Source organism: Numenius arquata, chromosome 3 (genome assembly GCF_964106895.1).
Source record: "Numenius arquata chromosome 3, bNumArq3.hap1.1, whole genome shotgun sequence".
NCBI lineage: Eukaryota > Metazoa > Chordata > Aves > Charadriiformes > Scolopacidae > Numenius > Numenius arquata.
In genome coordinates this window covers 49,538,336-49,660,231 of record NC_133578.1, presented here as the reverse complement: position 1 = coordinate 49,660,231, position 121,896 = coordinate 49,538,336, and the positions used below count along the sequence as shown (strand labels likewise).

Here is a 121,896-nt window from a genome sequence, read left to right as displayed (position 1 = left end):
TGCACTTAGGACAACAAAAGAATGACAGGTTTTAGACATACTTACTGAATTCAGATCCGTCTGAATTTCTGTAAGAACTTAAAAGAGGAATGGGAATATTTAATGCTTAGGAATATTTTGATCTGCGCAAAGCTTAATAGAACTTCCGTTTTATGTGGGTTTCCTGGATCCAGTAACTGAAACTGAACGTGGAGGCAGAAGGCAGCACAGGTCACGTCACCTTCCGCACACCCTTGTAGCTGGGGTTACAGCGATATAATACTCTACAAAGTTGTTAAAAGTACATCACGGACAAAAAAAAAAAACCCACCAAAAAAAAAAAAGAAACCTGGAAGACACCAGACCAAGGAGAGAATGTGTAATATTTTTCTCTTTTATTATTTTTTTTTCTTTGAAGATTACCTAACAGCCTCGTGGTAATAACCCAAGGTAATATGTAAACAAATTTCAATGCTGCTCAAATGAATTAAAATATTCTGTTCAGCTCCTCCAGTAAGTCAGAACAGCGGCACTGATTCCTTTCAACATTAAATCACATTCATCTTCTTGTACATGACTCTTGTGCAAGTAGTAAAGGCTTTTATTCATGACCTTGGCTACATCAGTAGAGAGGGATATATCAGCTATTTACGTATTTTAAAAAAATTAAACTGACAGAACAACATATTCTGTCGTCTCAAATACCAGCAGCATCTTTCTACATATTTAGGATACGTTTGGCCTAAGCCTTTAACACCTTTTAGAACAGCCATGCAATAAAACAAACTCGGAGATGTTTCTTAAGAGAGAACACAGAGCAGTTTAAACATTTTTCTGAATAATAAAGCCAAGATAAAGCAAATCCAGGCCCTTTTAAATGGCTGCAACTTTTCATACACTTAGAGCTCTATAAAACTAGAGCCTATTAGTATATATATTTATATTTTTAATATATATTTTTAAATAAGTCTCTTGTCTGCTTTCAAAATTTATGAGGGTTTTTTCTGGTCTTTTGGAAGGGCAATAAATAAAAGTAGAAAAGGCTGAACTGTTTTGCATATCTTTGTGGAAGAACGGAGAACAATTATACTTTTAGAGTTCCAGAAAGATCACTGTACAGAACAAAAAGCTTATATACAATTAAGTGTGCAATTTTAGTTGGCTGGGCCTTTTAATTATGCAAGATCTCCTTTTGGACTAGAAGCCACTTCTACTCTTGACCAAATCCCTCTGTTTCTTCGATGGCAAAGAGCAGCTTCTCTTTTAGTTGTTCATAGCTTTTATACGGTGGTAAATCCAAACGATTAAAACTGAGCAGGAAAAAAAAAACAAACAAAAACAAACCAAAATTGGGTTAAGTTTCTCTAAATCCCACAAGAACGCTACAGAACTCGACTGCTAGAGTAGGAGTTAAAACTGTTTCGGTTTAACAATTAGAAATGAAGAAATAGCAATCGGTGCAATCTCACTGCCTTGACATTCCTACGAGCAGTAAAACCAGGCAAAGTTTGAGGGGAACGCTCGGAGAAACAAAAGCCTTATCACATCAGCTACAAACCAGAACCTTTGAAGACTAAAGACAGCCCAAGATACAGAGAACTGTAACACTCAGGAAAGGAAATGTTCACCCTAAAGTTTAATATCATCCTGGTTTGACCCATCTCCGAATTCCAGCAAAAGCATGGAAAAGCTGAATCTTCCTCCTTGCTCATGCCTGGATATAGGTTTCTTTTTCCTTCTAAACTTTGCCCTAAAAGGCTTTTGTCAAAATTCTGTTTCGTTCCACGTCTCCCCCAAAATTATCTTACACAAAGGGGGATGTTTAACTCTTGCGATCATCGCTTGAAAAAACAGCACCAGAGGAGAAGACGGTAAAATGGAGGATTCCTTGAAGTAGTTTAAAAGCATGATGACTAGGATTGTCACCACGTTGCCACAGGAAGGTGTGTCCGTTTGGCACACAGTATATACGGGAAACTGATCCCTGTACCTGTTGCACCACAGGAATGCTGAGCCAGTAACAGTCTGAAGCCTGGCTGGCAAAGGTCTGTATTCTTGGCTAAACATCCTTGGTTTGACCGTTCGCTTTGATTTCTGTCACGCTACCTTTCATCGCGACTACACGTTTCTCTTTTATAATGTGACTGTGTATTAAGCGTTATCTAATAACTCTAGACAGCTAATGACCAACATGACTTTTGTTCGGTTACTTAATATTCTCTGAAATAAAGAATTTGGGAAACACCTCTGGGTTCTACACAAGAAGGATGATACCGTACTTTTGATAGATCTGATACTGATGAACTGTAGAGTGCGGTAGCAAAATTGAAGAATAGGGCAAGCAGAAAAGTTTTCAATACTGGTGTGGCAGAGCAATCAAAGAAGCTGGAGATGGAGATAAAGAACTAATTTGATTTGGTAAATGCAAGACCAGAAAAAAGAACCACTAAAGGTACAGAAAGTTGACACGTAACAACTCACCAAGTGTGACTTCTTGGTAACCAGGTTTCCTTACCAACTTTTTCAATGCAAAACTTCTGAGGACCATTACTTCCTAGAAAAGAAGATTAAAAAAAGTGTAATCTGTTCCTTTCAAGTAGTACATGTGATACATACATGACGTAAGACACCACTCAGATACAGCAGACAGAGCTCATCAGCTGCTACTCAATGCTACATGAATATGAACATTCCTCTCATAGAAATGAGATCAATTACTAATAATTTATAAATATATTGATGGGATTTCTCTAATAAAAAGCCCTTCTAGATCCAAGCTGATGTAGATGAAGTTCCTGCTATCTGTACGCTCACAGCGTGGTTCATTTGCAAATGGAACGTAGAATCATAGAATGGTTAGAGTTGGAAGGGACCTTAAAGATCATCCAGTTCCAGCCCCACTGCCATGGGCAGGGACACCTCCACTAGAGCAGGTTGCTCAAAGCCCCATCCAGCCTGGCCTTGAACACCTCCAGGGATGGGGCATCCACAGCTTCCCTGGGCAACCTGTTCCAGTGCCTCACCACCCTCACAGTGAAGAATTTCTTTCTGGTATCTAATCTAAATCTCCCCTCTTCCAATTTAAAACCATTACCCTTTGTCCTGTCACTACACTCCTTGATAAAGAGTCCCTCTCCATCTCTCCCGTAGGTCCCCCTCAGGTACTGGAAGGGGCTATAAGGTCTCCCCGGAGCCTCCTCTTCTCCAGGCTGAACAACCCCGACAGTTACAGTATACAACGTTTGGACACCTTTTACTTACCCATAAGTTCAGCAAATCCACCCAATGGCAACCTGCAAGTGCCAGTGACAAACTGCAGAAGTCGCATGCGAACCTCGTTGTCTGTTTCTTTTACAAACTAGGCACAGAAATTCAAATTACTTAATAAAAACCTTTAACATCGCTGGAGAAAAACAAAAAACCCCACAAGACTGTTGAAAAAGTGTAATTCCATTTAAAATGACACCCCCCTGAGAACAGTTCACCTTTCTTGATTTCAGCAAAACTGGGTGGAAGGAGAAGACAGTGATTTCAGATTATATGCCCTGTCAACCGTGACAAAGTGAAGGCTGATGTCCCGGTTTGAAGTAAAACCAAACCAATTTTCTGTTCTGTAACTTTACACCCTAGCTCGGCCTCCTCTAACTCTCTGAAATGAACGGCATATTGTGGAGAAAACTGCTCCTTCTCAGAATGATCAGCCCAATGTCTGTGCTCCATGCCAAGGGATGGTGTGCAGGGAGGCCCTTGCTTATACTTATTGCTGTAACAACCAAGGGCAGCCAATTTCCTTATTTGCCCCATTAGAGGGTCGGAAACGGAAAAAACGTAGAGGGGTCACATCGGTGGGGAGGAGGGGACAGGAGAGGTGACCCAAACCTGACCAACTGGGGTATTCCATCCCATCTGCCCCACGCTCAGTATAAAAGCTGAGGGATCAAAGGGTCAGCCCCTTCCTGCGATGGCCGACGTCCAGAGAGGACTCTGTCTGTCCATCTGCCTTTGATCCCGATCCGTGTGTTCCTGACTCCAGAGCTGGAATCCAGTTCCCATCCGTCACTGAGTCCAGTCTGGGACTTCCCCAGTGCCTGCCGGTGACGTGACTGTCATCCTGGGAGCTTGATAGGGTTTTGTATATATTGTACCTATTTCATTATTTTCTTCTTTATTTTTATTTTAATATTAATTCTTCATTAAAGTAGTTTAGTTCATTCTAAACTTCTGATCTCCTTATCTCTTTCTCCTCCTCTCCCCTCTTTTTTTTTTGGGGGGGGAAGAAGGGGGGGAAGGGCCATCTGTCGGTCCAATTTTGTTAAATTCGGCCGAAACCACGACAGCTGAGAACAGCCAATAGAGGAAGAATCTTTATCTAGTTTATTCTACACTAAAATATAAAGCGTTCCAATGGTTTATATGAAAACTATTGCCATTTTGATTAAACACAGCAATAGCCGAGTCACAGGCTCGGGGCATTTCAAGACTGAAGCGTTCCCCGCACGTGGCAGTCTGAGTGAGAGAAAACACCATCCCCAACAGCTGCATCACTTGGGAGGGAAATTCACTGGGAAAGGGAAGAGGAACTCAAGAGAAAAGAGATGGAGAACACTTTGCTGAGAGAGGGGGGGACTGACAGAGCTAGAATTTTGACTCGGAAAAACCTGGGTAACAAAACGAGTATCTTTATTCTAGAAATGCTGAAACCGTCTCCAAGTTACTTGAACTTCTGGTTAAGATTCCTTCAGTACTAAGCTTCTTAAAAAGAAATCAAATCACCACATCTTACATTGTTCTGACAATATAAATAAGCTAGGAAATAGTTGATTGGCATCATTTTCTTAGAGAAATTTGGTCAAAAGCATCTCTAAATTTATCAAAAGACAGGAACTGCCCGGCTGTGACTTCTCTTTAGGGAAATTCATAGAAAGTGGGGGCCCGTAGGAGGAGGTTTTTTTCCTGAAAATAATTCTTAGCCACCTTCAGTAAAATGTGAGCTCCCAGCAGTCAGCACTAGAACCAGCACAGTTAATAGGACAATAATCATAAATAATATGTGGCATTTCAGATGTACAGGAGTATTACATTTAAGAACGTTTAGAAGGTGCATCGCTGCTGAGAATACAAAACCCTCTGTTGTTGTATAATCAGTAAGAAAGATAAGATATCGAAAAAGCATTCACGGTGCAGCCATCCAAATGTAACGCGGGCACCTATCTGCCATTTCCCATCCTAAAGTACGCTCCCTAAGAACCAGTAATCCTCCTTTTCTCCTCTGAAAAGAAAAAAGAAAGGAAGCAGCAAGAACCTTCTTAGGGATGGCAGCCCTCCACTGCACGTCATTTGTGTTACAAAACACGCCAAAATCTAAAGAAGCCAGAAATTTTACTGATTGACGTACCTGCCAGAACCATATGATTTGCTTGCTATTCCTCGTATAATGCCGATAAACGGTGTTCCTCTGCCAGTCTGCTAAATCAACTTCTTGCATACCACAGAGCATAACCTAGAAAAGAGAATGATTACTTGACAACATACATGTCTACACGCGTAAATTAGGAGTTCATTTTATGTCTCGTTTAAGACACACTAATAAAAACGGAAGCGCTCGCTCCCAAAAAAGGTCTGGCAGTTTTTTCATTTTACTCCACAGTTAAGATTCATAGATTGATCCATAGACTGGTCCAGGCCAGAAGGGACCTCCAAAGGTCATCTAGTCCGACCTCCCCGCAGTCAGCAGGGACACCCCCAACTAGACCAGGTTGCCCAGGGCCTCGTCGAGCTTCACCTTGAATATCTCAAGGGAAGGGGCCTCAACCACCTCCCTGGGCAACCTGTTCCAGTGTTCCACCACCCTCAGAGTAAAGAACTTGTTCCTAATATCCAATCTAAATCTCCCCTTCTCCAACTTAAAACCATTGCCCCTCGTCCTGTCACTGCAGGTCTTTGTAAACAGACCCTCCCCAGCCTTCCTGTAGGCCCCCCTCAGGTACTGGAAGGCTGCTGTGAGGTCTCCCCGGAGCCTCCTCTTCTCCAGGCTGAACAACCCCAGCTCCCTCAGCCTGTCCTCATAGCAGAGGTGCTCCAATCCCCTGATCATTTTGGTGGCCCTCCTCTGGACCCGCTCCATCAGGTCCATGTCCTTTCTATATTGAGGGCTCCAGACCTGCACACAGTACTCCAGGTGAGGTCTCACCAGAGCAAAGTGTCAGAATCACCTCTCTAAGATCCTCCTTTATCCTAAGTTTACAGAACTCCTTCAAAACTCTTTATGTATTTAAGTGGTCTGAAAGCCCGCACACCAGAAACTTAGTTTCTTCCAACTAGTAATTCAATAATAAAAGATACTACCTTTCCTATAAAAGGAAATGTTATATTAAAGAGGATATTACCTTTCCCATTAAAACCTTGCCTCATGCTCCAAGATGATGGTGGTTACTTTGCCACTACTAGTAAAGATAAACTATGCTGCAAAGTGTATGTCTGCAAAGCGTTCACGACAAGAGGCGATGAAAGCTCAAAGTGCTAGAGGCAGAGCCCCCTAGAAAACTGAACGCTAAATAAGACAGCTCAAAGCCCTTTCTCAGGAAAAAAATCCCATTTGGCTTAAGAAGGTTTCAGAATGCTGCTCATTATATACAGGGAACCCTGGCGGGTCTCGCAGAAATAAATAAGCACAGCACTACAGAGCCTTTTGTCCCTGCCCCAAATCACAACCCCAGCAGGTAACACGGCTCAGGCTGACTGTTAAGTGAACGCGGTGCACGCAAGCGATTCCTGTTAACAGCCCTTGGGTTACACGTTGAGGACCTGCAAATTTCAGTTTCAAACCTTGTTGGTTCCTCCAACTATCTGGCCTTAAGGGTAACAATCTTAGGACCTGTCCTGGACTACGAAACTAAGCAATCACTGTACACCAGAATCGACTTCTGGGCCATCTGCTACGAGGTAATTCTACTCGTCTACCACAGAGGGACAAGTTTTCTGTGACGAACAGATCCACCTGTGACCTCATATTCTGATCCTTGCAGACAAACTTGCAAAACACGTTTTAACACTGAGGATGGAATCAAGAACTCCCAACACCGCAAAACCATTCAATAGATGCTGGCTTTTCACCATGATTTACCCCCGCTGCTCCTGTTAAACGCTCCATGTACCAGAAGCAATCCAATGCAGCACGCCACAGGTGAGAGATTCAAGCTGACCTATCCATTCCATCATTCCCTACGTATTACCTTTGCAAAAGGTAAAAATGTTGAGCAGAAAATCAGAATCACAGAATCGTACAATCACCTAGGTTGGAAAGGATCTTCAAGATCATCTAGTCCAACCATCAACCTAACTCTGACAAAAAAACCATCACTAAACCATGTCCCCCAGCACCATGTCAACCTGTCTGTTGAACACCTCCAGGGATGGTGCCTCAACCGCTTCCCTGGGCAGCCCATTCCAATGCTTGATAACCCTTTCAGGGGAAAAAATCTTCCTAATGTTCAACCTGAACCTCCCCTGGCGCATCTTGAGGCCATTTCCTCTTGTCCTGTCACCTGTGACTTGGGAGAAGAGACCGACCCCCCCTGGCTACACCCTCCTTTCAGGGAGTTGTAGAGAGCGAGAAGGTCTACCCTCAGCCTCCTTTTCTCCAGGCTGAACACCCCCAGCTCCCTCAGCCTCTCCTCACAAGACTTGTGCTCCAGACCCCTCACCAGCTCCATTGCCCTTCTCTGGACACGCTCCAGCACCTCAATGTCTTTTTTGTGGTGAGGGGCCCAAAACTGGACACAGCCCTCGAGGTGGGGCCTCACCAGTGCCAAGTACAGGGGGATGATCACCTCCCGAGTCCTACTCCCCATGCTGTTCCTGATACAGGCCAGGATGCTGGTGGCCTCCTTGGCCACCTGGGCACACTGCTGGCTCATGTTCAGCCCACAGTCAACCAACACCCCCAGGTCCTTTTCTGCCGGGCAGCTCCAGCCACTCTGCCCCAAGCCTGTAGCGCTGCAGAGGGTTGGTGTGACCCAAATGCAGGACCCGGCACTTGGCCTTGTTGAACCTCATCCCATTGGTCTCAGCCCATCCATCCAGCCTGTCCAGATCCCTCTGCAAAGCCTTTCTACCCTCCAGCAGGTCGACACTCCCACCCAACTTGGTGTCATCTGCGAACTGACTGAGGGTGCACTCGATCCCCTCGTCCAGATCATTGATGAAGACGTTAAAGAGAACCGGCCCCAGTACCGAGCCCTGGGGGACACCACTCGTGATCGGAAAACCTCACCTCCAACTCCTTTTCATCAAAATAGTGTAGCCACTGTAGAGGAACAACTTCATTAAAACCATCAAGAAAAGCTTTGGTTTGTTCTCTAACTCCCCGAGAAAATCGCCACTCAGCCATTAGCCTGGGATGGAAAAAAGCAAACATAAATTAACCATCAATTAGCACCCAACGTGAAGAAGTTCAATCGTGTATGACTGCGTCTGTGTTCCCATACATGGGCATGACTATGTTCCCAATAACGCTCCCTCCAATTTTGCTTTCTTACGCCGTATGATTCCATAGACCATCAGGGACTTACCATATTAATATTATCGCAAATCCACAAACTCAGACAACAGTAAAAGTCGCAGGATGAGCTTAGATTACCATTTCAGTTAAAAAAAAAATTGTTATTATTAAGCTTTCGCTAATCAAAATTCAGTAGCCTTTTCATGAAAATAATGCTACTTGAGCATTATGATTTTGTTATGGCAAAATTTGCTTTAGCTTCAAAAGGGCGTAACGGTAGAAAAATTTCCACTGATTTCAAAATACTCTGTTCTTGAGCAAAAAACCAGCATGTAGGCAGAGAACAGTAAGAACTACTGTTGCTTATAATACCTATAACTATGGTTGCCCAATACTTCCAGCGTGAGGCTATTTCCAGCTTCACCAAATAGCACTCATTTTCTGTTCTCAGCTCCCGATTTACGCTAAGATTTGGAGGAAGAGGTAACGGTTTTTAAGTTTCAACTGAAATGATCAAGCCGCTTCTGAATTAATAAAATAAATTAAAAAAAAGGCTATATATATATATACCTACTATAGAAACTATTTCACTGAGAAACTAAAGACTGCTAATTTAAGGAGAAACTTAATGTGCAGCACTGGACATCCAGTGTTCCCCAGTAAAGGATCTGCTTTTGAGATCACTCTGAATGGAAGGATCAGAAATAGAGATTCAGGAAAAGAAAGGCAGCGATAAGATCAGGAGAGAAGCAGGAAAGAGCAGCGTTAAGAGAACAAAGACAAAAAAGAGTTTAAGTCGCACCACATTATACTTTTTTTCAACATCTACACCTTCCTACCCAATATATTCTTCTTTGTTCTCCTCGGTTACCAAGATATTTGAACCTCCTGATTTCAGCTCATGTGAGGTTACTTTTCCTAAGAGCTCCATATCCACACAAAAGTACATTTCCAAGTTACACTCTTCGATGTTATTATCCCTGAATGAAAAGAAAAAAGAAACAAAACAAGCGCAATGAATTCTATATAAACAAAAAAAAAATCCATAAACCACCGTACACACACAAAAAAAAAAAATAACCTACAAACCTTATCCAGATTAGGGAGTTGTAAAATTCAGTATCAATAGATTCCAGGTCCTTAATAGTAAGTTTTTTGCTCAGCATTCGTTTGTAGAAAGGCAGAGAAAAACCAGTGTCGATAAATTTCCCATGAAACAACGCCTGTTGAACAGAAAAAAGTCTGTTTAGCTTTTATGGAACTACTGAATTCTTGAAGTATTTCTGGACTTGAATTCTTTTTTTCCTTTCTCCTTCAAATAATAAAAAGCACCAAGTAGCAGTAGCACCTTGGTATTTAAAAAGAATAAAACATTACATTAAATCAGAAAAAAAAAGATTAATTGACAAAATTTATCCAAGTATATGTTTTATCATTACAATTTAGAAATTATCTGATTTTTAAAAAAAAAAAAAAACCTCTTATAAAATGATGGAAAGAGGAATTTGGGAAGTTTCCTCTTTATTATGCGGATATGTATATATGCTAAGTGTTACTTGATCCTACTTGAGCATAATATTTGATCCTACTTGAGTCCTACTGCCGTGTTTTACTACACAGGTACATCCTGCCAAACGCTCCTTGCCACAATGCTACTGCAGCTTGAAAAAAACAACAAAAAAAACCAGTTTCAAAATGCAATCACAGACTGCTTTGGAAAAAAAACTTTGGGAATCACTTTTTTTTTTTAATAGGTGAGTACCAGAGCTGAGAAATGAGATTTTCCTGCAAAAACGAAACTGAAAAAAAAAAAATAAATCAAAGCAAGCCAAACCTTGGTCCCGCTTGTCTCACCCCGCGTGCCCAGAGGGTGTAAAGCTCATTTCTAGAGCTGAAGCAGAGCATTGACACGCACCCCCCCAGCGTTAACCTCTATGCTGACTCGGTGCAGCTGAGAGCTAACAGGGTACAGCGATAACTATGAAAACTTCCCCCCCCGCCCCCGGCCTTATTAAGCACGCTTTCTTCACTAAAATACCTCTTTATAAAAAGCATCCTAAACATAGGCTGCGTATGGCATTGCTTACTTGCCTTTCCTTACAGCCGAAATTCTATGAGCAGAAGAGAGCCCATCTCCTCTAAAATATGGCAATCCCCACCTTTTTCCCTCACCTTCTCATTTCCCCCTACGGCTTACTCTAGCATGCATTTTCTTCTGCTTTAGGAGAGCCTAAAAAGGTTTTCTCAGAGGGATTTATTTATTGATTTATTTGTGTATTTGTTTTTAGACTAGTCCGTGCTTCTCACGGGAGAGCAAGCTGATAGAAACAGAAAAATTAAATGTCAAGTGCAGCATCCAGCCATGCAACGTCCTGCTTTTTGCAGAAGTAAGTTCTTAAATCATCTCATTTAATGTCAATGGTAATCTTACAGCAAAATAGAAAAGCTGTCTCAGCCAACCTTATTTAACAGCTTTTTGTTACAGAGTAAGATGCGCGGTCTTTATGTTTAACTCTGTTTCAGTCAAAAATGTCTGTGGCTGATGGGAAAATCACAACTATTTTAGAACTGTGAGAAGGACAGAAACTACGACTGCACTTAAAAAGCCTATCTAGACTTCTTAAAATGATTCCCACTTACACTATTATCTGAGCTATCCTAAGCCGCTAGAGGGTATCCCAGGATGTACGGAGGAAAGCGCCATCCGTTATAAACCACGAATGTACTCAAACCTTGCAACTGACCACCTCCGGCACCACTACACCCGTCTCTCTCTCCTCCCCTTGGAGAATTTAAAATAAAAGCACAAAAATACTTCAGGAAATAAAAGGCTGTCTTTCAATTACATTAAATACTTTCATTAAAGTTCTCTTCTGCCATCTGTACTTTTTATGAAACAGTTTTCCTAAAGGGAACATTTCGATCGTGGATTTATCTTATGTGCAAGATCAAAATTCACCAACTAAAAGGAACAGAATTTGGCTCTAGGACCTAACTGGTTTTATCCCGGCTTCCTGCTAAATGGCGTTACAGCTTGGTTAGGGTTCTAAAAGGAAAAAAAAAAAGTTGGCAGCCTGTTGAAAGCGTTAACTCTATTAAATAAATTTTCAGGACAGCACAGAAATGGGGAACTTGGTCCTAAAACCCTCGAAATCAAAGATGTTATCATCAGAACTGAACGGATTTTTTTTTGTCAAGAAGCATCTATAAGACAAGAAAACCCAAGAAATGCTCCACACCTAACAGACTTCAAATAAGTCTGAAAGTATTTTCCCATTTATGTTACACTTTGCTTGTATTCATTCTAATTTCATCCAAACAGCCTGAGCAACAGGAGAAGACAACAGTCTCTTCAATCTGAAAATGCGCTTTTATCTACTCTTTTTTGGTTTCACTATTCAGCACGTGGCGGGATTTTGCCGAGGGCTACCTGCAGACATCGTGATGATTATGCAGAAAGATGACTGTATCGCTACATGGAAGAAAAGAAACGTGACAGAGCAGGAGTCCACCGTAGAAAATTGACTCAGTGATACCAGACAAAGGAATGATACAACACGCCTCCTCACCTTTTAGTTTAACAGAAACCTGATGGCAGAGGATCAGCTCCCTGCCAGCTTCTGCTCTCCTTAGTGTCTGACCTTTGTAGCCAAGAAGGTACATTTAAATTAAGGCTCAGTGTACTCCACAAAACATTTCTAATTCTTTTTTTTTTTTTTCTTTTTTTTTTTTTTTTTTGGATACAGTAAGATATACCAAGTCTAACTGAGGAGCCTTTTTTGGAAAATACTATTCACATTTTTCAGAGCATCAGTATTCAGACACTCAATCAAACAGCAGTTTGCGTGAAGTACACACATCCAATTGGTAAAAACAAAATATTATATTGAATGTCACATTAACTTTCATCGCTATCCCAGGAAACTTGAGTGCGTAAGAGACTGAACTCTCAGGGAATATTTTGGCTCAGTAACCTTATATATATGCCTTCATCTTCCATTTCTAAGAGATTAATATAACCTTTAACAACTGTAAAAACAAATACTGTTCAGGAATAAATGTATAGCTACAGCAAATAATAAAACCTTAAAAATCTAACCTACCATGGCAATAAAGCGCCCAATGAAACAGAAATATGAAAGATGGTCAGGATTGATTGTTGATGCTGGATTTATCTGCAGGCAATAGTTGCTCTTGCCAGCATATTCAAATAGGCAGTACATAGGGTTCAGTACTTCATGGGAAAGCAAGAAAAACCATTCTCTAAGGAAAAAAACACATGTATACACATAAAAACCATCAAATACAGATGTTTATCACCATTCCCCTTAGGTAACTAGCAAAATGGTCAAAACATACGCAAACTTAGAAAAATAATATAAACAGCGTTGTATTAGAATCACAGGATAACATATGGCATTATACACTTCTTAAATATAAAAGATTTCGTTATTAAAAATGACAACGTTAGAACGTTTCCAAAGTTTAGAAATTATTGTTAAGATCGACACCTTGAGCACACCCTCATAGCCGAAACATTTTTGCATACAGAGTCCTTGCCTCAACCAGGACACGGTATTTATCCTCCTCACGCCTGCTTTTACTGCACACAACTCAAACCTTTATTCAAAAGAATTACAGATTATTCCACAGGCAGCGCTTATTATCAAACAACCCAGGTGGAGCAAAACAAAGAAACCCAAACCACAATACACCTTGGTTGCTTTCCCCATCTGACAGCAGAGCACACGCTGGTTTGCTGTGGTTTAGCAAATTCCCATGCATCAGTGAATTCCCACGAATTCCCATGCATCAGTGAATTCCCATGAATTCCCATGCATCAGTGAAGCCCACAGGACGCAACGACGTAAAAACGTCGTATTTCTGTTGAGGTTTAACTCATACACGTTATTCGCCCCTTCCACGGTTTCCAACTGGGCTGAGCTGAAATAGTAACAGAATCTGGTATTTCAGTGTTAGAATAGCTGATTTTTAGAATATTTGTTGCTTTATAGTATTTGCATATGATCAGAGACCTCTGATCAGTACCATATGTACTCGGGAGTTTTTGTATCAGGCCTTCAATGCTTGGAACTGAAAAACTAGGCCTAGGGAAAAGCTACAAAAAAACGTAAAAGTCTATCCTGTAATAACTTCAGGGACTGAATTCCATCTTGACCACCTTCCAGCTGTCACATTTTGAGAGGCATCTTTTCTACCCCTATATTTACCTGAGATCGGGGAACGGAAGCGAGGAGTTTGGCCGGCACGTTTCTCCTACCAGTCCTATGAAACTCAACTCACAGATCACGATTCGCTACAAGATGCTTCCAACCCAAAGACCAAGTAGAAAGAGTTAAACAGAGAAAGGCAGCCAGGATTCAATAATCCTAACGGGGTTCTCTGTATCTTTTAATAAGCAGGAGAATGTTGTACAGCATTTGCCCAGGGAAGGGGTTGAGTCACCATCCTTGGATGAGTTTAAGAGTCGCTTAGATGTGGTGTTGGGGGATATGGTGTAGGGAAGAACTTTGTAGAGTAGGGTAGATGGTTGGACTCGATGATCCCAAGGGTCTTTTCCAACCTGAATGATTCTATGATTCATTCTATGCAAGTTTTACACTGAGACAATTATATTAACTCTGCATAGAAGCATCAAATTTAATAGGCATTTAGATTAGACCAAAGCCAGGTAACAAGGGAGGAATCAAAGAAATCGGTCATCAATGAGAAATTTGCAGAAGCCATGAATTTTTCACATCAACAGCTAGAATTAGCCGCAGGACATAGCGTCGCATTGGTCCTGCAAAACACAAGGTAAAAACCTGGAGGGAACATCAAGTTTAGGCTGCAGAGAGACGGGTGATAAATCAGGTGCATGAGCTTTCTGTATCTGTATTCACACAGTATTACATTAGCAAGTCAGTACGTGAACACCTACTCGGCGTCACTCCAGAATTCTCAGCTCAAGTTACAATGAGATCTTCGCTGCTTCTCTTTTTCACCTAAAAAAATCTTGTGCAAGGCTTTTTCCCAAAACTATGATATACGCAGGAAGGTCAGACTAGATGACCTTTGGAGGTCCCTTCCAGCCTGGACCAGTCTACGAATCTATAAAGTTCTTTACTCTGAGGGTGGTGGAACGCTGGAAGAGGTTGCCCAGGGAGCTGGTTGAGGCCCCTTCCCTTGAGATATTCAAGGTGAAGCTCGACGAGGCCCTGGGCAACCTGGTCTAGTTGGGGGTGTCCCTGCTGACTGCGGGGAGGTCGGACTAGATGACCTTTGGAGGTCCCTTCCGGCCTGGACCAGTGTACGAATCTATACCACTCACCCATTCATTTATTTATTCTACTACTTTCTGTGACTAATAACTCCTCAGCTAAATTATTCTAATATCACTTCTTTGGAAGACTTTGTTTCTCTGGAACAGATTACTTGGACTCTCCTGGTTCCCATCCTATGCCTAGGGCCATCATGATAGGAACACCAACCAAACGAAACCCATGCAAAGCAAATAGTGGAGTCCCCCCTGCAGTCACTCCCTCCAAAAGCCTATCGGATATTGTAATTCAGAAGCATAACCAAAGAAGCTCAACCTTCAGAGGCAAGCTTCCTTACTTACAAATACTACGCATTTTCACTGAACTTCATATTAACAGGGGAAGCTACATAAAACCAAAACGGAACACCTTTTACATTAAAAAAAAAAAAAAACCAAAACAAAACAACAAACAAACCAGAAAAAAATGTTATATGACCTATGATTACTTTTAATTTCCTCGATCTGCAGTAGTACTGAAATTTTCATCCTAACAGTAACAGTTCAGTCAAGCAACTGGCAGCAGCAGTCAGGGGTTGTCTATGGTCTATGGGTTGACCCATGGCCTATGGTTTTCCTGTTATCAGATTTTTTCCTCTCATTTCCACTTTAGATTCTGGTAAATCTTGTAGTTTAGCTGTTTCTCATTCCTGCGCAGCCTACATAGTTTGTTTGCCTGCTGTTATTTCATGCCTGCGCTAGTCTCCTCTTGTTTATACCCTTTCTGTTCACATCAGCCCCAATCTGGTCTTCGCTTGGTTTTTTCCTAATAAGCAAGACACCTTACTTTTTTTCCACACTCCCCATTTTCAAGAGAGCGGAACTTTCTGACAGAACGTTTCTGAAATTAACTCAGTCTAGTGCAATTAACTGGCATTTAAAAATTCCAATTTAAACATCAATTTTGGTCGAAGAAATGCACAACTGAAGCCATAGTTTTACTAATGCAAGCTTATAGCCCATAACAATAGCCAGTGCCGCCAGTTCCACCTCCTTAATACATCAAGGGGAGCTAAAAAGGTAACCAGGGTCAGACCGCAAAAGCAAGCAGTTTCTTTGCCAACAGAACGACATTAGGAATCAAGGTTAGAGTGCTATTAAAAAAATAAAAACTATTTTAAACAGATTTTCTTTTACCTTGCCAAACCACCATAATCCAATCCTTCTTCTCCTCTGAATATAACATATAATCTTCTCCTCAAATCATAGGGTTTTAATGCCATAATCTATTTTAAAAAAGAAACAAAAATTGTAGTAAGTTATAAATCATGCATTGTCAATACAATCACCCCTTCTCATTCAGATTTTATTTAATTGATACAGAAATGCCATATACGTCAAGTGTTTACACAGATTTGACGAGCGATTAGACCATCCCATAGAATACGCCATCAATGAACCACACATGAAAATCCTAACTTGGACTGCAAATCTTTGAGCCGCAGACTGCTAGCACATGGGAGAGCGTATCTGGAAAGTACCACTGTATGGTTGCCCTGTTCTTATACTCTTCCTACGGCATTCATCATCATTAAAAGAAAATAGGCAAAAAGGCATTTCAGCTGATATATTACAGATTTTTGGTTTTAGGCAAACCGCTTAAGTAATTGAATCCAAAATAAGTGTAATATACTTTCATTAATAATATACTTTTTACTTATAGAGAGGTTTTGAGGCGGTGACAGCGGCAAGAACTTTCACTGTTGCAGAGAAAGAAGGAAGGAACACACATTGGCTGCAGACCCATCAGAGCCCAAAAACTGTAAGCTTCAATTACACAGATAGAACGTCTGAAGGACAAGGCAGGACACTAGTTTTAATTGGAGAAAACAACATTTGGTAATGTATATAACCACACAGGAGAATCAGAAAAGCAAATCCACTGTGGTTAAGTTAATATGCTATGCAAAGTGGTTAAGATGTGGAACTCTTTACCACAGGATGCTGTAGATGCAAAAAGTTCACAGGAGGAGCACAGACAAGCTCACAGAAGAGAAGCCCCTTGAGGACTATTAAAATACCCAGAAACCACATCAAGCTCAAGAAGCATTTCAATTGTAAACGGCTGGGAGCTGAAAGATCATTTGATAAAAGTATTACATACATTACTTCTGTTCTTACAGCCTTCCCTAAGAATTCCCCTTTGGCTAATACTGGAGGAAGATTACTGTGCCTGAAGGACCATTAGTCTGACTGGCTTTGGCCATTTTTGTTCTTACGCTTTGTCTTGACAAACAAACACAACGTCTTTGCAGGCTTACTTGCTGGAAGGAATCCTCAAACAAAGTCTGCCTGGATACATTGATTTTCACATGACTTGGCAGCGCGTTGGACTGCAATCATAAGGCAGTAATGTTAAAAGGCAGCACGTACAAATGCAAATTCAAATAGTTCCAAAAAGTAAATAATTACTTAATCAGTACCTGACACAAGTAACGGAAATGAGCGAGTTTCCACCTAAAGCTACGCTCATAAGCAATCTGCGGCCCTTTATTTCTGTAAGGAAATATATTTGAGGTACATTAACCATACAGATATCAAACAGTACTTTCAAAGCTAAACAACAGCACGTAGATTTCATAAACACACAAAAATTGTTATAGTAAGGTATGATCAGAAACAAAATGCAGTTGATTGTTTGCTCAGCCATTCTTTCTGCTCCCCCCCCCCTTTTTTTTTTTCATTTAAGATGCTAGTCAATTTACCAGATTTGATAAGTAGAGCCAGCTAAAGGAGAGACGTCTAATTTATTGTCTTCACTGAGAGAAAGCCTGTTAAATCAGGCTTCATAAATTCAGCTGCTTGTGGAACTATGAAGAAATTTCTAGTACAACACTCTATAGGCTCTTTGAAAGAAAGGTCATCGACACGTCATCAGAAGTAAACCCCACCCTACATAAAAGACATTATGACAGTGTCCTGGTTCGAGATGGAACAAAACCAATTTTCCTTTTCAGTAACTATAGGTTGGGTCAATACTTCTGACTAAACTGTTTTTAAAAAGATCTGCATGTAAAAATTTTTTGAAGTATTTAGAACTACTTTGTTTTGACATTCATGTTGCTAGACGATGTGTAATTATAAGCAATAGTCACTACAATAATTTCACATTTCTTTAAAAATGTAACTATTAGTTACATTAGTTCAAGTCTACCCCGCTTCCCCTCTCTATTTACAAAACAGTTACAATCTTGATATTTGAAAAGCGTATAAAAACTATTGAGCCTTAGAGCAGCACAGCAAAGTGTGTCACAGACAAAGTGACAATTAAAGCTTAAAAACAGATTAAATTTACAGGACAACAATTTTTTCATAATTTAGTGCTCAATTCCAGCTAAAAGTATAGACTGTCTTCTAGAGTGAGAAGACTTCATTACTAAACTATAACAAGTTAAAATGTTACAAAATATATGTAATTTCTCACTTACACAGAAGATTTCCCAGTACGAGGATCATTGAAGGTGGTGGTTCTTGTATTATGGTCAACAAAGTATCTGACACCTTCTCTGGTATATCTGATTTCCCAGCCCTCTGGAAGAGGGTCCTCATTTTGTAAACTGCAGAAGAAATTGCAGACAGTACTTTTTCCCCCATATCACGACATATATGAATTAAGCAAGATCTTTTTATCTGCACAGTCAATATACACACCTACCCTTGAGTTCGAGGGTCTTCCCACTGGGTTGTCTTTGTGTTATGATTTACAAAATACACCCTGTCATTTGAATCCACTCTCCTTTCTAGGGGGAAAAAAGAAAAAAAAACACTATACAACAATTGCATTCCAAATTTCTGTAACTGTCACTTCCTGAAATTAACAGCTAATTAACTTACCCCAACCTGGTGGTAAAGGCCCAAGCGGATCATTTTCTGCTGACAACATAGAAGCCTATTTAAAAACAAGAGGACGTTCAGTTAGGCCAAATATTATTCATATGTTTTTCTTTCGTGTGTTTTAAAGAAATAAAGAAATTTGAAATAAATACCACTAGTTCTGAAGACTATCCATTCTGAAAGAATATGCCATTTTCAGCCTGTTTTTGTTAAGAAACACGGATTCTGTGATAATAAGGTATGATTTGTGGACTTGCCTCCGCTGTTTCCAACCCAGTGTACCCTCCCCTTCCCTTCCTACTTGAGAAAGAGTCAGTGGTCTTACAGATGTACAGTTCACGGAAGTTTTGCGGAAGCACGCATAAGCAGATAAGCACAATGTTCTTGCTTAAAGAACACGCTTTAGCATAACAAACATTTCCAACCACAGTGGTTACTGCCAACATAGGGGTTTTTTGCTTCCTCAATACACGATGTCTTCCCTGGATGTTTGGCTCTTTTTCAGGCTTTGTCATTCTCTGCAAATGCAGCTGCATTCATTAAAAGACGCAGGTGGTTAAAATTATACCAACATACAGTAAGGTTAAAAGGAAAAAAAAAAGTAAAACACAAAAGATTAAATTATATGTAAAATCATGCTAAGCTCGCAATACTGTAACCTCCAGAAATCCCAAATAGCTCCCAAGAAAACAAAGCACAGGAAAAATAAAATGTAAAAGGCAGAAATTCACAGAATCACATACTCTTAATGGTTGGAAAGGACCTCTGAGATCACTGAGTCCAACCATACACACACAAAAGACCCCCACAATCTCAGGCACTAGAGCATGCCCTGAAGAGCCACATCTACATGTTCCTTAAATACCTCCAGGGATGGTGACTCCACCACCTCCCTGGGCAGGCTGTTCCAGTGCCTGACCACTCTCTCAGGAAAGTAATTCTTCCTAATATCTAATCTAAACCTCCCCTGCCCCAACTTCAGACCATTTCCTCTGGTCCTGCCATTATTCCCTTGGGAGAAGAGGCCAACACCCACCTCTCTACAACCTCCTTTCAGGGAGTTGTAGAGGGCAATGAGGTCTCCTCTCAGCTTCCTCTTCTCCAAACAACATGCCCAGTTCCCTCAGCCTCTCCTCATACGACTTGTTCTGTAGACCCCTCACCAGCTTGGTGGCTCTCCTCTGGACATGCTCCAGCACCGCAGAATCCATGCTCTGATTTATAACTAAAAGCATCCACCCTCTAAAATTTTTTGGATGCTAAGATTCTTCTTCTGTTGTTTTTTTTTGTGCAGAATGGAATTTTGATACATGGGAACCAATCTACATTTTCCAAAGAGTATCTGAAGGATCACTTTGCTACTAATACTGCTTTGTATAGCACTTGCAGTCCAAAAATCTCAAATCCCCTTCAGAGTTTACAACAGGAAATTCACGCCAAAAAAAAGCTAGGATATTTTTCCTGCGAAACAGAAACAGAGCAAGGATCAAAAGGAAATGCAAGAGTTACACTCCAAATCAAGCTCCCTCTTTGTTCCAGCCACCAGCTACTAGATGTGAACAGAGAATTAGCATTATCTCAGCAGCAAAGGCAGTTAAGCCTTCTCTGCTTCTGGAAACTATACGGTCACAAAGACCCTGTCTCCGAAGACTTCTCTGCGGTGAGTATAGAAAGAATAGCGCACAACAGAAAACACTGTCTGCCAGAGAACTGACTGGGTGCCCGATTCAGAGGTTCCCCATCATCTTGGAGGGTCCAAGGATTTGCATATGGCTGCTGGGTAACGGGTATTTAACAGAACATTCTGAAGCACTAGGCAGTGGCACGGGACGAGCCAGATTCAACACCAAAAGGAGCGCAATATATTAACCCAGGTAAAAATAAAAGTAACTGAAATCACTACATCCTCCTTCACGTAGTTTAGCTGTGACCATTCAAGGCAATTGAAACATCCTCTCACTCATGAAATGTATTAACTTTTTCCCCAAAAATATATTACAATCTCACTTATAAACTGCTATAAAGCCAGTCCTGATATGTCACCAGAGGAAGAAAAGTTAGCTGTAGTTTGACCTTAACAATTCTAGAAGAAAAGTATACAGAAGCACTACAGTGAAAAAAAAAAAAAAAGCATTCACACTTTTTTTAACATAGTCATGGAATCAGGGAATTGTCAGAGTTGGAAGGGACCTCTAGAGATCATCTAGTCCAACTCCCCTGCTGAAGCAGGGTTGCCCAGAGCACATCACTCAGGACTGCATCCAGGAGGGTCTTGAAGATCTCCAGAGAAGGGGACTCCACACCCTCCCTGGGCAGCCTGTTCCAGGGCTCTGGCACCCTCACCGGAAAGAAGTTTCTCCTCCTATTTGAATAGAACTTCCCATGTTCCAGCTTGTGCCCGTTGCCCCTCGTCCTATCACTGGGAATCACTGAAAAGAGTCCAGCTCCATCCTCCTTCAGCCCGCCCTTTAGGTACTTATAAGCATTAATAAGGTCTCCCCTCAGCCTTCTCTTCTCCAGGCTAAAGAGCCCCAGCTCTCTCAGCCTTTCCTCATCAGGGAGATGCTCCAATCCCTTAATCACCTTAGTTGCCCTACGCTGGACTCTTTTCAGTAGTTCCCTGTCTCTCTTGAACTGGGGAGCCCAGAACTGGACGCAGTATTCCAGTTGTGGCCTCACCAGTGCAGAGTAGAGGGGGAGAGAGAGGGGGAGGCCCTCGACCTACTGGCCACACTCTTCCCTACGCAGCCCAGGATCCCATTGGCCCTAATTTCAATTCTTTTCCCCTAACAAAACGTGAGTTCTAGGTATGCAACTGATACTCAGAAAACAGAATTCAAAAAAGATGCAAACAGCTGAGTTCTCTTTTCTCTTTCTTCAAGTAATTTTGTCTCACAAATAAACCCTAATTTAATGATTCTAAGATGAAATGGGACATTTTAAGAAATAAGTCTGTGATTTTCAGTAAGAGTTATCATTAAATGAAGAAAGGAACATAATTTACTTTAAAAAGTATATTGTTCCCTGAGAGAATACTCTAGCTCAAAACAAAATAAATCTTAGGATAAGGAAAAGTGAGAGTTTCCTTAGACGTTAAAGCAACTGGTCAAAGTAATAAACAAGCACAACAAGCTCAGCAAGAGTTCTTGGCTTGATATGTTTCAGCTGTGATTCTTGTATTTGCATTAAATGGCACCAATGTATATAAATACCTGAAGGGGGGGGTTCAAAGAGGACAAAGCCAGGCTCTTTCCAGTGGTGCCCAGTGATAGGACCAGAGGCAATGGGCACTAACTGAAGCACAGGAGGTTCCCTCTGAACATCAGGAAGCACTTTTTCACTGTGAGGGTGACTGAGCACTGGCAAAGGCTGCCCAGGGAGGTGGTGGAGTCTGCATTCTTGGAGATACGTAAAACATCTGGACATGGTCCTGGGTAACAAGCTCCAGATGGCTCTGCTTGAGCAGGGGGCTTGGACCAGAGACCTCCAGAGGTCCCTTCCAACCTCAACCATTCTATCTTTCTCTAATTGCGTAATATAAATTGACTTTGATGCGCAGCTCTAGGAGTTAAGAAAATTAGTGGTGATGCACATTTCTGCTATTGCTAGTGCTGAGATATAAAGTGTAATTAGATAAAGAGACTGATAACGGTTAAATGTAAGAATACTGCAGTACCCTAAGAATACTGCAGTACCCTTTACTTGAGAGGGGCAGCTGAATAAAGTCCCATCAAAGTACCTAAAGGGTGCGTTGAAGGATGATGGAGCTGGACTCTTTTCAGTGGTTTCCAGTGACAGGACAAGGGGCAACGGGGACAAGCTGGAACATAGGAAGTTCCATTCAAATATGAGGAAGAACTTCTGTCCGGTGAAGGTGCCAGAGCCCTGGAACAGGCTGCCCAGGGAGGGTGTGGAGTCCCCTTCTCTGGAGATCTTCAAGACCTGCCTGGATGCAGTCCTGAGTGATGTGCTCTGGGCAATCCTGCTTTAGCAGGGGAGTTGGACTAGATGATCTCTAGAGGTCCCTTCCAACTCTGACAATTCCATGATTCCGTAAATTCAAAGCAAAGTTAGGTCTGCAGACGCATAGAGTCCTAGTCCAATGAAGCTGTTTCAGATTTGTATTACTTCAATGTTTTCTTCTTTAAAACACTCCAGCTTTGCTACATTAACACTGGGATTGGATCTTTTTTTAAGAGACCAAGCACAATTCTTAAAATGGAATGGCAGTGACATGCATCATTTTTAACTCTGAAAAAGCAACTATCCTATTTATCCAGTCACAGATGGAAAAACGGTATTTTCTTCGGGCAGAAGAAGTCAGCAACTCTCCGAGAGAAATTCCAGAGCTGAACCAGGTGCTTAAGCCTCAAAATGAGCTCAAAGTAGAAGAACTGCCGCCTGTACTAACGAATGACTCCTCATCACTACAACAGTTTTGAAGGCCATTTAATGTTGAAAATGCCCAGAATTCAACTTTTGCATTCCTTTTTCAGTTTAGGGACTGCTTCGGTTTTACCTCTTACTACTGTCATTAAAAGTCTTAAGTATCGTGCTGTTCACAAGACTCAAGTTAGGGAGCACACTCAGAGGGGAGTACTTTTTTGGCCTTTAAGGATGATTTTTGTTATCACTTCTTAACAGAATCAGAATTACTGATGCCATATGTCTCATAACGCATACGACTGAATAGCTTTAAACTCACTTTAGAAAAAGTTAAAGAACAAAAAGTATACCTATACCTCTCCACTTATTTGTAAATTTTACGTAAAAGTTACCGAATAGAGGTATCGTTGGTTAAACTGTTGCATAGCTCCCTGCAGCTGATTCCGTTGAGATTGCCATTGCTCAAAGTTCCTGACTGATTCCATTGTTGGTCGCTGCCACGTTGTTGTTCTGGTGTTGTGGTCCACATAGTAAACTCTGCCACGATCGTCAACTCTTCTTTCCCAGCTTTCAAGAAACACAAATGTTAACAGTTAAATTTTTCAGTAATATTACATTAACTCATTTTCTCTTTATGTTAATCTCCTAGACAGTACCTGAATGAAGTGCAGGAGTCACAGGCATGATTTTAGGTTTCTAAAGTACCCCAAAGTACTCCCCAACTTTATCAGTAGAAGGACAATCACAATGAGCAAACACGGACTTCAAGCACTAACATGCTGAGCTCTCCGTCACCTCATTTTTAACTTTGTAAATTCCTGTGACAATAAACAATGTTGGCAGGTTTCACAGAAAAAAGTCTGCCAGGAAACCTGAGGTTTGGAACCAGTGCACTACACCTGGCAGTGCCACCTAAATAAAGGTGCTCCAATAATGCTTAAAGGAAGAACAAAATGATTTAGTAGCTGTATTTGAACAAGTGATCAGAACAAGCAACATATACAGCATCAATATTCCTGTAAAAATAGCTGTAATTAATATAATTCTAAATTAACTCAAAGCTAGAATTTCTTAATATATGTTGTATTATAAAGTTTTGATGAGCTTTTTATAAAAACACGTATTTTTCCTACACCAAAAAACCCCCAAACAGTACCTTTACCATATTTACATCAAAAAAGTCTACATTACCCAGGAGGTAAGGGCTGTGGTCTTTCCCATGTTGTAGTTCGTGTGTTGTGATCAACATAGTAAGTTCTACCATGAGGATCCTTTCTTTGCTCCCACCTTCAAGACAAAAAGACTTAAATGTAAATCCAGGTGAAAATGCTTTTTTAGGACTTATTTTCCACTAAGCCAAAAAAATTACCTTGGTATTGAATTAAAATATTATGATCCAAAACATATTCTAAAACTCCGAAGAAAACTCACACTAGAACACACATCAGTTACTTTCTACTTGAACTGATATCACCATAACGGCTTCTTTAAGGGCCTTGGTACATAAAACGAGCATACATCAATACTCACAAGCATTTTCAAATTCTATTTAAGATATCTGAAAACAAAGCCAATTAATTATCTGCTCAAGGCTTGGATGCTAAAATAACCTCACTCAAAAAGCGCTTAGAGATGCATTCTTTGCATTTCCTCTCTCAAAAAAAGAGGGAGTTTACATTTTGAAGCACTGTTCCCCATATCCAACAAACAACAGGATCTTTCAGATCAGAGTGAACCTGAAATGTGTCCTATCAGGCAGTTTTCCTGTGTTTCTGTCTCCTATCCTGGTAAATTCTCCATTTGATATCTCTGGGGATTGTTTTTTCAGTTTTAGTTGCAAAGCAAACTTACATTGAAAATGGAGAGAAGACCAAACATCATAAACAACTGAAGTTTCATGCTGCTGAGAACTGCCATAATGCAATAGAAGTATTTATAAATGGGAGAGGAAACTAGGATAAATGTTAGATGAAAACCTGAAGCAATTGCTTGCATTAGATATATGTTCGGTTTTCTTATATACATAATTAATTAGCTCCTAAAAACATAGGCAGAATGCCTTGCCTGCTACTCGAAGGATTTGATGTGGATTTCCTCACTATTAGAGAGTATTCTATAAAACTCCTACAAAATGTTTTCTGCAGTTCAAGGGATTAAAAGCTAAAACTACCAGAAGGTAAGAGAGGAGCAGCAGTGTGCTACAGTTACTAGGGCTAAACATAATGGAGACTCAACTACATTTGGGAGATGCGGGGAGGTGGGGGGCAACACAAAAAGCCCCCCACAGAAACGCGATCAGGGAGGAATGATGAAGAAGTGCATTTGGCCATAGTGTGTTCTCTGCCTGGACCTCACGACCCCGTCCTCAGTGGGAAAGCGTGTAATTTAAAAAAAAAAAAAAAAAAGGAAGTGTGTTGTGTGGAGGGGGGGATCACCCCAGGAATTCCGACCTATAAGAGCTTCCGTTGTCAAAGCATCTGAAAATTAAAAACTTTGCAGCTTCCCCCAACAATATATATACAATACTTCTAGCTTTTTTAGATGCTTGTTTTCATGTTTATCCAACTGCAGAAACTCAAGTGTCATGTCACTAATAACTTACTGAACCCCCTTTCAGAGGGGGCTGGTAAAAGACAGGCTCTCTGAAAGATCAGCTACAGTGATCACTGGTATATACAAGGTATATATACCTTGGGTTAAGAAACAATTTCTGTGTTCAGAAAATGCTAAAATAGTTAATATTTAGACTATTATAGAAATGTCAGTATTTCCAATTAGTTACTGAAGACATCTTTTCACTCAAACAAGAAAGCACCTACAAAAACATTTTAAGATCAATATACATACATTACAGCATGTACTACATTTTCATTTAATGTCTAAGCACATCTTTAATTCTGCATTTAAGGTTTAGGACTACAGAAGTAGTTTCTAACAGCCTAGCAGAACTAAAAGTTTCTAGCTATTCTGAGCACATACATATACTTCAAATCTGTATTTTTACCTATAATACTATTGATCTCATTGTTACACAGCAAGCCCCTACAAGTATTTATAGACTATTTTATTAATTTTCATCTCTTTGTATGTTGGTCCCTACTACATTCTCATAGTTTGAGAACCAAAGGAGTAACAATTAAGATCCAAATAAGTTTGAATATATCAAATGGAAAGTCTTCATGTCCATAATGCCCAAGAATTTGGCTGGAGAGCAGCCCTGAGGAGAAGGACTTGGGTGTGTTGGTGGATGAGAAGCTCAACATGAGCAGGCAATGTGCACTGGCAGCCCAGAAAGCCCCCCCACATCCTGGGCTGCATCAAGAGAAGTGTGGCCAGCAGGTCATGGGAGGTGATTCTACCCTTCTGCGCTCGTGAGACCCCACCTGGAATACTGTGTCCAGCTCTGGAGTCCTCAACACAGGAAGGACATGGACCTGTTGGAACGGGTCCAGCGGAGGGCCACGAAGATGATCAGAGGGATGGAGCACCTCCCCTATGAAGACAGACTGAGAGAGCTGGGGTTGTTCAGCCTGGAGAAGAGAAGGCTCCAGGGAGACCTCATAGCAGCCTTCCAATATCTGAAGGGAGCCTACAGGAGAGCCGGAGAGGGACTCTTTGTCAGGAAGTGTAGTGACAGGACAAGGGGTAATGGTTTTAAATTGGAAGAGGGGAGATTTAGATTAGATATTAGGAGGAAATTCTTTCCTGTGAGGGTAGTGAGACACTGGAACAGGTTGCCCAGGGAAGTTGTGGAAGATCCACATCCCTGGAAGTGTTTAATGCCAGGCTGGATGGGGCTTTGATCAACCTGCTCTAGTGGAGGTGTCCCTGCCCATGGCAGGGGGGTTGGAACTCGATGATCTTTAAGGTCCCTTCCAACTCTAACCATTCTGTGATTCTATGAATTTGTCTGTTTAGCTCACAATACTGTCTCAGCAAATCAGTTACCAGTTGTTACCTTCTGCAACAAGAGGTACTAGCTAGTTATAGCAGCAGTAATAACCCCATTTTAGGTCAAGTAACTTCGTCTTAGCAAATTGACCGATTTGGCAATCCCAGTATAGAATTCAATTTCTGTTTCTTTATATGCAAGTTGAGACGTAGCATCATTATAGCATTAAAATCAAGCCCACATACCCCGGTGGCAAAGGTTCTGTACTGGCGTTACCGGGCTGCTGTCTCACGGGTTCTGCAGCTGCACTTGAGGTGGAGGAGGATTCCCTTGGTTTTGCTGCGTCTGCCGCGATACTGTTTCTAGCGTGAGGCTGGGCACAGTCTGTTGCAGCCGTAGGTTCTAGTCCAGCAGACACAGCAGGTGATGCAGAAGTGTGGCTTTCAGAACAACTAGTTGCTTCAGCTGTTGACCGAGGTTCTTCTGTAGTGTTACTGCAATCTGAAGACACGGGAGCTTCATCTGAACCTACTGGAGCCTCAGAGATAGAAGAATTACCAGCTTCTGGTGCAGAGGCGGATGACTCGCCATTAACTGAGAAATGGGAAATAATAACATTTGTGTATCAGAATCTGATGAGGTTTACTTTTCAAATGAAAAACTTTTGGTGTAAACATATTCCTTCCATGTTGTTTAAGTCACACCTATATGCTATAAGCAGCATTTTTGTCTTAGATGACAAAAAGTCACAATGCATCTGCCTCAGTTAAAGCTGTAATTAAAACTTATAGTCTGCAAGCCATTCCCTGTACTTCCCTCCCGAGGTAATTTCTTACTTTCTGCATAACTTGGTCAACTCAACGTTCCACCTTACTCTTTAGATTAGTAAAAGATACCCAACTGCTTCCCAGAAAACAGTACTGCTTTATTTGCTTTGAAACTCTGAACTTCTATCAACTTCAAAAAAAAAAAATCATCTTGATTAGTATGACATGACATTGGAGCACCGTGTCCAGTTCTTGGAGCACTGTGTCTAGTTCTGGGCTCCCCAGTTCAAGAAGGACAGGGAACTGATGGAGAGGGTACAGCAGAGGGCTATGAAGACAATTAAGGGGCTAGAACGTATCTCTTAGGAGGAAAGGCTGAGGGACTTGGGTCTTTTTAGTCTGGAGAAGAGAAGACTGAGGGGGGATCTGATCAATGCCTATAAATACTTAAAGGGAGGGTGTCAAGAGGATGGAGCCGGTCTTTTTTCAGTGGTGCCCAGTGAGAGGACAAGAGAAAATGGGCACAAACTTCAATGCAAGAAGTTCCATCTAAACATGAGGAGGAACTTCTTTACTTTGAGGGTGGCCGAGCACTGGAACAGGCTGCCCAGAGAGGTGGTGGAGTCTCCTTCTCTGGAGACATTCAAAACCTGCCTGGACATGTTCCTGTGCAACCTGCTCTGGGTGGACCTGCTCTGGCAGGAGGGTTGGACTAGATGATCTCCAGAGGTCCCTTCCAACCCCTATCATTCTGTGATTCTGTGGAAGAAAAATATTATGAGATAAATAACTCTATGAAATTTGGAAAACTAAGAGGCAGGTCTTACAGATTATTTTTTTTCCTTTTTCAGAGCTGAGGTACAGAACCCCACAATTAAGGAAAACCCTCCCAATGTGTGCCTTGGAAAAAAAATCCCCCTCCAAAAGTGGTATTAAAATATAAAAATTAGTATTTGGCTAACATCACTTGGGTAGTTCAATGACTGAATAGAATTATTTTAGAATCACAAAGTAAATCAATTTCTGTCTTTTAAAGAACAATACAAATGTCATCCAACTCAGGCAAGCATAATCTCATAAAAGGTTTAAAGCAGGCATGGATTTAGCAAGAAAAGGGGGCTAAGAAGGCTTTATTACTCTCAGGCCCATTTGGCCAACAGCACATCAACACCAATCATCTGCAAAGCTTAGCAGAACAGTATCTCAGCAAAATATGATTTTGTCTTAGACAAGCGAAATCAGGTACAGCAGTCGGTAGAATCCCCATTAAAAGTCAAGGCCATATTAAAAGTAGTGCAACATCAATCACAGCTTTCATTTTCTACAGCACTACTCAACCCCAGACAGTGACAATTCTATTTAAACTCACCAGTTTGTACCTCTTCTAGAGTTGGAACTATTTTTCTACAAGAATAAATATAACATGCAACGTAGACTTCACGTCATTTTCTATCTAAGAGCATACTATCAGTTTACAATTCTAAGGACTGAGGCCAAATACAGTTGCTCTATACTTATAACCTTATTGATACAGATTTGCAAAATTTAACCCTAGACTAGTGCCTATAAAATGCTGTTCCATCATTTTAAAGAGTTCATTTACCTTAATTCCGTGTAACACTCTTACATATAAAAAAATAGCCAGGTTCTACTTATACATATTAACGTCACCAATTTCTTGCTTTCCCAGACGGTCAGAAAAGCAGGTCAAAGAATTAGAAACAATAAACCTGTCATCAGCAATGTGTTTAAATTAGCAAGTCTGTTTCCTTAAGGAATTATCGCTGGGTCATAAATATTTTCTTGATATGCATAATGATAAGCATGATTTTACAGGCAGCAGCAGATTCCTAAGATCTCTAGTCTAGAGGCATTGCTTTTTGAACACAACTATTCCAGGGCAATACATCACTATTTCCAGCTAACGCAAAACAGGTTAACTACATTAAGACATGTCAAGACTTCGTATTATTCCAAACAAATGTAAAACATGACATTAAAAAAAAAATTAAAAAAAATCATAATTACAGACAACCTGATCAAGGTTCTTCAAACTTCTGCTTTAACTAGCAACAATTTTACTTAAATAGGAAAAAAGCCAATTGAAATTTCAGATTTCATTAAAAAAAATACAATTCATCCACATGAAAGAGTGAATGGGATTACATAATGAAGTTAGAAGCAAAATAACTGACAAATCACCAGCTCTTTTAGTAAGCTGATCTCCAAAACAGATCTATAAAGCATTACATCAGACAATTACTTCACAATTACTTCTGCAATTCTGGCAACATGACAGGAGGTTACCATCCTGCTAAGCACAACAGTGGGGGAAAAAAAAAAATATGTCTCTCATCAACAAATGCTGGAGACCTATTTTATGCCTTGCCTTAAAAATGTTTCCACCAACTGGTACAGTAGTTGAAAACTGTTATATCAGTGCCTCAGTGCAAGCTCAGTGGTGATTCCATCAATATTACTATTTGAACAAATCAATTCTTTTTGCAATTACCCTATCCTAATACAGATTTAAAATGGATCTCTCCGCTACGGAAGAAAAAGGGAGCAATGCCTAAATAATATACATGCCCTCTGGCCTTCAACTGAAAAGAGACGGGAATCAAATTCAAGTTCTCCAAATAGAGAAAAGCTTCAGAGGAGGCCTAATTGAATCATTACCTTTTTAAAGTTCCTAATTGTTTCTGCTATCTTCCCACCATACCCACATTTCCCACTCTATTACAGAAAGTTTGACAGTCTCTGTTCTACCATTTAACAGCTTGCATATTTCTATTAAGGTTATCTTTTTCCTCTGCTATCACTGTAATCTCTCTCAAACAGCCGAGAAAAGGCAGAAAGTGCTTAGAAAGCACAGTCATTATTAGATGCAAAGTTTTGCCAGAGGATCAAAAATTAAAAAAGACTTTCTTTTCACTTGTTTTACTGTACTGAATGTTACTTGTAGTCATAATCAAGAGTTTTTGTGTCCAAGACAAAAATGAAATCTAGTCTTTGCCAATACCGGTTTTGAAACAGCATACCCTTTGAAAAAAAAAAGGAAGGCAAAAAATGGCAAAGGCAAAAATGGAAGGCCAAAAAAAAATGGAAGGCAAGGGAAGGCAACACATCTCAACTCAGAGCACCGCAGTTCCCTGACAGCACTAAAAATCCCATTTATCTAATGGCTAAAGAATCTTAACTATAGTTACTCAAATTAACTGTGAAAGAAATGTGATTCCTCCTCCAGACAACCAGTAATATGGGACAGAGAAATGGAAGTTTTGGAACCTTTGCATCATTCTTCCTCAGAGAACTGACGGGAAAGTATGAAAGTTAGTACATTTTTGAATGGATCTGCTGCAGAAAAATTCACAGAAGTGGACACGCAAGATTATACAAGCCCAATACTGAAGTCTGGGCTTCAGTGTTTTTGAAATCTAACAAAAAATGTACACAAGAAGTGGGTTGACTTCAGATACATTTCAACCAGATAAAAAAGCCTTACGGAACATGCTCTCGTAACTCTCCCGTTCTTACCAGTGCTGTTGACAGGCTGAGCTGCGAGTGGTTTTGGTACTGGTGTGTTTTTGGGTCTGGCTGCAACGTGAGTAGGAGATGGTGTGCTGTCTCCATTAACAGCTTCTATACAGAATGTATTCTGTACTACAGAGTTGGAAGGTACTTGATTGTCTATCCCATTAGAAATGTCACAAGCAGATCTTGGTAAAAATAAAAGATCATTTTAGGTTACTATAAACAACATGTTAAACCGTTACGCTACTAAACCAAATCCTACACTAAATAATGATAAAGACATAAATAAAGAAATCGAAGTAAATTCACAGCAGTTTGTAACACAATGTTTGCAGTCTAAATAAGTCAAGTGCAAGACCAAAACAATTAAGGAACAAAAGGCAAATTTTGGTTTTGAGGATTTCAGACACTTAGATAAGATTTTCCATTTCCACCTCATCTTTTACTTGTAATGACATATTAGAATTGAGTTGAGCAGACTGATGTGCCTGCCACATCTTCCAAAACTGCCTGAGGGTCTCTTCCAAAGTGCAGCTTTGAGCAGGAAAACTTTTTGTCTCATTAGGCAAGTGGAACAATTGGTTTTGTTTGTCGTATCTCCAAAAATTGTTCTAGCCATAAGATAAGAGAGTAACAAAACTCTCCCTCGGTAAGAGGAAAAGAAGATGAGTTTCTCTATGCATAGGCAGGATGGAACACTGTGAGGACAGATACACACAGGCGGCTATGTGTTTATAAGGCCACATGGAAATAAATGTAGTGCAAGTGCTTGCGAATGGAAAGTCTTGTTCAGTTGCACTGTTCTTACTTAAACCTATCCCAAAATGTTTAAAGCCACCCAAGAAAGACACATATTGTGAAAATTACATTCAATGCCAACTTCCCATCTTATCAAGGAGTAGAGGCTAAAAATTAAAGATAAGTTAAACATATGACCAAAGATGTGAGAACTGTTAGACGTCTACCAGTCTAACAACTGTACCCAACTCCGTACCCAACTACCATACCCAACTCCGAAGGAGTAGTATAAACAAAGAATTAAAGTATTATCCCTTTTCAACTGTAGACTACAAACACGATTTGCTTCCTTAAGACATGCACAGAAGCTAGCTTAAAACTTTTCTTCATCTCTTAATTTTAAAACTGTAAATCAAAACTGCTGGATAGTTGTATGGAAAACTGCTGTAAAGCAATATATCAACATCAAGAGCAGGATCCCAGTAAAAGCCGCACCTCCAGCAACAATAGCTGAATGAAAACAAGGGATTGTTACTACTCTTTCAAAACAGTATGAAGATGTGTTTCAAATTGCTTTTAACAGTCCCAAACCTTTCTAAAGAAAACCATGAAGTGGCAACTTTTTACCCTCACTCACTCATATTGCGCATCCATGGGGGAACAGAGAAAAATCTCCACATATTAAAAAAAAATAAACAAGTTGAGCAGAAAAGGACAAACGTGTCCCTGTCACTCAAATGCATAGCAATTGTATGGTTTTTTTCACTCCATCGTGTGTAAACTTAAACGGAAAGGGGTTCACTGAGCAGGCCAGTAACATTAAATCAATGTGAATGTTGACTTATTTGACTCACTAGTGGCGAGGGGGCAATCTACTCCTCTCCAGACAGTCCTTAAGCTGGTATAAAGATAGAAAAGACCAGTATGAAGCTCTAAATTGATGCCAAAGACTTTTTTTTGCCACTTCAGGTGGAAGGAGGCAATCCCTTTGCTTCAGCGTTCTGAATACTGCTTCCTAAACGCAATACAAGTCTCTTAAACAACTTCCTGATCACGACCTTAAAAAGCAACTGGGTGAAAGGGAAGCAATTTAGGCTTTTTTTTCCTCTTCCTTCCGTTCAGATGGTACTTCGCAGCAAGTTGGCAGACATGATTAGAGATGGTTCTTCAACAGCAGAAGAAAATGGATGGAATTAAGTACACAATACCACACTGAACCACTGCTCCCCTAATCTCTGCTGTACATTTAGTAGACTTCCCATCAGTTGGATTTTTATGCTGAGGGCTACACATCCAAGAGGCAATGATAAAGTAGGGGAGAGCAGACTCTACCAGCAGAGGAAGAACTGAGTTGTAAATTTAATTCTCCTCGAACCAAATTATGTAATTATCATACAAGCAGTGTTTCTAAAACCTGTGGTAACATAACTTAGGGCTTGACGGTTAAAATCTAATCCCTTCAAAATAATAAATTAAAAATTAAAAAAAAAAGCCACAAAAAATGCAAACATTTCAACTGATAAATTTGCTAATATACTGCATATAGTGTAAAACACAAAAGTAAATTCCAACCTGGATGTACTTCTTGATGAAGCATCTCTGCTTTCATGCACGGCCTCGCCATTTTGCTGAACTTCTACTGAACAGTAAGAAACAAATTCAACAGAAAAATTCTATTATATCTGTGCAAAATCCTCATCAAAGTATTACCGTACAATTTAATTATTTTAACTTACTGGTTGCTGATGAACTGAGATTTGTAAGAGATTCTTGTTCAACAACCAAACCATCTAGCACAACTGTCAGTTCACCTGTTTGCACCATGCCACTCTTGTTCTCCAAAGAGAGTTTCAACTGTTCTTTCACCTTCTCTACTAAAAATGGAGTTAGGGTGGATAAGGGGAGAGAAGGAGAGAAGGGATAAAGGAAAGATTAAATTCTAAACAACATTAGAAGAGACTTTCAACACAAAAATGTGACACGCATTTAGTTGTACAAAACTGAACAAAAGAGAGATTCAGGTGATTCAAATCAACAAGAAATCACTAAGGAGCTGTGTAAATTTACATCTGCTGTGGGTAAAAGCACAGTTTTCCATAAAAATTAATTGGCCATTTGCATATTCTACAGGTATGCTATAGGACCCCACATGGTTTCAGTACTTTGTTGTTAATGATTTCCCAGGTTTGCTGTTTCCACTAAGCCCTTTTGAAATTATGTACCACTTACACACCATGAGAAGGCTTAGTCAAACAACTTCGGAACTCCACATCCAAATATTACAAGTCACAGGGAACCTCATTCTACAACCAGAGCTTATGTTCTTTTCTCATATCGCCTTCCAAAACTAATTCTAAGAGATCACTAAAAAGAACATCACTTTGAGGAAGAAGTAAACGCAAAGACTGCAGAGAGTCCTTCCTCATTTTTTGAAATTATTTTTAGTAAATCCTTACTAGCATTTTCATAGATCCCACCTCCAAGGATTAAACAGTAAGAGAGGATGCCTCAAGTAACCAAAAATTAAATCAGAAACTCTTTTCACCAAAAGAAACTTTGAGATAACCGAGATACATTAAAAAATGTGTACATGGTGCAGTGAAAGAATTCAGTCTGACTGATAACCAATGCACACATCTGTAGGGACACACATAATCCAGAGGCAAAACACGCTGTGGATGCTGCGTAATTCTCTCTAAATCAACTATCACTAGGAATAGCAGTTAAAGCTACGTGTCATAAATCCAAACACAGTCAGCTATGAGTTCACATTAATCAGGTTAAAATGGTTAAGGCCTTTTAATATTTGCCGTGTCAGATTAAAAGATTAACTTTTCAAGATACACCACCGTATTTCCCTCCATACGATAGCATATGGAGCTATTCCAAGATAAAGTTAAAGCACTTTCATGCATTAAACTAGCATTTCCTTATTTTTTTTTCATTCTTGACATGTATCATAAATGAACAATAAGCATGAAAACAGGGAAGGCTACCATAAGCTACTGCCAGACACCCCCAAGCTGTTACTTTACCGTAATTGGGCAGCAATTACTAGCAGACACCCACTGCTGTATTACAATGGATTTTGAAGCACTTTAAATCACTGAAGCAAGCACAAAGCTCCCAAATCTACAGAATTATTGATTTAGCAATCTGCATTTTGGAAAATGGTACTACCTGAAAGTAGCGAAAGAAGAAACTAGCCTACCACTGAGTCGTTAAATTAACATAGTTATAAATGATCATTTCTGCGAAGGGTGATTGATTTAGCTTCTGCTGTTTTAACAGGTTCTTTCCCCAAACCAGACCAACAGTTGGCTGTAGTTCAACTGGGCTGGCAAGAAAGCTGGGAGGGGTGTGGGCAGCAATTCAACACTGGTGGCGGTTACCAGGAGAAAGTAACAGCACTAATTCTAAAATTTCTGCATTTAGAGAACCCCCTCTTTACATTTTCTTCAGTAAACAGCCTTTCAAGTGCTGCATCTTAGATAAGGTATCAATGACTGAATGACTGAAGGGTATCAATCAGATAACTCTGTAGCTGAATTATTGGATCCTTCTGCGTATGTCAAACTCCTGACTTGCCCAAATCAGAAACCCTGCACATAAATTACTTTTGGTACAACCACTCCCTGAAAGAATTTGTCAAGTTTTTGGACTGTACATCCCCTGGATCTACAGTAATAAAATATTAACTATTTTGTTAGAAGTAGTTAAAATATTAACTATTTTTTGCTATCATTATTACAACCCAGTTCTTCTTCTAATACAGTCTTTTCTTTTTAATTTAAAAAAGAAGCATTTCTTCTGCTTAACTATGGTATCTTGGGCAGAATCTTTATAATACTACTGAAGAAACCTCACTTGATATTGGATTCTGTTTCATTTTTCTGTAAGAATCAGAAAAATGAAATATTTTTCCGGCTCTCCTTTCCCCCAACCTCCCTAAACAGACCTATCAGGTTTGCTTATCTAACTTTGTAAGAAAGATTAGAAATTGGTTTAGCTGGAATTCTACTGCCACTCTGGAGTGGAATTTAAAGTGTGGATTCACCATCTTCTTGTACTAATGAAAAAAAATTTTAAGAGCAAATTAGATAAAGATGACCTGATTTAATTTTACTAAAGACAATTAAAATTAGAAGTTACATAGAACGCAACAATCTCTAATGTACTAAAATGAACTTCTCAATTGTTTCATTAATCACTGGTTCCTACTGCTCTCTGGGCAGCTAAATTATGAGGGAAAAATATCCACCCTTCCTATTAGTGATTCCAGAGGAGGAAAACATAAAAAACTACATAGATGGCTTTTCTGAAAGTTTAGACTTTCTTTTTCTTTTTACCAAGTCTAAAACAGATCTTCTAGCAAATTAGTTATTACTTTGCCACAAAACATAGTTAATCACTTCCGCTTTTACTTAATTTGTAGTACATCTAATGGTTCTTTCAAAATTATTACATGCCATTGTTACATTTAAATTGCTCTCGATAGCACAGACATCTCCAGAAGAGACAAGTAAAGACATCAACTGAAAGTCAGTTGTAATTACATGTATAGTTAGTAGTCTGGTTGCCAGCTTCATATATAGATTAGTAATAATAATTCTACTTTACTCAAAATATCCTTCATGATAACTTACATTTTCTATTGTGTATTTCCAAAGCTTGTCTCAAGTCTACAGTGGCTCTTCCTAATAAAGCATCTGCTTTTAAAGTGTGATGGCTCCACACTCTAAATTCCAGCGTAGTCTGTGGAGTCACATTCCTGCATATAAAATACATTTTTTGTAAAAAATATATACAGATTTTAAAGTATTCGTACTCATTACTAGGAGTATTTGAACTTAATTCACTTTCTCATATTTATTGTATTTCTTGATACTAATTAACTGAAAGAAGCTTTTGTACTGCAAGGGGAAGTTTTTAACTAAGGACTGCAAACACTATTATATTTATACTTGTATGAAGATCAAACAGTGCATTACTACAACAGCATAAGGAATTTGAGGAGTATCAGAATAACCTACACTAAGCTCAAATCTCAGTTATATAAAACATATCTTACTTTATTTATGAAATACATGTTTTACTTATTCCTCACTATTCCAGAATTCTAACTAAAACGTCACATTACTAAATGTGGTGAAAAAGGTGTTAAGTATAATTGTCTGTCGCTAGAAAGAAAAACACGAAATAGCTTAAAAAGGAAAAAGCAACCAAACAGCTACCTGCAAGCAGGAAGAACCCACTTAATAGGTGTCAGCTTGCCATGAAAGTATTGGTAAAACATTATTTGTGAATCCACAAATATATATATAACCATAATGCATACTCACAGAAATCAGAGGGGGAAAAAATCAAATGATGAAGCTAAAGTAAAAATTGGAGTGAAGCAGAAAGGCAAAGGACCCAATTGGAGTAATATTATGATAACCTTTGGCAGTGATCTCTCCCCTGCTGCAGAAGGACAATGGGAAGCTATGCCAGGTGCTGGAGAGTAAGTTTTGTAGTACAGGCCAGTACTAGTACTTCAAGAGTGCTCCTGGCTGTGAAAAATGGAGTAGAACCACTGTACTGCAAAAGGTCAAAGGCCATGTATCCATCAGTACTGGACAGAGAAAGTTATATCAGCACGGATGAAAACAATACTAAAAACAACCCCCACCCTCCCAACAACATGGCTAGCTTTACAGTCACTTGAATGTGTTGGGCAACGTGGATCATTTTTGCTGAAACCCATGAGCTAATATATTTTTTCATGTTGAACAGGATGGAAGTTTTACTAAAAGACCAGCTCAGCAAAGAAAAGCAAAAAAAACCCAACACCTACACAGAGAGAATATATTGCTGGTGCTCACGCAGACCCATAGAAGTGAGGGGAACAGGGCAAGCCAGAGAGTCCACTTATCCTCAAATAGACTGGCCAACTGAAGCAATGATACCATTCCAATAGGAAGAGGGGGGCGGAATACCTTATATATATGTAAGGGTAAGATCCTAAGTAAGTAATACTGTTGATGGAATGAGTCTGGCTGTACCGCGCATACCAAATTACCTCCTTTCTATCAGCTCACCAAATCCTGCCAAACCAAACCCGCCTCCTCAACAGCAACTCCGGTCTCTGTCAACATACTGATAGCTCTGTACTTAGAATCACAGAATCATAGAATCACAGAATGGTTAGAGTTGGAAGGGACCTTAAAGATCATCCAGCTCCAACCCCCCTGCCATGGGCAGGGACACCTCCCACTAGGCAGGTGCTACTCCAACTAAGCAGGTTGCTCAAAGCCCCATCCAACCTGGCCTTAAACACTTCCAGGGATGGGGCATCCACAACTTCCCTGGGCAACCTGTTCCAGTGCCTCACCACCCTCACAGGAAAGAATTTCCTCCTAATATCTAATCTAAATCTCCCCTCTTCCAATTTAAAACCATTACCCCTTGTCCTGTCACTACACTTCCTGACAAAGAGTCCCTCTCCGGCTCTCCTGTAGGCTCCCTTCAGATGTTCATAGATTCATAGATTCATAGATTGGTCCAGGCCGGAAGGGACCTCCAAAGGTCATCTAGTCCGACCTCCCCGCAGTCAGCAGGGACACCTCCTACTAGACCAGGTTGCCCAGGGCCTCGTCGAGCTTCACCTTGAATATCTCAAGGGAAGGGGCCTCAACCACCTCCCTGGGCAACCTGTTCCAGTGTTCCACCACCCTCAGAGTAAAGAATTTTTTCCTAATATCCAATCTAAATCTCCCCTTCTCCAGCTTAAAACCATTGCCCCTCGTCCTGTCGCTGCAGGCCTTTGTAAACAGACCCTCCCCAGCCTTCCTGTAGGCCCCCCTCAGGTACTGGAAGGCTGCTGTGAGGTCTCCCCGGAGCCTCCTTTTCTCCAAGCTAAACAACCCCAGCTCCCTCAGCCTGTCCTCATAGGAGAGGTGCTCCAGCCCCCTGATCATTTTGGTGGCCCTCCTCTGGACCCGCTCCATCAGGTCCATGTCCTTTCTATATTGAGGGCTCCAGACCTGCACACAGTACTCCAGGTGAGGTCTCACCAGAGCAGAGTAGAGTGGCAGAATCCCCTCTCTGGATCTGCTGGCAACACTTCTTTTGATGCAGCCCAGGATGTGATTGGCCCTTTGGGCTGCGAGAGCACATTGCCTGTTCATGTCCAGCTTCTCGTCCATCAGCACCCCCAAGTCCCTTTCCTCAGGGCTGCTTTCTAATACCTCATCCCCCAGTCTGGATTTATACTGAGGATTGTTTCTTCCCAGGTGCAGAATCCTGCACTTGCTTTTGTTGAACCTCATGAGGTTCATCTGGGCCCACCTCTCCAGCCTGTCCAGGTCCCTCTGAATGACATCCCGTCCCTCTGGTGTATCGACAACACCACACAGCTTGGTGTCATCTGCAAACTTGCTGATGGTGCTCTCAATCCCTCTGTCTATGTCTTTGATAAAAATGTTAAACAGTACTGGTCCCAGGACGGACCCTTGAGGGACACCACTAGTCACTGCTCTCCATCTGGACTTAAAGCCATTGAGTAGCACCCTCTGGGTGCGACCATTCAGCCAATTCCTTATCCACCGAACCGTCCACCCATCAAATCCGTATCCCTCCAATTTGGCAAGTAGAATGTTGTGAGGAACTGTGTCAAAGGCCTTACAGAAGTCCAGATAGATTACATCCATAGGTCGCCCCTTGTCTACTGACCTAGTCACTTTATCATAGAAGGCCACTAGGTTAGTCAGGCAGGACTTGCCCCTAGTAAAGCCATGTTGGCTGTCCTGAATCATCCCCCTGTCCTCCATGTGCCCAAGCATGGCATCCAGAAGGATCTGTTCCATGATCTTCCCAGGCACAGAGGTGAGGCTGACAGGTCGGTAGTTCCCAGGGTCCTCCTTTCTACCCTTTTTAAAAATGGGTGTGACGTTTCCTTTCTTCCAGTCTGCAGGGACTTCACCTGACTGCCATGACTTTTCGAATATCATGGAAAGTGGTTTTGCAACTTCATCAGCCAGTTCCTTCAGGACTCTGGGATGGATTTCATCAGGTCCCATGGACTTGTATGTCTTTAGATTCCTTAGGTGATCACGTACCATGCCTTCAGTTATAGTGGGATGGACTTTGTCACCTGGATCCTCAACTTGTGGGCCATCAATACAAGAGCTAGGAGGAGAGGGGTTGCCAGTGAAGACTGAGGCAAAAAAATTATTGAGAACTTCCGCCTTCTCCTCCTCTGTTGATACAAGTTCCCCATTGCTGCTCATTAGGGGGGGTACATTTTCTTTAACCTTCCTTTTCTGGTTAATGTACTTGTAGAAGCCTTTCTTGTTTTTCTTTATGTCCCTTGCCAAGTCCAATTCTAGCTGTGCCTTGGCCTCCCTGACCTTATTCCTACACAGCCGGGCAACATCCCTATACTCTTCCCAGGTTGCCTGTCCCTTCTTCCATTTCCTGTGTAGCCCCATCTTGCCCCTTAGTTTGACCAGCAGGTCCCGGCTCAACCATGGTGGTTTCTTGCCTTCCTTACCCAATTTCCTACATGTTGGGATTGAGATCTTTTGTGCTCTATGGAGAGCATCCTTAAAGATGTTGGAAGGCTGCTATGAGGTCTCCCCGGAGCCTTCTCTTCTCCAGGCTGAACAACCCCAGCTCTCTCAGCCTGTCTTCATAGGGGAGGTGCTCCATCCCTCTGATCATCTTCGTGGCCCTCCGCTGGACCCGTTCCAACAGGTCCATGTCCTTCCTGTGTTGAGGACTCCAAAGCTGGACACAGTATTCCAGGTAGGGTCTCACGATGGCAGAGTAGAGGGGCAGAATCACCTCCCATGACCTGCTGGCCACACTTCTCTTGATGCAGCCCAGGATGCGGTTGGCTTTCTGGGCTGCCAGTGCGCACTGCCAGCTCATGCTGAGCTTCTCATCCACCAACACCCCCAAGTCCTTCTCCTCAGGGCTGCTCTCTAGCAATTCTCTACCCAACCTGTATTTGTGCCTGGGATTGCCATGTCACAGGTGCAGGACCTTGCACTTGGCCTGGTTGAACTTCATGCGGTTTGCATGGGCCCACCTCTCAAGCCTGTCCAGGTCCCTCTGGATGGCACCCCTTCCCTCCAGCATGTCAGCCGCGCCACCGAGCTTGGTGTCGTCGGCAAACTTGCTGAGGGTGCACTCAATCCCACTGTCCATGTCTCTGACAAAGATGTTGAACAGCACTGGTCCCAGTACTGACCCCTGAGGAACTCCACTTGTCACTGGCTGCCAATTGGACATTGAACCATTGACCACAACCCTTTGAGTGTGGCCATTCAGCCAGTTCCTTATCCACCAAGTGGTCCATCCATCGAACCCATGACTTTCCAATTTTGATACCAGGATGTCGTGCGGGACAGTGTCAAACGCCTTGCATAAGTTAAGGTAGATGACGCCTGTTGCTCTGCCCTTGTCCACCAAGTCTGTGGCAGTATTGTAAAAGGCCACCAAATTTGTCAGGCACGATTTGCCCTTGGTGAAGCCATGTTGGCTGTCTCCAATCACCTCCTTATTTTCCACGTGCCTTAGCAGAGATTCCAGGAGGATCTGCTCCATGATCTTGCCAGGCACAGAGGTGAGGCTGACTGGCCTATTACTTGTGCTAGTAATAACTCCTCAAGATCATCATTAGGTCCAAGACTGTATTGTTCTCTTTTGCAATATTGCAAAGGGGTAATAAGCCCTAGTAAACCTGAAGCACTGAGAAACGTGGCACAGGAATACCCCACCTGCTTTAGCCCAGGTCTTTAGTTAGTAAGTAAGTGTTGCCAAGCAAACAATTCCCCAAAGGTAGGTATGCTGTACCACTCTCCAGCACTGCTAGTTGTAGGAACCTGACGTGGTTCCTACTACTAAGAAAGCCGGCTATCACCCAAAGACAGGTCAGATGCTGTCAAATGTACTGTCCCATCCTCAACGCCGCTTGACGGTAGCTATGCTGTTTCCAGACCCAAAACTGAAGCGGTACAATCTTGCTTGTACAATAACGCACTCCAGCCAATTGCACAGTGCGAGACTGCCAGCTCTTCGTAGAGTCATACTCAGGTGTATCTACACCCGTAGCATAGTTAAACCAAATCAAACCACAAGAAGGTTAAAAAGGTCAAATATTAGGATAAGGTGCAGGGTCCCTCTGCAGTAAACTATTCTTGTGTGTGTATCCCTTTGTTAGGAAATTTAACAGGAAAAGTGACCTTCCTCATAACTACTACTTACCCAGCTGAGATTTTTTTCCTTTTAAAGTCGAGAATGACATGGTTATAATTGGTAACATCTTCTAGAGAGGAATCTTAAACTTGAATGGTCCACAGCACTAACAACTATCAAGAGTATACCATGTATTGCAACTGTATGCAAGGAACACTCTCTGTACAAAGAAATATTCTCAAAGCGTTGTAAGAATTGAGAAAAAGATCATTTGAGATAAAATGTCATCTTATGTCTGCATTTAGTCATCAACAGCTAGAGAAAACTACGTAGGCAGCCAAGCTTAGTAAATATTTGCCTGCAACGTCTGCCTAATAAATAGTATTAAACAACCAAAAAATGTACTTACACTGTCAGCTGCTCATCCCATTTTGGATTTGAAGAACTACTTGATTTTGCAGTTTTTTTAATTTCTCCATCTGCAGTTAATTCCGTGTAGAAAGTTGTTCCAAACCAATTCTTTTTCCGTTTCAGTTTGGCACTAGAAACTAAGAAAATACATGGCTTTATCTATAACAGCTATTTTCTGTTGCTGAAAAACAGAAAATCTACTGCCTACACAATGTATGAAACACAGTATGGCAATGTTATTCCTCACCTTTGTTACTTCTGCTGAACAAAAAGAGGTCGTTGCTAAAACGGTAACTTTTATTTTCAAAGCTACGTTGTCAGATAGTTGAAACCAAGTGTGACATACTCTCTTCACCACATACTGGCAGGATGGGTTGGAGAGACAGCACAACAATTATTCTAGGGATAAACACTGAAAAACACATGGGTTCTTTTGTTTATTTTCTCAGTGTTCTTTCTACTCTTCCCTTAAATGAAGAATACCTAAGTATGATATATCTGAGAAATTATCAGGCAGATTATTTATGTTTTTTTTATTGTACGTAGTTATGAAACCATATGCAGTTCAGGACTACTTCAAAATGTCCCTGTATAGCAAATCCTGCATACAGAGCTCCATTACCTTGCCTTTATTATCTGTTGCGGTTAACCTGTGGTTTAACACATCGGTTTGTTAAAGTGAGAAATCAACTCTTAAATTTCCCCTATTTAAACAGCTTTGCAGATGAACTTGAAGCTTCAGCCAAATATTCAACAATTAATAAACAGCAAATGACCAAAGAAGCTATTTTTTACCTCCGAATTACTGGTGAGGTCCTCAGTGCTCCTGTACATATATCTGTTCTCCCAGTTCCCTGCCTAGCTGAGGAAGTCACTATAAAAACCAAGGGCAGCCTAACTGCCAACATTCTAAACTCTATTTCAGGCAGATGATGTCTTCAGAAGACCACATCAATGGACTCATAGCTGTGCCTACCTGCTGCCTACGCCTTCTCTCTCTCCTTCCTCCCAGACTTCAATGTGATGCTCTTTCCCTCCACTTTCAAACTAAAGCAAAGCTTGGAAATAATTCTTCCCTGTTACTTTTCTGTAGGGTACTTGCTAATTCAGAAGTAAGTGGAAGTTAATTAAATTGTCTGAAAGGGAGACAAAGAAATTCTGTCATGTATTTCTGGATTACAGAATTCTGAAACATTAGTTAAGAAGTTAGTGGGATGCAACCATCCAAGATTCTAAAGGCATTACCCACAGACTTCTACTTTATTTCAGTTAGAAGGTGCACACTTAACTCCCTCACATTTGAAAAATCCAGCCCAAGTCGTGTGTCACATGTCACAAAAGTGAACTGCAGCCTTGAAAATGATGAAAGATTAAACGTAGAAGACTACAAACGTAATTCTACACATGGGTCATATTTTTTCATCTAAAATCATGATATAATTTTTCAGCTTTATCAACCTCTATTTCTTCCACAATTTTTCCTCCATATTTTGCTTTCTAAATGCAATTGCTACATTTGTTAAAACATAGATATTTAGTCATAATATTGAAAAGCTTCCTTCTAGTTTCCCCCCTTTTATCTGATTATGTTTTAAGTCATTAAGTTTTTGGTCCACAAACATGAAAGGAGAGTATTATCTTTGTTTGGTTAGGACTTCTTTTAAAAAAATTAGGAGTATGTAACAAATACTGGCAAAAGACTTCAAAAAGAACTAACAAGACTAGGTACCTCGCCAAGTATATTTGAAAAAATAGTGATGACAAAGCTTTTCGGCAACATGCCATAACTGTCCAAACTCAAACAACTTACTTACCACTCCATATGAATTTCCTTGTCTACAAATGGAGTATATGCTACTTGCTGCCTTTATAAGAGTGCTTTTTAAGTATAGTTCTTGAAATATAAGTCTAGATCTACAGCAGCATGAACTAATCTGAGCAGAAACCAGTGTAGGTCAGCAATACTGAAGTCCTACACTACTCTGTCTCCCACTTCTTTCCCTGTACTGCCACTGATGTACTTGCAATAAAGACTGGTTAGAAAACTAAACCTTCAGAAAATAAATCCTAAATATTGTACATATTTCTTCCCACTTCAATCCTTGAACCAGATCTCTCGAAGTCAAGAGAAGCTCCAGTGCCAGAAAAATACAAGACTACTTGTATAAGGAGCGGTTCAGTACAGGATATCAAAATTATAATTTCTGCCTACACAGATCTGAAGTCATGGGTCATTTACGTAACTCTGTTACAGTTATATATCTTCAATCTACAGGTGGCTCCATCTATGCTATTAGTTATTGCTAGTTTCGATGAGTCATCACTTTATCAAGTTATGTGATCCTTTTAAGGCTCCTCTCTTATCTAATTTGATAAAATACCTATTTTGGGGACTCTCCAACCAAGTATTTTTTCTCAGATATCATACTGGATGGTCCAAAGATGGCCAGGTTGTATCTTTCCTGAGATGCAGCTTTTTTCAACACATGGTACCTAACTCATTAATTTTTTTCCAAATTTTGTTCAAGGTAGCCTTAATATATTCTTGCTTATGTACTCATTCTCACTCCAGGGTTCCCAGATTTCTCAGGATCCCTAGGAAGTTCAAGTTATTTATCAATGGTAAAATAATACTTCCATACATACATACGCACACATATGTGTATATATATTTATGCACAATATCTAACTACTTGCTGGTAACATTTACACTTTTAACTACTGTAACACTGTCATAATTCGCTATCAAATTTGTTTACTTAGATGCATTTTGCTTATCTTCAGACTACAAGTCTTTGTTCTGCTCTGCCATCCCACAGAAAGAGCTGCTAAGACTGACACCAACTGTCACATCCCTGACCAGTTCTTATCCAGGAGTAGCAAAATGCATCGTCTACTTGGCCTGTTCAACATCTATTGAAAAAAGTGTCCCCAACACAATCGGAAACTTCCAGAATTGCTTGCAGCCCACTGTTGTTTCCCTTCCAGCAGATACTGAGATGGCTGAAATCTGCCTCAAACTATGAGAACCAGCACAGCAAAAGGAAAAAAGTAAACAGTCACAAGATGCAACACAGTAAATTCCAATTGGATAAAAGGAAAAACATTTTTACAGTGATATGGTTTATCCCCACAATAAACTGCCCAGGAAAGTTGTGTAATCTACAGCCTTTGAGATCCTGAAAATTCAACTGCACAATGCCCTGAGCAACCTGATCAAAGGTAGCCCTGCCTTCAGTAGACTAGGAAATCCTCAAAGGTCCCTTCCAACATAAATTCTTCCATACGGCTGTGTAATCAAACCTGCTGCCCTGAGGATAATACAGAATACCTATGTTATTCTCAAAAGATGTTTACCTGATAGGTAATCAAAGACCTTAACCTTTTGAAGGGCTAGCAGATTTTGTGATCTCTACCTACACTACACTACACCCACTCTGTTTAGTGTTCACTACAATCATCCATCTTTTTTCTAGAATTTCAGTAATACATGATCCCTACACAGTATTTGTGCCATTGATTATTTGTTTCCAAGCAAAATTCCTTACATTTGTCCCTACTGTTGTATTGAATTTCTTTTTTTTCCCTACTTTGAAGAGATCATTAAACTCTGCCATGAATTCACTGTATAACCTCTTCCTAGCTTCAATTCATCTACATATATTATAGTCATACTCTTAACTGTAACATCCAAGTTATTAATTAAAACATTAACTCCATGCATCCATTTTTTACGTTAATTTCAAAGATTGCTTTTTTAGAATATATGTTTTTCTCTTAAAATCTCCATGATACAAATCACTACTTGCCTGTTACTTGCATCTGTAATCTTCCATTATGGTTGTTACTTGTATCAGATCTTGGGGAGGCTGTGGCCATGTCAGAGGTTTAGGCTTTAGCCTAAAAAAAAAAAAAAAAAAAAAAAAGTTCCAAATGTTACTTAGGTATGTATGTTACTTAGAACGCATTATTCCATAATACCATTTTTAAAAAAAATTACTTGGAAATTCATCCCAAGTTACCTTTGAGGATGCCAAAATACTTCAGTAACGCATACATTTGTGCAGTTAACTGTGTAAGGCAAGAAAAAAAATCTCAGTTGTGACGTATCAATACTCCTGTCTCCAGAAAGCATGTGTATGGTCTGATTTCACCTTCAAATGAACAAAACATCTGAAACGTTTACATGCTTGAAAACCAAGCTGTCCCCAGAACAATACACTCAAGCAATAACACAGGTGATTCAGACAAAGAAGATTTGAATTCTATCCCGAGATTTGCAATCAACTTTCTGTATCGCTCTTGCCCACCCAAATCACTTCCCTCATCTGTTGAGACAGAGAACACTTTACAAGGACCACTGTATATTATCATTTGGTGACTAAAATGCTGTGGCCGTGATCTCAGCTGGGGCATCGCAGCACTTGAAGCACATGCAGACAACATCACGCCCGTCCTCCTGAACTACTACACCTGAAGCAAAGCCAGAAGTAAAATATTCTCTATCAGACAACTATTTTTCACGAGAAAAGAATACAAAACATTTAACATACACTTTCCATGATCTGGATGAACTTCCTTATATTTATTTCTGCGAACTTTAATTGGAATCAATAATAATAAGGGAACAGTTGTCACCGAACCTTTTTGATCATATACCTCTATCAGTAAAAAAATTTTGAGCATGCACCCCCAGTATGTGTATATTCATTTATAAATTATGCATAGGTACTACTGTACTAATCTATTATGTACATTATAAAACATAGAAAAATAGAAATTAAAAAGTATAAGATAAAGATGAAATAAACAGTATTTTAAAATAATTTTTATTATTAATGCCACAAAAACCCTTTTTGCTCTTGCTAATTTTTTTTTTGTGACAGCCATGTGATTGAATATGCTTCATCATTTTTTAAAATGTTGGCTTAACACTTTCTAATACAGTGATTTAAAGGTCTGATCCTAAATTCAGTTTATTTCGACACTTGGTTTTAATGGTTGTCATAGCTGGAAAAGACAATTTACAAAGTTATGTACATCCAAATGAAAGTGCATCACTGGCTCCACTTATTAAATCATGATACTCATTTTTCATTCCCATCCACTAATTATAAATAGATTTTTCTTGAAATTTGGCCAGTAAATTTCCATCTTTCCTGATGTCAATCAGTTGTTACTGCAAACTAATGGAAGGTGTTGCACTGTTATATTTTAACAAATGGGTTGAAAATCCCCTGCAGCTCTTCATTTAGAAGACTTTTAAACAGGTAAGGAAATTCTGCTTCCAAGTTTTAAGTGTGCAAATGTGAGATTTTATAGATGACACGCAATTTTTCTGGCAACAAAATTACACAATGACGGAAACATTTCCAAACATCCTTTTTCAAAATGCTCTCTCCGTAGCTCAGGCTTCTTTCAAAAAGCAGGCACCTTCTTGCTCATTGTTAAAATGTCACCTTCACCTTGAAGGGACACGTTAAGTGTCTCTATTTTTTTGAAAATACCTGTTAGGCAGCATCCGACTGACAGCCAATTGTCCTCACACAACAGATTAGCAAATTCAGAACACTCGTCTTTTTGTAAAAGAAAAATGTGTAAATAATCTTTAAGTTTTACAACTCTTCTAAGCATTCTGCCATGACAACCAGTGAACCTCTGCACAATACACAAGGTTTTCATGGTCGCTCCCCGTGTCATTACAAATTGTTGTAAAGATTCTACTCTTTAAAGGTCTTGTTTTCATACAATTAACCACATTGATGTCATCCTCCAGCACTTTGCGCACTTCTGGCTCTGACTTCCTTGTTGCTTGCCTACTGCATCACAGAATCATTTTGGATGGCAGAGACCTTCAAGATCATTGAGTTCAATCATTAACCCAGCACTGCCAAGTCCACTCCTAAACCATGTCCCTCAGCACCACATCTACATGTCTTTTAAATATTTCCAGGGATGGTGATTCTAACACTTCCCTCAGCAGCCTGTTCCAATGCTTGACAATCCTTTCAGTGAAGAAATTTTTGCTAATATCCAATCTAAACCTCCCCTGGTGCAACTTGAGGACGTTTCCTCTTGTCCTATCACTTGTTACCTGGGAGAAGAGACCGACCCCCCCTGGCTACACCCTTCTTTCAGGTAGTTCTAGAGAGTGAGAAGGTCTCCCCTCAGCCTCCTTTTCTCCAGGCTGAACAACCCCAGCTCTCTCAGCTGTTCCTCATAAGACTCATGCTCCAGACCCCTCTCCAGCTTTGCATGAGGCAGCACCACGGCGCATGGTGGTCTCCTTGCAACCGTACCCCAGAATCCTATTTCACTTCAGTCAAAGCTGCCCCTCCATCAGTGGTTAATTTGAACAGTTTTTCCATTTTAAACGGACGCTGTCATTAAAGAAGTCATTTACTGTTAAGAATGTATCTTCTCTGGTACATCTTTCCTTAGTGACTTAGATCCCTGTGCGTTACATTATTGACATAGAACCTAGCAACTACTGTAAACTGAGCCACATTACAAACTTCTATACTTTCATCTAGCTGTACAACAGGGCTCCCACACTGTGCGCTTTGTTCTAATCTTTATTTCTTCAAATCTTTGGCAATGTTTTCCAGTCATCTTCCAACAACGTCTGCTGACAAAGGAACACATTTTAGTTTGTCACCATATTGTTTTCCGTGTGTTAATTCAGACATTTTTAGTGCAGCAGGAAGATCAAGTGTTTCCCCAATGGTATGTGGCTTCTATGTCTTTTGCTATCGAGAAACCTCAAAAGAGGCTTCTAAAGATCTATCGTTAAGCTTAGCGAAATCTTGTAAAGTACCGGGCTAAGTATCACATAACTTTAAACATTGTTGAAAAAATCAGAAGGTTGACTTCATGTTCTGAATGCTTAGTTTTTAAATGCCTTGTTAATTGTGATAGCTTCATACTATCATCAGCTGATAGCTCAAAGTAAAATACTACCTTAGGGTGAGGTTCATCATTAACGATATTGAATGTATATCCATATTTCAAACAGCCTTCTTCATAAACCCAATTTTTTTTGGCCAACATCTTGTCAGATCTAATTGTCACTGTTTCTACCTCATTATGCGGCTGACCAGGAGCTCATACGAGGAGCAGGAGAAGTGTCGGCTCTGCCATGTTCTGGTTGTTCACTCGTGCTCACGTTATTAGTGTCATCTTCAATCCATAGTCACTTTGCAGGAGTTTTTTTTTTAAGCCACTTAACCATTTTGTGAGGGTTAGTTAAGTTAAAACTAGATAATATAATCCATAAATCCACCTAACCAGGGGGACACATAAACTGCTACTGTGACCCCCCCTACATTGAGGAACACCAAATCTGCCCTCCAGACACCTCCTGAACCATACACGACACAGGACCATCTGACATACGGACCAAGTGTGGGTGCCAGTTGTCAACATGTATATTAAATAGAGCTTAATTTCTTTCTTGTTTTTCAGATAAAATGTTAAGTCCTAATATTTTCTTTCCACACTTCAATGGATGGTCTTGCCCACTCCACTTCGGAAGCCACTGATACGGAAGACATCAAAGGAGTAACACATGCCATCAATTCTGTGCCAAGCAAACTCAAATTCTTCACAAAAAAAAAAAAAAACCAAGATCTGCAATCGAGTTCTAATAATACATGACAAAATTAGTTTAGGCATACTTTTGGAACTGACAAATTATGATTATTTTTACTGGGGTTTTTTTTTTCTCCTACTGTTCAACCTGCAAAGATCTAAAATGCTACGGTTTTCTTTGGTTTTCATTTGGTTCGTTGGCTGGACGGATGGTTGGGTTTTGTGGGGTTTTTAAACTCTGCTCCTAGCACACACAAAGCAAAACAAATACAGAAATAAAGAATGAAACCGTGTCAAAGTCCTCAGATAGAGAGCTCATTGCCTAATCTACTCTGACTTCAGATTGCAGGTGCCGATTTATCCACAAGGCACACCACCTGCCCTAACCTGAGTTTCTGGCTCCACTTGTTACCAGGCTGCTAACTGCATTTGGCAAACACATTTTGGCCGATCCCCTGATAACAGGGAAATGAGAGTTTACTACATTTACCTTTACATCTTTGCCCTTGAAGGAAAAAATGACCGTGATGACTGGGAGAAATTATTACAATGCCAGGGAGATCCCAAAGGAGGATGGAAATGAAATAAAAGTTAGGCTTCAGGTTGGCCGAGGGGCTACGTGTTTCTGCAACAACTACACAAGGGCATCCCTTGTCAACAGTGCCCCTAGGGTCTGTTTCTGCCCCTGTAAAATGAACATCCTTCTACAACAGAAGTCAGTCTTATATTCTTGTCAAGATGGTACACCTAGGTACCGTTTACACACCAGTGATTAGTTCCCAAATTGTTAGTATGTTGTAAACAAAAGGCTGCATTAACGTGTATATCAAATACTATTTAGAAAAACAAAATTTATGGAAGTGCAAAAAAAAAAAAAGCAGCATTTAAAGTTTTTTAAATAAACATAGCTTTCTATGAATACAAGAAGCGTTATGTCGTTTTCTATATTCAAAAGGGCTTTACTGAACAGAGCAAAGTAGCTGAACTGACTGATTCTGGTCTCATCATGTTCCAAAGGTCCCAAAGCTGCAGCCCCCTCATTGTTTAACTGATTAAGTATTAAAAACTAGTTAGAAATTAAGGGGAGAGGAAACATTACAGTTTCTCCGAGTCAAAAGAAGAAAATTAATCAGCTGTTTTTTCTAATAACTTCTTTTTCAGGAATACGTAAAAAAAAATTATTTCAGACTTCAGTCAGCAGTTGCTTTCATCAGTAACTATCCAAACCCAGCTACTGACATTTTTAAATGAAGTTAATGGGTTATTGTCCTATCAGCTCTGATGCAGGTTGGTTCTCCTGGGAGAAGAGAGCGCCTGCTCACATCACGAGGATTGTAATTTTCATCCAAAAAAAGCTACTCTTACAGTATTATTTAAAAAAACAAGCAAACAAAGAAAACTGTTGTCTTCACTGCCTGATGCACACGGGGTCACACTCACTCCCAGTCAAAGACATCATTCTTCCAGGTAAACAAAGCCTTCAGGAAGAAAAGTTGGCCAGGTTACACTGTACAAGATGAAGGACCTTATCTAGAGCTTTGGACACCTATTACCCCCTGAAGGCTGGTCTGAATATACAGCAAATGCTGCTGCACAATCGAAGAAGAGAAGCAGAATCCAAAACTTAGCCCCTCAGCCTTCGATAGGAAAATTACTACCATGATGCAGCCATGAGCAAGGATGGGCTATGGGACGACAACCCTATTTATCACATGAACTGTTTGCAGTAGCAATAAAAACAGTATTAGAAACACTGTGTAAGGTACTAGTCATGTTAACGAAAAAGACAGGACATAAAAAGCACTACCAGGAGAATAAAGACAAGGAAAGAGCAGTTTAACAATAAGAAAGGCTAGAATTAAATCTACTCATCATCTATGAATATACCAGGAATATGTAGAAAACAAAAATAAAGGCTACTGAATTAAAAGAATAGGGTTGACATAAGTGTTTCAAAAAATCTCAGGTTTCTGGGAGGCAAAGCTGCAGCAGAGAGAGAGCGAGCAAGTACATACCGTATGAAGCTAAGCAGGGACAGTAAAGGAGCCACACAGCAGAGCGACTGACAGACTTGCATTAGGGTGGGATTACACCATCACTCTCTTTCCTCATTAGAAGTAAAAGTTTTCATAAACTGAGAAAGATTTTAAGAAGTTCTACAACAAGAAATTCTTCAAATACTGAAAAACTGGAAGTTTTGAGGACCAGCAGCCTCCCATCTTCATAAACCACAAGAAACTACACCTGCATGGCCAAAAATAACCGAAAGTTCAACTAAACAATTTGTCTGATCTTGGTGAAGGAAGGGATGGGATGGCAATTACGTGAAGCGGAATTCATTTAGAGGACTGAAAAGTTTTTACAACCAGGGATAACGTCAAATACCAGCAATTTCTTGATCTATTTTGCAAGAAAGCCTATATGAGAAAGAAAACAGGTGGTAAAGAAGCACTGGAAGATTATTTTTTTTAAATAAACAATTTTTAAAGGTTTTATTTCAGATAATGCAATGCCCACTGATGGGCAAGGGAACACTATGTCCTGTGGTCACTATTTACCGCTTTCTTGCATCATGCACACACTTTTTTCCCCTCAGCCCTAAATCCCTTTTTCTTGTTACTCAAAATAAATGACTAGTTTGGCTACTGAACGTGTTGATTAAGGGTTAAAATCTTTGAGGTTATCTCTATATAATCTTAAAAAGAGGATTACATACAGCAATGTAAAAGTCACCATCCCTTATTTATAATCTTCCTGAAAATCAGGGGATTAATTCTAACATGGCTACAGTCACCACACATTCCCAAATATGAACTTGCTACACCTCTTTATTCAAGTTTAGGGTTAAAATTCACTGGTCTAAAGGATGTGAAGCTTTACTTTCAGAAGAACTGTCTCACTGACACACACACACACACACACACACCCTCCCTCCCTCCCTCCCCCCCCCCCCCCCGCCTCACTCAAAATTCCTGGACACTAAAAATTAATTAAGAGAGAGTCTTGAGAGCCACATAAAGATTATACTTATCATAACGCTTCCGTCTAAACCATCCTCATCACACACAACTGCTGTCAACTGGAAGAGCACAATCTACTTATTAATCCCTATAACAGACGTTAAAAATTAACAATACCTCAGTTGTATAAATTATTTTGGGTAGCTACAGATCAATAAGGACAAAAAAGGACCCTAGCAAAACCACGGAATGGCATAGTAGTCTATTAAGAAAATTAAAGGATCGTTTCCTAATTCCTGTGAATCAATAGTTTCATGAAAGACAAGCTAATTAACAATAACAGCATTTATAAATTCACACTTCTGTGAGTAATTTTCTCTAAATCTCAAACTGCTATTAAAACATCAGAAATAAAAGAAAACTAAGCTACTGGATATTTCATTAATTTATTTTCCGGTCTTTAGTAGATGATTTACTTATTCATGGAGTTTAAGCAGGTACATATTGAATGACATTACCCATTTGGTAATAAATGCACCTGGTTGAGACTTACTATTGTGCTATACTGAAATAAAAAATGTTTTTTCCTGTGAAGTTGAAAGCTAAAAAGTATCACTGGAGCAGCAAACACATATTTATAAATGGACTAATACCCTGCATGAGCAATTGAGGAGATTTTTCATGAAGAACCAAGAAAATCAGATGTGGAAGAGTACAACAGCCAATGCAGAAAGTCCTTTCCTTACTCATATGATACCACAGGAGTCGAGCTAGGAGTAAACCAGAAAGAATTGTACCAAGTTTAAGATAGTAAGGTCTAATTATCTGTGATATCATTTCACAATGGATGAAAAATTTTACCACACAAAAGAGTTAAAATGCAGGAAGAACGACTAATCTGTAGAAAAAAGAAGTTACACAGCAAGGCTGTAAATCAGAGTATCTACAAAACAAGAAAGTATCAAGGGAATATTTACTCAAGAAGTGTGGTCTCCCTCGCCTCCCCAGTTACCTACAAAATGTCAACCCACCAAAAAAAAACCCAAAACAACCACCACAATAACAAAAACAAACCCAAACAGAACGATATAGCCAGGAACTCAACCATCCATAAAGCTGCGACAGAGAATTTCACAAGTCAGAATCACAGAATGATACAGGGTTGGAAGGGACCTCTGGAGACCATCTAGTCCAACCCTCCTGCCAAAGCAGGTCCACCCAGAGCAGGTTGCACAGGAACATGTCCAGGCGGGTTTGGAATGTCTCCAGAGATGGAGACTCCACCACCTCTCTGGGCAGCCTCTTCCAGGGCTCTGCCACCCTCAAAGTAAAGAAATTCCTCCTCATGTTTAGGTGGAACTTCTTATATTCAAGTTTGTGCCCATTTCCTCTTGTCCTGTCACTGCGTCTCTCGGCTGAAACTGCAGTTTCACCTCATACAAGACAGAAGCTTGAACAGAAAATAAATGTAATTGTACTTTAAAATTAGTTACATTCGATCACAGAATCACAGAATATTTTTGGTTGGATGGGACCTTTGAGATCATTGAGTCCAACTAACAAAAAACCAAAAACAAACAAACAAAAAAACCACACCCCAAAAATCCCAGAACACCAACACCAAAACCAAACCAAAACAAATGCCCACAACCACACCCCACCCCACCCACAAACAGACACAAACCAACAATCTCGGGCACTAGAGCATGCCCTGAAGTGCCACGTCTACACGCTTCTCAAATACCTCCAGGGATGGCGACTCCACCACCTCCCTGGGCAGGCTGTTCCAGTGCCTGACCACCCCCTCAGGAAAGTAATTCTTCCTAATATCTAATATAAATCTCCCATGCCCCAACTTCAGACCATTTCCTCTGGTCCTGCCATTATTCCCTTGGGAGAAGAGGCCAACACCCACCTCTCTACACCCTCCTTTCAGGGAGTTGTAGAGGGCAATGAGGTCCCCCCTCAGCCTCCTCTTCTCCAAACTAAACATGCCCAGTTCCCTCAGCCTCTCCTCATCACAATGCATTTGGGTTTACTGATGGTACTTTAACGACCACTGATTTATTCTCTTGCTAATGTGACAATTCTGTTCCAGAAATAATATAGAATAGGGTGGATAAGGGATGAGAAAAAATAAACATGAAGAGATTACGCTGCGAAGGAGCACTGTTGAATCAAGTCTTCCTGAATGCCCAAATCTGGAGTAAGAAAACTTGAGATCCAGCTGTACAAATGCACTAAGCAAGGGCAAAGTAAGTAGATGAGCAAAATGCCTACATATTATTGACCTCCCCACTAACATCTTGAATTCAATTTGCTGTAAGTATAAGTAAGAATTGAATTGGCTAGGTAAAATCACCATAATGCCATAAACATTATTTTTCCTACATCAGAGTGTATCTTCCAAATAAGAACGGAAATGCAGAAAAATCTTTTCTCAATAGATTCTTTTTTTAAAGAACAAGGAAGCTCATCTATTCAAGATTTTTCCCACACACCCTCCAAGCAAAAAGGTAGGAAAGGGTGAAGGAAGAAGGATAGGGCGGGGAAGAAATAAGTGAACTGAAACTCTAAAACCTATGGCTATTTAACATAATAAATAGTTCTAGGGAGAGTCATAGGAAAATAGAAATACTGTCATGAGTTATCTTTCCTTGTTACAAAGCATAAACACAAACATCAGAAAGGACGTCTTAGTTTGATTATAAAATCCTACGTGTGAGAAACCCTTACAATAGAATAAAAAAATAAACCAAAAATGTTTTAGATTCATATTAACAAGCTATCCAATAACACGATCATGCCTTTAGCAATATTATTTAGTGCTGGATTACCTGAAGGTACTACAATACCGTCACAATTCTATTAATGTAAAAATGAACAATATGTGCCCTAGCACAGAGATCACGGAGATTCTGACCCCTACAGCCTCCTGAAATCAGCGATCACTTGTCTAAAACCTTTAGCAGTGTTGTAACAATTGGCCTTTTTACGTTATCAAAAAAGCCATACCATAAAAGCACAAGATAAAACCAAAATTAGTAGTGGTGGTAAAACCAGAAAGAGAAAGATTAGAGATATTATAGTAGCTTTTACGATAATACAGTTCCTAAAATAGCATACTAAAGGGGTTATACAATAGCCCAAAATAGAAGAGACAGCTTTTAAAAGCAATGAAATTGTTGATACACCAAAGAAAACGTAACATTCCAGTTTTCCTCAATTCTCAAAAAGTGTTTACCTTCAACAAGTTGGGGGAGGGGGGGGGGGAATGTGTGCGCGGAGGGGAGAGGAGGAAGAGGGAGGGAAGGGAGGCGTAACTCCCCTACAACAACATCAGAAAGTCTACGGTCAGAAGCAAGTTTCTTGATCTGAAAATAAGAACAAAGAAAAGAATAAGAAAAGAAAAAAATAAGGAAAAAGAACTTTTCATATCTCAGATTGAAGTAAATGTGTTAACTGATTCCCTTCCATTCAGACTTCCAAAATCCAGAATGCTTTTCAATGTAATTCTCATTTGAAAGTCGACTTCGCTACTTAACAATAAAAATGGTGATGATTGCTAATCTCAGGAGCATCGATAAATTTAAGTGAACACTCTCAACACCAAGATGCTTTAAATTTCCATATATTCTGATCGTATCTCTACCAAAGACAATTTTTGTCTAATTTTGTTACAGCAATTTGAATGTATGTTTAATTAACTGACTTTAAAAAAAAAAAGCTACAGATGTTAACTACATTCCTTACAGAGAGAAACAGCAATTACGTAGAATTTTAAAAAAATTAAGGATGTCTCCTTTTGACATTGGGAAAGTTTAATCTCAGAAATTGGTTACACACAAATAGAGACCAGATCTGTTTCAGAAGTGGAGAAGAATCTGTAGACCCACAAAGGTGCTGGCCTTTAATAAAGTGAGCAGGATAGTAAAGGATCATTTCTACAAACCCAGCTTGCCTACAGCAACACTAACAAAAATAATCTAAGACTTGACCTCCTGTTGTGGTTTAACCCCAACCGGCAGCTGGAACCGCACAACCACTCACTCACTCCCCCACATTGAGACGGGGGAGAGAATCAGAAGAGCAGAAGTGAGGAATCATCCTGTTTCTCATCCCAAATCCAACACATAGCACTACACCAGCTGCTAGCAAGAAAGTTAACTCCATCCCAGCTGAAACCATGACAAACTCCTTAAACCAATAGCTTTGGTTCACCAACTACTAGAATTACAATAATATTCAGGACCAGAGGAAATGGTCTGAAGTTGGGGCAGGGGAGGTTTAGATTAGATATTAGGAAGAATTACTTTCCTGAGAGGGTGGTCAGGCACTGGAACAGCCTGCCCAGGGAGGTGGTGGAGTCACCATCCCTGGAGGTACTTAAGAAATGTGTAGACATGGCACTTCAGGGCATGCTCTAGTGCCCGAGACTGTTGGGGGCGGTTTTTTGTGTGTGTATGGTTGGATTCGATGATCTCAAAGGTCCCTTCCAACCACGAAGATTCTGTGATTCTGTGATTTACACCTAGGCAAAACGAGAATTTTAAAGTCAAAGTTTTATTTCCCTGAACTCCACAGGCCAGCTTGCTACTTTTAAGAACTAATGGAAAGACTGTGCTTATCAGCAAAGGGTATCCTCCACAAACACCAACGTGGCCATCCAAGAAGCACTGAACTTTCTGCTTGATGTGGTGACAAAATTGATTCACTGTTCTTCACAAACATCTGATCTGTCCTCTTCCTTTTTCAAGATCTACGATTACAGGCTAATTCAAAACGTCTGCAGTTCCATTCTCCTTTCTGACCAAAGGTATGGTAACCAACAATACAGTGCAAAGCCCAGTAGGTACTTTGTTTTAGATGTGATGGACTAGGGATACAGACAAGAGACATTATGTAGGCCAAGTCATTAGCTTTTATCAACCAGTAATTTATTGCCATATGTGAGGGGGGAAAAAAAAACAACCCTCTCCTGTGAACAGAAGTTTCCAGCAAAAAGCTGTATTCACAGACATCTCACGTATTTGATCAAAATACTTGCTGGTTTGATTCCTTTCAGAAGGATGTCAGAATTTAAAATACTCACACACTGTTTTACAACCCTCTTTTTCAGGTATAACTAATTAAATTTAAAGGTAAAAGCAAGGCAAAAAAGGCAAAATAGCACCTTGGCATGCTGCAGACATTTAGAAGGCTTCTTTTATGCACTATGTTACACCCACTCCTAAGGAACCAAATTGTTTGAACACAAGGACAAACTTTAAGAAAAGAAAAATATTGTTTAGTCATACTATTGTTTTAATTATCTCACATTACACATCTTTCTAGCTAGTAAGGAGTTTAAGCAGTATTGTATTTAGTTGCAAATGAACTTATTGTAACAGTCCTACAGCCAGTAAGTCCCCCTTAAAACTACTAAAAAAAAGTTGCAAAAATGTTAAGAGGGTTTCTTTTAATGTCAAATAGACAGCCTTGACATTTTTCAATTTATTGAAATTATGTAACAAGAACTACACATTAATAAGCATCATAAAGCAGCAGGCCTTATTTTGTCTCTCTCATACATATACTGAAAGAAATACGGTCCAGTGGCAAAAACCTATAACCAGTGCTCTGATCTGTGACTGCCCCTAGACATACACAAGGAAGGCAAAGTCCAAGCTCCACAAACAGCTCTAACCTCTGTTTTCTAGTGGGAATGCTTGACACTGAAGGTCTTAGGTTCTTTCAATTTAACTCGAAAGATCTGTTTATAAGACACTGAAATGTTACCCTTTTTTCACAGCCTGTCAAGTCCCTTGCCCTTTGGCGTTCTGTCATTGCCCAAACACAAGCTACCAATTCCCAACCACACTTCTTTTCTAACCTGCATGAGTTCATTCCCTTCCTGTTTTTTAAACCCCTTATTTTTTGTTGTTTTCACCTTTACTACCTTTAACTTTTAGCCCTATGTATGCATTTGTCTTTGAGTTTCACACCTAAATAATTTAGAATTTTTCTGATAATTAACTAATAAATAATCCACCAGATAAGTACACATGAAAGCCATATGTTACGAAATACAAAGTATTTAAGATTGGAACTATTCAACATGCATGTTCTCCATCAGATTTTCTAACTATGTCTTAAAATTATGCATCATGAAGATGAAAAAACCCGCAACCTTACCCCTAACTTCTGCGACGGTATGCTCAAGGAAGGAAAGGTTATTAACTGTAAGAATCCTTGTGAAAACAATTTAAGCTACAGTCCTATGCTGAAACTGAAGGCAATGATGGCACAAGACATATTCAGAACCATAAAACATAGAACTTTAATAATTAACTTGGAAATTTGTAAAATGCAGTGAGTAGTATTGAACGGTGTCCTTAATGACGAAGTAGAATTTGTAAAAGTATTATTGTAAAAGTATTACAAATAGCAGCCTAACTCATTGTTTAATAGCTTAGAAAATATGAGAAATTCAAATTGGGTTTTCACTGATCACTTAAGATAATACTGCTAAGGGCACTGATTTTCCTTGTCCTCACACAAGGGAAACACACCATCGCAGTACGTTGAGGACAGAATTGCAATAAGACCACCATTTGCTGAGCAACAAATTATTTTCTGTGGCACCTACTGCTGCTTTTAAACTTCAGCCAAACAAATATTGAGGGACTGAAATGCAGTTCTCCACCTCAGACATATAAATATTATCTATGCAAACAAATCAATCTAGAAGACTTGAAGGAACAGTAGTAAGTGCTGTTGTAACAGTAGGACATATTCTACACTAATAACGAACACAGGAAACTATTTGGAAGTTGGTGGTCCAGTAAGAGTGCTCTTAGCACCAAACATTCAACCCATAAAACATATAATCACTATTTATAATCCCATATCACAAAATCACAGAATGGTTGAGGCTGGAAGGGGCCGTTGGAGGTCATTTGGTCCAAGCCCCCTGCTCAAGCAGGGTGACCTAGAGCCAGTTGCCCAGGACTGTGTCCAGATGGCTTTTGATTATCTCCAAGAATGCAGACTCCATCACCTCCCTGGGCAGCCTTTGCCAGTGCTCAGTCAACCTCACAGTGAAAAAGTGCTTCCTGATGTTCAGAGGGAACCTCCTGTGCTTCAGTTAGTGCCCATTGCCTCTGGTCCTATCACTGGACACCACTGGAAAGAGCCTGGCTCCGTCCTTTTTGCATCTGCCCTTCAGGTATTTATATACATTGATGAGGCCCCCACAAACTCTTCTCCAGGCTGAACAGTCCCAGCTCTCTCAGTCTTTCCTCAAAGGAGAGGAGCTCCAGTGCCTTAGTCACCTTCATGGCCCTTCGTTGAACTCTCTCCAGTATGTTCACGTCTCTCCTTTACTGAGGAACCCAGCACTGGGCACAGGACTCCCAGGTGTGGCCTCACCAGAGCTAAATAAAGGGGAAGGATCACCTCCCTCAACTTGCTAGAAATCCATTGTCTAATGCAAACTGGGACAGCATTCAGCATATTCGCCCCAAGGGCACGCTGCTGGCTCATGTTCAACCTGATGTCTACCAGCACCCCCAAGTTCCTTTACTGCCAGCAGAATATCTTGCTCCTTCCTGTTAAAAAACACTTCCAAAACCATCTTCAACTGACAATATCCCTCACTTAGGGATCCTTACCTAGAAGCAGCTTACAAGCATTCTTAAAAAATTAAAAAAGGAATTACTTAAGGCTGAGAAGACTGAAAAAAGACCAAAAAATGTTAAGTAGTAAATCCAACTTCAACAAAACAGAGAAGAATAAACTTAAAACAAAGTCCTCATGCTTTCTGTTATCATCATCACACTTTCTGGAGTGAAACTTCAGGCCAGCCAAAACAGTAAGGGACAGAGTAGCATTTCATTTCTCCTGTTTTCACTGAGCCCACCGTGCATACAGACGTGTACAGCTTAAACCAGTGGCTTCTTTAGGATCTGCTTTGACATTAGTAGAACTTCAGCTTCAACAGTCTCCTCCCCGGGGTCTATAAGGCCCTGTCAGCAAGGCAAGTCATTAATTCTTCCAGAAAACCAACAGCTCCTCCAGAGATACTTCAACATCCATGATGCATTGCAAATATTTTGTTTCAAGTTTCAAGTCATCAGCCCTACACCAGACCGACACCAGAGACGGAAGAGACTCATGAGGATCACCAAGTCCAACTCCTGACTCCACAAAGTGCAACCTAAAAGTTAAACGATGTATGTAAGAGCACTGGCTGGACACTTCTTGAACTGGAAACGTTGGTCAGTTCCCAGAGCTAGGATATCACTGGTATCAGCAAGACTTGGTGGAATGAGTTCCATGATTGGAGTGCTGGGATGGAGGGTTACAGGCTGTTCCGGGCAGGCGAGGTGGAGGAGTTGCACTGTATGAAAGGGCGAGGTTTGATTGCACAGCCCTTACAGTTGTGGTTGAGAGCCTCTGGGTGAGGATTAGGGGGACAGGAAACAAAGATGCAGTGGGTGTCTACCACCAATCGCCCAAGCAGGACGTTAGCACTGCTGAGTTATTCTACAGACAATTAGGAGAAACCTCTAGATCAGTAGCCCTTAGCCTGATGGGAGATTTCAACTTCCCAGACATCAACTGGGAATCCCATACTGCTGGAAATTCTTGAAGTTTGTGGACTCCTTGTCACAAGTACTCAATGAGCCAACTAGGAAAGATGCCCTCCTAGACTTGTTATTTGTGACTAGAGAATGACTCCTGTGAGATGTGATGGTAGGTGCCTGTCTCGGCCACAGTGATCACAAACTGGTTGAGTTTAAAATTTTCAGTGTAATAAGCAAAAAGGTCAGCAGAGTTGCTACTCTGTATTTCAAAAGAGCAAACTTTATGCTATTCAGGAAGCTATTTAGCAAAGGACCCTGGGAATCTGCTTTTGAGGGCTCAGGAATCCACAGTTGCCGGTCAGTTTTCAAGAACCACCTTTTAAAAGCACAGGAGCAGGGAATTCCAGTGTGCCAATAAGTCAAGCGAGCGGGGCAGAAGACCAGTTTGGCTGAACGGGAAACTCCTCGGGAGCTGCAGAGGAAAAAAGAAACTGTACGATCTCTGGAAGCAAGGTCAGGCTCTGCAGTAAGATTATAGAGCTGCGGGTCGTATACGCAGGGAGAAGACACAAAAGGCCAAAACTCAATTAGCGTTGAAACTCATCAGTGCTGTGTCAGATAACAAGGGCTTTTTTAACTACATTGATAGCATGATGAGGTCTAAAGAAAACATTTGACAAATCCTTGTTGAAGATGGTCACCTGACTAATAGGGATGAAGAAAAAGCAGTGGCATTCAATGGTTTTTTTGCCTCAGTCTTTAATAATACTAACAGACCTTGGGCTGTTAGCATTGAGCCGGAGGACTACGAGTGCAGGAACAGTGACTTTCCGTTTGTGGACACTGAAATTGTAAAAGACCAGCTGAATGTTCACAAGTCCCTGGGGCCTGATGGAATTCATCCCGGAGTACTGAAGAAGCTAGCAGATGTTATGGCAGTGTCCCTCTCCATCGTCTACCAAAAGTCGTGGTGGTTTCTGGAGGTCCCTGGTGACTGGAAGCTAGCCCATGTTATTCCAACTGTGGGATAAGCAAGTTCAAGGTGTGCTGAGTGAAGAACTGGCTGATGGGCAGATCTCAAAGAGTTGTAGTGAATGAAGCTACAGCTGGCTGGCAACCAGTCACCAGCGGTGTTCCTCAAGGCTCAATTCTAGGGCCAGTTCAGTTCCCTGGGACATGCTGTTGACTCTCCTGAGGGACAGGCAGCCTTGCAGAAGGATCTAGATAGACTGGAGCATTGGGCAACAGTTAATGGGATAAAATTTAAAAAGTCCAAGTGCCAGATTCTGTGCCCAGGATGGAGTGACACCAGGCACAAGTATAAACTGGGAGAGAGCAGCCCTGCAGAAAGGGATCTGGGGGTGCTGGTTGACAGCAGGCTCAACATGAGTCAGCGGTGTGCCCTGGCAGCCAAGAGGGCAAACCCCATCCTGGGGTGCATCAAACGCAGTAGAACCAGCCAGTCAAAAGAGGTGATTATCCCACTGTATTTAGCATTGGTGCAACCTCACCTCAAGTACTGTGTGCAGTTCTGGGCCGCACAATTTAAGAAGGATATGAAGGTCCTTAAAAGCAGCCAGAAAAGGAGAATAAGGCTGATGAAAGGGCTGGAAGGCATTTCCTACGAGGAGTGGCCAAGGACTTTGGGTTTGCTTGGTTTGGAGAAAAAGAAGCTGAGGGGCAACCTCACTGCTCTCTACAGCTTCCTGAGGAGGGAAGTGGAGAGGGAGGTACTGATCTCTTCTCCCTGGGATCCAGTGACAGGGTGCGTGGGAATGGCTCAAAGCTGTGCCAGGGGACGTTTAGACTGGACATCAGGAAGCATTTCTTCAGAGGGTGGTCAAACACTGGAACAGGCTTCCTGGAGAGAGGCATTTGCACAATGCCCTTAACATGCTTTAACTTTTGGTCAGCTATGAGCTGGTCAGGCAGTTGGACTAGATGATTGTTGTAGGTCCCATCCAACTGAAATGTTCTATTCTATTCTTGCACACCAAGAGGCTTGGGGCCATGACCACTTCCCTTGGGAGCTTGTTCCAGGGTATGACCACCCTATCAGCGAAAAACATTTTCCAAATATCCAATCTAGACTTCCCCTGACACAGTTTCAAGCCATTCCCACACATCCTTTCCCTGGACACCACGACATCAGCGATTGTCCCCTTGTGCTCAGCATTGGTGAGGCCACACCTGGAGTATTGTGTCCAGTTTTGGGCACCTCAATCCAAGAGAGATATCGAGGTGCTGGAGCGAGTGCAGAGGAGGGCAACGAAGCTGGTGAAGGGCCTGGAAAACAAATCATATGAAGAGCGTTTGAAGGAGCTGGGACTGTTTAGTTTGAGGAAGAGGAGGCTGAGGGGAGACCTCATCACTCTCTATAACTACTTGAAAGGACGCTGTAGAGAGGTTGGTGCTGGTCTCTTCTCACAAGCAAATAGCGACAGAACAAGAGGGAATGGCTGCAAGCTGCAACAGGGTAGGTTTAGACTGGACATTAGGAAGAAATTCTTCACAGAAAGAGTGGTCAGACACTGGAACAGGCTGTCCAGGGAGGTGGTTGAGTCACCATCCTTGGATGAGTTTAAGAGTCGCTTAGATGTGGTGTTGGGGGATATGGCGTAGGGGAGAACTTTGTAGAGTAGGGTAGATGGTTGGACTCGATGATCCCAAGGGTCTTTTCCAACCTAGATGATTCTCTGATTCTATGATCAGTACCTCCTTCTCTGCTTCTAAGCTGAACATATAAAAGCAGCTGAAGATCCTCAGCTGCTCCTCATAAGTCATGCCATCTAAGTCAAACCATCTTTTCTGCCCTCCTTTGGACACATTCTAATATTCTTCACGCACCAGGTTTGATACAAACATTGCTGTATTTATCTTTCTTAAGCCAACCCGTATGCAGTTCCCACCCTCCACTCCAGAAAACCAATCTTCGTCCACTCATATTGGCAGGGTGAGCAAGCTACATACAAAAATATCTTGTTTTCTGTATTTTTTCAAGCACATTCACTGACAATTGTTTCAGATGCTGCAGTACTGATCCATGCATTAGCTACAAGATATTGCCAGCATCATATTAGGATCTAAGAAAAAATACAGCACAATTATAGATTTTTTTATATAAAAAAACCTGTTTTTCAGAGTGTTATGCAGGAGGTCCAAACAAATGAGACTACGATTCCACTGCACACATCTGCCTGTTCTGCTTTGCCTTATACTCAGACTAGCAAAGACCTTTTTAGCCCGATTTCTCAAGCAAGCATCACATGTATGATTCATACTGTCCACCTGCCTCTTCCCACTCTTCACCTCCATCCCTCTAAATGAATCTGTTCACCACCAGATTTAGTTAAAATAAACTGAGAAGTAACATCCTCTGATACAGTAAGTTCCCACGAGCTTCATGAAATTCAACAGCTAGGTAGAGGAAAAAAAAAAAAAAACCCAAACATTTCCTGCGTTGCTGAGCAAAGGGTTGCAGCACGAACTCGGGCTACCCGTGCTGCCTGGCTCAAAGGCTACACAATCCCTACAGACACAGCTCTGAATCAGCCTGAGCTGGAGCTGTGCATCGTGGCTTTTACAAGCAAGAAGGGTCAAGGACAGCAAAGGAAAAGAGATTTGCGATGTGAGAAAGATTTGTATGAAGCCTAGTTCCACTGCTCACAGAGCAACTTACGGGCAAAATATTTAGGGTACACCTCGCTTGTGAATCTTAATCATGATGGTGCTTCTAGGCCCTACCACAATATCAAGTAATGATAACAATCCCTCCTCTGTGTATTACATATAGGACCACATGCACAGTGAAATAATAAACAAACTCTAGGCTCTGTTCATTGAGCAGAACAATGGTAGATAAAGGCTGTCACTCCAACACATATGTCAAGAAATTAGGGAAGACTCTTTTCTCCCTTACTTTAATATTCAGCTGAAGAGCCTTCATAGCTGCCAGAATACATAATTACTCTAGCTACACATTAGTCTTTAACCCCTCTGGGTTGCCTGCTACTATAAATAATCCTAAAAGTTTATATAAACTATTGTTTATCAGACTTGCAGCAAGAGCAATGTAAAGTAATATAGTAAGTAATATACTAAATAATAGTATATAGTAATAAATATAGTAATACTAATAAAGTAATATACTAAGAATATAATAAGCTCTAAAATATGGGCTAATTTTATTATACCTACACTGCAAAATGAAAACCTTACCATAGTTACATGTAGGCACTTCCATATTAAATACTATTTCCATATTAACAATATGGAAAATTGAGAAGTAAGGGCTTCAGAACAGGCAGGCAGCCTGAGCACATACCAGGAGTGCTCAGATAGCTTACAAAATCCACTCATAAGAATTCGTGCCTGTCACCACCACCTTAATTAGTCACAATAGCCATGACTACCATAAGTACATCTCTGCTGTAGTCACAGCAAAATTAACAAACCGACAAATTCAAAAACATTGAAGATGTCAATCAAGAGGGCTGCTGTTTCTGTTACACCCTACCCCTTGCTCTTGTGGCAATATGAAGAAACCATGACTAAGGAATACCAGTAACGGGAAACACATTAATATTGCCTCATAAAACAGTCTCCCAGTCTCCCCATTGTTCTGCTAAGTCAGTAGAAAACAACAGTTCAAAGAAGAGGAGAAAGAGAAACCTACTAAGCATTACGGGCTAAAATGGCAGAAAGGGTCTTTGAACATTTTTCGGCAGTGAGGTTTGATGCAATCCACCTCCCTCCAGTAACTCAATCTCAAAAAACAGCTCAAAGAGGTGTAAGCAGAATTCGCTGCATGTTCTCACTCTTTTCTCTGAATATTTGCTTTTTGAAATGTGCTATGCAGGCCTCTTTCCAGCTGTCAATCTCATGTTAAAGCACTAAAACATGCCTGTCCTCTTCTTAAAAAGCTGCCTGCTTCTACTAATTATTTTCCGATATGATTCTAATCTGAGTTAATCTGATTCCAGAATTTAACTACACAAAAATGACAAGTTGAGAACACAAAAATGAGTGACACGTAAGTCTTACCAGAAGAGCCCAAAGCTTGACTTCTCAAGGGCCAATACTGGACCATATCTATACATTTCATATTAAGTTTAACTCAGTGTTACAAAGGAATTACTGGGCTATAAGAAAACTACTTAACTGTTGTAGTAAAACAGTGTTTCAAATATTAATTATTTTCATTTTAGGTGAACAGATAGAGATGAGAAATGCAGATACTCTCATGAAGGTCAGCATCCTTTCTGGTGAAAAGCTAAAGGCTAAATTAAATCACCTTAAATCACTGAGAGTTAATTCTTGAGAACAACACTGCCTTGAAACCCAGCGACTACAAAAACTGCACAGAAAAGGTCATCCAACTCCCCACTGAAAGAAGTCAATTTTCAAAAATATTTCCTTTATTCATGTTGATTTTCAAGGAACTTTTGAGGGTAGATATCAGAGACAGAGGAACGACAAGAAATGGAAAAGCATCTTCAGCATCCTTTATCCACATAACCTCCACTTGCATGATATGATCAACACACCGGTCTTCCAGGCTGAAGAGTATTAAGAATCTTTAGTCATAAGTCTTCTTTCATATAAACCAATCATTCTTGCTGTCCTCCTTCGTTACCTTCTCCAGCTCTACTATGTACCTTTTGAGACAGGGTGGAAAAAGCGGAAAAGATGAAAAAATGCACGAAGCACTCATTCAAGACAGGAACGCACCGTGGATATAAACAGTGGCATCATGATGTTGTCTGTTTCATTCTTTACTCTATTCCTACATCTTCTACATCAACGTTTGAAACCATCAGCTTTTAAGCTGGGGGGGGGAGGTGTCAATAAACATCTGTTCTTATTTCCCTTCTGTTAACAGGGAGGGATTGAAACACAAAATTTTCAAGTATACAGGAAAATAAGCCCAAAGTGTGTGTCTCTGGTAATACAGATTTATTTAATCTAATTCTAATTTCTTATGAACTTTCAAGCTTTGAAACTGAAGCAACCAGCATAATATATTTACTCAAAATAGACAATATCAGCCAAATCTGAAAATAAGCTCTCTGTGGTAGTTTATTAAAAAAAAATCCAAGAAAGGCTGTAGTGGCCAGTCTAGACTAACTTGGTCATAGGAAGTATTTAAAGATGTGCTTAGTTTATGCACTCAAGTACAATCTGTATAATCTTTTTTATTAAAACTCCTATTACTTAGCAACAGATTTTCTCCTTGTTTGTGTAACAATCTATTCTTTATATTGAATCATACACCAACCAATCCCAACCGAACTTGGAAGAATTACTTCTTGATAGACTACCCTACTCAACTTTTCTAAGCGTGTTCTAGCACCTCCCTGTTTAGTTGTATGACAGAGGGTTAAAAACACAGGCTGAAATTTATTCATATTCTATTCAAGGTTCTGTAGGTCTCTGCTGGAGGCCTCCTCTCCCTTTACTTCTTATGCTAAAAATAAACATTTTCCATTCTATTTGTACAGGAGCAGTACTATTCCAACCGTTTTCTCCAAATCAGTTATTTTTTCCTGATTAAAGATGGAATACAAACAACAGGCCATTTGTAAAAGAGCTACAGCTAGGAAGTCTTCACATAGTACCAGAACGATTTGCCATACAATAATACATAAGTGTATTTGTATGTTATAGTCTTAATACATTTCAACATTTACTTTTTATTCCATTCCCAATGGGACATTTTCATAAAGCAATCCATCATTATGTTAGGCTCTTATTACCAAATACTTAATTTACACACCATCTTGATGAACAGTTCTAGCTGCTCCTTCCAATGTGCATTAGGTTTCAGACATTAACACAAAAATGTATCTGTCAGCAAATATTAAACTAGCCCCTGTTACATCTCTCTGAAGTTTCTACTTCCATTAATCTATAAATAATTTCACCGCATACAGATTTTACCAGTTCATTAGTAGCACTCTTTTTGAAATGTTACGAACTAAGACTCCAACTAGTTTTCTTCCCCATAGCTATTCCCTTAACAATGCAGTTTTACTCACCATCCCATGACAGCACAGCTTTGTCAGCAATCTCTCACAAAACATTCAGAGATTTAATATATATTTTTAATGACACACAAATATCAGTCTTCTACCATATTTTTCAATACTAACTGAATTTTTTCCTGTCCTCTTAGCTTGCATGCAGAAGCCAAAAATACACTTTCTTTTTCTTTTATATAAAAAAAAAAAAATAAATCTTTCCAGATAATATAGTAAGACAGTGATCACTTTTTAAAAAGCTATCAGTGTAAGAAGGTTGCTGGAAGTGGAAAATAAAAAGTGCTAGGAACAAAGGAATTAAGGGAACTGAAATCTAGGAAAAAGCAGCTTCCACACTTCCAATCTAAGGGGAAGAAAAAAGGGAAGTCTGGCAATCCTGTTGCTCTTCATCTTCTATTTAGCTTTCCTCTTCTATTTTATTTTAATTTTTGACTGTTACATTTACACAGAGATACTGTAATGTCACTCTGTATACTAGAAAATGCAAAAGAGCTAAATCCAATAAGGTCAGTTTTTAAGACAATGTACCCTGATCTGTTCAGCAGTTTAAGTTCATGCCTACAAACAACCAAAAAAAAACAAAACCAAAAACCACCCCAACCTAACAGCTTACTGAATTCCTCAAGTGCTAGCAGAGCACTGTGTTCAAAACTGGACACGTGTTCTTTTTCTCTTCTGATGCCTAAGTATATTGTGCAGTTTTACAGATTATGAACTTTATCTTTCCTGTTTACTTTTCCCTGTTCTAAAACTACAACTTTTTTGATTTGGTTTATACTGAGAAATCACTGGCTGCCTTGAAATGCACATACAATCCAAAAAGTTCTCTCATAGTTTTCACCCACCTATACGGGAGCACATAAAAGGTTTCATTTGTTTCTTTTTTAAAGGTCTTTTCCTGCTAATCTCTTGATCCATTTAAAAGCTTCTAGCAAAAAAATCTTGGTTAGAAACCCCAGTAACTAGAAATGTGTGCAGACTGTACTTTTTTTTGTCTGTACTGACAGAAGCACAGACAAGAGCTCTCTTCTGCCCACTTCAGGCTGCAAGGTGAAGACACTTGAACGTGTAAAATAAAATTATTTTGCTGTTTACTTTTAAAATGTGACAGCCTCGTCTTGTCATTTTTTTAAATTGTTTTCCTCCATCTCCACAATGATTTTCAGCAAGGTAACTCTCAAATCCTAACAGAAAAAAAGTAGATGGTGTAATTCTCCGCCACTAGAACTACTTGAGAAGGTCAGTTACGAACAGGCATTTGTGTTCTCAATGCCGATTACACATAAGACAAATCAAGAGAATGTCCTACTGTGTTTTTAGTAACAGATATTTATATTTGAAAAAAATTCTGAAATTATTTGAGCCAACGGAAGATTAGACATCAGAGGCTGAATTTCCTGAACTTCACTACTAAAGAAAAGACTATTGGCCGTACTAGTTACATCACTCAAAGTTAACATCCTTAAGAGTGAGAATGTTAAGAAGTCTTCAGGTTTTGAACTGGTTATGCTTAAGTACGCTCAGACCCTAGTCAAAGCAGAACATAAGCATCTCTAACATAGTCCAGCAATAAGAAAAACGGTGATTAATTAAAAAAAAAAAAGTTTCAAAAGCCCAAGAATGTAATCTGCTTTGTTAAACTCATGCTTCACTCTAATTTTTATTAAAGACTTTATTTTATTTAAAAGGCATTATAAAATAACAGAACCAGCTAAGTAAATTTCACTTTCTTCTTCAAAGTCAGTAAAATTTATAAGCTAAATCCAAATCCATATTCTCGTTCAATACAATTTTGAAAGTGCTTTTTTGACAATACTGAATTATCAAACTGTACACTAGATTACAAGCTTTCACAACCCTCAACATTGACTACGGGGAGAGGGAATAAAAAAAAAAAAAAATCATTTGTTTGCTACGTATCTGTTGTTACAGAACCACAGCAGTGTACAGTCATGCAAACCTGCAATGATTAATTGCTTCACACTACATACCATATGTGTAATAGCTATTAAGACCTACATGTAACATGAGCATAAAGGTTTCCTTGACATATTTTCCCTGAAATGCTAAGAAATTATTAAAAAAAAAAAAAAAACAAACACAAAAAACACTCACACAGACATCCCCCACAGCATTCTCCCAGGTAAATAATTCTGACATACTGTAACTCTGACAGCTGATAGCTTCCCTGAAATCTCTCGTATTCCTCTGTAAGGCAACATTACGCTTGCAAAACAGAGCTATACTTAAGTATGCTTCTGGTTAAACTATTAGGTCCTCCAACACAGCAAAAACATATCCCAATAAGCAGCAAATATAACTTTTCACTTACAGAAAGCAACTAAGAACAAAAACTCAAGTCTTAAAAGGTACTGTAGCAAATTTTAGCAAAATCAATGCCAGGCCACTGTTCTACGAGGGAAAAAAAAAAAAAAAAAAAAAAAAAGATGTACTACTACTAACATCTTTTCGACAAGTCTTTGGAATGCCTCTTCTGGATACTCCAACTCCTGCTGGTGAGGAAGAGGAGATTCCTCTCACCAGCCATATCATTTTCCTTCAAGAAAACAGAAGTGAGATCTCCCATACTTCCAATGGTTCTTACCTATGACTATTTTATGTCACTACAGGAGAATGTCAGAAGATTCTGATAAATATGATCTGACACCCAGAGAAAGTGGGCTACTGATGCAATGAAAACAAATCTTTCAAGAAGGACCTGGGTGTAACCAACTCCTATTGTCTGCATCTGTACATACAACAAAGCAACTCAGAAGAATATCGCTATACGTTGTGTAACTCAAAATTCAAAGGAAGAGTTCGGCAGTTGTGGTTTACAAGTTTCACAAGGACAGCAAAAATGACAGGACTGTGGTTAATCCAACAGTACTACAGCAACTGAGGAGCCCTGCCCCAGTTCACAGACTTTAATACAGGAAGGCACAATGGAGCAGCTTTCCTACGGAGCGAGTCATTTGCAATTAATACAGAGCTAGAGAGCCCTTTTTTTTTTTTTCAATTGAGGTGAATGTCACACTGTGGAGAAGCAGGTAAGAGCACTACTAACCTAGCTTAAAAGATAGGACATTTTTAACAGTAGCTTCACTCCTCTTCAGTCTTTGTGAAGAAAGAGAACCTTTTTAAGCAAGTTCAAAATAACTTCCAAGAATCACTTAGGCATAGTTTGCAGGAGCCCTTTTTTCATTGTTTTTGTCTATCCATTTCCTCTCCAAGCCTTCTCACTTCATTATCTGCATTTCACCCAATTAAACTCTAGGATGAACCTGGGGTTTTGGGTTTTTAAAGCTAACAATGACTGTTTGCTCTAAGTGCATAAATAGTTGCCATTTCCAATTAATAAACATGGGTTAGGTCACGATTTTTTTATTATGGTACCTTAGTTTTCAAATCTAGTGGTTTTATGGCCTAGGAACGCTGAAGCATGAAGAAACTGAATGCAGTATCAACTTCCTGCCATAGATCCTTACCCCCCCCACTTATTTGTATCCAAAGACCAAAAGAAATCTCTCTTGCCCCACACACGTTCTTTCAAAAGAAAAAACAGGAAAGTGGGTAGAAATTCCCATTTATTGGAATTTCCAACTTCATCTGGAAAGATAAAAGCAACAGAACTAGCAGACATTCCTCCTTCTTCCAAGGGTTCCACAGACTCAGGAAAAGGGGTTGGCTCTGTCAGTGTTCCCGTAATTTAAGAAGCACTTGTAGACAGGTGATTATTTAAACTGTATTGCCAGCCTTTTAACAAAAACACACAGGCTGACTTACAATGTTTTGATCACTGATGTTTAGCAACAAACATAAATTATTTTTCCAACAAAAATAATCCATATCTTTTTGGTAACAGGGTGTCCCATACCGAGACATTAAATCAGTCCCGGGCATGTAAAAATGCTTTCATCTTTTCAAGTATAATTATGTATGCAAGGGAATTATTCTACAGTATCATTGGAAAAAGACTACTGACAGTGGTAAGTTACTCAAGCTAGAAGCATTTATAGGATCAGGCCTTTAAAATATAGTTCAAAATGCACACCAAAGAGGTGACAAAAGGATTCTATACCCACAGTTTCACAAGCAACATCAGCTTAAAGTATTTCTATTTGCCCCATTTGAAAGCATCTTTGTCAAGAGTCCAGATAAACTGTGCTTTTACAACTGTAAAATTTTTCCCAAAAGAATGAAAAATCATTCAGATTTTCTTTTATGCAAGATTTCTTTAAACTTTATAAGTATTGAATCAATGAGAAATAATAATTCAGTTTATACCTTGACCAACATGGACTCAGAGAAGGCAGCATACGAAATTAAAAATAAATTTAAAAAGCCAGTCCAAGCTAGTGAAGCATTATCACAGCCCAACAATAACCAGTTTGTCTCTACATCACAAAGGGATTAAACCAGAATACGAATTTTAACGGGAGGATCTTATTACTACGAAGGCCATACTGTCTATTACATCTATGACCATATATGAGCCAGCCACCTGCAGTCAGTGGCAGCATCACCTAGTAAGCCAGTGTTATTAAACTTGCATAACCTGGGTTTTTTTTTAATGCAAAATATCCCGATGACTTTCTACATGACACGGGTACCATGTGAAAATATGAATGAAATATGAAAACATCTTGCTACAGTTTCATCCAAACACTGAAGAGCTCCCATTAAAATGATTAGATAGCGTTAAGTCCTTCTCTCTCTTTGATGTACAGTTTAAACATTTATAGGTCTGAAAGCAGAGCCAGATCATCCTAGTTAAACTGGGATGAGAACTGGTATTGTTCCAAAACTAAGACAACTACAAATAAAGCCAAATAAATAAACACACCGCGTTGTAACATTTTGGCACAACATAAACAAAGATAAACGACATAAACGGGTCTTTTGAGGTCTGGAATCCACACAGTCTGCTGAGCGATAGGTACACTAAGAGGACCCAGAGAGGCTGGCAGACATGTCTAACTGGAGCAGTCACCTCTTGAGAGGAGGCACACTACAAACACCCAGCGGGGGGACAGCGGCTCGTTACAGAGGGGGAAACGGCTCTCCACCTCCTCCCTCCCCAATTTCACCAAAGGAAGGTGAACCGAAACGCAACAATATCCGTCTCCTCCGCTTTCATCCCGCCGATAAGGGAGCCGAGGGCCGGCCGGGGACCTGCCTCGCCGACTCCCGGCGGCTAATGCCTCTCGCAATCCACTCAGCGTTGACACAGGTCAGGACTCAGCCCTCAAGTCACCCCCACCTCGAAAGGCCGCGGACAGGAATAAACAAGGTTATTCGCCTGTCACCGGACACCAACGACACTCCTCCGCTCCTGTTCCCCCCACACACACACACACCTCCACATCTCCTCACCACAGCACCCACCCTCCCTGCCCCGGCCAGGTGCGGGCCAGGAGGCCCTCAGCCCCCTCCACACATGAGGGGCAGGGAAACACAGCAACCCTCCAGGCACCAAACGGGGGGCACCCAAAGGGGAGAAGCAACAGCCGCCACCCCCCGTGCCCGGGGGGGGCTGCGACGAGTTGGAAGTGCCGGAAAGCAGAGACCGAGACCTTACCACAGCTCCCTTCGCCATTTTAGCCCCCCACGCCCATTCCCCTCCTCTCCGCCCCTCAGTGACAGGGGCAGCTCGCACCCGTCCGGAGCCCACCCCCCCCCCGCCCTGGTCGCCCCCGCGGCCCAACGGCGGCGGCGAAGAGCGAGGAAAAAACGGCAGCCGTTCTTCTCCTCAGGCCGGCCGGGCTCCGCCGGGCCAGACCGCAAAGCGAAACGGCTGCGGCACAGCCTGTTTTGTTTCCTTACCGTGGCTCGCAGCCTCACAGCTGCCGCCGCCTCCTCCTTCTTCTTCTTCCTCCCACCTTTTTTCTTCCTTTTCTCCTCCTCCTCCTCGCCGCCGCCGCGGCGGCTCCTCACCCCTCCGCGCCGCGCTCCGCCGCCGCCGCCGCCGCGCAGAATGATGCCATCTCACAGCGGCATCGGCGGCTGCTGCACAACAGCCCCCCTCCCGCCGCGGCCGCCCCTGCGCCTCCTGCTGCTGCTGCTCCTCCTGCTCCCGCCGCCAACGGCCGAGCCAGCACAGGGAGCAGGAACTCGCCGAGCCGCCGCCGCCGCCACCCGGGCGGGAGGGCCCAGTCGGAACCGAGTAGTGCGCAGCGGCGGCGGGAGCGGGGCGGGGAGGGGAAAGGGGAGCCTCAACCGAGGGCTCTTCAAAGGGGACAGGGCTTATTCCTAGCGCCTGCCCCGGGCTGAACCAAGTCGAGCGCTGCGGCGGGGAGAAGGGTCGAGCGGACGGAATCAACCTCTCCAACGGCAGGGGAGGAGGGGCCGGGCCCCAGCGGCCGGGTGCCGTCGGCCGGGAAGAGCGCGCTCGGGCAGGGGAAGGGTGGCTTTTGCGAGTCGCTGCCTCCCTCCTCCTCCCCTACCCTGAGGAAGCTCCTCTGCGGCGCCGAGAGCCGGCACACCCGCGATAAAGACCGGGGGTGTCTTCTCCACCCGCCTCCCGAGCGGGCTGCGCAGGCGGGGCGGGCTCTTGCGCCCCGCCGGGAGCCTCCGCCGCGGCCCTGTCATCCGCAGCCAGCGGGACCCGTCCCGCCGATGCCCTTCCTCTGCCGCCCGGCCTCTTCTCCCTCTCCCAATCGCTGATACTTTCCCGTTGTGAGGAGAGCGGGCGGGCGGAGGTCGGGGGGGGAGGCAGCTCCTCGCAGCCCAGGGCGGCGGGAGAGCTGCTGAGAGGGACGCCCGGGCCAGCGGTGGCAGCAGCCGGGCCGCCCCGCTGCCTCAGAGCTACCCTGGGCCGCAGCGGCACCGACCCCGGCGCCAGCGAGGGGCCGGCTGTCCTGAGCCAGCGTGAAAGGAGACAGAGGCATTCCCCACACGTTTACAAACCTAAAAGTACTCTAATGCATGCGCGTGTGAGGCTTAAGTTGCCCCTATGTGTTGAAGGCTAAGGAAGCTTTAGCCCCGCACCGGGTAGCGTAAGGCAACGCGATGGAGGCAGTGGCAGCGTGAGCTTTTGGGCACGCACAGGGCCTTTGAGCGGTTGTCTCGGAAAGCCCAGCGCCGCTCTTAATTGAGAAAGAACAAAAGCTTACAGTATGAGACCCTGAAGCAACTTCCAGCAAAGTCTGGTATTTTGTTGTTTTCAAAGCAACAACGCGAGGGCCAGCAATCTGATTTGGGCATATAAATTCCTTCAGGAAACAAAAGGGAGGTTCTTAAAAGTACCGCTTTCCAACCCACTCATTATTCATGGAAAAGCACAGAGTTTGGAAAAGAAAGAAGCATTATGTACAGTTCAACTTTAAAAAGTATCTTAGACTAGTCTTTTCTAAAAGAAACCAGTACTAGTCTTCTCTAACTGGTAACAGTAGTGCCTGAAAACTGTGGTAGTTTGAGTATTTACATGCAGCGATTGTTAACAGAACACGTGAACTGTTACATGGATGTGTAACACACGCAAAAATCCATTGTAGGCTGTAAGAGTAGCTGTTCACAGTTAGCAACCCAACTGAGCCATCCGATTTGCAGAATTCAAGAAACGCCGTTCTCTGTACATCAGCTGAAGCTTACTTTAGAAGAAAACTACAGTCCTACTTTTCTTCTGAGATTGTCCAAAATTAGGTACTCCAAGGGACTACTTTTGCAATCTTTTGGTAGCACTTCCAGAGCCTGCCAGTAAGCTCCATCTCTCTTTCCTGCTTGTTTGTTTTTCTGATGCAAAGCAATCTAATTGTAATCTAGAGGGAAAAAAAAAATACCTGTACCTTTAGGTAGGAACACTTTTTAATGGAGGAAAAAAATTATATTTAGGAACTTTCCACAAGATGCAACATTATATTCCCAGCAGCAAATGGCGGGTAAAGGTATAAATGGCAATATTTCTATCTTTGCTGTTTGCATAAGCTATTAATTTCTCTACTCCTAGGCTTTTCTTGTTATTAATATCAGTTATCTGATACTGCTACTTCATGAAAAGTATGAGCATTGTTTCTTAATAGATTATATGTGTAAAATTGCTAAGTGCTTCTTTCTTGCCTTATGAAAAGTGTGTAGTGGCTTGAAACAATACTCTATACACAAGTTATGGGTTTCTCTGGCTTGCCTCCTCCCTGTTTCAAAGCAAGCTTTGTCGTACATTTGTCTCACCCTGGGGAACAGTGACATTCCAAGTATTATTCCCGCTTAAAAGACATTTGATACACTTATGAATGTAAAATGTCACAAGTTTGTTAATGTCACAAGTTTGGTTTTAAACGTCTTATAAAACCTCAAGATTCTTGCATTTTTTCCAGCTACTTTTAGGGCAGTAGGTAATAAATATATAACGGTTAGAAGCCATACGTTGAAAATTTGCTGAAAACATTTAAGTTATGCTTAAGATCTCTATTTGTTATCTGAAGAAGTGCAAACACCATTTTCTTCATTTTGCAGATAACCACCTTTATTTTTTCTGCTGTGCTGTGGCCAGTAAAGATTACAGATTCTGTCATACAGTGCTGGAGGCAAGGAGGAATTCATGCACGTTCGCTTGCCTCGTTGCTTCAGAGGAAAATACGTTGTTAACCTCAGGTAAGGTCTCAGAAGCCACTGAACTTACCAAAACATAAATCAACCAAAGTTGGAACTTTGCAAAAGAGACTGCATGAAGTTTTATTTGAAATAAAATGTAAAAGTAGCTCTTGTACACAATATTCCCGAGATAGTAATTTATGAGCCTATTGAAAGTTTTTGACCGTGTCTCCCTGGGTGTATTTCTGACATTTTTTTCCTTTTTTCCTTTTAAAGTAAGGACAGTTTTGGAGAACTCAGATTCAGAATAGATGTCTGTAAAACAGACTGCAGAGTACACTGGGTTTATCTTTAGATAGTAATAAATCTTTTCTGGCATGGTTGAACAATGTACATTGAATAAGCATGGGCTTTTGCAAAATCTAGGTTATAGAAAACTAGAGCGTCCACTGGCTGGAGTTGTATCTTTCCTTTTCAGTGAATGATTTTGCTGCTGCTACTGCACACAGAGGATTGGCAGTGAGCACTGCTAGCCTTTAATTGGAACGTCTAGGTGAGTGGCAGTACTTTTGCTCAAACTATACTTCTGGAGAGCTCTTCTAGAACTTAATAGGCAATGAACCAGTAAAGTTGTAAATCGCTGTCTCTAGTAGCACATAAAATTACTATACAATATCATAAATAGCATTTCTGCTCTTCTGTGATTTCTCAGACATCTTACAAAAGCCTCGTGTTAAACTGTAATCCCCTCATGCTACAGAATAATTTACAAAATTCTATAGAAAAGTAAAAGTGAAGTGTAATAATTCAACTTCCTTAACAGTAATGCAGTGGTAAAAGATAGGGCTGAAACCAAATCTTCCTGCCTTTAATAAACTCAAATACAAGCTGATTTCACCTGAGCAAAGGCGTGCAGAACTAGTCTGTGTATACGTGTGGTTTCTGTTACTTGATATGAGCAAAATTTTATAATACAAGTCTTAAACATCAGTGTTAGGCTGGTTGCTGGTGCAGCCCTAATCTTGCAACTGTGAAAAATCCAAGAAGCAGTATCTAATGGTAATGGTTGTTATCAATGGTAATTGTTGTTATTTTTTACATGGAGATTTATTATTATAAAACTCATGCAGAGTAAGAAAGCTTTTGAATATTTCTTTGGGCCATATTCAAAAAAGCATTTAGGCACCTGAATGCCTAAGAGCACAAGCCACAAAACCCTCTAGATGTAGTCACCCACATCTGCCAGTGGATGTACTCGGTGTCCCTAAGCCTGTGCAATGAGCACCGAATGTCTTCATTTCAGCAAAAGAATTGCTACATTCCTCAAGGGTCGGTACTGGGACCAGTGCTGTTTAATATCTTTGTCAGAGACGTGGACAGTGGGATAGAGTGCACCCTCAGCAAGTTTGCTGATGACACCGAGTTGTGTGGCGCAGTCAACATGCTGGAGGTTCGGGATGCCATCCAGAGGGACCTGGACAGGCTTGAGAGGTGGGCCCATGCAAACCTCATGAAGTTCAACCAGGCCAAATGCAGGGTCCTGCACATGCGTCAGGGCAATCCCAAGCACAAATACAGGTTGGGCAGAGAATGACTGGAGAGCAGCCCTGAGGAGAAGGACTTGAGGGTGTTGGTGGATAAGAAGCTCAACATGAGCCGACAATGTGCGCTGGCAGCCCAGAAAGCCAACCGTATTCTGGACTGCATCAAAAGTGTGGCCACCAGGTCAAGGGAGGTGACCCTGTCCCTCTGTTCCACTGTCATGAGACCCCACCTGGAGTACTGTGTCCAACTCTGGAGTCCTCAGCACGGGAAAGACATGGACCTGTTGGACCAAGACCAGCAGAGGGCTATGAAGATGATCAGAGGGATGGAGCACCTCTGCTATGAAGGCAGGCTGAGAGAGCTGAGGTTGTTCAGCCTGGAGAAGAGAAGGCTCTGAGGAGACCTATAGCAGCCTTCCAGTACCTAAAGGGGGCCTTCAGGAGAGATGGGGAGGGACTTTTTATCAGGGAGTGTAGCGATAGGACGAGGATTAATGGCTCTAAACTGAAAGAGGGTAGATTTAGATTAGATATTAGGAAGAAAGTCTTGATTCTGAGGGTGGTGGGACACTGGAACAGGTTGCCCTGAGAAGTTGTGGATGCCCCATCCCTGGAAGTGTTCAAGACCAGGCTGAATGGGTCTTTGAGCAACCTGGTCTAGTGGGAGGTGTCTCTGCCCATGACAGTGAGGTTGGAATTAGATGATCTTTAAGGTCCTTTCCAACCCAAACTGTTGGGTTGTCATTATACTTGGTTTATGCCTGTTTTATTTGAGGTCCAGACAATGGGTAGTTGACCATCTGGAATCCATGGAGGGGTGGATCTGGGAGGCATGGTTAAGAGTATATCCAGTACACAAAAGATCTGAAATCAACACAAAGTAGAAAAGTTGCAGTAAGGACAGAAGCAGAGGGGAAACATGGTAGCAGGGTTTGCCATGCCTACAGTATGATAATGATTAGAGAACTTGGGTCCTAGAAAAGCTGTATTCTGTGCCCTCCTAAACTCAAACCAATCTCTCCTCTCAAGGCAGACTATGACCCCAGGGAGGTGGTTGATCCCAAGGGAGGTGGTTGAGTCGCCATCCCTGGAGGTATTTAAGAAACATGTAGATGTGGCACTTCAGGGCATGATCGAGTGGCATGCTCTGGTGGCCAAGATTGTAGTGGGGGGAGGGATTGTGCGTATGGTTGGACTCGGTGATCTCAGAGGTCCTTTACAACCATGACGATTCTGTGACCAATGAGGGCTGTCTGATTTGGGATCAGGATTATCCCTCCTGTGCCAGCTCTGTGCAGCTTCACAAAGGCACACTGAAGTAGTGCGAGAGAGTCTAGCCGGACAACTCGTCAATTAGGGAACATAGCTAGAACAGCTGGAAAGTTTTAATTTCTGGTCCTTCTTCCCGACAGTGCTCAGACTTCGTAACCAATGGCTTTTCAATGCACAATATTGGCTCCTGTTCCAGGACAATAAACACTGCCTATAACAACTGAATGTCTGCACTGTTGGCATTCGGTCAGTCTCTCCTCATATTTCTCTCTCTGATTCCATGATTATTATGTTCTGAAATCAGACTGAATATAGTTATGTATATGTCTCATTTATATACATATATATGTTTGCGTCTGTAAAACTATACCTTAAATATATGTTGTCATTACAAAATATCATATTTATATGGTAAGTAAGGGGCAAGGGTTTGTCCTTATGGTGGTATATGGTTTTTTGACATTATACTTAAATTAGAATCCTACTTCATTCATTTTTTTACTGTATATAATTTAAAGCCTGTAGTTTTACAATGGCTAGGGAACTTGGGTACTGCACCTTCCGATTATTTACTGTCTCATATTTCCTCCCATTTCTCTCAGATATGCATATATTGCTTCTCATTTAAGGTATGTGATATGATTTCTATTATGTATGCAATATTTGACACAGTAAGGTTCTAGTGTGTAAATAAAGGGATTTTGCATATGTAGTGGTTTAAATAATACATAACAGTCATCACCTTGGGCACACTTAATTTAACTTGATGCTTAGCAAGAATTTGGTGTCTGATTGCATTAAAATGATTAAGGTTTTTAAGCAGCATTGTGGAGAAATTAAGAAATGACAGATTGCAAACAATTGACTCCAGTTTGTAGATATCAATAAAATTGCTTGCCTCTGATTTTAGACAATATTAGTTTCTTTATCAGGAAGTTTGGAATTATGAGAATCTTTTTCCTACGCCTTTTTTCTAGACCAAAAGTGTTAATTCAAAACTTGTAACTTTAAAGGTTGAATGAATGATTGAGAGGAGTAAAAAACATTGATTTTTATCTACAGCCCATAAAATGTATTTTGCTGTGTACAAACATGTTTCTGAAATGGCTGTGTTTTGAGGCACTGCTGAATCAGCATTGATTTTATTAGTTTTTCATGTAAACCAGGGGGTTTTGTGCCGAATCCTAAAAATCTGTGAAAACAACTTGTCCAAGTGGTGGTGTTTCTGGTGGGCTATATCTTAGCAGCATGGGATGCAAGACTTTTATTTTGGGGGGGGTGCGGAAAAAGTTTACAAACCAGTACATCTCGTCTCCTGTTGTAATGAACGCAAACATTTGCTTTAAGCCTGGCATTGCAAGGTCTTCTCTAAACTCAGAAGACTCCGATTTTATGTGGCCATAGTGGAATGTATTTGGAAGGCAGACAAAGCGTGCAGTTATCTTTTTATCGTCTACTGTTTTCACACTGACAATAGCATGAAATTTATTAATGTAAATTGACTTCTTTCTTGAAATCGGAGCAGATAAAGACTGAAGTTTCTTGCTTCATACAGGGTTACTCTTTTGAAGCATCTCTGCACTTCTGGCTTGGAAGTGGGACTGAGGTAGGGTGAGGTTGGGAGCAGATAATGAGTAGGCTGGGTACGGCTTAGAAGTCTGGGGAGACAGAGGTCATGGAGAACGAGGGACTCTATTCCTAACGTATGAGAACAAGTGGTAGCAACAGAAGAGTGCAGGAGCGTAGCAGCTCACCTTAGGGCCGGAGGAAGAAAGAGAATAGGGTTGTCTAGAAGGCATGAGGTGTGGGGAGGGCATTTAAGTAAGGGGAGGGGAATGGTTTGTTTTGTTCTGTTTGTATTTCGGTAGCAAGGTTTTGTATTTTTTTTTCTCCCCAATAAGTGGACAATGAATTTTGGAAAAGAAAACCAGAGTGTGGCAAATTATTTTAGCCTCGCCTCCTGTGGAAGCAAGATACATGTTCACTGAGTGTGTGCAGTGACCAATTACCCCTGTATCTGCATAATAACTTCAATAATTCAGTGTCCAACTTCAAACGTCTTAGACTGATAAATTCCTACAAGCTTTGAGAAAATAGATGGCAGAGTATAGTAGAAAACTTCTGTAAATGTCCCCTGGAAGGGCTGCAGACAAAGAAAAAGCTACATCATTAAATTGCACACTGTTAACCACTGCAGAATGGGGAGCAGGGAAAGAAAGAGTAAACAATAAGCCAGCCAGCCCTTATAAATGCCTGCCATAAGAGAAGGCTTCGGTTGGAGTTTGCATTCTTAGGCACCAAAGTCAATCAACCATGAAAAACAAATCTTTAAGAGACCAAGCTTCATTAGTTCCAGTACTCACTGGGTGATGTGATTTAATTGCAGCACCACCTAAAGCAATGTTATGGAGCCCATAGTCTGTGGATAATGGACAGTCAATAAAATAGCAAAAGTGAGCTCAAAAGCAAATAAAAACCAGAAAATCCTGCACAGCCATATTCTCCCATACATACGAGCAAAATGAAAGAGGAGAAAAAAGATTAGGATAAATTTTTGGTCTTTATTTTTGTTTATCTCTAAAAGGAGGTCATTGTGACTACTTCAGCACAGCAAGCACAAGATGGTCTCCTAGTTTGTTTTTCTTCCAGAGGTTAAGTGTTCCTTCATTTAAAAGGTTGAGAAACGTAGTAATCAGAGAGACCACAATCAGAAAATCCGGGTTCTGATTGTTGTAAGAGACAACGTGTCCTTTTTCCTTTATTGCCCTTTTTAAGATAGCATAACGGAAAATGCTCAAGTAGATGGAATTTGTGTTTGTCCTTTGTGAGAGCAGGGCCCAAGTGAACCAGGGTCAGCCATCAGTTTGAGCTGCAAGTTACTCTTGTCTTTGCTTGATCCTTCTTTGAGCATTCATCAGAAAAACTAAGAAATCCCAATCTTCAACTTGTTTTTTTCTGAGACTTAACCATCTATTTTTTCTCTTAACATTAGAGTGGTTGTTATAATGTTCATGGTTATTTAAGAGCTGAGAGCTCTCTACTCTTTCCGCCTGTGAGAGAGCATTTTGTGCATATTGCATTTCTGTGCAGAACTCTTATCGTGACTTTCTTTTATTCTAAGGAAAAACAAAAGGTCTTGAAACTCCGCTTTCTCCTGAGCTGCCTCTGTGACCTTTCTTGGATTCTTACCTGCAGGCCTTTTTTCCTGAAGCTCTAGTGCTGCTTTTGTCTCTGAAAATCCTCTCTCTTTTTCCTCAACTGGAAATAAGAATTAGAATAAGGAACTGTATGTATATCAGTAAATAAAATAGACTTACAAATGCGTGCGTTTTCAACAACTTCTTGTGAAAGTCTTTTTTTGTTAAGTGTTTTCGGTATGGTACTGTTTTGTTTCTTTATGTATAATTCTAACGTTTAATGTAAATTAAATGCATTTCAATTTTAAGGCAACACACATCCTTGGTGGAACATAGTAATCTTGGTGAACAGTTCCTTCCATGACTATTTAAACTCTTAATAGGAATAGACTAGAGAACGTTTAGCTTTGCCGCTTTTAACTTTCTTATTATTCTCTGTTTTAATGCATTTGTGAGACATTGTCCCCAGATTGCGATTAAAGTTTCACTAGCAATTTGTGCATGTTGTATATTTTAAAATAAGATACAAAATTTATACTTATGTGTACTTAATTTGCTATTTAAATTTTTTTAGGCACAAAAGAGTAATAATATTTTTAAATTGTTACTTTTAAAACTTTTTTTTTTCTTATGACTTATACAGGAGTGTTTTAACCGATTAAATATTAATGTGGAACAACACTTGCGTGTTCACTGCAGAAATCAGTGTACTGTTGCTCTTTAAAAGCATTTAAAAATGCATTGCAGTTTTTCTTCCACATTCTGCACATTCAATTTAACATGTAAAATGGAATGACTTTGTCACATTTGAAATAGAGCTGCTCTTCCAAGGCTTTCTTTTGTCTTCTGCATTCACCTAGATGACATCGGTTGCTTTGGTGGGCCAGTTTGTGCCATGGATCACTAGAATATTGGCAATGTCACAAGTAATTCAATGAAGTCTAAGTATTTCCTGCTGTAGTCTCAACTGTTTGTGGTATAGAGGCGGAAAGTGAGCTTCTGCTCTGAGTGAAAGCCCATGACTTCTTTTAGTTCAGAAAATACAGGTTTTTCCATAGTTCTTTCTCTGATGTAAGACTCTGAAGAAGAGGCTTAGGTCAGAATTTTCAAGTGCACATATTCCTATATGCAAAGGTATGTGGAAGATATATGTGGAAGATAAGCTCAAATAGATTTGTTTTGTTGTGTCTTTAAAGGGTGAGTCCCATCTTGCACATCTCAGTGTCTGAACTGTAGGTGTCTCCTTTGGCTCTCTACCAAGCGCTGAGTGAATTACAGAGCTGACGTGAGATACTGTGCACCAAAAAGTCTGCTTTATGAGTACGGCCTCAGGGATGGTTCCTATTTTCAGAAAATACTACTACCCATCAGCCTTCTTACGTTCACTGAGTGGTTGGTAGGAGAAAAATGAAAGCAGGGTTGAAAGGAGAGAGGTAATGGAAGATGGATTGTTTGGAATAACAGGAATCAGCAAGATTTATGATTAATGTCCATATACTACATCATCGTCACTATTACTGTTACTATTACTATTACTATTGCTATTGCTATTACTCCTGCTAAGAATTCTAACTATTCCTGTGGGAGAAACAATACACAGCATATGGCAATGAAACATGGACCAGAATCCTTCTATTTAAGGCATGTTGTTTTTCCTCTCTGGAATTAAAAGAAAAATACTGCTTTGGTATTCATGAAAGAATGATCAACTAGAGGGAGTAGTATTTACATGGAATTTGTTAAATTTAACAAGTGTTGTGTTCAAAAAAATGATAATTTTCTAACACAAATGATGTGGCTTGTTTTCAACCCTTTTCCAAAAAATTACTAGGAAAAAAAGTATATTGAGTGATGTAACACTTTTGAGACAGTTGATTACTGTATTTAAGTGTGCACTATGTTCAAAAATGGTTTTCCAGCAGTATGCAGGGATGTTTCTTGATACTTGCTTCCAGTAAAACAACAGTTTATTTGAAAATGGTGAAACATTTGAAAATGAATGAAAATGAATGAAAATGAACATATGAAAATGGTGAAACATTGCGTTGAATACATATAATATAATAATGTCAGTTAGCAAAACCAAGTTCCCTAATGATAGAGATTTTACTGTGAACTAAATGAAAAATTACATTTAGGAGGAGAGGGTTAACTTGCATTTCTCAAATAAAAGTCTTTTATTTTCTGTTTCCCTAGATGTATCACATTAACTTTGTTAAGGAGTATTCTAGTCTTGCTGTGTTCAGGGAAGTCACAGACCAATTTTGTTGATTTGTCTTGGGACACAAGTTTATTTTCATATTTATTTTATGAAAGTGAAATGCACAGAAAATGAGAGAGAAGTTAACAAAAGTAGAACTCAATGAAACAAGAGAGGTAAAAGATTCATGTAGCAACAAAGTGAGAACTTTTTGGATACATAATTTTTTTTCTTTAATGGTAACTCACTGAAGGTTCAAGGTCAGTCACTATTTGAAAGGGAAATGGTAAGAAAACCAGGAGGAGGTGTAGATATTTATGCATAAGTAATATCCCTTCTAAGGCAGAGATAATCCAGAGTTCTTCTGAAATTGTTCATTCACGGCAAACAACTGTTTGGGCTTTCTGTAAAGTACAGCAATCTGTTCTTGTTCAGTTACATTAGCTTCTTGGTAGTAATTGAATCAGATTGCTTTCCTAAAATGTTAAGCATAAGAGTGATCCACAGACTTAGCCTTTGCTGTTTCCAATGTATTACTTCTGTTTTTTCACCAGCTGTGCTTGCTGCACTACCGATGGCCAAACAGCAAACACAAGACTTGGACAACAGCTAAAATGTTGTAATTCCGTTTTCGGTCAATCTGGATTACATTGTAATGGAGATGAGAAAGCATTTTCTTTTAAAAAAACAAAGCTTGGACGTATAGATTTAGTGTAAAAGTTCCATTTTCTATTTTTTTTTCCTATTTTTTTCTATTTAAAAGGATTCTAAAGTTTCACTGTCTTTTTTAATATACTGAAATACGTGCAAATAAATAATTGATAAGAAGACTGAGCTGCAAGCAATGTTGTGTTTTTTTTTTTCTTGCAGCTAACATAACTGACAAAGCTGGATCAGTTCCAATCAGAAGACTCAAGTCAAATGATCTTTGGGAAGGAGTTTAATTTTATAATCATTAGTTAGTGGAGTTGAGTCTTTGTCCCATGATGGTCAGTTATTAAAATCTCTTCTGGTCTTCAGCATTGCCAGTGTTTCAGTTATGAAAGGGCTGTTTTCTTGTACTGCTGACCTGGAAGGTCCGTGTGAGTTTAATACATTATTTTTCTGCATGCTATAATGCAAAATCTGCCATCTGACATTCCAAAATGTTTTTATTGTTGTTGTTTTTCTCTTATAATTAAAAAAAGAAACCTTCTGAAAATCACTGTTAGCAGATTATAGAGCAAGTGCAAAGTGGATCAGGGAAAGTCACTGTAAGGGGAGTTTTTCCATTGAGTTCAGTCACTCACGTGCTGAGGAAAAGAACTGACTTAGACCTGGCCAGTAAACCGACTGGTTGTAATTTCTCTGATGTATGTAATCCACTTGACAGCATAGAATGTTGTCAATTTTATGAAGATTTCTATAAGGAATTATCAACACATGCAGCAATAGTGTTTGGGGTTTTTTTTAATTTTGGTTTTAATACAAAATTAGTTCATTCTGATATTTTTTTCCTTCTGTGTTTTTGCTAGATCACTCATTTTTTAACTAATGTAGTTCTGTCCGACAAGGTACTATCATTCCCAAGCATCTAGCTTTCCAAAAGCCAAAGAGGTTAGTTTAGTTTAAATTTATCAAGTCTTATATCTTCATGGTTCACATACGTTTCTAAGTTCACTTCTACCCAGTGCTCTCTTTGAGAGAGTAAGGGCATGAAATATGATAAATTTAATTTTTCTTTGCTTTTGGATGGGATTGAGACACTTACAGCTTGGAAGCAAGTCATTAATTAAGCTCATGTGGCTTACAGCCTGGAAGAAAGTGGGAAGAAGATATTGTATTAATGTGGCAAAAAGCAACACTAATTGTATTTGTTATTATTGATAATGACCACTTGTGTCTTTGTACAGGCCATAAATACCTGAATATTTTATATAGGGGGGAGGTAAAAAATTCTTTGCAATTGGTTTAAGAAGACAAAAAGAAGTGTTTTGGATTTTGCTTACCTTAAATTTTACCTTGAAAAAAATTTTTTTTTGCCACAGAATAAGTTTTTTTCAGCTTAGCAATAACTTTACTGTTGTCTGGTCTTCTTTCTGAGGTGAGAGCCCTTCACTATTGACTATTTTTCATATTAAGAATATAAGACCGTGCCTGACTGTGGAGGGCAGGAGTGCAGCTATATCATGCACCATGAATGTATACACATATACATGACCCTTTCAAACTGTCAAAACTCCCATTGGGTTGGTGGATCCCATTTGTAATAGGGAAGTGATAGATTATTTTCTGAAATTTTGATACTAGTTATGTTAGAATTCATAGATTACTGTGTTGCAGGTAGAGAAGCCATTGAGCTGAGTGTGAGCATCATTTTTCTTAGCAAAGGAGAAACTGCACCTAAATACATGTGGACAAAATACGACCTGGTCTGCATTACTGCTTATCTTGTAAAAATCATCCTATTGCAGCTAGTGTTAACTTTGTCTATGTTAGCAGATACCTCCTGAGAAAGTTGGGGTTTTTTTCGTCAGATTGAGACACATTACTTGAGATAAATACAATACTGTCTTCAAGCAAAATTTCTATAAAGTTGGACAGTTCTGAGCTGGTACCAGAGTACCATTAGACTATGCCGTTTTACTTTTTCAGGTTTACGACAGGCTTTGATATTGGTCTGTATATTTCTGAATTTCTGATTTCATAGAGACAGACTGTCTGTTTTTCTCTCTGTGGGATTAGATCATTGTCCCCGTTCTGGATGCTATGTGTGACTTTGCCAGAATATGTCTGTAATTTGCTCTTTCTGTGATTTCAAATACTGTCTGACTTAGTTTACCAGCATCCTTGAGTAGGTGATAGAACTCTTTTGGGAGACTTAAATGCCCGAAAGGTTTTATTTATTTTTCTTTCCGCTTATATTGTGTACTTCATAAGTGCACAAACTGAAATGTTTTGAAAGAGTTTTTAATAACCATCATGCTCATTAATGTGCCTGGTGCTGTGCCCAAAACTAATCTTAATTGGTACACTTCAGAAGATGTGTACTAATTGGAAAGAGTCCAGAGCAACCCAACAGATTTTATCAGACGTCTAGAAAATGTGATCTACAAGGAAAGACTGAGTTTGTTTAGGCTGTTTAGCACAACGAAAGAGAAAACAGAAGGTCTTTTCAGGGTAGTTATTCTTTGATGATAATTTGACCTACTCTTAGGAGGGTAAACTATGCATTATTGGTAAGATTATTTGGGAAAGAAATCTTTTTAAAAGAATCTTCTGCTACAAATTCTGGGCTTGAGAAATGTGTGCTCGTTCTTGTCTCTTCTGCCAAAGTGGCCTTGGGAAATCACTCTGTTCTTTGGTCCGCCGGCACTAACGTGTTAATATTTTTCCACTCTGTGTTGTTTATAGGGTTTAAACCAATTGGGACTTTGGCACTGAAAAGAGAACTCTGGCAGGCTTGAAGCTTTTGATTCTAAAATTGCTCCAAGCAAACCTTGTTCAGCCTCTGACTCCTCAAAATGTCTAAATTCACCTGTCGTTTGATTTCAGTTTTCCAGTTGGTTTGCTGGATATCTGCCTTTTTCTGTCTTTTGCCCAGCATTGTCCCAGTCTCAACAAGTTAGTGACTAAGTCTTGCTTAAATTCACTTAGGAGCAGGACCTGGTGCAACTCCCAAGTTATTTCCTGTCACGCAGAGTCACTGTGTACATCTGCAAGAGGTCTAGAGACCTAAAATCCCTTGCTTTCAGGGCCTACTTTAATCTGGTTTCCAGTGTCTCAGACTTGCAACTTCATGTCTTAAAATTATGCTGGTTAGGACATTTAATTGAGCCTGGGTTGTTCAGCAGCTAGCCAAAACTATTTCGGGTCTTTCACTGTTGGCTATAGATAAAGAAGTGATTCTGGCAGCAGAGACCAACCCCAAGATGTCCCTGCTGAGACATTTAATTGATAAGTTAATGCAGTTGTTGGCATCTATACCTAGGAGCAGCCTCCTTTTCCAGCATTGGGTAGACCACTCACGCTCCTGAAAAGTGTAGCTGTGCCCTGTGCTTAGCATTTGTGTATGTCCCTCTGCTCAGTGTGCAGGATCCATTTTGCGTTGCTTAAGCTGTCCAGACAGTACATGGAAAGAAATGAATCTGAATGTTAGGGCACCCTGAAGTGGCCGTGTACTTGGCAGGCTTTCAGTTTTTCGCTCTGAGACTGCCTACTCTGCCGGCGGGTGGAGTCATTATCTTAAGAGCTATAGGCATTGTAATACAAATTAAAACATACCTACATACTGAGGTACCTCACCTATTTTGTCAGTGAAATCAGAGTCGAACATATTTGAAAGCTTCTACATTTTAATTGCTATCGCTTCATTAGGATACAAGTGAGTATTGTTTGGTAAATATGTTTTGTCTGCAGCATTTCAGAGGCTCATTACTTACATGGAACCGTATTATCACTTTTATTCCCTAAGAGCACAAAGCCTAAGTAGAAGAAAAAAATATTGCAGTAGTTTAAACCTGTTAGAAGGCAGAGAGCTGGTTCAACTTTGTCCTCTTATCATTCTTCTCAGATGGTACGTTCCCCATATTACCGATCTCAACATTTAAATAAAAGCAGCAGCTGGCTGAACCTGAACCTAACCGTGATTAAGGTGGTGCTGATTATGGCTGTACGTGTGTGGATCCTGTACCTCCTTGGGTGTTGTCGCTACTTTAAACTCCTGTTCCCACCCTTCCCATTGTGTATACCCACGGTAAACTCTTCAGCGTCAGGGGTTTTGCTTAAAAATACTCTGAGATATTAAACCCTATCTGTGTATTTCACGTGCAAAAATGAGGGCCTCTGTATTGTTCTGAGCTGCCATTTACAAAATTTAATTGGCTGTTATTTCTCACCAAATGGCAATTCACTGCTTGTCCTGCTGCTGAGAAACCATAGAGACATCAGATGAGCTTAGTTTGCCTAGTGATCAGTAGTATTTAACTGTCCTGTAACTGGAAATCATGTCTGATACCATATTTAAGAACAATATGGATCTTCCCATAGCAGTGATTTTCTTTTGGAGTTGGAAGTGCTGGCTGTCAGTTAAGAGGCTTCTGAGATTAATCCTGGATGTAGTTCCTTAAGAAGGTAGCAGACATTTTTTTTTTTTTTTTCATTCTTGAGATCATTAGAGCAGCATATGGACTACTTAGTGTAATTCCAGTCAATAATGCCCATTAGTAAACCACTCTTCCCACCTTTGTGTTGGATTCTAGTATTTGCACTGGTTTTAAAACCCTCGAGTTTAAATATCCCACTCCTAAAAATGCATATGCCATCCATAGTTTTTTCCAGTGCACACGGAATACAGCAACTTGCATCCTAAATAGTACTTATAAGAAAGAACCTTCTAGTTTCTTGAGATCCTGTTTGCTGTCCTGTTTTCCTGCTAGGTCTCAAATCCAGTTCGGGGCTGTAGAGTTCACAAAACTCCACATTCTTGAATGAATGGTTGCAATCCGCTTCAGTAACTTAATTTATTTTATTTTTTTTGGAGTTAGTTCCAAGAAGCGTGGAGCTGCCCACTTCAAGGACAAGACTGGACAGCTGGATGGAATGTTTGTTCAAGGTCTGGCCTGCACCTCTTGAAGACTTGTGCAATTAAACTTTTGATTTGCTGAGAGATACTTAGATAAAATAGCATTTAGTGCACATGTGATTAGAAAGAGTAGGTCTGATTGGAAAGGCCGGCATTTTGATCAGTGAGTTAATACTTTTGGCAAGGGTATATTTTAATGCAAAACTTGGCTTGTGCTTTGGTACGGATAAAGTCCTGAGAGATTAAGATAAACTACAAATTATAACTTATTTGTCATGATTCGATCTCAAGGAGTGATATAAAAACCACAGGAGGAAAAAAAGCTACACTGATAGGGTTATTGCAGAGGCGTTGGACTAGATGACCTTTAAAGGTCCCTTCCAACCCAAACCGTTCTATGGTTCTTTGATTATATTATTACCTTTAGACTGACAGGCTCTGTTTCGCTGTGGAGGTTGTAAACTGTTACTGCTCTTTTTAAGAGAAAAATGTTAAAGCTCACGCCTTTAAACGACAGACCCTTTGCATTAGAATAATGGAAATAAGGCTTTGATATGTAAGTCATGAGATGATTTTATGCAGTCACTTTTACTATCATGCTTTAATAGCAGCGGCTTTCTGGCTTCCACTGGTTTCGGTGGCTTTCGCTGGTTGGTTTCTGCATGCCTATATTGAGCAAAATGAGTAGGGTTCGTGCAGCTGGCTCCCAATGTACTAAATTGAATAGTTCTGTTTAATTAGTCAGGTGGTCAAACCTCTGAACCGAACTGAAATGCCCCTACTCAAAAGTGCTCTAATTGTAGATCCCGAAGACCCGAGGGAGAAGTAGAGATAATAGTGTTGGCAGAGCTTCTCAGCTATTGTCTCCTGCCAAGGAGGAGTGTTAAAGAAATGTGCTCAGAGACATTGATAGCATCAGCCGTCAACACTAATGCATCTAAGGGTTCTAAGAAAGTGTTATCTTTTTCAGTCAGCTGCTCGGTGCTTTGTGACCTGTGCTGGGCACACAGTGACCATGCTGACTACCTACCGAGCACAATAGTTCTTCTTCTCGGCGCCCTGGCTGCTGTGGGGCACTGCACCCCAGGCTGCCACCCTGGGCAGCTGGAAGGACGGGCTCCGGTTTTTCTCACAAACCTTGTGTCCCCAGCTCACTTGAACCCAGCAGCTTATTCACCCTGCAGGTTCTAACCCTGCTCCCACTGAATCCAGTAAGAACATTGTCTTTTCTTCCAGAAGAACAGATCAGTGGGCTGTCACCTACAGTAGCTTTTACTGTATGTATTTATATGCTCTTGTTACATCGTTTGCTAATTTTTTTTGTGCCGTAAAATGATTTTATAACATATTGTTTAGAGTAATTTGGAATTTGTTTGTGGTTTTCGTACATCTACAAAAGTCACAATATTTGCTATAAATAAAGTTCATCTGTTTTATTTTGGCTCCTTTGGCTTCTGCACATTTGTAACAGTGTTAGTCCTCCCTCTTCATGTAACAGATGATAGATAAAACACTTTGGTTTTGTCACAGTTACGATGGTTCAATCCTATCTTTTGCTAATATATATATATTTCATTAAGCCGCTTCTGTCAAAGCCCTGCTCTAAGGGGAAGACTTTTTAAAAGAATCATTTCAGCTTTTTGCATTTTAAAAATTCCCTTCCTAAGGGCAAAGAATATGTGGCCTCCTTGGTTTTTGTTCCTTGGTTTGTCCAGATAAGGGGCACTTTTTGTCCCCAGACTCCGCCATACTCAAGCTTGTTTGGGTTTTTTGGTTAATACAGTCAGAGTTTGTAAACAACACTGCCAGAGGCATCAGCTGAACTTGACTGAAGTATTGATATAGGTATAAAGAATTTTTATGAGCTAAGATCAAGCCCGTAATTATTTGAGTGGTCTTATTTGCTTCTTGTGCCGTGTGGTATGAAGAGAATGATCTAAATCAGTTTAGTTGAAAATGCAGAGAGTTTCCTTTGCTTTATATCACTTTGATGGCTTTTATTATGAATCTTCCAAATGTTTTAATTGTTCGTTACATTTTCACTGGAAAAAAAAGTGTTGTGAAGCAACATTTTTTTAATTTGCTCTAGATTGACTTTCCCAGTGTTGCGTCTCTGAATTTCTATCCGATGTGTGATTCAGTAGAAAATTTTGTAGTCAGTGCATGTGTGTGTGTGTGTACATGTATGCACATATTACAAAACAGAAGTTTAATGCAGCACAAAAGAAAACCAGTATATACATTTTCAATATAATGCTAATGAGATAAGAATTTTTAGCTTTTCTAGATTGGAAAATGAGAAAATATGGCCATTATCTTATCAAGGACCTTGCAACTTGTACCTGCTCCTTTTCAAACTCAGCCTGAGTTGTTGTTACATGTTATAAGGATCAAGTCAGAACATGTAGTGAACTTGCATACATTATATTTTTGTTAAGTAATGCTGGAAAGCATTGCCGAGTTCCCTGTATCCCTGTGCCTGTGTGACAGATCTCAGTGAGGGTTTCACTGGCTGTCCCCAAGCTGACAGAGATGGACGCGCGAAAAAGGGCATGTACGACAAAGTCCTTCATGTGGAAACGAGCATTTTCACCTTGTTAGTGTTTTCTTGATAATAAATAACCTATACTGGTTTGTATATTTTCCTCTTAAACTTCCCTGCTACATGTCAGCATTAAGGTAGCGAAAAAAGATTTCAGGAAGCTCCTTAAAGGCTGGTGACAACAGATTCCACCATTCTGGAGGGTGAGAGCCACTCCTGGGTATGTCATTCGATGGCAGACAATAATTGCAAAGACAAATTAAAAAAAAAAAAGTATTTTAAACAGAAATTCTGCGATAATCACCTCCTCACAGGACTGTACTTTTAAATCACTTTTAAAGTTAGGGCTTGAGGCCTATATCTTCCAAGAGACTTAGAACTTTAAAGTTTCATTTTAACAGATGAGTTGTGCTATAAAAATAGCACCTGTCGTTAGGCTTGTACCTTATATTTATTGCAGTTATCTGTTGCATACTTTCAGAGCAATTACTTTTTCTGTTTTTTACTCCTGGAGAAGCTCCAAACTAACAGAAACCAGGGCGTTCATTTTTCTGGCTTGCGCACTAGGATGGGATTGTCAGTGACTGTGCTCCACATCTGGAATGTTTGCATTAACACCGCCAGCTGAGTTACGTGAGTTGGAATATTTTTTTTTTTTCTTTTATTGCAAGTCCCAATTAATATGGATTCCAAACAGTCAAATGTTTCTCACTCTCGTGTCATTCATATGAAAACTATTACCTGGGTTCTTTGAGAGGTTTGTCTTGGTGTTTCTTGAGTCCCATTCCTTATTTTCTCTTTGTCATTTTGGAGATATCCCTATATATTGAATGATTTTCTGTGTTTCAGATGAGTTTTTGTGCCATGTAAACTGTTTTAACTGCTTGGTAGATATTATTGCCATTTATCACATCTTTTTTTTCAGTTCTTTATATGGCACAATTTCTCCACACTCTTTGGTGAAGCAATCCAGTTGTCCAGCACATCATTTGACTTTGTTGTATCTCTTGTTTAAACTATTATAGTAATCTTCATGCCAACACCTTTGTAATTCTGATGCAAATCCAAATGAAGGCCACCTATCACTCCATTCACATACTTTGGATCTCCTGTTTTGGTCTTAAGTAGACTTGTTGAAGTGTTAAATATTTTTTTTATATTTTAAAAAAATATTTTTAAAAAGATAAAAAAATATTTAACATTTACTATTTCACACAAGCATGAAGACTAATTTAATAACAAGAGATAGATGTAAATTATTTATATAAGAAGTTAGGTGTTTGAGGACTTACAACTTTAAAGTCCTAATTCCTTTCTTAGTCTCTTGCTTATTCTTAAATTGAATATAATTGACGCCTAGTACGCCCTGTCCTTACTTTGCAAATATCTAGAAAGTTGTTTTGAAAAAAGCATCAGTCTAACACCGATGCTGTCCTTTCCATAGCCTAAAGACCAGTTCTGCTGACAACACAATCGTGTCAGCTGCAATTCCTGCTCATTTCTGTCTGAACCAACAGTATCCACAGACTGTAGCAATAGCAGCTGCATATCTTCCCTGGCACAGAACGATTCAGGGTGGAGAGCAGATTCTTTCCCCTTCAAATCACTTCAGAAAATTCTTGGCAGGAACCCAGCTGATTTGTTTTGTTCAAGTAGGGAGGTTTGGTTTATCAGTACAGAAAAAGTATTCATGCACTAGTGCTGAATTGTGTGAAGTCAGTTTCTGTGTCCCAGACCACTTGACTTTGTTATTCTTCTGCTCACAACTAAATTTTTTTAATGCAATTATTAAAAAATATAGAAAAATGCATATTTGAGAGAATATAGCCTTATTACTTTCTTCGTTGCAGTTTGTGATACATTTTGTGACATAGTATGCGATATAGTTTGCGATACAGGCATGAACTAGAAAGCGTTGGTCACAGATTAGACTGGAAAATACAAATTAAGAAATGCAAAGTAGTAAAAGCAGTTCAAGGAAGCAACTGCAGATGCCAAAATGAAATTGCAATCCAGAAATCTTACAGTTCAGTTTCTTTTTCCTTTTTTTTTTTCTTCTGAATTACTAGATCAAACAAAGAAGCCTCAATATAGAGATAAGATTTGTATTATTTTCTTATACACCTATTTCTTTAGAGTCCGTTTTTCTAAATTCCTACTAAATTATTGCTAAAGGAAACTCTTTGAAAGTATTTTTTCCCAGCAACAATGTAAGGTTCTCTGTGATTCACAGTAAAGCAAAATATTAAAAAATCTTCTCAGTTCTCTATTATATTAGTACGAGATGTTCTGGGTTATAACTGTTAGGTTAAGTTTACAATTTAGGAACCATGCTTTTAGCTGTAAAAATGGTAATGTTTTCTATTTTTTATGTTTGTATGCATGTGCAGTGGTATAAATTTTAGAGAGAGATATATTATAACTCAGTTCTTAAAACCATGGTGCCTGAATGTTTTCCATAACTCTGAGGTGTTGACATCAGATATATTTTATTTTTCTGTCTACTCAGCAGGAAATTGATTTTATTTCTGTCTCGTATTACTGGAGACATTGTCAGCTGAATATTGAGATTTGCTGTTGTGCAGCCTGAGACGAAGGAGTCATGCAGAAAATCAAGTTACGTATGTCCTGTTTCAAAGATAAGAGGGCAAATATTTTGAATGGAGTAGGGAAGCAGAATGTTGATAAGACTTTCAAAATCCTTCCTTTTTCTTCGGCAGAATTAATCTTGTCCTGCTCCAATCTGGCTTCAACTGTTCCCTCTATTTTTAGTGACTGATCTTAGCCAGGTCCTCAAATAGCTCAGAGTTGGTGTTGTTTGTGTCTGATGTAAAACTGATACAGACTTGGCTGGTATTTTCATTCATGTTTCATAATCTTCCCTAGTGCATGCATGAAAACAGTGTCTTTGGTGTGCTGGGAGGAGATACTTCATTGCTGCGGAGCAGAGCAGACATCCATTGTTTGACACTTGCGGTGCTCCTCATGTGACCATAAAAGAATAAGTGAACACGTTTTCATGAAAATTAAGTTACTTGTTTACATTTAACTGTAGAGAGATGTCACAGTTAGAAAGGTTCAGGAAGCTCTCTCTTGAAAGGGATTCCTTAAGGGGAATCTCAGAGTAACCCTAAAGTTACTCTCTTATTTCTGTGTTGATTCCTTCATACAATCTTGTGTGCCATGAAGAAGACCGTAAGTGCAAGACAGAAGTAGTGGTTTAGTTGGCCCTTTGAAAAAACTGTTAATTCAAAATTAAGCCATTAAAGAGCTTTTTAAATGTCATTGATAGAAAGCTTGCTTCCACAAAAAGAGAAAGAATATGTATGTAAGACCTTGCAGGAAGTTTTTATTGATCAATTAAATTAAAATTGGCACAGTGGGGAACAAATCTACCACCAAAAACTATGAATAAGCCCATTAATATTCCTTATAAAGTACCCGTATCTCTAATTACACTACCTTTTCCTACACTACTGTATATAAGGAGGATCATCAATAAAATTTAAGACATCTGACAAGAGTTAACTTTTGAAATAAGATATTTCTTCCTTTCTATGAAATAATGCATCTTTTCAGGTATTGCAGGATTACAAATTCTCAGATTTAGAAAATCGGAATGTAATTGTTAATTTTGGTTCTGTGCCTCTGAGAAATGCATTCGGCAATCCATACGATATTCCTGCATTCTTGTTCCTTTAACTTTACATAGGCATAAAATACCCCAAAATGAAACTGGTTGTTGAATGCAAGCACATTCAGCTTGACCTGTGGAAAAGATGAAACAAGTGTTAGGATAAAACATTAAAGAAGGCAAATGCGATTTTTATATGGTAGCTTTTATGGTCAAGATTTCTATGTAACTTCGCAACCATGACTATATTATACTCTTTCTGCACGTTATTATATTTTTACTCTTGAGTATAAGTAGAATTGAAATGTCATCTGTGGATTAATTTTGGTAATAGAGTACAGCAGCATTACAGGTAAGTAAAGGACCGTGGTGAAATACCTTCTTCAGCAGACTATTCAAAAGAAATGTCATTAAGTGGTTTAAATGAGATGGCTTTTGGATAGGCTATTAGGGTTGACAGTTCTATAACTAGTCTTCAGAAGAATGTCCAGGGATTTATTTTATTTAAAAAGGTGAATCTTTCTATTTTAATTCAGCCAAATGTTGACAGCCATAGAAACACTGTGTTCATGAATACAAAGCTGAATGATGCAGTATGGTAGAATCAAAAGCCTAGTACTTCATTCTTGTTTAAAATGTTATTCCAGGTGGGTAACTTTTTTTGATATTTAAGGTTAGAAGCGCTTACCTCATGTTCAAAAAAAGCATCCTCTAGTGTCTTTTCTCCAGTGCCACTCCCTACACCTTCAAACACAGCCTTGTATTCCTGAAAGCATAGACGACAACTCATTGGAAATAAGGTATTTTTGCATTCTGTGGAGCACAGATACCTTACATTACTTTATTAATTAGTCTATGTTCTTCTCTACAGAAGAACTCATGTATAGATTACAGTTCTACATAAATCAAAAGTTAAGAGCATATAGTCAGCAAAAGAAAGAAAATCACATTTGTATTTCTTACAGTCATTTCCTACAACTTAAAAGTAATTTACTGAAGGCACTAAAAGGGACTTATTGTAGAATGACACGTGACCTTTCACTCCTTTGGATAGAGAGCACTGAACTTCTTGTACAAATAATATCCATCAGAGCCAGAGCTGTAAACGGAGCCAAAACCCTGAACTCTGATCCTCACATGGCTGCTCATTTTATTTCCAGTAGTCAGCTGGATCTGCTTTATCTGTGTTAATATTGTCTCTAAATCCATTAGTCTGATAAGTCACGCCGGAATATTCTGTGCAGATATATTTGACTCCATTTCTTATATGTTACATTTCTGTGTAGTTTGCTTCTCTGCAGATTTGTTTTGGTTTTCTTACAAAGCAGCATTGCAGTATAGCTCTCGTACAATGGTTCCCAAATTCATCTAAATATCCCCCCATCACATGAATAGACTTGCCCTGTACCACATCGACATGGTGACACAGGCTTCTAACATCCTGCTTATGCAGAGGGACAATTCTGCATCTCCGGCTTTGTTTCTTCTGTAGAAAAAGCAGTAGACCAGGCATGATTTTGTTTGGTGTGCCTACTTGGAGGTAGCTTAAATATTATAGGTAGTCAGAGTACCGCAGTTAATTCATAGAGCAAGTGTTGCATATTGATTTGTCTTGTTAATATTAACAATTTCATCTACTTCTTTGATTCAATCAGTGATTTAGAGAAAACTTTTCAGAAGGGCATTTTTACGGTACACTAGCAATAAATCAGGTTTGCACTCATCTGTGACGTGAATTGTTCGGTCAGATCATTTTAACATGACTTAATGCTTTTGCTCCAAAATCTTGGAGGCAGCAGCTGTGAAATGAAACTCAATTTGGGGAGGGTTAATGAAGTAGGAAGAGGGTTTTTTTTACCAGCATGTTGGTTTGGTCTTATTTAAACACCACTGTAAGAGGGACTTTGTATCACACTAAGGTAATAATATGTCTTCATATCAAAGGCCTTTGCTTACATATACATTGTTATGGGATCTTTTGTATCTTCACTGATTTTTTTTTCTCTCTCAGATGCTTTTATCTTATGCTTTTACCTTTTGCTGACATCAAGAGGTGTTAAGTATTCGTATTTTGGCTTTTTGCTTTAAGAAATTAGATTACATACTGCATAGTAGTCTGCAACACACTTCACTTGCTCGTAGTCATCTGCATTGGCCAACAGGTGTAAGCCTTCTGGGTACAGTTTTCCACAGGTTGGATACAGCTTCTCTCGGTCATCTTTACTCAGCTCAGTGCCAAATGAATTGATGGTGATGATAAAGGCACGTCTGTCTGCCTCAAACTTAATATGCAAAAAAAAAAAAAAAAAAAGAGGTGTTATTAGAGATCTCATTCGAAATTAAGGCGGGGATATGTTTTTTTTCCAGTAAGCTAAACTATGGAAACCTTAAAAAAAGTGGACTTCAGAGCATTAGAAACATGACTTATTTTAAAAATTGCAAATCCTTATTTGTAAATACTGGTTAAATTTAAACTAGAAAATCAGTGTTTTGCAAGCACAGCTTTTGTACTGTGTTTTTTGTACTGAAAATTCCATCACTGCTTCTTCCTCATTTCTCTACTTAGTTACCCAGATGTTGACAACAGAAAATCTCCTCACACACCCTTCTGAAGTTACGAAATAATTCTTTTATAAATAATAATAATACAGGAAAGGACCAAGAATCAATAGTACTGTTCTGATGTAACTCAGAATGCTGTTCAGAGTAAAGGTTGAATGGAAATTCTAAAAAAAAAAAAAAAAAAGCTTGTGAATGCACATATTTAAAACAATAATTTAATAAGGTGGAGGGGGCTGTTTACTTGCCAAGTTAAAGTTTTCAAGTGTTTCAAATAACAGTTAATTTTTAACGCATAGAATCAAAGGCTTTATTTCTTCTGCCAGGTTTAGATGCCTGTAGTATCTGTGTTTTCCCTGCAGCAGTAGACTGAAAGTCATTCTTGTGTCTAGATCTCAGGTTGTTCTTTTGTACAAGGCAAAATTTCACTTGCCATTCTTACAGTATGAATCAGAAATGTAATGGTAAGTAAAAATAATCTTACTCATATCTGTCTGATTTAAAACTATTCTTCTCTCTTGAGACCTGAATTAACTGTGGTTTTATTTCTTTCCTTTATTACTTACTTTCATGTTGCAAGAACAGCAGAGCCCTTGCTAATTGCAGGGATTACGTGGGAAAATCTTCCAAGTGAAGCATATATAACACACGCACATTTTATGCAGCTTGCAAAATTTCTTGTGCTGTGGTTTTTTGAACTGTTTTGAGCAGAAAGGTACTCGTTTCTGTTGAGTAATAAGGCCGCGGTTGCGACACAATTCTACAATTTTAGTAGTTAAGCACATATTCATAGATCCTACTCCCGTGTACTGGAACACACTGTAACAGGGACCCAGCTGCCCTCTGGCACTGACTTCAGAGTAAGGAAAATGAGTAAACAATAGAGAAATAATGAGAAGAAAATAAGTGTGCTTGAAAAGTTTTCTAGCTAATGAATAACAGAGCCAAATTTCACTTGCCTTATTAATATGAACAGGCATATCAGCCCTAGTGAAACGGTTTTGGAAGGACAAATGCTTTTTTTTTTTTTCCTTTAACTTGTTAAAGCCATGTAGAATCTAGCTGTTAGTTTTGTAATATTTTGTCGGGGAAAGAAAGCATGCTCAGATGCAATTGCAACTAATGCTAGCAGGTTTGGAGCCTACTTCTGGTGGCTCCCAGTTTGGGAAAATTTGCAGGATCAGTCCCATCCACAGAGACCTCTCAATTCATCAGATTATTGGCATATAAGGTTCTCCATAGTGAGTAAGGCCAGGAGGCAGTTACTTGGTGACTTGGGCCATTTGATTGCTGCAGGTGGAGGTGGAGTCACAGGATGGCCGTTTCCTAAGTGCTTTAGTTCCCATATGGGAACCTGAAACAGCAGGTCTGCTACTTGAGGATTAGCGTGGGGTCCTAATAACAGGTACAGCACTAGCTGCAGTGCAGTCCTGCAATTTCTTGCCAGATTCAGCGTTAAACATGCAACATTTGTTGTCCATGGTGGAAGAGAGATCATCAGTAATTTTAATGTGGGAGGTTGGCACCATGACTGGTGGCCAAGGAGTTGAGGAGCTAAATACCTCAGCTTCATTCTGATAGGGTCAGGTTGGTAGTCTTACATATAAGATTACAGAATAAATGGCAAATATTCTTTTGAATAATTAAACTTTGGCTTTTTGTGAATTCAGCCATTAGCGATCTCCTCTATGTGTGTCTTGCAGATTATTAAAATGTTATAGAAAATGAAATCTTTTACAGAAAAGTTTATTCTCCTAGCTGATTGACGTTAGATAGGGATTTTAAAGCAGCTTATCATAGACCAAACTGTTACCACTGGTTTAAAGAGCGTTTTACAATGTGCTTAAACTAATGTTGTAAGTAATCTGCTCTCTCAGCATGAATTTCTAGCTAAAAATGAACTTTCTGAAAAATCTGAATCAACTTTGGGAAATATCTTTGCCTCTGCCAGCCAATCTCTTGATTTGTATGTTTCAGAAAAGAATAGTCAAAGTACTTAATTTCTGGTCCATTTAATTTGATTAAGAATATTTTCTTTAGAACATAAACCGAAACATTATGACCTGGTTAAATAAAATATGAAATTGCATTCCCTCTTAGGACATTGTTTCGTAGGATGTAATTTAGGCTCATTCTTTCTTGGGGGGTGAGCTCCCAGGGTTATTATCTCTCCCCTGTAATGCAAACTCTGATGTCAGCAGAGCTCAGTAACTTTTGCTCAGTTTCCAGGGTGTAAGTTTTTCTTATCCAGAAAAAATCTTATCCTGGAAGCAAATTTGTGACCTGGCTCTGAAACTCTGCAAGGAATTGCGATCAACCGCGTGAAAAAAAAAAATGGACCCGAATGTTGAGAACTCAATTTTATAAATTTCTGCATCTTTTATTACAATAACAGATACAAAAATATCATTCACTATGCTGCAGGTGTGCTTTGGGGAGGAGGACGTTAGGAATTTTACATGTCATGGAAGAAATAAATATTAAACTTTTCTCAGTTGACACAAAAATAAGACATGGAATGTTGGATATTTTTCTGTATGACACCAGTTCCAAAGGTCACTCAGCTCTAACTTCAACCATTAATTTTAATAGCAGATTGTATGTATACAAACATAATAGTGCCAAAAAGCTTAAAGATTATTGATTAGTAAATATACAGCTATCCCAAATTTAATTTTGAGCTAGGAGATGCAAAAAGAGTCCACTTTTTTAGTTTTTCTACGTAACACAGAAAAATTTTAAGGAGCAACAGTTTGAAATTAGTGAACCATTTGTTCTGTTCTGATCTCTGTTACAGAAAAAAATTATTAACTGAGGCTAACTCCTCCCTGGTAATGGACTAGCTGCTTCTCTAGTCAAGAGGTAAAAGTCATCCTAGAATAAAGTCTTCATTACATCTTAAAAACAACAATTATTATTCAGAGGAGAAGCAAACATTTGACAGTTAACTTTGCAAATAGAGAGAGAAGGAACAGGAAAAACAATGGAGTATTTTCATGTACAAAGACTGAATTTTTCTTACCTCAAGAATAGGTCTCATTATTTCTGCTGTAGTACCACCTTGTTTTTCACAAAACTTATAAAATGCTTCAAGATAAGACTACATGAAAGAAGAAGAAATGCTACTTAAGAGCTGGACAAGCATAGCACATAGTCACGAACCTCATTTTTAAAAACCTCCATTATTATATATTCCATGATTATAATTCTACCTATGAATTTAAATTCAAGTACGTGCTTAATTACTTTGCTAGATTGAAAGTTGAAATGTTAAAATGCAAATGCCTTGTTATTACCAAAAATATCAAAAATTGCTATAGGACAAATATTAGGTTTTCTTTGCTCTCTAAAGAAGGAACTTCTTGAGCTCCACTGAGCTTCCACTGCATAATAAGCAGATGGCTGAAGGAAACCGCATTTATAGTGTGGAGGAGGGGATTTGGGAGTATGCCATGGCTGTTGGGCCAACACTATGAGGATACACAAATTAATCCCTACTGCTCTACCCTAAACCCTGGATTAGGACGGACCAGAGGACAAAGCTTCTGTAATACTGGTCTGCAGAGCCCTCTGCTCTATTAAGGATTCTGGCCTTTGGAACCATTTTAAAATAGCTGTGCAGGAAGGACTCTAAATATGTCAGAGATGCTGTTCCCCCTGCCTCTCTATCCCCCAAAATACTGTCTTAGGGAAGATTTATGTTATCAAAATGCATTTGCTACAATTGCACACAATCTTGGTTAAAGAAGCTGTCACTAGCTGTGCAATTAAGTGAATTTTAAGTAGAGACATCTCAAGGGGGTTCTGCTGCATGGGATTATGCATTAGGTTCTCTATAGTGCTATCTGATAGTAGAGATGAAAAGTAATTGATCACATTGCCAACTGAAGCAGAGGAGAGAGGATATATTAATAATTTAGAAGTGTTTTCAGAATGATCCCCTGATATTTAGAAGAGGGAGAAGAAAAAAAATTATTGTTTTAATAAGTGTAAATGTATGGTCATCCACATAGGATATAAGAAACAAATCTGTATGTTATCAAATGGAAAGAAAGCGTCTAGTTTAGTAGTACTGTGAAAGCATTAAAATACTTGGCCATAACTGATGTTGTTTTGAATGAGAGGAAGTAGCAGAATATTTAAGAATCAAATATTGTCTTGGGAATTTATAAATATCATTTGTAACACAAACAGGAGAATTTTTTTCTTTCCCTCTAGTGCAATCATATCACTGTAAGAATTCTTCCTGCAGTCTGGGGCATCCAGTGTGGAAGAAAGATAACAAAGAATTTGGAGAGAATATACCAGGAGGAACCATTAATGGAATGAAATATGTATGGCCTTTAAAGAGACCATCCTAAGAGTATTGACCTGTGGGCTAATATTTGTAAAGCAGTTTGAAAATGCAAGCACATGTTAGGATGCATGTCTTTCAGCAGTGTGCTGTAGCAATGCTAAAGAAAATTTAAAAAGGAAGAAAATTATACAAAAACCTTAAGTAAAAAAAAATGTTAGCTAGACTCAAAGCAATTAGACCTTTTCTAACCAGATCTACCTTTTATAAATAAAAATAAATGTTAGCCAAAAGCCTGTCTAGTCTCACTTAGGAGCTAACAGTTCCGTGGCATTTGGTGGATAACTGAGTTATTCGTAAACAAATGGATCTGGCTATTAGCATGACATCTAAAACATTTTCATTAATGAGATATTAAATTAGAATTTGGATGCAGAGCTAAAATTTGAAAACTCTCCAAGCAGTGGAGTAGAAATGAAATGAGCTGGATTTGGTTCCTGGACTTGTCATCATCCAGGTGACCTTAGACAGCTTTCTTTATCTCACCATGCTTCTGTTTCCCCATCCATAAAACAGGGTTAATGATACTGATCTCCTTTTCCGAGACACTTTGAAAAACCCCAAGTATTATCATTACGTTGTGAGAACTTGCCTTGTACAGTTTGTTGCGCATTATTTCAATGTTCATTTCATCCAGGTCATTTTCAGACAAGCAGTCTTGAAAGAAAGCAGCTGAAAGCAGAGTTTATTATATTGCAGTGTAAATCTACATGCTGGTAATACTCAACTCTTGTCTATTGCCATTCACTGGTGTGTAAGCGTGCATCTGAGGTTTCTGCTGTACAAGAAAGAATGATATAACGGAGAGGAAGAGAAATCCTCTTGATTTTCCCCTTATCCCCCCTACTCCCTCCTTTTTAATGAGAAACTGCTGTAAAGGGAATCAATCAGTGCCGCAGCCAGAGTCCACATCTCCGGAGAAAATCAGATGGGAAATGCTAATGAAAGCCTTAATCTTCTCTGAAGTATATGGTTTGGGCATTAGGGGGATTTTCTAGTGAGGAGCATGAAAGATAATTTTTGTCTTAAATCATGCAGGTATTCTGCAACTGTTAAGGAGAATCCTCTTTCCTATTTTCCCTCTAACTCTTTGGGTATGTCTGTAGTGGAGGAAAGGCAACAGGTTGCAATTCGTAAGGGGCACAAGCTTTGACCTTGACCATCTGGGCTTCCAGGTCCTCTGCAGGACTGGGCAAAGAGCTGGCTTTTGAACAGGGAGGCAGAGGATGAAGTTCATTTGAGCAGCTGGACCGCTTAAAAACACTGTATTCATGGCTGACCGAGGCATGCCAGACCCTCACTGTTCCTAAGCTGTGCCCGTGCCACATGACAGAGAGCGTTGCCTCAAACAGTGACAGTGGAAGACGGTATTTAGAGAGAGCATGCGAGGCTGAGTGGGTTTTGTGGTCTTCTCCCTTCCTACTCTTCCAACATCCAGATTTTTGGATGAAGAACGTTAGAGGGTATAGCCCTGACAGTTCCCTTTAGTGTCTCTTTGTAGATCCATTGCCCTTGAATTTGTCCCATATTTTAAAGATCTGACACTGCTCTGTGCTTTTACAAACTTGTTTAGCAGAAAAAAAAGAAAAATTCCAGAAATTTACTCCCATCTGTGTAAAAAGAGTGTTTTATTTTACCTGTTTTAAAACTATTTTTTTCTGCTGGGATTTGGTCTTCTAAAGGATTTGGTGAGCAACAGTTGGTAGCTCACCGTGGACAAACCACGGCCCTCAGGGCTTTGTAAACATTGTCCGTATCTCCCATCAGCCTTGTCCTCTCCAAACTGGGGTCCAGGCATTTTAATCCGCCCCTAGATGTTCCAGCTGGATGCGCCATCCCCTTGTTCCAGCTGGTTCCAACAGACCCTCCTCAGGGCACAGCCGAGCCCCTCAGCGGAGCTGGCCGTGCCCTGGGAAAGCTTCCTGGAGAAGCTGGCGAATCATGGCATAGACAAGTGTACTCTTCACTGGGTAAAAAACTGGCTGGGTGGCCGTGCCCAGGGAGTTGTCATTAATGGGGTGAAATCCAGTTGGCAGCCGGTCACCAGTGGTGCCCCTCAGGGCTCAGTTTTGGGGCCAGTCTTGTTTAATATCTTTATTGATGATCTGGATAAGGGGATTGAGTGCACCCTCAGTAAGTTTGCAGATGACACCAAGCTAGGTGGGAGTGTTGATCTGCTTGAGGGTTGGAATGCTCTACAGAGGGACGTGGATGAGTTGGATCAATGGGCCAAGGCCAATGGGATGAGGTTCAATAAGGCCAAGTGCCGGGTCCTGCATTTCTGTCACAACAACCCCAGGCAATGCTACAGGATCGGGGCAGAGTGGCTGGAAAGCTGCCCAGCAGAAAAGGACCTGGGGGTGTTGGTGGACAGCCGGCTGAACATGAGCCAGCAGTGTGCCCAGGTGGCCAAGAAGGCCAATGGCATCCTGGCCTGTATCAGGAATAGCGTGGCCAGCAGGAGCAGGGCAGTGATGGTGCCTCTGTACTGGGCACTGGTGAGGCCTCACCTCGAGTGCTGTGTTCAGTTCTGGGCCCCTCACTACAGGAAGGACATTGAGCTGCTGGAGCGTGTCCAGAGGAGAGCCACCAAGCTGGTGAGGGGTCTACAGAACAAGTCATATGAGGAGAGGCTGAGGGAACTGGGCATGTTTAGTTTGGAGAAGAGGAGGCTGAGGGGGGACCTCATTGCCCTCTACAACTACCTGAAAGGAGGGTGTAGAGAGGTGGGTGTTGGCCTCTTCTCCCAAGGGAATAATGGCAGGAGCAGAGGAAATGATCTGAAGCTGGGGCAGGGGAGGTTTAGATTAGGTATTAGGAAGAATTACTTTCCTGAGAGGGTGGTCAGGCACTGGAAGAGCCTGTCCAGGGAGGTGGTGGAGTCGTCATCCCTGGAGGTATTTAAGGAACGTGCAGACATGGCACTTCAGGGCATGCTCTAGTGCCCAAGATTGTTGGTTTGTGTCTGTTTGTGGGTGGGTGTGCTGTGGGGTTGTGGGTGTTTGGTTTGGTTTGGTTTTGGTGTTGGGTTTTTTTTGTTTGTTTGTTTTTTGTTTTTTTTGGTTGGACTCGATGATCTCAAAGGTCCCTTCCAACCAAGAAGATTCTGTGATACTGTGATTCTGTATTTAAGAAAGGGCAAAACCCACAGGATGTAGAGAGGAGGAGGGAAGAAAAATTTGAGAAACAGCAGAGGGAACACAAAGGTGAGAGAAGGAGGAGGAATCGCTCCATAGCTCTGGAGCAGGTACTCCCTGCCGCCTGTGGAGCTGGAACAGAGGCTCCTCAGAAGAACTGCAGACCCTGCAGGGCCCACACCAGGGCAGATGATAAGTGTGAGGAGGTAGGAGCGGCAGAGAGAAACCGCCATGTACTGACAGTAAACTCCTTGTACCGTTCGTTGTCTCCTCGAAGGGACCGAGCATAAGCTGTGGTGATAACAAGGGGGCAAAGGAGAGAAGCCTGGAGAGAAGGAGTGGGAAAGCAGGAAGGGAAGGTGTTTTCTCTAAGGGTGTAAGTGCTTCTTTCTTGTTTGCTTCCTAATGGCCTCATGGCCTCAAGTTGCACCAGGAGAAGTTCAGATTGGATGTTAGGAAAAATTTTGACACGGAAAGGGTTATTAAGCATTGGAATGGGGTGCCCAGGGAAGTGGTTGAGGCACCATCCCTGGAGGTATTCAAAAGACGGGTTGACATAGTGCTTAGTGACATGGTTTAGTGATGTTTTTTTTTTTTTCTCAGAGTTAGGTTGATGGTTGGATTAGATGATCTTAAAGGTCCCTTCCAACCTAGACAGTTCTATGATTCTATGATTCTAATGCCTGGATCAGTAATTAATTATATATGCGTTAGTCAACAATAAATCAAGTCAGTTTTCCCCAAGTTGAGTCTGTTTTGCCTGCAGCAGTACATCGCAGGTGGTCTCAGCCCATGAGCTCCTTTTCCCCCCTGTTTTCTCCCTGACTGTGCTGGGGGCTGGGGGTGAGTGAGTGGCTGGATGCTTTCTGTCTGGGGCCAGCCAACCAGAACTTCTTGAGAAGCAGAAGCCAAACCCACTCACAGTACTCGAGATGAGGGCACACAGTGGTTTTGTATATGTTCAAATCCATCCAGTTCCATCTTATTCTCAGGACCCTTCCCAGCACTGCCCCACACCTTGTTAGTTTTTGTTTGTGCTGTCAGCTGCAGCACATTGAGCAGTTTCATCCCAATTTCAGAATGTGACATTCCCAACCCTCACTGTGTTTTGCTTTTAGTTTTAGTTCTTCAAAATAGGGATTTTCTTTGTGTTTGAGTCACACCGCAATCCCAAGAGGGAATCTAGATTCTACCACAACATCTAATATTTATTAGTCGCTGTCTGCTTCTTGATCCTTAGTGAGGGATAGGCAAGATTTCGTCTTACATTTTTTAATTATAGATCCAGGTGTTGAAATAAAATTCTAGATGCTCTTTATCAGTGGCTGCTTTGGTTATAAAAGATACCCATTACACTTCTTGAGTAGCATGTTTTCTTTGTGTCTGCTATACAAGGTTGATATAGAAGCTGCTAATAAATCTACTTGAAAATGTCCTGAACATCACTTCAGAAGTGCTTGGTCCACACTTGATGTTTTGTGTTACCAAAACACAGCATACCCAGTGGAAAACACGCTACGCCGTCTGAGATGTTCTTCTGTTCATCTGAGAATACGAGATGAGTAATTTCAAGAAGCAAATAAGAAATAATTTAGTGTTCCTACCTAATGGTGTGTCAACCAAAATTGCGTTGAACAGCTCAGTGGGGTTTGAGGCAATGCTGACTGCTTCCATTTGCTCAAAGCTCCCCAGTGGATGGCACTTGGGAACAAGTTCAGCTATGGGTCGCTGGTGCAATGTGCCAGTTATTAAAAGAATTACGTTGTCAATCATATAGCTGTATCTGTATTTGAAAGAAAAAGTTAAAGAAATTTAATTTCATAATGAGTTTTCCTTTGAAAAAAATAAAAACCCAAGATTTTTGAAAATTAGTAATAAACCTAAAGTCACAAAAGACGACAGCACTTGCAGGTTTGTATGTTCACTCTGTATCAATGTCTCAGCAAAAATAAACTGAAGTTTTTAAACAGTAAGTAGGTAACACCGTACTAGATTCAAACCACATGACTGGTTTGGAAAAGAGACACTTTTAAAGAAGAGGAAGCTGAAACATGAATATAATAAGCATAACCACTGTGACATGTAGATTTGCTATAATCAGTCACAATGAGTGGTATCAAAAAGTAAATAACCTGAGCTAGCAGCTTCTCTAGTTTGGGATTTTGTTATTCTATATAGACCATCTGGACAGAGAAGAAGTACGTGGGAATCTCGGTACTAAAACTGCAGAGTTCATGCAAATGGACCAGTCTTAGGGCTTTCTTCTCACTCAGCTTTCAGCATCCTCCCATGAGGAAATTAAGAACAGGTTCTCACAGATAGCTTCTTTAGTGCTAAAAGTTTTTTTTCAGTAGAAGTTTTCTATCAGCTTCTTACTAGTTTTACTGTCACGGAGGCTGAAAACAGTTTTGTTAGTGACTTGGAAATGTGATACTATTCCCTTGGGATGCTTATGACAACGATGCCAGTCTTCAGCTTGCATTATTGACTCAGAACACAGCTGGAGACATATAGGGATTAATATCTCACAAAAAATCTGGGAGGGGTCTCAGGGAAATGCAGTGCAATGATTTAATAAATGTGTTAAATATCTTAAACTAGTGTCGCCATTATTAAAAAACAACAGAGTGCAGGGATTGTGCATACGATGTGACACATGCATGTCAATCAGTGTGAGAAAAGAGCTGCCCTAATTTTCATATTTTCCACTTTCATTTCTCTGAAGCAACAGGTAAACACTGTATGCCTCCGGTCACAGCTGTCCTAGGGCAGTCTTTAAGAACCTGTTGATATATTCACCTAAACCTGGTCAGCTACGCTTGATTCCCCCTCACCACCCCAAAAAAAAAAAAAGAAAAATGATTACAGAATCACAGAATGATATGGGGTTGGAAGGGACCTCTGGAGATCATCTATTCCAACCCCCCTGCCAAAGCAGGTCCACCTACAGCAGGTTGCACAGGAACATGTCCAGGTGGGTTTTGAATGTCTCCAGAGAAGGAGGCTCCACCACCTCTCTGGGCAGCCTGTTCCAGGGCTCTGCCACCCTCAAAGGAAAGAAATTCCTCCTCATGTTTAGGTGGAACTTCTTATATTCAAGTTTGTGCCCATTTCCTCTTGTCCTATCCCTGGGCACCACTGAAAAGAGACTGGCCCCATCCTCTTGACACCCACCCTTTAAGTATTTATAAGCATTGATCAGTTTCCTCCTCAGTCTTCTCTAGGCTAAAAAGACCCAAGTCCCTCAGCCTTTCCTCATAAGAGAGATGTTCCAGGACCCTAATCATCTTTGTAGCCCTCTGCGGTACCCTCTCCAGCAGTTCCCTGTCCTTCTTGAACTGGGGAGCCCAGAACTGGACACAGTGCTCCAGATGGGGCCTCCCCAGGGCAGAGCAGAGGGGGAGGATGACCTCTCTCGACCTGCTGGTCACACTCTTCCTGATGCACCCCAGGATGCCATTGGCCTTCTTGGCCACAAGGACACATTGTTGGCTCATGGTCAGCCTATTGTCCACCAGGACTCCCAGGTCTTTCTCCTCAGAGCTGCTCTCCAGCAGCTCTGTTTTTCTGATTCCTTGTTTTGTTTTTATGATAAAAATACTCCTTAAAAGTAAGCTGAACAGTCTAGTGTTCTTGTTATAATATATTAAAAAGATCAAAATCAAATATCCTGCTGATATTTCACTAATGCACGCTATACTGTTATAAAGTAGATTCCTGTTCTTAGTGTTAAGCCATTCATTTACAAGTTTTATCTGTTTGTATCTGTAGTGAGATCAGAACTTTCTCTTCATCTGGCATCAAACAGCACTTGTACTTTTTAAAAAAGCTACTTGGATCTCAGTATCTTGCTAAGTGCAACATAAAGTTTTTCTTTTTATAATGTTCAAATGGTATAAAAAGTACGGTAGGTGTATGATATGTAGTTTTTCCCCCTTTAGAAAAAAAGTCTAGAACTTGCCACATGCCTAGGAATTAAAACACTGCCCTGTAAATCATGGAATTGCTAATCTTGCATGAGTCACCCTCACAAACTTCAGTTTTGCAAGTTCTTTGACTAAGATGATGTTTGAAAATGGTAACTATTTTTCTCAATCTTTACCACTCCTCCTGCCACTGTCCACAGAAAAAAATCTGCTTGTGTTCTTTAAAATAAATAGTTGCAAAGACAACAGCTCTTCATATATATCTTTTCAGAACTTACATTAGTGTGAGACTTACATTACTACTTACATTGTAGTGACAGGACAAGGGGTAATGGTTTTAAATTGGAAGAGGGGAGATTTAGATTAGATATTAGGAAGAAACTCTTTACTGTGAGGGTGGTGAAGCACTGGAACAGGTTGCCCAGGGAAGTTGTGGCTGCCCCATCCCTGGAAGTGTTGAAGGCCAGGCTGGATGGGGCTTTGATCAACCTGCTCTAGTGGAGGTGTCCCTGCCCATGGCAGGGGGGTTGGAACTGGATGATCTTTAAGGTCCCTTCTAACTCTAACCATTCTATGATTCTATTAGCAAATAAAGTATGTAAAAGTTGCAGTATGAAAGTAATTTTGCTATTTTTGGAACAATAGAAATTCAGGTACAGCACATTAACATTGTTTTAACTTGCAGCTTTGCTTTTGCTTTGAGTCTCTGGGGTCAGCTACGTGGTAACATTACTCACGTGATAAAATTCAGAAAAGTGGCAAGCGGTTCAAAAGCATGGTTTCTGAAGTAATGAAATTCCGTGAGAAGTTTTGCTTTCAGCTTATCATCGATGGTGGAAATGGTGAGAGGGCCGGTTTCGTTGGCCAAGAAGTTGCCATAGTCCGTAGTCTGTAGATGTAACTTGAGATCTGAAATTAGATTCAAGGAAGACCATGGGAATAAATTGTCATTATATTGTCTACAAACAAAATCAAAAAACTTTTAAAATGTTCATGTCTAACAATATATTTTCATATTAGGAACACGATCATAGATCGTACTCTATTGAAAAGGTTTTGCCATAGATTTAACATAGAGTAAATGCCTAATTATTACAAATTTGTGCTGCCTTCTATCAGTAAGGCTTGCTGCATGCCACAGGAAAGCACAAATAATTTACACCTTTGTCAGAAGTTTCACCGGCAACTTTTTTTTCCAGGGACACCAGGCACAGTGTCAGTTACTGCTGTCCTGAGCCCCTTCCCAATAAGGTTTGTTCAATGTTTGGATTTCTCTGATTTATTCAGGGTACCACTCTTGCACCACTAAAATATGTCAGTTGTTTTGTCTCCTGCATTCCTATGGACAGTTATGTATCAATAGGAATCATCCTTTAACTTTGTTAAGATCTTAAATTTTCATATGAAACATTTAAATCTCAGGTGAGACTATAATCTTATGCTATTAGGCTGCCTGCAGAAGAGGAGAGAACATATCTTGCCTGGCTCAGATTCTGGACTCCAAATGGCTTCTGCAGTGAAGCACATCAAAGGGCATAGTTACACTCTCAGCAGTTCTGGTTTGGCTTTGTCTGATTTATGGCTTCTACTACCAGATCCTTAAGAAGCCGTTCCAGAAACTTAGGTTATCATGACATATTCTGCCTGAGCTCCCGACCCTGATAACTGAGGAAAATAGGTTGACGAGACAACAAAGTTGAAAGAAACTTTTGTAATATCAAAGAATACATTTGACAAATTTCCTCCGCTGGCTATTTTCCACCATGAGGCAAAAGTCAGGATTTGAATCAGTTCTTAGTGTTCAAAGCAGCGTAACATTTCCTTTTAGAAAAACCCCTGCTATGTTCTGGGCCCTTCACTACAGGAAGGACATTGAGCTGCTGGAGCGTGTCCAGAGCAGAGCCACCAAGCTGGTGAGGGGTCTACAGAATAAGTCATACGAGGAGAGGCTGAGGGAACTGGGCATGTTTAGTTTGGAGAAGAAGAGGCTGAGGGGAGACCTCATTGCCCTCTGCAACTCCCTGAAAGGAGGGTGTAGAGAGGTGGCTGTTGGCCTCTTCTCCCAAGGGAATAATGCTAGGACCAGAGGAAATGGTCTGAAGTTGGGTCAGGGGAGGTTCAGATTAGATATTAGGAAGAATTACTTTCCTGAGAGGGTGGTCAGGCACTGGAACAGCCTGCCCAGGGAGGTGGTGGAGTCGCCATCCCTGGAGGTATTTAAGAAGCGTGTAGACATGGCACTTCAGGGCATGCTCTAGTGCCCGAGATTGTTGGTTTGTGTCTGTTTGTGGGTGGGGTGGGGTGTGGTTGTGGGTGGGGTTTTTTTGGTTTGTTTTTGTTTTTGTTTTTTGTTAGTCGGACTCGATGATCTCAAAGGTCCCTTCCAACCATGAAGATTTTGTGATTCTGTGATATTGCATAATTGTGTTCAAATGCTATATTAAAACTACTGTAAATTATAGAATGGGATGATATTATATGGTTTGGGCATACATAATGATTAGATTTCCAGATAAAATCTGAAGTGATATTTAGAGAAAAGGACAACCACACTCCCACTGATTGGAGAAAAGGTGTACCTGGAAGGGAAATTGATACCAGTAGCAAGATGGACATTTACCGGTATGGCAGCCACTCTTTCCTAATTCCCTACGTGTATACTTTCTTAGTAGGCAATAAGGTTGCCTACACTGAGACTTAAAGCAAAAGAACTGGTAGATTGCAAATTCAAACTCCTACGTCTAGCACACTGGCTTGCTGAGGGAGATAACCTTCACAGTTTTCTATGCGGTTTAGCTGCCACCCGAGCTCATATTAGCAATTTCATCAACAGACAGAGGACAGCCGTACTCTAGCTAGCTCTCTGGAGCTGTTAGCATTTATCTAGATTTTCCCGCAATAGACTGAACTTTTGCTACCCGTGTAAACTAGTTGCTTCTTAAAATTATATAGATGATCACAAAGCTGCTGACAAAAGAAGGCGAGGTCTTTCAATAGTCAGAGCCAGATGCCAGGAAATGGTCGTAGTTTCAGCACAGGCTTCCATGTAGGAAGAAGAAAGAAAATCCAAATATGAAAAAGGAATATGACTTAATTCAAGAAAGAAAGGAAGCTAAGAAAGATTAAGAGATAAAAAAAAATGCAGAATTATGCACATAAATAAGTCTAAATATGTAAGACCAACTTTTTAAAAAATCACGAGTATTTTCATATCACATACGGTTCCTATGAAAACTGATCATTTTTAATTTCTCTTTTTATTGCAAGAGTAAAAATACTTGGCATATGGTGGGATTAGATAATACTGCCTTATTATATGCAGAGACTTGAATTCCAGCTTTCCTCAATTCTTTTTCAGACGAACCACTGATATCTACCTTGAGTCACACTCTGTAAATGCATTTCAAACACAGTGGTTTTCAGGGGTTTAGTACCTAAAGCAGACTGCAAACCCCAAATATCAGCCCCAAGTATTAACCATTCTGAACTGTGTTTAACATCATAATGAGACGAGCAGAAACCAAACTGAACTGATTGAGAGTAGTTGACAAGACTGTGTTACTTTTCTCAGTTCTCTTACTAACTGAGCAGCTTCAAAATCCATGCCCTAACATAAGGCATGAAAAATATTAGCTATAACACGTTATATAGCTCCACCTGGCTCTCAAAAGCCATGGAGGAAATACTATGCCTAGAATATTTGATTTATGACCCTGTCACTTCCACAACCTACTTTAGAGAGGTATTTCTTCTAAACAATTTAATAAATGCTTGTGTGCATACGGTACCTGAGAAACAACATTCAACCCTGTCTCATGGTCTTGGCCAAAACCATTGAGAAAATAGTCATCCACAAGCTCCAGTACCACATAATATCGATCAGGAATATCACAATCAAAGGTCACGCCGTGACAGAGTTCAGTGCAGCCCAGAGACTGCTCTGCTGGTCTTAAATTACAGTCTTCTCATGGCTGTTGGTGTAAATAAGACCTGGGGACTAACACAGGCACTTGCACTAGTAACATGACTTCGTGATCTGGCAGGAGTAGATGAGTGACCATTACAGGGGCTGTTCACCAAAACTTTTTCGTGATGGTGGCTGCTTTTTTTTTTTTTCTCAGGAGCTCTTGGAGACATATACAAGACTCTGGGTTTTTCAGTGTGTCCACAACATGCCTAGGAAAGAAGATTCCTGTATTTCAGCCGCCACTATTCTTGCCATCCATCTGCACTGTGTATTGTCTTATAGAATTACATGCAGGAAAATCATATGTAGGAAATGTATGACTTTACACAGTATGATTTTAAATCACATGATTTTACTCACAATTGAACAGCAACTAAACACAATTACCAATATATCTAAAGGGAATTAATGCGCAGAAGGAGACTAGTTTAAGATGAATCCAGTTAAGACAGGAATGATGCTGATCAGAAAGAAGTAGTATTGTGAGAACTTGAGCAGAGGATTTACCTGTTCTCTAGGCATCAAGGATGTGGAGTCCTGCCTGACTCCTCACTTTGGTGGCCAACTATCCCCAGTTACACCAGTTAGGCTGTTATTTAAGCCACTGCGTGCTGGCGTGTCCTGGCTCTGGCAAATTAGGTGAACTGATTTCAGCAATGGTGGTGGGAGCAGGGCTGGGCTGCTCGTCCTTCTGTGACCTAGTCTCTCGTCTAGAGAGCAGTAGTCTTTCCATCATGCGAGGAAGCAGGGAAAGAATAAAGCGCTGAATTTTCACCCTCCCCCCCAGATTCTACTGCCAAGAATGTCTGCTAGGTTCCTCTGGGGATCCTGTTCCCCTGAAAGAGATGATGCCATAGGGCCAAACTAGTAGCATGCCGTGTTGCAGAGGTTTCAGCCAGTGTTGCAGCCCACAAGGTAGCCCCGTGGAAATTAAAGTACTTCAAACAAGCCCCAAAGGATGTCTAAGTTAAGCTGAAGGCCTCTTCTCTCTGTGTGGCCCTGAACTGAGAGGACACAGTGGTATTCTAAAGCAATTAGCATCCTCCTTTTTCCTTTCCCTCTTACTGTTATACTTAGTCTGTGATTATCAAGCAGATGTAAAGCACTAACCTACAGTTTTTCTTGTGGTTCTTCTGTACTGACATTATGGTTTCCCCTCTAGAGATATCAAAACCACTTTGAAATTAAAAGATCTTTTTGATTCTATTTATGGGTTACTTGGGGTGGTTTTGAATTTCTTTCTGCTTATGTGTTTTAGCACATTTATAAGATTTTTAACTTAGGCCAGTTTTTGTGGTCTGGTGCTATGCCACAGAATGCAGAACGGGGTAAATTTATTACCTTTTAACGTGAAGACACAAACTGAAGGCACTATTGGACAAGCACAGTAGTACTACAATACAAATCCACATACTGGATCTTTAATTTGGAAACAAAATACAATGTATGCATAAAGCCCCGTTTTTTACTTTAGAGATAAGGGTCTGTGGTTTTGGTGCATGGTACGCTCATGGTCCAAGTTCAATATTACAGCATCCTATATGTGCAGAGAGAGAAGTGCATTTAGCCTCATGTGTGAATTCAATACTTCTCACATTTTCAGTATCAATAATAGATTTGGTAGATAACTGGTGGGAATCTGTTAGCTGTCTAAAAGAAGTAGAAGTTACAATGGAGAAAGAGATGTATCTGAACAGAGGAAAAAGGGAAGTGAAAGTTAGTAGTAGAGATGTGCTTGTAGGCGGGTTGATGAAGGCTGCTGCTTCTGTTGCTGAAATGATTTGCATTCTAAAATTGAATGAGCATTAGAAAGAAGAAGGTTCAAAAATAAAAATGTCATTGTTCTTTCTATGATAAATCTCTTAGAAAATTATTTTGTCTCTCTTTTGGGATCTGTTCATCTGTCACACGCTCTTAATGATGTTGAAGGTTTATATATCTCAGAAATGTTTGAAAACTACTTCCTTGTTGCAAATAGCTTTCTTGTAGCATGACTTAAAATTTTTCTTAACTATTCTTAATTTAACATGAGCAAGTATTTTTCTGGGAAGGATACGGGAAATTCTTTTTTCTAGTGTGGTTTTAAAAATATTTAAACCTGTATATTTTCATCTTACTCAGAAGTAACCAGGATTTTATGGGGTGGTTTGTTGGTTGTTCTTTTTTTATGGAGCCTTTGATGACAACATTTATGGAGATCCTCTGTGGAGTCAAGTGGGCAAAGAGCAAGGTTTAATAACTCCATCATTCTGTCCTTTATGTCTTTTATAGATGTTTGAAGCTCTATTAGTTTTTTCTGAAGTCTTTATATTCATGGAGCAGGACTTCTCGACTTAAACACTTCAATAACAGTATCAAGAGTGTCTGTAGAGTCTTTAAGTTCCATAAATCACAACTGCTGGTACAAACAGGCTGCAGAAATCGTTGATTTTCTCCAGCTGACATAAGAAATGGATTTCAGTTCTCAGAGTAAGTGTATACAAGTGTTGTGTGTGCCATTGTATGAAATGGGGAGCTGATACAGCTCTCCAGCTCATCAGCTGAAGTAGGTACATGCACCTGGGCAGCTGAATAGTCCCTAGATCCCACTGACTGTACTGACAACCTCTTCTTTAACTATGAGCGGAACTTTATCCTGCTGGCAGGTAAATACCTGCATGTATCTATTTAAATTTAGTTGTTTTAATCTGCAAGAAGAATGGCAAGCAACCTTCTCAGACTTCTGTTGTTACTATATTAATAGTTTAGACAGCCTCTAAACTCTGTTGTATATGGGAATCATCAGGTTCTGCACTTCTAGTTTCCCCAAATCCATCGCTCTATACACAAAGCAACCAATGCTTAAAACGGAGTGAGCTTATTATTTCTCCTTGTTCCTCTTTCAAATTAGTCTAATATACTGCATGTTACAGAAATTATTTCAGTGTACAATCATAGCTTTGATTTTGGAGTCAGGGAAAGAAACTGTATGTTCCTTTAGAAAGGTGACTTTTTTCTGTTGCATTTTTTTTCCTGCCAAGTGTCTAGAGGTATGTCATATGATTCTTTGTACAAGTCTGTCTTCATCAGGCTGTGACCAGTCTTGGCCACAGAAAGCTGTTTTGGAAACTAGTGTGTGTTCTCTTTATTACTGTGGCAAAGTCACCTTGAAAAAAAAGCTGCTTTTTTTTTTTTTTTTCTTAAGCTTGAGAATAGTTCAGTTTTATCTTTGTGAAGTCTAGTTTTCTTTTCCTGGTAAGCAGAATGTCCCCCACTGCCCTAAAACTCGTGAAGTAATGAAGTACTAAAATTACATCTCTTATAGAGAAACTCAGAGTGAATTGGTATGCTTTTAATAAGATCTTGGAAACTATTTTATCCAGCTGAAATTATATGAAACTTCTATACTTGAACAGTTCTATAGCATGGTTAAAATCTGTGAGAAGGTTGCCAATCTCCGTAGGAACTCTATGGATGAGATTTCCAAACCTTATCAGTAAACTAGAAAATCCCATCACTTGGATTGCTTTGCAAATCACAGTCTGGCCAATCCTAGGGTGATTTCTATGGGAAGCTATTAACTTAAATATGAGAACAGTTCTTCAAAGGACATCAGGGTTATCTCTGTTTTTTTAAGATAAGCTCTCAGTACTTCAGCCTTTTACCTCGCCTTCTTCAAAGTTCTAAGCAACAGTATTTCTTTCTAAATAAAATAAACCAGCAGACTTACCTTCTAGTGTCTCGCACTGTGCTAAATTGACATAGTCCGCACTTGTCAAGATCCCAGCTTTGAACCCTCGGACCAGACCCTCCAAGTAGCCATGGTCCACATTGAAGTAAAACTCTGAGTATCCAGGCATGGAGAAAAGGGGATTAAATCTCTTTGCTGGATACTTGATGGTACTGAATATCTGCCACTCACTGTTTTCCTCCTCTTTGGAAGGAGTGACAAATAGTCACTGATTTCCTGCCAGCCTGTGATTGCATTTTACCAACTGGTTTCTTCCTGTTACTTGCTCCTAGTGTAGTTCCAGTACAGTTGATGCTTACACAACAGAAGCCAGCAAATCCAACTCCCTCTTGTAAGAGCCAGAAAACCTATTATTGTTGAAAGAGAAGCCAAAAAGGAAGTATAAGATTTAACCACCACTTGCAAGAACGTTCTGTACTGATTGGAGAATGAGAAAGCGTATTACAAAGCTTGATATCATTGTTGCATTCCTTAAATGTATTATAAACAGGAAATTATCTGTGAATAACTACTGAAAAAATACTTCTGCACTAAAATGGTGGGCTGTGGCAGAGCACAGCCTATTCAAGGAACTTAGATGGTTTTTCAGTGTTTCTGTATACCTTTTGCTATTTAACACTGGAAATTTTCTGCTGCTCATCTCTATAAAAAAAAATATGTATGGCCATAGGTGGAAGATCTCTGGAGTGTTCATAAGCCTTTAAACTGAGTATCCAGAACTTACCTCAGAACTATTGTTGGTCCAAGTTCAAATGAAAATACTCTGGTTATATACACTAGGATGTGAAAATAACTCACATTTTTTCCTCTTACAAAATAAAGATTATACAAATAGGAATCCTCATTTCAGTAATGCAAATTTGGAGCCTTTTTAGACTTCCTGGTTTTGATTCAATTTCAACTCAAAACTGCTAAATCTGTCACTGACTTTTATACTGAACTGTCAAGTCTGCTGCCTTTCAGATTTAGGTGCTCCAAAGCTGATGGTTCAAAGTGGCTACGCTTCTATAATCAACACAAAAAGTCCTTTTTCTCCCTAAAATTCACTAGCATATGTAACACGTCGTCAAGCTTTGCTGGAAGGGGAAGTCTTATGGCGCACTCCATGGTATTTAGATATATAGTTAACTGGAGCTCGGGGACGTTGCAACGAGGTGTCTGAAGACCTGCTGCCTGGTTGCAGGGTTAACACCTACAACAGCCGTCTGCCATCCCCATCTCAAGGCTTGGACTCGGTTTCCAGTGCTTTGAACACGTTTGGTGTATTATGTGGGTTGAAGACAGGCAGCTAGGCTTGGCTTGGTTACTGATCCCTTGTGCTGAAAGGTGGCTGCAGCGAGAGCTGTGAGTCGCCAGCCCCCCCAGGGGCAAGGCTGTGGCTGTGGGACTTTCTCCCCTGTCCTGGGAGCTGAGAGACTGGTGACAGCTTGGTCCTGGCCAGATGATTCCTGTCTGTGCCGCCTTGCTCTTGGCACAGCGAGGCTTTGCAAGCCATGCAAAGAGCCACGAGGTGCCTGGGTGTTTGCTGCCTAAACCCAAACCTCCTCTGAGAAGAAGGTCACCGGCTAGCTGTCTTCTTGGCTGGCTGGCCAGGAGCCTCCAATAGACAAGTGGCCACGAGCTACCTGGCAGGCCAGGCTCTGCCAAGGGAGTAATACTACTGCACCTTGAGGGTCAAATTAAAATTGTCTCAGGCTGGTTGTTACCATGCCTGGAAACAACTGCAGTGAAAATAACGACAGCGTTTAGGCATTTAAAAAATCACATGCTCTGATATGCAAACTTTAATTAGTTGGGAGTTCAAATGGTGCCTCGAGTATTGAAGTTTGCTCATTGTAAATTAGGCTTACAGTTTTAAGTTGGTCAGTTCTTAGCGTTGCAGAGTTAACCCAGCTAAAGAATAGAGAAACAGATTAGGGCTATCGGACAACAGAAATAAAACAGCTCCCTCCCCCCCCCAAACAATTTGGTTTTCTCTCCCAAGTCTGCACGCCAACAGCGCTCAGAACCTCCTCGTGCAAGAAGTTGTCAGAAGTTTGTTGACGGTGATTCAAAAGCTGTCTGTGCTTCCATATTGGCACATGAAGAAAACCACATTTTAACTTAAATCGATTTAGGTTTTTGTTGTTGTCGTCACGGTTGTCCAGCGTGTTTCGCTCGACAGCCTCCGATACGAGTTTTTTCAAGGGAAAAAAATGAGGAGAAGTAATACCACGAGGAACTCAGTACTGTGTACACGAAGAGCAATGTTTGTTTTTAACCCACACGTCTCTAAAGCCTGTGTTACATAAACAAGTGATGACTCCCAGCAGCTGAATCCAGGCCTCTCCCAGCTGCAATCACGGAGTATCAGAAGGTGGCACGTGTCCAGCTGGTGTCAGTCCAAGGTTGTGCTGCCGACAAGCTTCCAAACTTCAGGCAGTCGAGCCAGTGCAGAAATGGCTTTGCAATGGGTCCTAAATTTAGTTTGAGGTTTGGGGTCATGTGAATACTGCCTGGCAGGTGCAAATACCACCACTGGGGATCCTCCAGTGAGAAAGTGCCACCACGAGATCCATAAATACTGCCAGGACCATCGCTTGAAGTATTGTCACTCAGCAAAAGTTGTTTCATGAAATCGGTGTATTTTTGAACAATTTCAGGCGATAGCAAAATCAGGCTAAAGTCTTAAGTGATTTTACCTGTTAGGGGACAAGGTCTCAAAGGATATGATCCAGGTGAACAGGCTGCTTTCAGTAACATCAGGAAATGCTCAGTTCTCTGATTTTTTGTTACAAGAAAAAATGATGAAAAAAGATAGCTTTAGCAGCTTTTTAGACACAATGCCTGTATTTAACTAATGCACTACATTTGCATATAAAAATATATATAAAAGAGCAAGTTCAGTATCTATTGTTGTAATTTCTTATAATGAGTGGCCACTATCAGATGATTTCTTTAACATTTTGTAGTAGGTAAGGTTTTCTTAAAAAAAAATATATAGTGCTTTCTATTAATGAACTTATTTATATAGGGCTGTGAATTGGCTTTAACAAATCACCATGTGAGTGAGAAGAGACGCTACTCTCACCCGTTAAGTTTGTGGAGTGCAAAGGCTGAG

At 40.2% G+C, this 121,896-nt stretch overlaps 2 protein-coding genes across 2 annotated transcripts; both read right to left on the bottom strand.

The window, feature by feature from the left end:
- Positions 1 to 399: 399 nt before the first annotated feature.
- WWP1 (WW domain containing E3 ubiquitin protein ligase 1) lies at positions 400 to 74,790 on the bottom strand. Its single transcript, XM_074146058.1, has 24 exons — positions 74,526 to 74,790; positions 46,352 to 46,442; positions 42,541 to 42,679; positions 36,596 to 36,720; positions 33,686 to 33,823; positions 33,522 to 33,588; positions 31,215 to 31,396; positions 27,156 to 27,504; positions 24,210 to 24,305; positions 23,411 to 23,585; positions 18,633 to 18,687; positions 18,454 to 18,538; positions 18,227 to 18,355; positions 17,222 to 17,294; positions 17,060 to 17,131; positions 15,936 to 16,024; positions 12,583 to 12,742; positions 9,569 to 9,702; positions 9,319 to 9,459; positions 8,252 to 8,372; positions 5,375 to 5,479; positions 3,241 to 3,337; positions 2,461 to 2,533; positions 400 to 1,289 (listed from the first exon to the last, which is right to left on the bottom strand). The coding sequence occupies exons 2-24, from the start codon at positions 46,419 to 46,421 to the stop codon at positions 1,190 to 1,192; spliced, it is 2,775 nt and encodes a 924-aa protein (XP_074002159.1). The 5' UTR covers positions 46,422 to 46,442; positions 74,526 to 74,790; the 3' UTR covers positions 400 to 1,189.
- Positions 74,791 to 95,992: 21,202 nt separating this feature from the next.
- Positions 95,993 to 118,905, bottom strand: ATP6V0D2 (ATPase H+ transporting V0 subunit d2). Its single transcript, XM_074145429.1, has 8 exons — positions 118,776 to 118,905; positions 111,837 to 112,008; positions 108,778 to 108,956; positions 104,629 to 104,708; positions 102,705 to 102,782; positions 99,229 to 99,405; positions 97,812 to 97,889; positions 95,993 to 97,257 (listed from the first exon to the last, which is right to left on the bottom strand). The coding sequence occupies exons 1-8, from the start codon at positions 118,903 to 118,905 to the stop codon at positions 97,096 to 97,098; spliced, it is 1,056 nt and encodes a 351-aa protein (XP_074001530.1). The 3' UTR covers positions 95,993 to 97,095.
- Between the last annotated feature and the right edge of the window lie 2,991 nt (positions 118,906 to 121,896).

Coding starts and splice junctions, on each gene's coding strand:
- WWP1 (XM_074146058.1), bottom strand. CDS start 46,421: ATGGCCACAGCCTCCCCAAGATCTGATACAAGTAACAACCATAATGGA. Junction 36,721..42,540: donor TGGGATGAGCAGCTGACAGT/GTAAGTACATTT, acceptor TTTTATATGCAG/GAATGTGACTCCACAGACTA. Junction 9,460..9,568: donor AACTCCCTAATCTGGATAAG/GTTTGTAGGTTA, acceptor CTTTTCATTCAG/GGATAATAACATCGAAGAGT.
- ATP6V0D2 (XM_074145429.1), bottom strand. CDS start 118,905: ATGCCTGGATACTCAGAGTTTTACTTCAATGTGGACCATGGCTACTTG. Junction 112,009..118,775: donor ACAGTGCGAGACACTAGAAG/GTAAGTCTGCTG, acceptor ATCTAATTTCAG/ATCTCAAGTTACATCTACAG. Junction 97,890..99,228: donor GTGTTGCAGACTACTATGCA/GTATGTAATCTA, acceptor CTATGCTTTCAG/GAATACAAGGCTGTGTTTGA.